Below are 144,179 nucleotides of genomic sequence, written 5' to 3'. Positions count from 1 at the left end.
AATCATTAATGAAGTGATTTTATTATCTTTCTTTTAGGAGCAGACATTTACTTTCATTTAATTCTGGAAATTTCGTAAATTTGAGTTATTCGTCTGTTTGAGAAATTTTTAAGTTTCTGATTAGATGTCATTAAACATATTTTTTAGTCCGTGTTTTTTTGTATTTTTTCATAATACAAGTTTTGGAAAGCCTGAAAAAATAATCACTTCGAATAATAAAATAAAGATTTTGTTAGAAAATTACACAGGAAATATCAAAACTTTCTGAAAAAACGCTGAGGAAAATAAACGCTATTTTTGTGACTTTTTTTATTTTCAGGTTTCAATGTAAATTTGAAGGTGATCCAACGTTTTTTTGCTTATATTAAATGCAGAATGAAGCGAAAATCTGCCTTACACTATTTTATTTTTAATAAAATCATCTTTCATTATTAGCTTAACAAACTATTTTAGGGCATGTTGCTTCGATGATCCTACCATCTATGTACATAAATTGGACCCACCTTCTTATTGGCTGAAATTTCGAAGCACGTGGTGGAAACTTTTTGACAGTTCATAAAGTATGTTCCCCATATATATATATTAAAAATATTTTAAATCATTGTGATGTTTTCTGCCACTAATCAACATTAAAATTCTTTCACGGCGTGTTTTCTGGGAAACCTTTTTAAGAAAAAATAGTCATCGCTACTTTCAAAAGTTTCTGACAGGAAATTTTCGTGTTTTTTTTTCTTGCTTTAAAGAAATGTTACATCAAGAAATTTCTGAGATATCTATTTTTTAAGTTTTTTTTGTTTTTGATTGCTTTTTCAGTTTACTAATTTATTTTTTATTTCATCAATTTCATAATATTTCGGATAAGGGGAAATTATCCAGAAGTTAAAATCATAAACATAATTTTAAAAAAAACATAAACCCGATTTAAAATATAATTTAGAAAAATAAACAAATGTTTTCTGTACAAGATCACCTGTGGGCTCTGATTCGAAATTGAACTACAAACTATTGTTACAAGCATCAGGTGAAAAGTATTTCATGAGTATTCTTTATTTTATATTCATGGAAAATATGACTTCGGAATATTGCAACAAGAATTTGCAGTCTATTTTCTATATTGTATCGTTGGTTAACGCTTGCTTTAGGAAGCATGATATTTGTTCATAAATCCCCAATAAAACCGTAAACAATTTAAAAACTGCAAAAAAATTGGTTGTATTAGCTAAATCATAGCAGAAAGGTGATATTTGTACTCAAACATTTTGTAATAATCTATTTATTATTGTTAAAACAAACTCCACCAAACCCAGAAATGGATTTTACTTATAGTTTTTGATTCTGCTCAAACTTTGTGAGGGCCTTCCCTATGACCAATAAAATCATTTTGTGTTATTGGGTCACCCATAAAAGTCTTTATACAATTTTGGCAGCTGTTCAAACAAAAATGGCAAGTAAATGTTCGAAAATCTTTAACTATTAAAGGATTTTTTTAATTGATTTGGTATCTTCGGTAAAGTTGTAGGTATTGATGAGGACTATTCAGAAAAAAATAGACACACGGAAAAAATTGTGATTTTTTAATTAATTTTTTTTTACAAAAATTCAATTTGCCAAAATTTGTGTTTATTAATTTTTGAATTTTTTAAATGTTTTAAGGGACAAAACCTTGCATCTTTTAAGCCATTCAGAAGTATGGACCAACGTTTTGCCGACGAGTTATGACTTTTTTTTAAATTGTGATTTTTGTAAAGAAATAAAATCCTGTACTTAATATTATTGATATGAAAGGAAGAAATTTAACATAAAGAACTATAAAAATAGATGTCTCAGAAATTTCTCGATTAAACAGTTCGCTCTTTAAAGTATTTGAGAGCTGAGAAATTATACTATGAGACACATTTCAAAGTAGCGATGATTATTTTTTCCTGAAAAGTTTGTTCTAGGAAACATGCCGTGTTTTTTCATCTAATATCAGTAACGATGACGATGACGATGTTATTATGTGCGATAACAATAATTAGTTTTTGAATAAGATTTTGTTGTTAATCCATTAAGAGCGAGTCCACGAACAGGGCATACCCCTTTGTATGGGACGTCGTTTGGACCTCACCAATCTGCCTGAAATTTTCAGGGGTTGTTTGTACATATGAAACTAGCATCTGGCCAAAATATGAGCACTCTAGGTCAACGGGAAGTGGGGCAAATCAGGACACAAAGTTTGAAGGTTCAAAAACGTCAAAAATCTTAAAAAGGCTATAACTTTGGCAAAATTCAATTTAATTTCAAAATTCAAAATGCATCTGAAAGGGCTTAAAAAATGCAACAAAATGCAGGGTAGAGCATCTCAATTGGTTTATTTTAAAGGGAGTTATTGGAATTTTTGTTAAAAAATAGCATAATTTTCAAACTCAAATAAAAAAGTGTTCCATCCAGATATCAACTCGATTCAACCTGCAGCTTGTAGGGGACATCTGGGACTACCATCTGAGACTGAAAAAACTTTGGGTAAGGCAGTTTAACCCATTAAATAAACACTTTTACTTTTAGTGATTTTTTTGGTTGTAAATTTTTGCTCGGGGGACCCATTAGATCCCATTTTCTGGTGATAATTTTATCATATTCGTGTTCCTGAGACAATTTCACAATAGAAACATGCATAAAAATGTTTATTTTCATCCATTTTAACCCTTTAAAAAATGAAAGTTAAAAAAAAATTAAGAAACTACTTTTTTTCTGGTGTCATCTAGTATCCTTGGAAACGAACTTGATTTTCAATAAATGTGAATCGAAGATTTTTTTTAACTTTCATTTTTAAAGGGTTAAAATGGATGAAAATAAACATTTTCATGCATGTTTCTATTGTTAAATTGTCTAAGGAACACGAATATGATGAAATTATCACCGGAAAATTTGATCTAAGGGGTCCCCCGAGCAAAAATTTACAACCAAAAAATTCACTAAAAGTAAAAGTGTCTATTTTATATGTTAAACTGCCTTACCCAAAGCGTTCTCAGTCTCAGATGCTAGTCTCAGATGTCCCCTACAAGCTGCAGGTCGAACCGAGTTGATATCTTGATGGAACACTTTTTTATTTGAGTTTGAAAATTATGCTATTTTTTCACTAAAATTCCAATAACTCCCTTTAGATTTAACCAATTGGGATGCTCTACCCTGCATTTTGTTGCATTTTTTAAGCCCTTTCAGATGCATTTTGAATTTTGAAATTAAATTGAATTTTGCCAAAGTTATAGCCTTTTTAAGATTTTTGACGTTTTTGAACCTTCAAACTTTGTGTCCTGATTTGCCCCACTTCCCGTTGACCTAGAGTGCTCATATTTTGGCCAGATGCTAGTTTCATATGTACAAACAACCCCTGAAAATTTCAGGCAGATTGGTGAGGTCGATGCGAGATGGGTATGCTTTGCTCGTGGACTCGCTCTTAATTATGAATCGCGAAAAATCTCATTTCCTCTCGTAAGGATTTCTCTATATGCCTCCTTAGTTCTCAAGTGCCACACCGGATACAAACTGCAGTAATTAAGCTAGCCGACAGAGAAATTAAAACAAACTAGAGCCCATTAATCATTCGTGATCAGTTTTGACAAAAAACTTCACATCCTCACAAACAGTTTCAAATTAATTAACTAATAAGAGAATGCCGGTGCTCGGTAAGTGAAAAATCGACTTACGACGTGGCAAAACATAGTCGTAGGCAAAGGAACAAAAAAAATCAAAACATCAATTTATCAGTACACGAAGATCTCATCCCAGCAAATGAGCCATACTTCCACAAAGTGAAGGCACCAGCGCAGATGTGTCATTCCTACGCACTAGGACGGACTTTTCTACGCTGCTTTTCTGCGTCCTTCTCGTTTCTTCCAATGGAAACCCCTGAGGAATCTCCGCCACTCTGTTTCTTTCCCTCGCGCAATCCGGACCGGACGAACGGACACGCAACGCACGACTTCAAAGCAAACTCAGCGCTGGATTTTGCCACTTTTTCCACTCCTTTCGGGGCCCGATTGATGGTCTGCCGCGGCGATTCCTGGAACCTCCGGTGGAACGATTATTATTTAGCGCTTATCATGCCGATATTGATTTAAACGCGTAGTCAGGTCTTAAGCCCATTGACGCACGACTACCGGTGGAGGCATCAATAAAGCAATTAGCTGTCGTTATGCGACATGTGGCAATTTCTCTGTGCCCAAAGATGATTGAAATTACAACAGATTAAACGTAACTGTACAGCGTCGGTGGAATTTTACCGTAACGATCCGCGATGGTACGTGCAACAAAGTCACAGGAAGGGACAACCTTGAAGCGACGAACTCACTTAGCTGGTAGAGCAACGGAATTCCGGTGACTAATAAGTCGGTCAGAGTTTCCCATCGCCGAACTACGACGTCCTTTCCCTGCTCCGAGACCTCATCGGACCAGCTGTGGGAACGGAAAAGACAATCGCACTCCTTAATTCGTTCTTCCTCGCGAAGAAGCCTCATATATCTCTCTTCGCCTTCTTCCTAAATGTTCGGCAAAGTGGTTTTGGATGCTCGGAGTCTTAGCAAGAAGAAACCGATTCGATATCGCCAATTGATTTTGCGGTTTTGGGAAAAATTCAAATCCCAAGCCATGGCCGCAGAGAGCGGGACATGTTTAAAATTGTGGGAAAGTGATTCGAGAATTTTTGGCATTTTTTGAGGCAAAACGGCAGCTTGTTTCGCATTCTTTGTGAGTGCTACTTTTTTATCGATGCCTTTGTTTGCTGGGTTGAGGGGTTATTTATTAGTATATTGAAAAAATGATCGGTAGAAGACTGAACATTAATTGGTTTATTTCTTAAACATAGTGCAATGCAATATTTTAATCCCGTCCCTTGGACAGTAGTTTTAGAAGACGTTTAAAGTCCTTAACACAATATAGTTCGAAATAACTAACCGAAACTGACCAAAAATATGAACAATTTTAAATTTTTGTTTTAATTTCCAGTGTAGATTCTGGATACCATCAGTCATTCGACCTTGTCTGGCTTTCCCTTTTCTTCCGCAAAATTGTTTCAAACTACCAACAAAAACTACTAAAACACTTTATTGACTGCAACATTTTGCAACTGTCATAACATTGCGGAAATTATGTCCCACAGGAACAGAACTGTGGCAGCGGGCTCCCGTAATTTATTTGCATTTTTATTTGCACGAATGCGTTCATAAATAATTGATTGTCTATATTTCAACAGCCGCGGCTTTGACAGTTTATCGGGGGCCAACGGGCGACCACACTTTTTGTTACACACTGCTGTCACATTCTATACAAAACGGTTGAAAATTGAAGCAAAAAAAACCTTAAAATAAACAGTCAACAAACGTAAAGATGTTCGTCGATTGCGCATCAACGCAGGTCAGGATGACGGTGACATCCCGCGTGGCCGCGTGTTGCGCAGGTCGTCGATGCGCGTGGCCAAATGGTTCCACATTTGTAATTCCAATTGTTTAAGAGTTTTTGCCGCCGCCGCCACAAGCGTACGCCAGAATTTTCACTCCCCCCCCCATCCCTCTTGTCTGAAGTGTCACCTGAACAGGTGGAAAGTTTGCAATTGACTGGGGAAAGGTGCTTCCGATGGTAGACGTTTGTCGTGACGTCTGACCAGAGGGGGAAAACCCCGACAGTTTGTATGCATCGTTATGATCGGCGTGGAAATGACCTGACAATAGGTCGTGAAAATTTTATGAGCCTATGAAATGCGGAAAATTTGCAAATTGACTCTATTTGTAGAAGAATTTTAAATGTCGCAATAAAACTCTGTGAGCTTCAATAAACTAAACATTTTGTTTCTTTCTTTAAAATATTAACAAAAAAATGTGTCGATCACTCTTCACAAGAGTCATCTAACTGTGATGTATGGATATAAACAACTCAGCAATTCGAATATGTTAAAACTATCTCCGGAAAATGGGATCTAAGGAGTGTCCCAAGCAAAAATTTTCACCTGAAAAAGTTCACTTAAAGAAAAAGCGTATATTATGTCGAATTGAGTTGATATATGGATGAAAAACATTTTTATGTGCTATTTTCCACTAAAATTCTAATAACTCCCTTCAGATTTGACCAATAGGGATGCTAAAATCAAAATAAATTTTGCAGCACAGCAATTTTCCCCCTTAGGGACCATCAACAAACCAGGTGGACGCTTTTTGGGAAATTTCCACCCCTCCCTCCCCCTTCTTCGAGGACAATTTTAATTTTTTTTGTATGGAGCGTGGACAACTGACAGTTGCTGACCCCACGCCATAGGTTTCCACGTGGCTTATGGATGGTTCCTTAGCCTTCTTTTTAGTTTTTGAAGTTTCGAGCCCTTTTAGTATGCACTTTGAATTTTGAAATTTAAATGAATTTTACCTTCATTACTGACATTTTAAGATTTTTCAGAATTTAAATCTTCAAACTTGTGTTTTGTAAAAAAAATATTTTTTTCTGCAACGAGGTTTACCAAATTGGATTAATAAGTTTATATAATAATTGGAGTGCTAAAAAAAACAAGTTTTGCAGCAAATTGAATGCAAACGATGTATTTCTGTATTATTTTCCGAGATTTTTATTTTAATATTTTTTGAATTGGATAAAGTTTCAAGAGAAGCCATTTTTCATAATAAGATTTTTCCATTCAAGGATCTAACAATTTCGGGGGTTGGTCGAACAAAATTTGCATGTTACTATTCGGAAATCTGTATTTTGAGAAGGGATTATCTGATCGAATTGATGCCTTAGGCAAAATATTAAGTTTTTTTTTGTAAAAATTTAAATCCCATTTTTTAAAATTGTTTTTTTTATTTGTATAAGTAAATTCAAAAATGCATCTATTGCATTAAAGTTAAGGTTGGTGCAAAATATGTTACCGTGGACCGGGGGAACATTGATAGGAGTTCAAATAATCTTTGGAATACTATCCAACTGGTATGGTTTGTCTCAACATTATTATCTTTAAAACATGTACTGGGGTATGCCACACAATTTCCACGCAGCATTTTTGGAAAAAAAAAATAAAAAATCATTATTTAGTGTTTAAAAAAAATTGTTGCTTTCAAAATGTTTATTCTGAATTCCGGGGTGACTTTGATAGTCATAGTTTTTCTTGTTAAAATCTTATTAAATGTGTTCACGTTTAATTTCTACGTCTAATGCACCATCGCTTAGTTTGTTTCTATAGTTTTTTAAGATAAAATTTCATGTTTTCTATATAGTCAACTAAGTTTATATGTTTTTTTTTCACAAAATGCTTTCAAATTATAGATAATATTTTGCAAAAGTCAAAATTAAGCCTATTTTTCAAAACTAGATTTGTTTATAAAATTCATGATTTATATTGCATTTCAAACTGAATTTAAAGCCAAATGAAAAGTGTTCACATTTACTGAACTGTGCTGAAGATATGATTTTTGAAAGAATAATGCGATTATTGGAAAAATGGGGTAATTTTTTGGCATCTCTGACGCAAAAGTTACCGTTTTTAGCACTGCACTTTTTTTTCGAAAATTAAAATAAAATCACCTGCATTCATTTTTTGTAATTGAAAGTAAAATAAAGAAATTGTTTTTTTTCCGCGTGTACCTAATATTTTTTCAAAGTCCTAAGCATAACCTACAATTACTGAAGACATTAAATCAATCAGGAAATCTTTTCTCAAAATACAGATTGTCGACATGGACAATTTTTAGGATCAGCCGACACAAATTATTTGGATTCTTGTTTGAAAAAAAAATATAGTAAAAAAATTAAAAATTTTGATGGTTGAAAATTTTATTTGCTGAATATTACCAAATTTTTTGAAAAAAAAAACCTAAGAAAGAATTAAAAAAAAAAAAATAAATTCAACGGAAACTGATGAAAATTACATCAATTGTTGGTTGGAAATTACGCATTTTTTTGACACGAAATTTTTCACCACTGTGTATTGATGCAAAATGGCTTCTTTTGAAATAGGAAGGACAAAGTTTTATTCAAATTAAGAAAAAAAATACTAAGAAAAATCAAGTTTCAAGTACCTGGAAAAACACGGAAAATGCATGTAGCAAAAAGAGGATTTTTTCAACACGAGTCGTGCATTTATCCAACGAGGTTCAGTTGGATAAATACGAAGAGTGCTGAAAAAATCAAGTTTCGCAACGAGTTTCATACAACATTTTTTGTAATTCCGATAAACACCCATTGAGTGAAATTTTAAGTCAAATTTTCATGTATTTTGTCAATAATTCGTTTAAATTAAAAAAATGTTGAAAAGTGTTACTTTTCGAAACAAGTGCTGAAAAGTTCAACTTTTCAGCACTCATTTCAGTGCTGAAAGGTAGAACTATTCAGCATTTATTTTGAAAAGTGTTGCTATTCTATTCTGTTATTTTTGGTACAGAAAAGAAGGCTGTTTCGTCGTTCTAGAATGACAGGAAAAGTAAGTAGTTTTACGACGGAATTGCAAAAAGAGATTATTCAACACAGTTGAGGATTACAAACAACTTCCAATAAGTTTGCCAGAATCGACGTCTTCTCAATTAGCACCATCTAATTAACTTAAAGTTGGCTTCAAATTACCCCACACGCTAGATCCATTCCAAAGAAATCACTGCCTCTCGACCACGGCACGCAAGCGACACAATTTTATAGTGTCAAATTCAAGGCGTCTATTTCGGGCCGCAAGTTACAAACAAATTCCTTAAGCATTGGAGATTTGCCCTTTTTTAAAAATAACTTGCCTCTCCTCGTTTCGATCTGTTTGCTCTGGCTCTGGATTGGTGCCGTTTTCGTGACACGGGACAACTAAAAGTACCCAAATACAGATTCAAAAGAAAAAACAATAGAAAGCACACACACGCACACGGCGAGTGAAAGTGTCGTGAGAGGGAAAATAACATTCACATTGCATTTTTTCCGCCGTGAAGTGCGACTTATGCTGCGCCAGCATTACTGCAGTAGAACATTATAGGGTAAAGGATCATTTTTTTTAACTAATTTTATTTATTTTTTTTAGATAATTTAATGTACTTTAATTTGATCTTTTTGAAGTGAGGTTTCTGAAGAAACGAATCACTTCATTTTTTTGTCTATTTTATCAGATTTATTTCTAAAACAGAGGACTAATTTACCCTATAATTTTGAACCAAAGTGAGTCGCGTAGGTTGACACTCGGAAGGAAGAAAATCTTTTTTCCCAAGGTAACGAGCATCCCCGAGCGCGTGCCCTTCGCGCAACATAATATGTTTACTCTGGACTCTATGCTGCATCACCCGAGTGGCTTAGATGGCACGTTCCAAAGAAGAAGTCGGTTTCAATTGAGAGGAACCTCGCCGAGAAGGAAAACGCAGAAATCACTTTGTGGTGAGGCATAAATTACGGTGAGACGGTACTTCCTGCGGGACGAGCCACATTAGCCGGAAACGTATGACCCCGGGGGACCATAAAATTAACACAATTACCTATTAGAATCACATTCAAATTAGGTGTGTGTCGTAATTTTTGTTTTCTTCCCGGAGACTTCGGCGAAGCTATTGCGAGGGATTCTCCGAGGAGCAGTGCAGGCGTTATGTTTGTCTATGCGATTTGCGTTGGATTATCTCTCGAGGACTTATTGGAAACGCAACTGCAGATAATAAAATTGGATAGTTATGATCATCTTTGAGAATGCATAGAAGTTTGGATTTATTTATAGGCTTGAAATGAAACAAAGTTCAATAATATTGAAATTTTATCCTACTCTCAAATGGGTAAAGCAGGGAATCAGCACAAATCGCATGATTTTGTGAAATTTTCTCCTTTGATATCGTAAGACTTTAGGCTTGTCATTTGAAAGAGTAAAACTGCGTGATTGTCAATACAAAATTACATGTTTTCAATATTTCTTAAAGTAAAACTTTTATAAACGAGCCGCAAAATATGTTCAAACCGCGTGGAATCCCCGAAAACTTTTATCATGATCCAGCTCGCGTATCAAGTTTCAATTTCATCGCGTTTGTCTTTCTCATACATTGAGCAGCAAATCCAGCACGGCCCCCGAAAACATCTCACGCGCTGTCACATTTGGCTTTCATTAGGGCAGCCGACCCTGCGCGCTGGTAGTTTTAATTAAACTGAGAAATGCGCACCCAAACAGATAAATCAATTTCATCGAGCAGAATGACGAATTACTGTAGGTGGTTGGCTCTAGTTCAAAGACCTTTGCGGTGAAAGGAAGCTGAGAAAAAAAATCTTGGAGACACTCACTAAAGTAAGTGACTCTCTCTCTGCCAGACCAGCATTAGACGCGCCAAGATGCACGTTTTTCGGGACTTCTATTTTTAGGGTCGGACCTATTAATACGGGTTCGTACGCGATGGGAACTCTCAAACAGGAAGAAAACTGCGCGCCCAAGATAAATCTCCTCACATGTGTTTTGCCTTGTTGGATCCGGGCATTAGATATGTTTTTGTTTATACTTTTTAATTATCAAGCCAATATATCAAACGAATCCAGCTCGGAAAGGTTCGTGACAATGGTGTCCCCCAAAAACAGAGTGAGAGAGAACCGCAGAGAGCCGGAATAAATCAAACGAAATGAAATGTGAAGCAATTGTCCCGGCGGCGGCAGCAGAGTCTGGAACCGAAGACCAGATCCGCTTGTCTCTGCGGACGTCACATGGGAACTGATCCTCTCAGTACTAACTGTTAATACACCCCAAACAGCCCCGCACACCAAGCGCCCCTGATCGATTTCCTAATAAATACTAACCAAATTGTCAATAAATTTATGAACATCATTAATTACATAATTTGAATACCAGACCGTTGTCCGACTGTGTCTAATTTTCCGCCGAAAACTCCACGGGTCCGTCGACCGTGGTTATCTGGCCGATCCGATCGTTCACGGCGGCGTCAATACGGCTATATTCGGAGATTAATCTGTGATCTGGGCAAATCGCGACGAGCCGAGCCGCGTCCGATCGCCTAGATCTGTGGCCTAGGGAATAAGGTGAATCGGTAATAAATGATGTCGCCACCTTTACCAGGAAAATGTATCGATTCGCTGTGGGAACTGGTGGCTTAAGTGGCGAACGAGTTTCATATGAAGTATTGTAATTTGATGAACTCAACTCAACTCAACTCAATTTTCACTAGAATACACGCTTACAGTGAGTTAAAATTTGAAAATTGATGCATCAAATCAGATCGTGAATGAGTTTTCACACTCTTTACAAACTATCAAGTTTTAAATCCATAGTGTGTAACATTATGCAAATAATTTCAATTTAATGATATTTTTTATGATTTTATGATTTGGGTAATTTTATGCCAACTCACAAGAAATCGGATAAAGTTGCCCCGACCCCTCTTCGATTTGCGTGAAACTTTGTCCTAAAAGGTTACTTTTGTCCTTGATCACGAATCCGAGGTCCGTTTTTTAATATCTCGTGACGGAGGGACGGAACGACCCCTTTAATTTTTGAAAATGCGAAAAAGAGGTGTTTTTTTCCCGAAAAAAACGTATTTTTCATCTAAAAAACACTAAAAATTTTATAAACTCAGCCATTTTCCGTTACTCAACTGTAATGTTTTGTGGAATATGTCATTTTAAGGGAAATTTAATGTACTTTTCGAATCAACATTAATCCAGAAGGGTCATATTTTCATTTAGAATAATTTTTTTTTTAATTTCGTGTTTTTTCTAACTTTGCAGGGTTATTTTTCAGAGAGTAACAATGTTGTACAAAGTTGTAGAGGAGACAATTACAAAAAAAAGATATATATTAATATAAGGGGTTTGCTTATAAACATCACGAGTTAGGGGAAATCTACCCTTTCCAATCAAACACCTATCTTCGTCATATGGAGAGTTTGATGCTCGATTAAAGCTCCAAAAATACTATTTGGGCTATAAACTTACCAGCAACAGCACCGCCTCGAGTAAGCACGCAAATGTTTGCCACTTACTGGCCAAAAAGATCACATTTAATGCACTTTTGATCATAATTTGTATTTTGCGAGACCACTTCTCATCATTTTGTTGGCACACACAGTGACACACACGAGAATCCCTCAAACGCTTAATGAATATCGCCAAAATTACCTTTTCACTTTCGCTTACTTTTTCACGGCGCTTAAGATATGAAATTGCTTCCAACTACCGGCAACATGTTCTTTTGATCATTAGTAAGGCACTCACTTGAAGAATAATCCCGAAAAATGTAATAAATTAGCAAGCGCCATCAAAAAAACAAAAGCGTCAAGTCGTTTGACGTTTCAATTTTCACTTTGCATTCCAACCGAAGGCTGAAGAAAACCGAGCGAGAGACGAAGGCAAAAAAGAACAAAGGCTGGCCGTCAACACCACCAGCAGCACAGCCAGCGATGCCAGGAAACTTTCCCTATAAATGCCACTTTTCGTGAGTGTTCGTTTGAACTGTCAGCGCAAATGGCAACACTCGACAGAGTGTTGGAAGAAAAAGAACTAAGCCGATATTAGAAAAATGGGCGTGGCCCAATGCATTCGCCTCGATTAGAATACCCTTGGGATTTTTTTTTGTTAAATGCTTGGTAAAGAAATAGAATAACTTTTAGTGAAAGTGAAAATAAACAGAAATGTTCACGAAAACTTGCTCTACTCGTTGGTGTACTTGGTTTTAATAAAATTCAAGGGAGACTCTAGATTATCCAGCATCATTCAAACACGACCGCTTATTAGGATTAAAATGGGTAGATTTCCCCTATCGTGATTTTACGAAATAAAGTTTTGAAAAAGTTACTTTTTGCGTTTCTCTTTGTTTCGTCGTCCGTGTCTGTCGTGGATGACCATGAACGGCCATGATAAACGACGACCAACTTTTTGAAAACTTTTTTTTCGTAAAATCTCGATAACTCGTGATGTTTAAAAGCAAACCCCTTATGTTTATCTATCAAATTTTTTGTAATTGTCTCTTCTACAACTTTGTACAACATAGTTACACTCTAAAAAAATAACCCTGCATCGTTAGAAAAAAACACGAAATTTTAAATTAAATTTTTTTTGGGTTAATGTAGATTCGAAAAGTACATTAAATGTCCCTTAAAATGACATGTTCCAAATTTTTGTACAGTTGAGTAACGGAAAATGGTGGAGTTTATAAAACTTTTTTAGTGTTTTTCTCGTTAAAAATTTGTTTTTTCGGAATTTTATGTACGCCGTCAAATCGGGCGTCAAATTTTACACCCAATTTCTATCTCACCAGGCTGCAAATTATTGAAAAACGCCTCTTTTTTCGCATGCTCAAAAATGAAAGGGGTCGTACCGCCCCTCCGTCACGAGATTTCAAAAACGGACCTCGGATTCGTGATCAGGGACAAAAGTTACCCCTTAGGACAAAGTTTCACGCAAATTGAAGAGGGGTCGGGGCAACTGCTGTGTGAATTGGCGGAGAATTACCCTTTTATGATTTTATGATTTTATGATTTTATGATTTTATGATTTTATGATTTTATGATTTTATGATTTTATGATTTTATGATTTTATGATTTTATGATTTTATGATTTTATGATTTTATGATTTTATGATTTTATGATTTTATGATTTTATGATTTTATGATTTTATGATTTTATGATTTTATGATTTTATGATTTTATGATTTTATGATTTTATGATTTTATGATTTTATGATTTTATGTGTTTAAGTTCCAATCAACTTTAAAATTAGAAAGAAGTCACGCTCAATCTGGAACCAAATTCGAGGTGCACATTAGTTTCGAATGACCGTTTAATTTACAGGCGCATGTCCCCAATAAGTTTCGTTTTCGTTCTTGTCGTCTGGGTCTCTCAGTCCAGCCAACAGACCACAAGTCTCAGGAAGCACACCCAACCACCAAAGACAACACGACGGCCGGAGAACCGAACCGACCTGAACTCATAAATCATCCTATCGCTGGGCAGCCCAGGTTGGTTCAGTGAGCCTTAAACGACGACAAGAATCGCCGGCGAGAAGGTCATAAATTTTCTATTATCTATCCACTTGTGGTGGCTCTTGGTGGCTACTTCTGCTGGTGGTGAGCCTCGTGCTGTTTGTTTTCGTGGCCGGATCCCGGAGAGCTACGGCAGCCCGCTACGGACCAACCGATGAGATCGATCGTATTGAATAGGAAAAACAAATAATATATGCCTTGAGAGGTTACCGGGCTTCCCAATAGGTTATTAATTGATATTTATGCGTTTGGTGGCGAGCAGCAGCATGTTTATATATGAAATTTGGAATTCATAAATCTCGGATCGTTCCCTGGAGATAGAGATATAGGCTAGGGCAGCAGCTATTGACCCTTGGGATCGTTTATAATCGCTGATAACAGATCTAGTGCGGAAACCCCCGGCGACGCTACAGCAACCTGGAGAAACTGTGGAAAAATGTACGCGGTCCTATTAAGGCTTTCCTGGCTAATACAAATGGAACTAATTAGTCACGGCACTAATCGGTACCTGCGGATTCAATGCGCACGGGTTTAGCTTACATGCCACCGCGTTACGTTGTTCAACAGGCTGATCTTGTAAGGGACTTGGATTTACAATTTCTGGGTTTGCATTGAGTGAAGTTAATCGCGGCAAAGTTCAAAGCTATCTTATCGTGTGCATGATTGCCACATTGATTCAGGATAATGTTTGAATCCATAGAATACATGAACAATCCGTTGAATTAAAGTCCTGGTCAAGATTTCAATCTGTAATGAATTTGCACTCCTTCATTACACATTGTGGATCATAATTTGAAGCCGCTTAATCCACTTGTAATCGCCAAACACGATCAACCGAAATCCCCCGTCCACAAAAAAAAAAGACAAAACGCGACCATCAGCCGGTCGTCGCGTTACAAATGGCACTCATTCCAAGCCGATCGTGCCGTGTTTATCTTGTTAATTTTAATCGAAATTGATGTACGCCACTTAGTCAAACGACGACTCGCTGGCGGCGGCCCTGCTGTGCCACGATGTCTTCGAGAACGTTTAGCAGCTCATTTCCCGACGACGACGACGACATGGTTCTACCTTGCCATTGCTACTGCTCTGTCTGCCACTGCTGTTCCGGGACTAACCGCTGCCACTTCTGCGTATAATACACGTGGGGAGACCTAAACGAGTGGGTCGTGTGGCGCTTTGACGACCCTGTCGCTAACCGTTTAATCTCTCACACTTCGTTAGCTTTTCTCACCTCGGTTTGTAATGCGATGCTTTAGGTTAACGATACTTTAAATTATAGTTTTAGCGTCGATGGCATCCGATACACTGAAACAGAACCTCACTTTTGCTTCAAGATCACCCTCGCGATGCATCATCACCGCGAGTTTATTGTTTTGGGCAACGACTAAGCCACGCGCTAAGACGTGTTGATGTTTGTTTAATCTTTGGCTTACAAATACATCATGTCCCGGCGGTTTATTTTCAGCACCGACCTTAAGTGGAAAGGCGATATTGTGACACAATCCCTCCCCTCCTGAGGTTACAAAGTGTGATTTTTATTGTTTTGGGAAGAAATTGAACAAAGTTGGGGGACTCTGTTTGTACGCAATAAAATCGATACTAATTTTAAAACAATTTGTTCTATGAGGGCGCTAGACAGTTTTTACTAATTTATAGATGCCATATAGGATAATATGGAGATAAGTTTTTTTACCACATGACTGTCTCGTTAATTTTTATCATGACTTCATTACCAAGGTTGGTGTTTCTATAATTAAATAAAAAATGATTAAAATATTCTCATGAGGTTGTTCAAAATCACTTTTACAAAATATTGTGACAATTTTAAACATCTTAATTGAAATCTTCACCTTGCTTTCGGAAAAAAAACCTTCCAAAACACAATGGCATCAGATAAGCAGTGATCGTGTTAGATCTGAAATATTACAGCACACCTCCGAGAACGAGCAGCAGCAACTAACCCAACAAATACAAATCGGCCCCTATCAGTGTCTCAAAATCTGCACCGCTGCTGACCATGAAGTTCTTCCCCGTGTCCACGGCCGGCCGCGTTCATGACCCCCACACGAGGGCCCTCATTGTCTGCGCGATGTCTTTGGCTCCTTATCCCTTCGGTGAACCTTCGAGATATCGCCGGATTTTGCACCGCCAGAGCGCGACACCGAAAACAAGATAATTACACCGGTTCACCTCGATATGTGCTGCAGCACCTTTCCGCCCATCCCCACCAGGAGGACTTCAGAGAGGGAGAAAGCGCGACTAGAGGCGACCGACTTGGAAAATATTTTAATAAGGCACACAGTTATTTCCCTACCCCAAGCCCGCCCCGCGGTGAGCTGCGGACGCTGCAGCGGATATTGCACTGTAATTATCTCCAACTATTTGCCCAAGTGCTTGCACACCGCACCGGATCGGATGCTGCGGACCTTTTATCCGGCAGGCTCCTCTCGCCGGCAGATGTGGTTTCGGGCCTCTTTGTGCGTATACGCTACGGGGTTCAGCCTGTACAAAATCTTGACTTCGATGCAAGGGTTGCCGGCTTCTGTGCTGTTTCTTCAGGTTAAGCATGACTTCTCGAGGTGGATCTACGTGTACACCTAAAAGAAGGACCTCTGACATACAATGTGCCCACGACGTTCAATACTCTGTATTATGATTGCTTTTCCGTCTCTCTTTTGCATCATCAAGCTATCGCATGTCTGTTCTATCAAAAACCAATCAAAAATATCAAATTTTGTGCAGAAACAAGGTTTAAACAGGTTTCGAGATTCGTGTAATGTAAGTACACATTTCTATAAATTCGTCTTTATCGTGCTATCTTGTCGCTCGTGCATTTTGAGCCAAAACTTTAACATCCGACCTTCACAGATTTCCAAAATTCGATTGAAATCCTGTGATATTCAATAAAAACCGAAAAAAACTCCGTGCATTGTCGTCATTTTTTTATATGGAATAAGTTTCCCTGAAAATTGATATTAGTGGGACAACTGGCCAAAGGGATTTCAGGTCAGAACGCGTTTGTCACTCGTACATGCCCGACTACCGTAAACATTTTTAATTATAACTCTGGACTCCGGCCACCAAATTCAACCAAACTTCTGGAATATGTACAGAATGCCCAACCAAACTAAACGGGTTTGTTGTTGTTTACATTTACGTGCTCCATTTTTTGTTTATTCAAGGTCAAACATTGCACAGTGGGAAAAACCGAGGCAAACGGACTTAGGGGAAATATACCCATTTTAAGCCTAATAAGCGGTCGTGTTTGAATGATGCTGGATAATCTGGAGTGTTCCTTAAAATATACTAAAACCAAGAACACCAACGAGTAGAGCAACTTTTTGTGAACATTTCTGTTTATTTTCACTTTTATTAATAGTTATGCTATTCCTTTTACAAGCATTCAAAAAAAAATATTTCCCAAATGCATTCTAATCAGTCGAGTGCATTGGGCCACGCCCATTTTCCTATTTTCAGCTTAGTTCTTTTTTCTTCCAGCGCTCTTTTGGGTCTGCTTAGTGCTGCCAAAATTGATGAAATTTTAAGCGAACACTCACGAAAAGTAGCATTTATAGAGAAAATTTCCTGGCATCACTGGCTCACTCCAACAGGCGCTGTGGTGGTGTTGGTGGCAACCCTTTGTTCTTTATTTGCCTTCGCTTCTCGCTCGGTTTTCTTTAGCCTTCGATTGGAATGGGTAGTCAAAACCTAAACGTCAAAAGACTTGTCGCGTTTGTTTTTTTGATGGCGCTTGCTAATCATTTACATGTTTCGGGATTATTTTTCAAGTGAGTGACTAACTAATGTGCAAAAGAACATCTTGCTGGTAGTTGGAAGCAATTTTTTATCTTAAGCGCTTTGAAATCGTTAGCGCAAGTGAAAAGATATTGATGGCGACTTTCGTTAAGCAGTTAACCTCTCATCTTGCGTGTGGATGTGTAAGCCATCAAAATGACGAAAAATGGTCTCGCAAAATAGAAATTATGATCAAAAGTGCATTAAATTTGATTTTTTTTGGCCAGTAAATGGCATAAATTTGCGTGCTTACTTGAGGCGGTGCTGTTGCTGGTGAGTTTATAGCCTAAATAGTATTTTTGGAGCTTTAATCGAGCATCAAAGTCTTCATATCGACGTCGTCATGCTATCTTGTCGCACCACGCAAATTTCCGCGGATCACCATCACTAGGGTTAGTGAATTTTCACAATTTCACGGACAGCGGGAAATTCGGGAATTTTAAAATTTCCGCGACTTTCTGAAATCAATCCATAAAAATAACAAATTTGACAAATATGTTATCTACAAAGGCTTTAAGTGTATATATGATTAGTTTTCGATTTAAAAACGTGATAAATATTTCTTTAAAAAAATATGTAAATTTTGATAGAAAAACATTAGCACAATTGATCGTTAACTTTGTATTTTCTATATTTTATAGTCTTCAATTAAATTTGGCAGTTTTAAGATTTTTCCACATTTTTTAGTTTTTGAAGGTTTTATTTGATTTTATTTTGTTTTATTTATTTCGTTGTTAATTTGCATTAATTTTATAAAGTTACTATCCTAAGCTAAGATGTGGACTATCTTTAAACGGTTGATTAATTTGAAGTACAAAATAACCTCCAAAGAAGTCTTTGTTGATATTTCAAAATACATTTTTTAAAGTAGCATTTTTTGTAAAAATGTATAAAGAAAACTTTTTGCTTCAAATAAAAATGCGTTTAATTTGATATTTTTGTTTTTTTATTTAATTTTCAGGGACAACAATAATACGTTTCAAAGTACTTTGTAAAGTGTGAAATAGAAATGCAATCATCTGAAAACAAATGCATTTCTCGCATATATTTACACTTTTAGCTCGTTTAAAATCATTTTAAATATAGGTGAATTTCCATTTTCACTTGGGCAAAGAGTTTGTTCGCCATTTTTTATAGAGAAAACTCCTTTTTTGAAAACGTTTGAAAAAATGTTTAATGTGCTACGTTCAAAATCGACTGCCAAAATTGCTTTAATCTTAAAAATCAACCCTTTCCAGAAACCCAGAAAACAAAAAAAAAAAAATCATTCCCTTGTGGAACACCGATCAGTGAGGTACTCCTGGATATTAGCTCCTGAAAAGTGCTTTAAAAGTGCAAAAATGCCTCACGGCAAGAAAAAGAGGCGGTCCTCACCAGCAGGATCGGCAGATTTGAAGAAGCTAAAGAATGCCGAAGCGCTACCTGCAAAGCCAGGCAGTTTGAGCAAGGACGCTCAAAATTCGTCTGGAAACCAGTTCGCTACCCTCCCTGTGGACGTGAGCGAGAAGGAAGAATTTGAACGACGGGAAAAGTTGCCACCCATTTTTGTGAAAACATCGTCATCGGATTCGGTGCGAAAGTGGCTGACCGGGTTTATCAAATCTGGTGCTTTACGAGCTTCCATTCGCTTGTGTGCTGATGGACTCAAAATTCTGCTACCTACCAGAAAGGATTACAACTACGTTCGGGATTTCTTGAACAACACAAAGATTGAATACTACAGCCATGACGATCCAGGTAAACGCCCCATGAAACAGGTCCTCCGAGGCCTGTACGACATGAAGCTCAAAACTCTTAAGTTGAACGTGATCGAAGTCTTCAAGATGACGAGACACAACAAGGACATCAAGTATCGTGATCAACTGTACCTGGTTCATCTCGAGAAAGGATCGACAACGCCGTCTGAGCTGAAAGCAGTTCGGGCAATTTTCAACATCATCGTGACTTGGGAACGTTATCGTCCAGTGCACCGTGACGTGACACAATGTTCGAACTGCTTGCAGTTTGGACATGGTGGAAGGAACTGTTTCATCAAGAGTCGTTGTGCAACCTGCGGAGGTGAGCACAAAACTCAAGCATGCGAAACAATCAATGAGAACATCGAAGCGAAATGCTTCAATTGCGGCGGCGACCATTCTACCAAGAATCGTAGCTGCCCAAAACGTGCTGAGTTTGTAAAAATTCGGCAGCAAGCGACGACGAGGCACCAACCAAATCGTCGCAAAACACCACCAGCATACACGGACGTGGATTTTCCTGCTTTGGCGTCGCCAGTAGCAGGATCTGTTCGAGTGGTTCCAAATCTGCAGCCATTGCCGTTGAATCAGCGGCAAAGAGTTGCAGAGAATACAACACCTCCAGGCTTCAGTCAACAACCGAGGGAAAACCAACCAGCATCAACGGGTGAAGGCAGTAGTGACCTGTTTTCACCACAAGAACTTTTGAACATTTTCATCGAGATGACAACAACACTGCGTGGTTGCAAAACTCGCCAAGAACAAGTAAGAACGCTTGGAGCATTCATCTTAAAATACAGTTCGTAGTTTACTCGTTCTAGTAATTTTGAATATTTCAATGAATTTATTTTTTTAGTTTTAAGTTAGGATTAGTTGTTAAAGTGATTTTTTTTTCTTTTTTACCCAAATGTATTCGATTTTTTTTTTTTTTTTTTTTTTAATTAAATATACTTTATTGAATCTTTCTTATAATAATTACATTTGGTTTACATAATAAGTGGTCAGCTGTGGCTCTTCAGCTTTAATTTGCTTTTCGTGATTTAAACACTGTTCATTTTCATAACTTTAAAAGTATATGATTTATCATTTTTGTAACACTAGGTACAATGAGAAAAAAAATGTTAAGAAAACATAACCTAACCTAAAACTAACTTAAACTTACAATAAACTAAACCAATCCTTGAATCAAGGGGTATTCAGAAATAGCACATTTTTCCCTGAATTTCAAACATTTTTCTTGAATCTTCTGATCCAACATTTTTACTTCTGCTAATTCATGAACCTCACTTGATCTTGTCCAGCCAGGAACATTCAAAACCATTTTGAGTACCTTGTTTTGGACACGCTGGAGCTTCAATTTATGAGTTCTAGCGCAACACTCCCAAACAGGTACTGCATACTCAATAACGGGGTAAATTATTTGTTTGTAAACTGCTAGCTTATTTTTCAAAGAAAGCTTTGATTTTCTGTTAATTAAAGGATACAAACACCTGATGAGAATGCTGCACTTGTTCAATATTTTGTCTACATGCTGCCGAAACAATAGTTTCGAGTCAAGTATGAGACCTAAATAGACAACTTCCTTTGACCAGGGTATCGAAACATCATTCATTTTAATCAAAACATCATCCTTTGGGACAAATCTGGCCGATTTGGAAAGTGGAAAAATGATGGTTTGAGTTTTGGCTGCATTTATGCGAATTTTCCAGTCGCCAAAGTATTCGGAAAGAACGTCAAGACCCTTCTGAAGACGGCCAACTAAATATCTGGTTATTTTACCCTTATAAATAACGGCAGTGTCATCAGCAAAAGTGACAACACACCATTACCAGGAAGAGTAGGCAAATCAGATGTAAAAATATTGTACAGAAGTGGGCCAAGAATACTTCCTTGGGGAACCCCAGCATCAATGTTGAATAATCCAGAAGCAATCCCATTCAGAAAACCCTGAACGATCTCTCCGAAAGATAGTGCTGGATAATTTTGATAAGATACATTGGAAAACCGTATAAATACAGTTTATGTATCAAACCATCATGCCAAACATTGTCAAAAGCCTTCTCAACATCCAACAAAGCCATAGCAGTTGATTTAGACTCAAGCTTGTTCTGCTTGATGATTTTAGTTACTCTCGTAAGCTGATGAGCAGTATTATGTCCCTTTCGGAAGCCAAACTGCTCATTCAAAATTATATTATTATCGTTGGTAAAATCCAAAAGCCTTGAATAGATGACCTTCTCAAAGAGTTTGGACAGACTACTCAAAAGACTAATGGGACGATAACTTGTTGGCGATGTTGGATCTTTTGAGGCTTCAAAATTGGTATGACTTTGCCCAGTTTCCAATTGGTGGGGAAGTAACCAAGTTGCAAACATTTATTGAAAATATTGGCTAGATGTTGAAAGAACTGATCACTCTGTTTTTTCAACACTAGATTAAAAATGTTATCAAAGCCAGGAGCTTTCATATTTTTCATTTGTTTAACTGCAACTTTGACTTCCTCACCAGAAACATGGGAATCTGCAGGAAATTCAAAGGTAGAGTCATTGATTGTTGAAATACTATTGGCAACTGATGTTTCTTTACGGCTGGTCATGGAAGCGCCAAGATTATGTGAACTAACAAAATGAAGCCCAAGTGCATTTGCCTTTTCCTCGGATGTAATCAAAGGAGAATCCTCAACAATAAGAGGAGGAATAGGCTTTGGTTTGTTTTTAAGAACTTTTGAAAGTTTCCAAAATGGTTTTGAATAATTCCCAAGCTGGCTTACATGTTTTGAAAATTCTTGATTTCTGATATTGTCAAGTCGGTCTTGTATGATTTTGTTCAAATTGTTCACTGAAATCTTTTGTCATAGTCCCCAGTCCGTTGATATTGTCTCCTATAAACATTCCTAAGTCTAATCAAGTGTTTAGTATCTACGTCAATATCAGTTACCTTAAAATTAACAGGAACCTCCCGAACGTTGGCAGCCTCTGCTTGGTTGATAGCCTGCTGGATCACCTCCAGCGAACGATCAATATCGGCAGAAGTTTCCGGGTGTTGATCATAGTCGATGTTGCTGTCGACCACTTGCTGAAACTGCTGCCAGTCAACGTTGTGGTAATCTTTCCGGGTTGGTTGCCGCTGCGGAGTAACGGAAGCTCCAACCTCCACAACCACCGGATAGTGATCAGAACTCAACTCTTCAAACACCTCAGGATGAGCCACGTTCTCAGCCATATTGGTAATGAAGAAGTCGATGATTGAGTGATTCCCAGACCGAGCCACCCTCGTTGGACGATCCGGACTCACAACGTTGTAGTATCCGTTTTGCAGATCGTTGTGCAGAATCACTCCGTTCCGATTCCTCCTGCTGTTGCCCCAAACTTCATGCTTCGCGTTGAGGTCACCAGCGATGATGTACTTTGCGCTCCGCCGTGTCAGCTTCTGGATATCGCTCTTCAGTTTTGCTGCTGAACCATCTCTGGAATTCACCTGACGTGGGCAGTATGCAGCAATGAAGAGTACTGGGCCAACAAGTGGGAATTTCCACCCCAACGGCCTCGATGATGTCCAGCTTGAAGTGTGGCAGCCGGCGTGGCTTGAGATCACGATGAACAGCGACAAGCACACCTCCTCCTCCAGAGGTGGTCCTATCGAGCTGCGTCGCGATCTTGTAGTTTTGCAGATAAACTTTTTCACCGGGCTTCAGATGAGTTTCCGTGATGGCAGCTACGTCGATCTCCTTCTCGCGAAGAAAATCCACCAGCTCTAAGTTCTTCCTCCTAATGGAGCAAGCGTTCCAATTCAGCAGCTTGAGGGACCTACGATCCATACTGGATGACGAACGAGGTCAGCACTTCAATCTGCTGGGTCTTGGTTTTGCATCCACGCAGTGCAGCGGACATCTGTTTGAAAATATTGAGGAGTTCGGTTGAGGTGTAAAGATCATTACCATTTTCCTCAACTGCTGGTTCTTGGGTTGGTCTTGGCTCCTGGCTGAAGCCCGGTGGTGGCGGTCTCGGCTCCTGGCTGGAACCCGGCCGTGGATGATTCATCTCAGCTCTCTTCCTGGGATCCAACGGCAACGGTGCCAAGTTCGGGACCTGGCGTCGCGGTTGAAGAGGTGGAAAATTTTGCTCCACCAGGGCTGGAGGAGTTCTACGACGCTGAGGCTGATTCTTCGTCGATGCTTGCTGCCGAATTTTCACGAACTCAGCTCTCTTGGGGCACTTTCGGTCGGTTGACGAGTGCTCACCGTTGCAGTTGAGGCACTTCACCAGCGAATCTTGGATGCACTGGGATGTGATGTGCGCATCGGTACCACATTTGGCGCAACGACGCTTCAGGTGGCAGTTCTTACCTCCGTGCCCGAAACCCAGGCAGTTGAAGCATTGTGTGACGTCACGATGCACTGGTCGGTATCGCTCCCACGACACGATAATGTTGAAAACCGCTCGAATTGCCTTCAGCTCAGGAAGCGTCGTCGATCCCTTAGCCAAATGCAGCAGGTAGAGCTGGTCACGGTACTTGATGTCTTTGTTGCGTCGGCTCATTTTGTGCACGGCCAACACATCCAGTTTCAAAACTTTTAGCTCGGCAGCTAATTCCTCCACTGGCATGTCGTACAGACCTCTGACGACGATTTTGTACGGCTTATCCATGACGACATCATGGGTAAAGTACTCCGCCTCGTTTTCGGTCAAGTAATCCTTGACCAGTTGATAGTGCTGCCTGGATTGCACCAGCACCTTAAATCCGTCCTGACACAGACGAATGTTGCCTTGGACTTTCCCAGACTTGATGAGTTCAACCAGCCCCGCTCGAAAGTCGATCGTTGCTGCTGATTGCCGCACATAAAAAGGAGGCAGTTTCTCCTTTCGCTGTTTCACTTCATTCTCCTTTGCTTCCGCTACCTGGTCCTCGTCAGGCAGTCCAGCGAACTTGTTGTTCTTCAATAGCTGCTCCTCGTGCGACGAAGAGTTCTCCTCCTCCTCATCCATCGGTACAGTACCGTCGCTCTTTTTCGTCTTTTGCTGTTCGATGTCACTTCCAAAAGCACCTTCCTCTTGGAAATCCCGGTTTTTGGCCATCAGTTGAGGCCTCAACCTTCCTTTTGGAAATTCCCACTTTTTTGCCTGCTTGAGCCGCAGGTAGGGCGATATTGCCGGCGTTTTGCGCCGGGACGCGACGAGTCATGTTGAATCAGACAACCTTCTCCAACGAATGCTCGGATAACAATGAATGTATTCGATTCAATGCAATAATGTAAAACAATTTGAAATAAATAAAATAAATGTGATCAGTCAATAATAAAACGAAAAATACAACAAAGATGAAGAGCATTAGGCCATACCACTTAGCATGTAAAAGAAATGTAATTATTATAAGAATATTCAATAAAGACGTATTTAATTTCAAAAAAAAAAGAAAACAAAAAAAAACACTTAGCTTGGATTGGATGTTTAATATATAATATAGAGATTAAGAATCTTTCCGTCTGTTAAACATAAGTTTTTATAAGTTATTTTAGCATTTTCACGCCTTTGAGTCATTAAATTAAATTCATGGGCCATGACATTTTCGTAAAATTTTGTGTTTTTGTATTGTGGTCTCCGTGAAAATTGCATTTTTTTAGCGTGAAAAATCAGTAAGCCTAAACAATCGATTCCTCCGAATTTTTTACATAAGAAAAGTCATGGTTGAAAGTTCTAATTGATCGGCATCAATTAAGTTCGTTTTTTGCCTCGATTTTTCCCACTTTGCATTGCAACGCGTTTTTGTCGGAACGTCAAAAAGTCGTCAATGTCGGAACCTAAACTTCAACAAATCCTTTGATAACCTTAGATATCCCAGCAGGACATTAATACGAATAATACGATGAACTATACAAACATATCCTAAGGCCGACGATCTCTTGCTTATAACTGAGGTAGACACGCAGAACTTAAATCCCGGTTGTCCTAAGATGAAATAGATGACCTCTAAATCGTCGCTTGTGTGCTATCTTGAAACACGTATGCTGTAAAAAGTTAGGACGTGTCACAAGATAGCACACAAGCGACGAAATTTCAAAAAATGCCGAAATTAAAAAAAAAAACTCTACTTTGAGATTCAAACTTTCCCTGTTTGGGTGCACCAGAAACACAATGCAAAAGATTATAAAGTTATTATCGGATTGTGAGTACGAGAACACGATGCCCTTGCATTGTGTATGGTTGCGAAGTACCACATACAACCTGGTACCCGTTGCAGAATCTGGCCCGGTTGGGGGAGGAGTTCTCCTTATTCGTGGAACTGCTACGCTGCTATTTCTTACAAAGCTGCATTCCATGCGGATAAATACACTTCCAAGCGATTGCTGCCACAGAAGGATGCTGCTACAAATAGGCAGGGTTGCCAGTGTCGTCCTTTGAAATATTATTCGACGTTCTGATTCGGATCAACAGTCTGGCTGCACTGCCAACCTACAAGATATGCAATATTGAGAATGCCTTAATTTAATATGGTTTACTCGGTAGCGGTTTCGCACAGTGTCGAAGAAATCTTTATTGAAATTGTGTGTAAATTATTTCCTTCTTTCTCTTTAGTCTTTGCGTACAAAAAGAGCCACCTTCCTAGGCTTTTGGGGCTTCTTCAGGTTGGCCTTCTGGGTACCGATTCCCATCTGGACAAACCCAGAAGAAAGGATGTATGAAGTGAATATTTTAATTTATAGACTCCGTCGAAGGCTTCCGACGCTTCATCGAGGCAGCCGCACACCCAATAATCCTGAATGGTGGAGAAACATCAAACGGTTGGTTCGGATCAAAGAGAAAATAAATTTCCTACCGACCCAGCATCGGCACTGTTTGGCATCCAACGGTGCCTTCTGCAGATCGTAGCAAAGCAAGACCGGCGAGATAGGCTTCGAGTGCGGTCAATTTAGCACGTCGAGATCTGGAACTCACAGGTGGATTGGGAACGGAAGCCCCACGCGGTCGGTATCTGTTACAGAACAATTAATGTATCAATCAGAAGGCAATAACATAAATTTGTCGGGACTTCCTGAGCGAGCGAGCGACCGAGCTCACACGCGTGGAGAAGTCTTTAATGTGAAGGCACAATAAAGCAAATCGATTTATTGCTGGCCTGGGGAGCTCACCAAGCGCGCCTGACATCATAACTAGCTCGTATTGTGGCTTGACGATAATTTCTGCGATCTTGAGACCGAAGTGGATTGAAGATGTGGCAATCAAAGTGTCACGAGTATCCATCATTACACCGCGGTGTTCATGAGATCTACAACTGAACTTGTTGAAATACGATTTACCCTGGTAATCTTTCTAAAAAGTTGTTCTTGTCTTTATAAATACCGTAACCATTTGAGATAGTTTTTACTAAATTAAATTTCACTACCAATGAATAAACTAGCTCAGAATATCTAGATGACCAAAGATTTTGTTTATTTTCCTGAAGATTCATCAGCATTCCTTTGCTCATAACTACACGCATTTCATCCAGATACCATGAACTATTCCAATAAATCGTACACCGATCATCCCATCCCCGAGGACGTCTACATATTTGCCCCAACAATTCTTAGCCATATCTCGGCACGATTTGAATAGATATTCGCACAAATCACTCACGAGACCGACCGGCAGCGCCACCGGCTGATCCCGTGAGAAAAATTCCGCTTAAAATTTTTATAATACATAAACATTCGGCATGACACGAGTTTTCGAAATCGCCGCGATATTTCAGCCATTAATTGGACCTAATTAAATAAGCGCGTCTTCAAACGCCCCGTGTTGCCAAAGAGCGATATTATTAAAAATATATATATTTACTAAACTATCCGTCTTCGGTTTGGGGTTGGCGCGGCGGAATCGTTAGGAAGAGGGGGAAGGGGGGGGGGGGGCGCAAAAGATGCCGACCATTCCTGGTCGGGGTCTTGAAACGCGCCGAAGAACGTGACATTGCTGATCTGGGCTGCTCGCGAGGTCTCCTTAAGATCGTCGGAAAGTCTGTCGGGGTTTTAAGGTGCGATTATGAGGGCAGATCGGGTGCGGGTCAGTTGAGGGAGTTGGTGGAAAATAATGAATCATGGTTAATCATTTTGGAGGGGCACACAGACTAATTTGAATGCTCATTTTGCGGGCTGAGAAAATCCAACTCTGATAGGGTGATATGCGTCTCAATATTTATATGGTTATTTCAAAATTTATTGCAGATATTGGTCACTCAAAAACATAAACAAAATCAATCGTGATATCCCTCTAGACTACTACCTTACTGAATAATTTAACTGCCTCGGCCACCACTGCTTGATTTCTCTAGAGTTGTTAGAATTATATGTATAACGGTTGATGCAGATGCACTGTTACATTTAATTATCATTTGATTATTATTCTTTCGATCCTGGCACTGAGCCCTCGATTAATTTTGAGGGAACGATTCTCTCTTGCGTCAGATTTCCATGTAACAATAGTTTTGAAGAAGAGACTAAATGTAATTGATCAAGAAGAATAAAAACATTATTAGGTATTTATGCAAGGGTCTGATAATCGGTTCAATAATCAAAAATAACTCACTCACGCGCGCAACAACTCGCGAGCGAACACGACTCGCTAGCTGCCAGCGGCTTGGTAGCTCGTTTTACACAGCGAAACAAATATTTCGTGATCTCTTTGTCTGCTCCGTCCGAATCTAGCAAAATAGGCCTGCAGTAGTACAGTACCACATTTTGTTGTCAATTAGAATCAGGCATGGTGAAAATTTCAGCACCAAAAAGGACCTAATAAAAATAATTGTATGAAAAAAAAAAATGGAAAAAATTACCATCAAATGTGTCAGTCTAACATAATTTCAAAATATTTTTGATTTTTTTTATTTAAGCAATTTTTAAATGATCAGAACATAGACGATCGCAGACTATTTTGAGTTAGCTTTGAGCGACATAGCGCAATCGATATCTTTGAGCCATCGCTGTACTACTGGATTCAAGGAAAGGGAGAGCAAAAGAGAGAGTAACCTGTAGCGATTGGTGTGCTTCACGATCGATTTGTGCTCACGAGTGAAAGGGTCTGTTTTGAGCAATCAGAACCCTTGATTTTATGGGTGACTTTGAGGGCTTTACTGAAATATTCAGAAATATTCGCCGTTAGCGTTTGACACTCCGAGAATACGTGTTTCAACGAATAAACAGAAACAAGAGTACGCAATGTAAACAATAACAAACGCGTTTTTTGGCTGACCATTCTGTGCATTGCCCCAAAATTTGGTTGAGGGATTCACGGATAACTTTGGGTATTTTTATCAAGTTTAGGCAAAACTTCACTAATAGCAGATGCCTATTTTTGAAAATTCTAGAAAATTATAATACATTGCAAAATGCTTAGTAAATTTGATTTCAACATGTGTTGTATTTTAAATCAATTGAATAAAAAAAATTTTAATATCAAAATATTCATCTTATTTTCTCACATTGAATGTTACTTGTTCAACGATATTTTTATAAATTTCACAAAGAAGAAAAAAAGTTCAAACTTTTTTGCATTAATTGTTATTGTAGTGTTGAACAATGTTCTTTAACAATCTTTTTGGAATTTTGAGGAAAAATGAAATTTGGCGGCAAATCTCGGGTTAGTTTTCAAATCGTCGCCGTCGTGCTAACTTGTCGTACGTGCATTTTGGGCCAAATTGAGTTAAGAACGCCATTTTGTGCAGCTCACAATGCCTCATTTTTTGACCTTCACAGATCCCCAAAATTCGATTTCAATCTTGAGATATTCAATGAAAACCAAAAAAGCTCCAAAAATTTTTGACACTCTACATATAAAAGAAGTTTCAATCCTGTCGTGCCATCTTGTCACTCCCTGAAAATTGATGTAAGTGCGACAAAGGGCAAAGGGATTTCAGGTCAGAATGCGTTTGACGCACGTACAAGTTAGACTACCGTAAACATTTTTAATTATAACTCGGGACTCCAGCAACCAACTTCCACCAAACTTCGGGACAATGCACAGAATGGTCAGCCAAACAAAACGTGTTTGTTATTGTTTGCATTGCGTGCTTTCGTTTTTGTTTATTCAAAGTCATACATTAAAACGCGTTTTTCTCGGAACGTCAAAATGGCGGGTGCGACATGAGTTATAAAGGTCCCATTATGCAAGGGTGGTTTTATCTAAATTAATTACTCCAAAGTGTTGAGTTTGACGGTCCAAAACGTTCTGATTTTATTGTGATCGAAAAGTCCCCCAGAGCCTCACACACGAGGTACTGAGGTTTTGCTTGCAAAGCATTAATCGAGCTACTTGCTTTAATCGCGGCGAGGTAAACGAAGTTTAGCTTTGTTCGCAGTTTGGGTTACTGTTGCCGGCTGTGCTGACGATGTTGGTGGCGTCGATCAATTTTGCGGAAAGCAATTTCCGTAACTGCTCCCTCACCAAGAAAGGATCGTCCCGATCCGTATCGACTGCACATAAATTTTCCATCGGAAAGAACTACCAAACAGGTCACTCAGCGAGTTTGAAATATCTCAAGCTTCTTTGGTGATGTTTGAAACATTATAGTTGTTGCTGTTGTGTAATTAAGTGTTACAAATATTTGTAATCAAAGATTACGTAATCCTTAATTACATCTTCATTTATTACACTTGTGTAACTCTGAATTACAAATTGAGATTTGTAATTAGCTATTACAAACAAACTATTATTTCATTGTAATGTTTCCTCACAACAATTTCAAACACACTCGATTAACTGAATTTTTTTTGCTGCATAATTTTGAAATGGTTTTCTTTGTTTTTTTATCACTCACACACCTTCTTAAAAAAATAATTTTGAATCGTGTTTTTTCCTTTTGTCAATTTAGTTAATCTGATCATGCTGAATTATTTAAATGATTTCCGAATTGCTGATTTTGTTTTTACTCACACACACACTCACTTAACTTATCAAATTTGGAAAAATATTTTTGAATTTTGAATTTAGATTTTTTTCACTTTAAATTTTTTTGCTTGTTGAAAATCCGGGTAACGCTGTTCCTTTGTCTCCCTCGTCGAAGGTGTTGAAATCCATGTCGTGCTGCGCTCCTGAACTCGGTTCTGAGTTTTCGCGATGTGCACACGATGGTATCACGCCTCTTGCCGAAGTATCCAGCGGATAACGTTGGTTCATCTTCTTCGGTCGGTGGCTGCTTCACCAGGTAATTTCCTTGGCTGCTTCACTCCTGATCTCCAGAGCCGTTGGTGACGAATTTCTGCTGAATGAACAACTGCCGTGTTTTTCGCATTAACTTGCACTTTCGGTCTCACTACCGAGATTTTCGCGAACGACCACTTCAATCACTGGGCACAGCCACCTTCCGGCGAAGACTCGACTGCGCCAGTTATAAAGGTCCCATTATGCAAGGGTGGTTTTCTCTAAACTAATTACTCCAAAGTGTTGAGTTTGACGGTCCAAAACGTTCTGATTTTATTGTGATCGAAAAGTCCCCCAGAGCCTCACACACGAGGTACTGAGGTTTTGCTTGCAAAGCATTAATCGAGCTACTTGCTTTAATCGCGGCGAGGTAAACGAAGTTTAGCTTTGTTCGCAGTTTGGGTTACTGTTGCCGGCTGTGCTGACGATGTTGGTGGCGTCGATCAATTTTGCGGAAAGCAATTTCCGTAACTCATGATAGCACGACGACGTCGAAATGGTCGTATGCGCCACTTGTAAAAAAAACCGTTTTTCGATCGATTCTCGATCAATTTACTAATTAACAAATTCAGTTTTGCATCATTTCCAGCATTGTTCTGTCAAATGGTTTTTGTTCTATTGACTAAAACTCCAAATAGGAGGGCCGAGATACCCCATCGGAATCCGGAATATCTCCGGTAAAAGTGGACCATATTTGTCCCCCATCTGACAGTTTAAAATATAGACAAATCTGGATCTTTTGCAACCGGAAGCATCCAAATTGGTCAATTCTACCAAAAGTTATGAGATTTCTAATAAAAAAATAGGAGTCAAATGACTACCCGAGCGTATAATGATTATCCATTAACTGCATTTTGTAGAATATTCTTATGAACAATACCTTCAAAAAAAATTTCTAAATTTGACATGCATTTTTTAAATTGGGAAACTGCATCCAAAATTTCAATTGAATATTTCGAATCTCGCGGCATTTCACGGTATTTATAACATTTCACGGTTAGTGGCGAATTTCACGGATTACGCGGTTTCCGCGAAAAATCACTTGCCCTATTGATGACTGAGCGCTCCAGAGAGCTAACAAGATTAGATGATATAATACAATTATACCCGAAATTTACAATTTTATGTATTGCCACAGAATCCACTAAAATTCAATTCTGTTGAGTGGAGCGTGTTCAGGGAGCCCAAATTTACCATACCTTGACGAAATTGAAACGGTGACTGAAAAGTTAACATCAACTTCAAAAATGTCGATTTGTGATATCTCAAGATTGAAATCGATTGTTGAAAATCACTAAAGGTAAGGTGAGACATTGAAAGCAGCAACAATGAATAACGTAACTCAATGTGGTCCAAATTCATCATGTGACAAGATAGCACGAATACTACGCTTTATCATAATTTGACACTTAAAATATAGTTAAGATATAATTTTCATAATAAAATTGTATATATGGTCTCTACTCTTTTTTTAGAAACGCTCTAAGGGTTATTTCTAAGAATAAACATAAACTTAAAATTGTTGTAAAGAATCTTTTGGCAGGTGATCAAAAATTTAAGGAAAATGTTTTGATGAACAACAAAGTACCAACATTACTCAATTGAATTCCAGTGAGTTTTCTTATGGAATGTCCTATTGGATATATACAACCAGTTAAAAAATCTTGCACCTGACAAACGAAAAGTTGTTCAGTTCTTTCTTGAACTAAATTTCAGATAAGAGGCAGTTTTTCTGTATTTTGTTCGGTTTGAGCTAGAAGTCGTTTCGAGTTGCCTCGATTTAGATTAAATTTTCATCAACTGTTTTTAAATATATGACATAAACCCTCTAAGACAATGCGTAGTAGGGTAATACGAGTATTGAAATCAAAGGTTAGAATAACATAAAAAATCTCAAAAATTCTTTCGCAAAAAATCTATAGACAACTCCAGAAAATTCTGCTGTAAAACAACGATTCTTAAACCACCCTAGCGTCCGCGGCCCCACCACCTCAACAGCCAGCGAGAACTCGATTAGTAAGGTGCGACGGAACAAACAGGTTCGCCGCGCCGCTAATCGTGCGCCATTAGTTTTATGGGGTTGGATTTTTCGAGAACCAATTATCAATTGTAGCATATATTGATTGTGTCAATTTGGGGCGTCCGACCTGTCCGCTTTGTGCCCGTATGTTCGGCGGCGGCGACGGCTCCGGCCTGTAGCTCGTGTCAACATAATTGAAACAACAGCATCGATTAGAAGCTGTCTGCTGCAGAGAGCAGAGGTTAGGACAGCGTTGGAACATGGTTTGGACGTGCCCTCAGATTGAACTGAAGAAACGATTTTTTTTCTTTGTTTTTTTTTTTCGTGGAGATAGAGATTAATCGTAGCTGCTACAGAGCGAGATATTGATTGATTATGCTCACGTCCTCCACTGGGTTAAGATGATGTTGCTGCCGAAGCTCTCCACGGTTCAAGCCTTCAAGTTCTTAAAGGATGGAACAAACGAAAGTGGAAACTCCGCTTGTAAATATCAATAATTGAGACACGACAATGAGTGCGGAGAAACTCAGCAGGATGGCATTCTTCGAATAACTTACTCACGGTTCCCTTCGAGTCGTCCTGCTGATTCTGCTGCTGGTTGACGACGATTCTGGATTAAATGGTCGGATGGTTGGCCGTGGAACATGACAATATAAGAGAGAGGGAAAGGATTGCTTCTCACAGGATTTTAGAATTTAGTCTTTAGTTCAGACTTCAGTTTTTGACGAAATTTATAGAAACTGTTTAATAGTTTGTTGTCTTTAAAAGGCAGCTAGTCGGAGCCGAAAATACAACATTATATAATGTAAAGTAGGTAAAGTTAGAGATCACTCGATCCTCACAGGATCTTCATGATTTTACCGATCAGTTCATCGCACTGTATTTTATACAATTTTTTTTAACTACATACAAATTCTTCCATTCTCCCGCTTCACACATTCAACTAATGATGCACATATTTTTTTGGAAAAACATATCCTCAAATTCCATTCGCACATGTCCTCAAACATGCTCACGCAACTTCCTTCCACTTTTTAGAAACAAACAACTTTTACACACATATGCCACATGATCGCTTCCTGATCCCAAAAGATTTTTTTCCCATATAAATTAAATATCTCTCCCGAAATTGATAAAACCGTAAATGCCCTGTCGGATGTCACCAAAAACTGATTTATTACCCACAACATTTTAATTATTAGTTCGGTCTCCTTTTCCTTTCCCTCGTTGATGCTGTTTGTCCTCCTCGTCCTTCCTAATGCTTCCTTGAGGCACACTTGACTCACGATCCCAAGGAAAGTCGAAGGAAGTCAGTGATGGGAAAATGCAAATTATCACAAATGAAATTCAGCATTAAAATTGTTGTTGAGAGTGTTCATTTTCCATCTCTGAACCCACTTTGCACTCCACAACCGAAGTTCCGTTCAGGTTGCATAATGAGCTGATGCAACCTCGGTGATACTGCAGCAGAGAGTTGCGCCCAATGCTCGGTGAACCGTTTGCCTGTCACCGAAGATGATCATTACGTATGCATACACGCTGTCTTCTCGTTGTCAGGACTAAATACCTCCAGATCGTATCGTATTTTTGTGCTGTGCTGTAGTGTCGGTGTTCAACGGCAATTCGGCACTAATAAACTCATAAGCATAATCGTGATACTTGTGACACTTTAGCAGATTCAGCGGTGCGTGTATCCCAAAGGAGAAAAGAAGGGATGGTCACATGCTGTAGCATGCCCTTTTGGGAACGAAGGGACAACCCGAACAAAAAAAGGAAGAGATCTTCAGAGTAAGAATGCACCGTTTAGTTGATGTCCTGTCGGAGGCATTTTGCATACATCATCGGGATTCTTCTCGTTCTCCCACTCTATCTCTCTTGCGGGTTATGAGTGAGAGGCGACGGAACATGTGTTCGTCGGGCGTGACTGCTATTAATCACACGCTAATGAAGTTTTAATAAATTAACGATGACACCGGGAAGTGGCTTTTTGGCATTCGGAGTGGTATTTCGCTGCAAGAGGTGTTGGCGGTTTTTTGCTGCTTCTTGTATAGGTTTATCCATTTGCATTCCCATTACTCGGGGTAATTGCATGCCGATCGAGTGCGGATGGATCTGCATAATTTCCCACGATCGTGAAGGGGGAACTGTGGTGCAGGTTGTGAAACTGATGAAAGTCTATTCAAATTGTAGTTACTTCAAGTAAATTTGGATAAGAATTTAAATTTCTTTGTATTAGGTGTGATCAATGAATAAAATGTATTAAAACAAATTAAAAATCTATTCACTTATAATTAGGATAAGTGATTTTTCACGCATAAAAATTTTCATAGAGACCATAATTCCAAAACACCAAATTTCACGAAAATTTCTCGAATCGTGGAAAATGTAAAAATAAACATGAAAATGTTATGTTAAAACTACATAAATAACACGTTGTTTCCTATTATTTTTATATGAATTGTATATTTTCCTGTCCATTTTTCAACAAATATTAAATCATTTCTAAATTTCTATGTTCTTTTATGTCACGTCAGGATGCACTTAACATGACGTTGTCTACAGAATAGAACTAAAGCAAAGATTAGAATGAAATGTATAAAACTGACTATAAGCTTTAGTAATAATTCTCTACCAAAACCGGAAACGGATTTTAATTGATTTTTTTTTATTTGGCTCAAACTTTGTAGGGGCCTTCCTTGTGACCAAAGAAGTAATTTTGTGTCATTAGTTCACCCATACAAATCTCCATACAATTTTGGGCAGCTGTCCATACGAAAATGGTACCGTAAAACGGGGTGACTTTGATACCGGGGTGACTTTGATAGGTTTGCGATTTTTCCGCAAAGTGAAGAGTACAATTAAAATATGTAAGGAATGGTTTAGAAACATACTGACCGTGGTAGAGAAGTGTTCAAAGTACCTCAAGAAGAATTTTTCATAAAATTTTGACATGTTTAAAAAGTTAGTTATTTATAGTTAAGAAAATGTTGATGAAAGTCATTACTTTAAACTTCTCAAAGTGTCATGATTTTCTCAATGATCATGATTTTTAATTGGTAAACGGAATGCATTTTCGGATTCTTTGCACAATTTTCCACTAGGAGAAGGTTAAAAAAGTTTGTAAATAATAAATAATATGTGTTTTTGAAACACAATCAAAAAAATCTCCAAATTTATAGGCAATTTCAGTTGAACAAATTTCATGTAAAGTGTGAAAACTTGTGATTCGTGCTTCGAATTCAGTATAAAATGCAATATAAATCGATAGTTTTAACAAATTTCAGACAAAATTCCGACTTTTTACAATTTTACCTAAAATTTATATGTATTTTGCTAAAAAGCTTATACACTTAGTTAACTAAATATAATCATTGATTTTTTTTCTTAAAAACTATATCAGCTACTTTATTGATGGTACATTTAGCATACAAATAAAGTTTGAACATCTTAAATATGATTTTAACAAGAAAAACTATGACTAAGTCACCCCGGAATTATAACTAAGAATTTTTAACGTAATTATTTTTCTAAACATTATTGAAAAAACTTTTTTTTCGAAATAGTGCATGGACTTTGTGTGGCCTACCCCAGTACATGTTTTAAAAATAATAATCTTGAGAAAAACCTTACCTGTTGGAAAATATTCTAAAAACAAATTCAAATCCAATCAAAGTCACCCCGGTTTACGGTACTTAAACAGGACTTTTCTGTTTCGCTGAATAAAACTTTTGGTGACTTTATCTTGAAAACGAGGCACTTTATCAAAAATCTGTAAAGTACTTTTCGATTGTAAATTCAAATTTAAATAAAAAAAAATAAGGTTAAGCAAATTTTTCGATGAAATATCGATTTTTTTTCAGAAATTACTATTTTTTTTAAATTCATAACTCGGTGGCTTTGGCCACACTTCTCTATGGCTCAAAAGTTGCTTTTTGTCCCCTCAAAAATCAAAAATTCTCGAAAATAAAAAAAGGGATTTTGAAAAATTTAGTTTTTGTGAAAAAAAAGTTGATTAAAAGATCCGACATTTTTTCCGTGTACCTATTTTTTAATATTCTTCATCGATACCTTCAACATTGCCGAAGACACAAAATTGATCAGAAAATTACTTTAAAAGATACACTGCCCCTGATCGCATAAATGTCCCATATGCATTTTCATCGATTTCGAGTTATTGATGCAGTTTGGTTCAAAATTGTGTGCTCTTTCGAAAGAGCATATAACATCCAGTACTTTGTTCTAGAAATCAGGAGGAAATCCAGTTTTTTCACGAAAACTTAACACGTAGCCTTATGTATGGGACAAACTTCACAAGCATTTTTCTCAGCTTGCTGTTTTTGCATATGGGACATTTATGCGAACATGGGCAGTACAGATTTTTGAATATTTATGTGGGTAATTCTCCGCCAACTCACACAGCAGTTGCCCCGACCCCTCTTCGATTTGCGTGAAACTTTGTCCAAAGGGGTAACTTTTGTCCCTGATTACGAATCCGAGGTCCGTTTTTTGATATCTCGTGACGGAGGGGCGGTACGACCCCTTCCATTTTTGAACATGCGAAAAAAGAGGTGTTTTTCAATAATTTGCAGCCTGAAACGGTGATGAGATAGAAATTTGGTGTCAAAGGGACTTTTATGTAAAATTAGACGCCCGATTTGATGGCGTACTCAGAATTCCGAAAAAACGTATTTTTCATCGAAAAAAACACTAAAAAAGTTTTGAAAATTCTCCCATTTTCCGTTACTTGACTGTAAAAATTATTGGAACATGTCATTTTATGGGAAATTTAATGTACTTTTCAAATCTACATTGACCCAGAAGGGTCATTTTTTCATTTAGAACAAAATTTTTCATTTTAAAATTTCGTGTTTTTTCTAACTTTGCAGGGTTATTTTTTAGAGTGTTACAATGTTCTACAAAGTTGTAGAGCAGACAATTACAAAAATTTTGATATATAGACATAAGGGATTTGCTCATAAACATCACGAGTTATCGCGATTTTACGAAAAAAAAGTTTTGAAAAAGTTGGTCGTCATCGATCATAGCCGTTCATGGTCACCCGCGACAGACACGGACGACGAAACAAAGAGAAACGCAAAAAGTTACTTTTTCAAAACTTTTTTTCGTAAAATCGCGATAACTCGTGATGTTTACAAGCAAACCCCTTATGTCTATATATCTAAATTTTTGTAATTGTCTGCTCTACAACTTTGTAGAACATTGTTACACTCTAAAAAATAACCCTGCAAAGTTAGAAAAAACACGAAATTTTAAAATGAAAAATTTTGTTCGAAATGAAAAAATGACCCTTCTGGGTCAATGTAGATTCGAAAAGTACATTAAATTTCCCATAAAATGACATGTTCCAAAAAATTTTACAGTCGAGTAACGGAAAATGGGAGAATTTTCAAAACTTTTTCAGTGTTTTTTTCGATGAAAAATACGTTTTTTCGGAATTTTGAGTACGCCATCAAATCAGGCGTCTAATTTTACATAAAAGTCCCTTTGACACCAAATTTCTATCTCATCACCGTTTCAGGCTGCTAACTATTGAAAAACACCTATTTTTTCGCGTGTTCAAAAATGGAAGGGGTCGTACCGCCCCTCCGTCACGAGACATCAAAAAACGGACCTCGGATTCGTGATCAGGGACAAAAGTTACCCCAAAGGACAAAGTTTCACGCAAATCGAAGAGGGGTCGGGGCAACTTTTCCCGATTTCGTGTGAGTTGGTAGAGAATTACCCATGTACCATTTTTGGTTGGACAGTAGGGTGCCCAGAAAAAATGACCCCCTGCTCCACAAAAGGAAAATAGTTTTTTGGGGTATTTTGAGCATCTGTGCAAATTTTGAGCGAAATTGGTTGCGATTAACCCATTGATATCCGAGCCTTAAGTTGGTGAAAAAAATTTTTTCATACAAAAATAACTTTTCTAAATCGCTAATAACTTTTCAGGATTGAGTTTTACAGATTTGGTTTGTTGTACAAAGTTGTAGAGCATTCAATGTTCAATAAGAATCTCACTTTTGGGAATGTTTGGATGGAAGTAGCGCGAGTATCAATGGGTATCAATGGGGACAAATGGTTGACCGATTTTGCTCATATTTGGCCCAGAGTCCTAAAATAGGTCAAGAAACAACATTCAGCTTGTGGAGCGAAGTTTTGAGGAAAAAATCCCATATTCTGGGCACCCTAATGGAGACTTGTATGGGTGAACCAATGACACAAAATGGCTTCTTTGGTCATAAGAAAGACTCCCACAAAGTTTGAACCAAATAAAAAAATATATTTTTTTTAAATAAAGTTTTGACATCATTATCATGTTCAAAATGAAAAAAATCATCAAAATAATTATTTGAATATCAAAAACATTGCGGTTTTTGGTAAAGAGGGTGTGCAATTTTATCAGAAAATCTCCCCAATTTCCAATAAATCCTTTATAACTTTTTTCCCTTATTTCCAATCACTTTGAATGCTTCAGGAAAAATGTTCCCTGCATCATTTATCATAAGAAATGATATGATCTGAACCGTAAATCATGCTGTGGACTTATTACAATACTAAATTGAAATAGGCGATATTTCGTCCCATAGGAAAAAGTTCAAAAACTTCAAACGAGGATAACTTTAATTTTTCCCGACCAAAGGTTTTCGATTTTTCGAAGACCCCGTGATAAGGATAGTTTTTAATAGGAAACAGTAAAAAAATACAATGAAAAAAGAAAACACAGATAAAATTGCATTCAAAATCAACAAAATAAATAAAAACATCAACTTAAGGGTGCACAGCAACGAAAGAAGTTGTTGTCTTCTTATACCAAAATTGTCAAACTTACGGACCCAATCCTGCAACTACGGGATTGTAAAATTAATGAAACTTTGCTGTAAATTACTTGGTGGAGAGTACTTTAGGGGATGAATATAAAAATATTTCGATAGTACCCGTAATTTTGAAGATACTAAAATGTCTGTTACAAAAATCTGGGTGCAAAAGCTCTGGTTGATGTGCACCGTTAAAAAGAAATAAAAGTGACAAGATGAAGTTTGTTGTGTTAGACTTGTTGCTGTATAAAGAAACAATAAAATTTACAGTTTTGAAGTTTCACAAACGCCTGTATCTCAGAAACTAAAGAACCGATTTTCAATCTTAAGTGTTATTAATAAAGCAAACGTATTTTTTTAATGTTTTGAAAATTTTAAATTCACGGATATTATATGAAAAGCGTTTTTTATTTCATATGAAAAACGCCAGCATTTCACTGTTTCTCTCAAGATTAAAATGGAGTTCAATCAATAAAATTGGAATTTGAGTGAGAACTCATAAAACGGACCGGCTTCCATAGTTATTTCCAACCCATTCCATGGATCGCAGTTAAAAGAACTTAGATTCAGACGAAGATTTGGCACCTTGGCAATCAGATGGAATTTCGGATAAATCACACCAGAACATCTTTTTTTTTATTTTCAGAATGATTTCATTGTTTTCTTTTATTTCCATATTTTGTTCACTGCCGATATATACTGTGTATACACAAGGACAACTTTTCTTCGCTCCCATTCGTAAGTATTGCAATAAAATAACTACAAGAACAAGGTTTTGTCAGTGCGCTGCGACGGTAGCTGCACTGCGCGCCGCGCTCACTCGAATTACTTTAAATTAGCTTAAGTAATGTTGGGTTTCTGTGTGTCTCGTTGTCTATACTAAGTATGTGTATTAAATTTAATATATGCACGTTTTTTTTTCTTCTTGATCCTTCGTTCGAAACGTTTTGTTTATTAGGTTTTGAGAAGGTCCTTCCTGTAAACGTAATTATGTCAGATTTTCTATGTTTTGCTTCCTGTAGGTAATATGCCTTAATCCGATATATGATACACAATTGTCGTAACGGAGAAAAAGTTGTGTGTGTGTGTGTGTTGACCAATAAACAATCACTGGCTGTGGTTACAAGGTGCTAGGATTTGCTCTCTTTCTAGTTTTAATGTACATTAGACTATCGTTCTAGCGTTGAAAAAATCGATACAGTCTGTTTTTTTTTTCTGAAAGTTAGGTCACACATTTTGACTTACTGTTTTGTTTGCTTTACGATACAGTGCGAAAACATTATCTAAAACATAGAAGACGAAACGAAAAGACTGAAACTAATTTACGGTGCTTTTTAAAAGAGATTTGTAAACTCCTTACTGTTAGGAGAGATAGTTTCAAGTGCACGATTATAAATTAGATTAGATATCACTAAAATCACTTTCAAGTGGTTTGCTTGTTTTGTCTTTTGATTTTCAGCACGGTTCAAGCTCTTCGCCCGTTGTCGTCCGACCTTCCGGAGTAGTGCTTCGGTTGGTTTGTAACTGTGGTTCACAAGCTGGACAGCAGCGTTGCTTCGGTTTTGTTTTGGGACACAAATTGCACTAACTATCTAAAACCAGTACAAATCCTTCGACGATTCCTGGACCTGGGCCTCGAGACCTGAAAAAGGAAGAAAAGAGTTGTCAGTATAATGATTTATGGTTTGTGAGTTGTTAGTTAAATTTTAGGATTATATTTCTAATCTTATCTAACACAAACGCAGACAAAAAAGTTTTGTGATTAGATTACGTCCCAAGCATTTTTCTTGTCATTTTTAATAATTGCAGTTCATCCGAAAACACCCGAAAATTTAATACAAAAATTAAAGCGGCCAACCCTACTGCGTTGTGTTTACCGCAGAGAGGATTCTGAAAACGGATCACATTTCACAGAATCTATAGGGGAGGAGGGACGCGTGGACATACCGTACCAAATGCTCCGGTTGATTGAATTTTCGCATTATATTTTAAAGTTTATTTCATCTTGTAACCACATTCTTTCTATGAAAAAGGAATTAATTTCGTAAATAAAAACTCTGGTCATAGACAAACAGAAATAATTCTTGTTCAAATTTTTTGACTTTGTTGATTTGTTTCAGTTGTTTTTCGAAATACTCCATGATTTCATAGCCTCCTTATCGACATTCCTATGCTTCGCAACTGAGAGCATAATTCTCTCAAAACAAACTTCCAACGTTTAATGCTGCGGTTTCTGCAGCCCGATGTTGGTAAGAAAAGCGAGCCCGTCTTCATCATCTTCGCACAAAAGAAGCCCCCTTTTCATGCAGCTTCTCATAGTGTGGTGGTGATGTTGAGAAAACCAGGCAAAAGAGCAGTTTGCTCAATCGCGCGTGAGTGTGAGTTTGTATGTGTGCTGCACGCGCGATAAAAAGGCGTGTCTCCCTCACTCCTTGTTGTTGGTGGTGGTGGACGCCGTGGTCTCGTCCCTTCCGCCGATTGGTCGCGAGCGATGGCCACCGATGCCATAAATTATTTTTAATTATAATATTATATTCCCTTCTGGCTGCGCCAACTTATGCTCAAGTCGGTGCTCGTGTGTTTGCGTAAATGCAAGGCGAAATGCTCATTTACTAAATTAATTGCATGTTGGTGTGGTTCGGTAATCTCGTTACGTCCCCAAGAGGAGAGCGGAGGGACACACGCACATGGCGGCTTCTGGACACGTAATTGCGGTATTTTAGGCCGCGAACGGAAGCTTTCCATGGAAGAAAAAAAAATCAGCCGAATAAAAAGCTGCGACTTTCAGCGACCGGCGAAAATTATTTTCAATGTTGATCTCCCCTCCCCCTTTGATGTGGACCCAGGAGGAGGGTAGGGGGAACTTTAATTAGATTCAGTCTAAGCATTCATGTTTGGAATCAATTATGTTTCGAGCCCCCCGTCAGAGGCGGCAATAGATCAAAGCCCGGACATGGCAGCGCGAGGAACGTTAGAGCAGGGCAAAAGCTCTTGGATCGGGGCTGCTCTTTTTAGTTTTGGTCTGAGAAATGGTTCAATGTTGGATGGAATTAATTTCTTTTAATTGCTGGTAATTACTTTCACGGATTGGTGGCGCTTTTTTGTGAAAAATGAAAAGAAAAAAAAGCGGATAAATTTGAAGTCATTTGAAGGCAGGGCATGGGAATCAATTGTGAAAAGCCGTCGGGAAAATGGCGATGTGTATTTTATTCAACATAAACTTCTTTGAATTTTGATTCACAAAACAAATCTTCTCGATTGTGTCGATTCCTGGAGATTTAAAATTTTTGATTCACAAAAGTACGCTACACAGCAAAAAAAATTACCAAAAAATTTCTATTGTGATTTATGTGTCAAACACATATTTTTATCAGTATTTTCAAGAAAAACAAATCGATTTAAAATAAAATAAATAGTTATTATTTAAATTATTAAAAAATGCTTAGAGGCACAATCTAGGACAATACAAAAATTATTGCATACTTATTTTTACATACAATTAAAAAAAATTAGTAAAAAATACAGCCAAACTTGACCCCAGAAAAAATGACTTTTTTTAAAAACATTGTCAAAGCCACATAAAACAAGTCAATCTTGTAAACAGTAAATATTCTTTAATTTAAGAGTTATTCTTTACAATGCTTTTTAAATCAAAAATTGGTTGAAAAATGGATTTTTGGCGAATTTTTAGATCGAAGCAGACCTAGACTGCCGCTCGAAGCTAGTCCGTCCCATATGTCAATTTTGAGGTAATGATGCAGTTCGGTTCAAAATCATGTAAACTATCAGAAAAACAATTAAAATTTATTATTTTGTTCTAAGAAACCGGAGAAAATCCACTTTTTCGTAAAATTCTAACACGTAGCCTTATTGAAGTGCAGTGCTTCTGCGGACGCGCAGTCCTGTTTTTTCGCGATAATTTTCGTCTCTTTTGTGTCGCTGTTTGTGTGCATGGGGTGATTGGTCATAATAATTGAATAATGCCTTCATAAGTGCAGTGCTTCTGGGGACGCGCAGTCCTGTTTTTTTTTTTCGCAATAATTTTCGTCTTTTTTGTGTCATTGTTTGTGTGCATGGGGTGATTGGTCATAATAATTGAATAATGCCTTCATAAGTGCAGTGCTTCTGGGGACGCGCAGTCCTGTTTTTTCGCGATAATTTTCGTCTCTTTTGTGTCGCTGTTTGTGTGCATGGGGTGATTGGTCATAATAATTGAATAATGCCTTCATAAGTGCAGAGCTTCTTGGGACGCACAGTCCGGTTTTTTCGCGATAATTTTCGTCGTAAATGATCGTAAAAATTTATTCCAACTTTCAGTTTTAGTACTAACTCATCTAACTATCGATTTTATGAAGAGTAAAAGACATTTATTTACTATTTTTGAAATTTGCTCGCGTTATCTAAATTGTAAAAACAGTAAAATTATACTGATAAGTCCAGCCCATAGCACTACTGCTCGGCTGGCACGCGTTCGATAAAAATAAACCATTTTAAATAATCAATTATCTATCTTTCCGCAGCCGGCTGCCTAAGATTTAAAAATTTCAACCGATAAACAAAATGCTCATGGTCACATCACTGCCACTCGTGAATCCTGACCTCATACCCATCTACTAACCCCCTCAAAACTCATGTGATACTTTGTCGGAGAAGCAGTCGATTGGGCGGTCTCTATCACTCAAGTATCGGACTAACATTCCCATCCACTTCCCCGTGACCCTACCACTGGTCGTGGCCGGCGCCGGTATTGATCAGCATGATAGGGGCCTTTGAGAAGTTGCGAAGCGAGGAAAGATAGCACCCACTCATCTTCCACGGCTCGTGGATGTAACTTCTGGAGGTCCTGGTCAATAACGGAGTAGCAACTGCGGGTGGGCACCTATGCTTATGCTTAAATTCTAACACGTAGCCTTATTGGCGGGACAAATTTGACACGCGTTTTTCTCGGCTTGCTGTTTTTACATATGGGACGGACTCGATTAGAGCGGCAGTAGAGGCGGGGTTGTATTGAGCATGAGCATGAGCATGAGAGACCACCCATGGTTGTCCTTCTCCGTTGCTGAACAGGACCATAATATCCCATCAGCACAACCGGTCACACGCTTCAACGATCAAATGATGTTTCCCTTATCAACAGCATGCATGAATGCGCTGAAAAGATAAAACATCACGATCATCAAAACAAGAGCCGGTGCAAATAGGAAACAGTCGTTGGCCACCAACGGCGCCCGCCATGTCAGTTTGTAAATCTCGAGGGAATGGGACGGGAATGTTAGTTAGCACAGGCTGCTACCAAGGGTGGGTTCTATACGATATCCACACCCCCGCGTGTGCCGGAAAACTACTTCTACTTGGGATTTTGTTAGTGGGTAAGGGTAATGGCCAGGATTCAACATAAAGGATGATGATGCGACCCAATAATCAATAAATTTTGTTTAATGGTGTGATGTATTATGCATTCTCAAGGCAATCAGTCGGAGTATGCGGATGAGACTATTCCCGGTTATTTGGTGTTGAGTTTAGCATAAATGATTTAATCTTAGACAGCCGGCTGTGGAAAGATAAAACGAAATAAAATGCGAAAACGCGAAACCGCCCGAATCGAATTACACGCACAATCGGGGGGACAACAAAGACGGAAACGGCAACGAAAATCCTGCGTGATGACCGCGACGCACACCGTTCAAATTCTCCACGCAACTGTCAAACATCCCGAAACCGCCCGGATCGAAATACACACACAATCGGGGGGACAACAAAGACGGAAACGGCAACGAAAATCCTGCGTGATGACCGCGACGCACACCGTTCAAATTCTCCACACAACTGTCAAACATCCCGAAACCGCCCGAATCGAATTACACGCACAATCGGGGGGACAACAAAGACGGAAACGGCAACGAAAATCCTGCGTGATGACCGCGACGCACACCGTTCAAATTCTCCACGCAACTGTCAAACATCCCGAAACCGCCCGGATCGAAATACACACACAATCGGGGGGACAACAAAGACGGAAACGGCAACGAAAATCCTGCGTGATGACCGCGACGCACACCGTTCAAATTCTCCACGCAACTGTCAAACATCCCGAAACCGCCCGGATCGAAATACACACACAATCGGGGGGACAACAAAGACGGAAACGGCAACGAAAATCCTACGTGATGACCGCGACGCACACCGTTCAAATTCTCCACGCAACAGTAGAGGCGGGGTTGTATTGTAAATAATTATGGGAGTTACGATTTTTTTTGTCTAAGCAAAGAGGAGGGTCTCAAATTTCCAAAGCCGTGTCCGCGTTATATTTGGCGTTCGAGAAAATTACCATTCGAGGACATAATCACTGATTTTCGGCGATGTAGCAAATTCTACAAAATGCTTTTAAAGGAAAGTCGCCATTTGGGGGTGTGGAAATGTGTTTTCGTAGATGTGGGTTTTAGGGACATGTTATAAATTCCTTTTTTTTGCTGTTATTTAAATTAATTCTGTCCAGAAATGGTACTTGGGTTGAGGATAAAATCTATTCATTAATCATTTTATTCAGAAAACGTCAACAAAATAAAGATAATTTTCGTTGAACATAATTCCAAATTATCCTTCAAAGGATGATGTCAAATGAAAAAGTAAAAGTCATGAAAACATAGTATTTTGTTCATATGAGTTAGGGACCATCCATAAACCACGTGGACACTTTAGGGGGGGGGGGGGTATAGCGATTGTCCACAATCCATACAAAAAAGTTTTTTTTGTATGAACAAATGTCCACGAAGGGGAAGGGGGGTAACAGTTTCTCAAAAAAGTGTCAACGTGGTTTATGGATGGTCCCTTACCAAAATATCATATAAATAAAAAAAACTGTCATAATACAAAATGTAAGGCCAAAAATCAAGTAATCTTCATATATTCAAAAGAATATTTTTCCTGCTAAAGTAGAAGGTAATGCAAAAAGTTGCAAAATGATGACCTTTAAGCATGGGTCGTCCATTTACCCACCGAAGATTTGCCGAGTTGTACAACGAGTTGAATACACATTTTTTGGTCGGAAAACAGGATTTTTGGATTATTCATTGAAACTTTTCTTTTCCTGCTTAAGTAAGGCGCCCGTGAGTAGGTCATTCCAAAAATCAAAACAGCGTTGAAAAGCAGTACTTTCCGATACAAATTCTAGAAAGTTAAACTTTAAGCAAATGAACATTTAAATCCAACCAAATCCAAATCCAAATAAATCCAACACTGTTATTTTTGGTGATGATAAGTCAAAGTTAGGTTAAAGAAAAAAATATTAAAAAAAAAGAAAAAAAATATTCGTGGTAAACGACCCAGTGTAAGGTTTAATTTTCTAAGGCACTTAAAAAAAGGGTTTTTTTGATAAAAAAGCTTCTAGGGAACATATAAGGTACTATCAGAATATTCCTCCGGAGTCATAAGAATGTATAAATTTAGAAATCTCAATCTTTGAATCCCCAAAATTTGTTTGCTAAAAAAAGATGAAGAGATAAAACATTTTAATTAAAAACAAGCATTCCACTCGTACGCAAAAATATGAAAGCTTTTTCTTTACGAAAAATGAAAAGTATCAGCCAAACACGTTCCGTATCATTGCTGTAACTTAATTTTAAAGTTTTATTCTGCTTCGTTCTTTTTCCGGCAAAACATTTCAAGCCGTAGGAAGTTTTTAAAGATTCCCCCTGCAAAATTAGCGTTTAATTTAATTTTCCAGCAGCTTCTGCAGTGCGCGTTCGAGAGCTGCGTTCCATTTTCCGCAAAGAATTTACACTCGACAAAAGAGGGTCAAATCGGATGGAAAGTTTTCCTCCCGCACAAATACACACACACACACACTTCTTCACATGTGAGAAGGGATAAATCCAACATGGCAGCGTCTGGATCACACTTCAAAGTTTCAGAGCAGGAAGAAAGGACTTGGGGATACAATTTATTTGCCTCTGTTGGATGTCCTTTTCTGAGCAGCTATGGCAGGAGCGACATAATGCTTGGCCGACAAAGGACTCGGAGGCGGAAGGGGACGGAATATATGCTTCTGTTTAGAAAAGGGGCCCGGGGTTCTTTGTGGGGGTTGCATGCGAGATTAAAAGCAACCTACAACGACGGCCAGACGAACCAAACGTGCTGGAAAGTTGTCTTTTGTAGACGACACTGACTGCTGCTCGGCAAAAGGACGCGGCAAAGGCGCACCAACTTTTATTTCATATGTCACATAAATTTTGCAAACGCTTCTGGCAGAAAGGACGACGACAGCGTCCTTCTTCTCCGTGTGTGCATACACAGAGAGTGCTGTTTGATATTAGTTTTCCGACCTCGGCTCGTATGGGCCCAAAACTCCCGAAGCAATAAGGAGCGCAAGTAATGGCAAAAGTTGATCAAAGTGAAAATGCAATAATTTATTACCATCCTGCAGCGTGCAACGGGGCTCGAGCGAGCGTTAATCTTGTGGCGCTGGCAGCACTGCCAGCTCAAAGTGTCCCCACCCGGCTGAGTGGTCGAATGATTCATGGGCTGAAGGTCAACGTTAAACGTTGAGGGCGAACCCATAAATTGTAAATTAATTTTCGTTTAATATCATTTGTTAGAATGTTTGCTGAACTGGTATTTTTGGGTTTCTTACAGAAAGAAAACCTATCAAAAATATAACTCAATTGACAATTCTACAAACATTATTTCTTACCAAAATTTGCCTAAAAATTGTACACATAAAAGTTGTAACCTTCACTTTATGGAATTCAAAATTCCCACCACGCGCGTTCATTCCCGTCGTTCGACTCCTAGGAATTCGATGCTCCAAATGAGACATGATGATGACCTGCGCGGGACAGGGCCAGATTCCTATCAGGCATCTACTCTCCCCTCACCAAGCAACATCATCATCGTCATCGCCGTCACATCGTCGTCAACAACGTATTGTTTCAAGCCAGGAATCAACATTTTTGATATGTTTGATGATTTGTCGGCGCTTTGCCGTCGGACTCTTACAAGACGATTCTCCTGGTATGCCAGCGTGGTTTTCGAAACGTTCGCCCGTCGCGGTCTACGGACAAAGATCGACGATTGTGACGCCGCGACTGCTGGCTTGGAATGTAGATTTGACAATACATATTTTGAAGATCCAACTTGTTCTCGGCCGATTCATCGGCCGGTTTGTTCTTTCATCAAAATTCGTCAAATGAGCTTTTTTTTTATTCTCGCGACCATCAGGAAGATCTGTTATTTACGGCTGAGAAAACCACGCTCGAAAAGTCATCAAAAATCCGAGCTTCCAAGCCAGATTTTCACCATCAATTTGCTTCGCACAGGGCCCCCGAAAAGTCGGTGCTTCTAAACACCATATTAGCGCGACCGGCGACGACTCCAAACGCGTGAATTCGTTCGTTCGTCCGTCAAAAGGAAGAAATCAGCGCTCGCTCGAGGAATGTCAGGAATTCGGTTCAGAGCGCGCGCGACTCTAGAGCCTCTCTCTCTCTCTCGAGAAGGAACCACCGAGTCTGTGTGTCAACAGGCTGATAAAAACGGAACATTGTCGTCGCATGGAAGATCACATGGCCAGCGCTGGACGCTGGCGAATTCCTGAGTTGTCTGCGGCGAGGTTCTGGATCGATGCGATCGACAAACACTGGAAGCAGTTGGCGGAGTTTAGAGTTTCGGCGAAAAAATGAGTGATGATTTTCGTAAATTATAGCTTCTGTCGTTATGATAATGATTTGATTTGACGCGAAAGGTATGTCGATTGATGTTGTGGAAAAGTTTAAATGAAATACAAACTAAAATAAGTAACTGAAACTATCTTTGAAAAATCCATTTTAATCTTACTATATATTGCACACGCTTTTTAAGCAAATTTTAGTAAACAACTTGAAAATTGAAGACAAAAACAGGAAATCAACTAGCTAGAAAAGCTACAAGCAGGGATTCAATCAAGATAAATGCTCTGATTTGATTTGTCCAAAAAGTAAGATCCTTATTTCCTGTTTTTTTGAAAGTTTATATTTTCATAATAAAAGCATTATTTACATTTCTAGGACATTTTTAGTGTTTAAAGTTTGATAAAAGTTAAGAAAATCCAAAAAGTCATTTGAGAGCTGAAAGTTCAATTTTTCAGTACTTGTATCGAAAAGGAATACCCTTGATACTATTTTGAAGTGGCGAGATTAAACATGCGAAAAATTTATATTTTGACAAAAACGTATGTGGCACAATAAAAACCTCATAAAAAGAGGATTTCTATGAAAGTTCCATAACAAATATTAAAACCATATCATAACAACGCAAAAAAAATCGTGCAAAAAAGTTTGTACAACTTTCAAAATTGCAATGAAAATAATGTTTTTTTGTTATCAACAAATCAGTATAATATATGTAAAACTTATCTTAACATATTTTGTTAGTAAATTTGTAATTCAATTAAATGCCAATATTTTAGCATAAAATAGAAAAAAAAAACATTTTAGAGTGGATTTAATATCGTATTGGGAGCCTTTGTATCAATAGGAGTGATTTTCCATTGAAATTTTAACGCAATGATTCTTTTTTGACAACATTTACCTTAATTTTGAATGAAGAATCTTCCATTATTATGTTTATTTTTGTACAAATGCTAGTGAAAAATGCAAAAAAACATCGTGGAGTTGGTCAGGATTTTTGATTGTCGATTCAAGATCTACCAAAAACTAGTAAAATTGATCCAAATTTGGGAAAAAAAATCGACAATTCTGATGAATTTCACTCGAGTCTTGGGTAAAATTATTTCAATAGATGCATTCAAAAATCATTTCTTAAAAAGATTTGTTTTCTCGAAACTCCAACGAAATATGTGTTTTTTAAAATACTTTCAAGAATTTTACTCAAACTACGACTAAAACTTAGTCAAACTTGATTAGCATTCTCAAAAAAGAGGAAAAATTACATCTAATAATCTGATTAGTTTTATTCGAGTGATAGGTAAAATTGATAGCAAAATTCATTCAAAGATTTTTCCTGTTTGTTTTTCTCTCAGAACAAGTCTCTAAAGCTGTTTCATAGCAACTTATGTATATTTTATTAATATTTTAAAGCAAATCAAAGAAAATTTTCAGGTGAATGTAACTTGATAACGGAACACTCTACAAGAAAATATATTAAATTACATTTTTGATTTAAAATTTGATTTTACCAGTGTTGGGATTCGAGTGAGAAGAACGCTTTTCTCACTCGCGAGCGAGGGAGAGAACTTGTAATCCTTTCCTCTCCTCGCTCGTGCTTGCCTTTTTTCTCGCGTTCTCGCTCTTGCCGCAAGCAAGATAGCAATTTGTTCATCAGGTTTATGAATTCGAACTACACGATGGTAAAGAGGTGTAACTTCAATAGTTTTGTAGTTTTTTTTCGCGCAAACTCTCGCGAGCGCGCAATTCTTTTTCGCAAGCTAGTCCGTTCGCGAGCGGGGGTGAGAACGGGCAATCGGCGAGTTGCTCTCAGCAGCTCGGGACTCGAGAGCTCGAGAGAGAGATGATTTTTTTCTCGCGAGGGTGCGAGAATACCAACACTGGATTTTACATCATAAAATGACAATTTAAAAAATAAATAAATAAAAAATCACTCATATAGCAACACCTCCAAATTAATTTTGACCATCATGTTATAGAAGACAATCAAAAATACGTTCTCAAGACACAGATTTTTGATAATGTTGGATAGCTGACAAATGTGTATAAAAATTTATATAGACGAACTCATGATTACAAATGTCCTCTTTGGTTTCAGCCAAAAAATAATTAACAAATATTTAGTATTTACATATTTTGCGATCTTTTTGAAATCTTCAAAAAAGTTGCTCTAGACTTCGCGACCAAATATTTCGACAGACCTCGCAAAATGACGGGAAAGAGCTCTTGTTTCATGGAGCCAAATGTCAGGCAAGCCGAAATTTTTCTTCATGGTTTTTTTCATTGGAGCAATTCTCTGAGATTTTGGTCATTCGATTTTTTTTGTATTTTTTCATCCGGCTGAAACTTTTTTGGTGCCTTGGGTATGCCCAAAGAAGCCATTTTGCATCATTAGTTTGTCCATATAATTTTCCATACAAATTTGGCAGCTGTCCATACAAAAATGATATGTGAAAATTCAAAAATCTGTATCTTTTGAAGGAATGTTTTGATCGATTTGGTGTTTTCGGCAAAGTTGTAGGTATGGATATGGACTACACTGAAAAAAATGATACACGGTAAAAAATTTTTTAGTTATTTTTAATTTAATTTTTTGTCGCTAAAACTTGATTTGCAAAAAAAACACTACTTTTATTTTTTTTATTTTTTGATATGTTTTAGAGGACATAAAATGCCAACTTTTCAGAAATTTCCAGAATGGGCAAATGGGAATCAATACAGATTTAAAAAAAATCGAAATATTGGTCGCAAAAATTTTTTAACTTCATTTTTCGATGTAAAATCGAATTTGCAATCAAAAAGTACTTTAGTGAGTTTTTGATAAAGTACACCGTTTTCGAGTTATAACCATTATTAGGTAACTTTTTTAAAAATAGTCGCAGCTTTTCATTTTTTAAAATTAGTGCCCATGTTTGCCCACTATTGTAAAAAATATTTTTGAAAAGCTGAGAAAATTCTCTAAAAAAACCGACCGACCGATTCCGTAGAGAACTGTTCATTGGAAAGGTTTTTTTATATGAACACTTTTGAGCGAATTTGAGCGTGAAATAACTTTTGCATTCCTGCACTGGTTCCTGTCGAAAGGCCGTCGGCAAATTTATTCAATGTGAACAACAGTGTGATATAAATTGGTGTTGTCTTTCTATGTTATTTAAAAACTTATTGTTCCATTTGTCAATCTTACCTGCCATCGTTGGATAACTAGAGTACGCGGCGGCACTTTCCAGCGCATGCGCCGTCTGTTGGTCGTGGTGGAGTCTGCAATGATAATATTTAGAGGAAAATAAGAATAAACTTGCATTCGCGAAAAGAGCGCGAGTTGGGGACCGTTTCCCCCTCACATACCGTGACGTGTGGCCGTACTGCTGGGGTAACCGCAGCAGGCTGCCGTACTGCGCCATGTTGTGGTGGTAGGCGTGCGCGTGGGCGGCATGTGCGTGGGCCGCGTGGGCGTACGAGCCGTAGTGGGCCGCGTGCCACGGGTCCGCCGAGTAGCCGCCGTCCGTTGAGTAGAGGTCGGAAACCTGGATGATCGGGGGAAAATGACGTTATTAGAGCGTTTGGTTTTCTTTCTAGAGAGAGTTGCTCCTTACCTGGTGGTGCGTAGGCGGAGTAGGAGGAACGTAATTGCTATTCCAGAAGGAGGGAGGGAAGTTTCTACTCGACATGGAACTGTAACCTTCTGGAAAGAGAGAGAAAAGAGGAAAGAAGTCGTACTGTCAGACAACGGTTCAAGGTCTTAAGCTTCGCGGGATGTTTACAGCGGCAGTGAGTGACATTTTCCAAAAATCTTGTCCAGAAGGTACACGGTGTGGTGCTGCCTCAAGATCTGCGGCATAAGTCACGGAATGAAGACAGCAAAGCGCAAAAAACTGGCCGTGATCGAAACATAAACATGTACTTTGTAGAAGCTACGACGATTTGCTACCGCCGCCGGCAGTTCCGCCCCGGGGACAAGCCTCGCACACACCAAGTACAATAACAATAACATTTAATCGATTTCGGAGCGAGTTGAAAGCGGTGCCCGGCGGTGGAATCGTGTTGGAGGAGGACGGGTAGGGGGCCGGTTACAAGCCGAACGACGAAAGTAAAACAAAATTCCTGCTAAAAGAGACACAAAACCGGCGGGAAAATGGTCCCCGCCAAGTCCTGCGTCACCAGTGAGGGAGGAAAGTGGAGGGAATGGACATACCTGGAACAGGGGGTTTTGGAGCGGGAGTTGGCAAGAAAAGGTAAAGTTCCGAGCAGGACTGGGCAAGGGCGGCAAACATCAAAGGGGCCGCTGCAATTTGGAACCGTTTGGCATGATGGCGGCCGGGTTGCTACCGAGGTGACCATTTGCTTTGGGTTGTTCGAGAAAGGGTTTGCGAAGGGATTCGCGGAAAACGTTGGAGGACGAAGATTGGTATAGGCAGTACGGTGCCCAGAATAACGTCATGATTCGAAATCCGGACACTTAGTAGCATATCATTTTCGTTATAGCTGACAAAAAATCATATAATAAGTTGGAAATGAAGAAATATCATCAGGATGTAGTATCTACAGTCAGTTTTAAGAGAATGCATGCAAAATATGACTTTTCTAACAATTTTTCATCAGAATTCAGCTGATTCGAAATCCGGACACTCGATTTTGCTTATGAATCGCACAAATTTGGACTGAAATGTTAGTGAATGGCATTCTTTAGGTCTCAAATAAGCTGTTAACATCAAAACAATCGATATTTTATGTAAAAATTTGCTAGAATTTAAGGAAATCAAAAACATAAATTTCTGCTTTGCCTTCCCGGTGCTTCGGACGCCTATGAAATATTTCAGTTGAAATGTTTCGCATTTTTTGTAAACTTATAATTTTATTTTATTTTATTGTTTTGGCATTAACTACAGCGTTCAAATAAACTTTAAATGAAAGTTGATGTTAGAATTCATCAAATAACACAGTTTTGACATTCATAATGCGAACTTATATCGAAATAATTGATAAAACAAGTTGAAGTGTCCGGGTTTCGAAGCGTCCGGGAATTCGAATCATGACGTTATAGGAAAATGGTTCAAAACTTAACTTCACGAGCCGAATACGGCGGTATTGATGGCCTCTGGGTAACAGATATCAATATTAATCTAATGATATTCAATGGTGAAGTTGCAATAAGGCAAATAATTATGATTTTAAAGTAAATGTAAAAATCATTTGTTTTGCATAAAAAAAACTTATACAAACATATTCTTCACTCATAAATTCCCTCAACCCGTTACCAAACTCCCTGAAGTTCTCGTATATAAACGCAACCAACTCCCAATCAACTACTCCTTTCCAATGTTTCGGTTCGGCATGGCTAACGGCAGTAATTAAAAGTAAAAAACGAGTTGATTTCCAAATTGGAAAACCGGGCCAAACCGCAAGACGAAGGAAAAGTTCTTCCTCCTGGTACTTCTTGCCTCGTGCACTCCCACTAAGGAATTTCCTTTTCCCCTTTCCCGGACAGCAGCAGCAGCTCGGAAGTTCTACGCCCGAAGACGTTCGATTCTTTCGGGCGGAAAATTGCAGGTTGATTAAATTTATGATGTTGCTGGTCTTGATCAAACGGTTCATGGCGGAGAGTATTTTCCGTTTTAAGGCTTAGAGAAGAGTGAAATTTCGAGATCATTAGTTGGGATGGAAGAAGCACACGAGTTACTTTAAAAACACAAATTGCTTCTACCGACAAACTCTTAGCAGTTCGTCACGAATGTGAAATTCTTGGAAGTGATCATCGCGCAAGAAGCGGCAAACTCGCCGGGCATGCTGCGTATGAAATTATCCGCATTTTTGAGCCAGATTGAAATCGTCGAAACAGATGAGTTCTTTCCGGTTGAACTTTCGGCGGGCGAAACGGGTCGCGAGAAATTCGGGCGTCCCGCGTGAATTCTTAGCATAGAAATAGAACATTTTCGGCGCGCCATGTTCAGCGAACAATTTAATTTTAATTTATTGCGGAATAGCGTCTGTGTGTAAAGTATTTTTATGTTTTGTCAAACAAATATCCGCACGTCTTCGGCTCAGCCAGCCAGCTGCCCTCAGCTGATTGTGATTCAAAACTAGACAAATAGCTGAGCGAGTAATAAAAGTGTTTATTTTTCACGCAACTTCAAGGTTGCCAAGTGTAACCCAAATTGCGCGTCGAGACATACTTTGAGCGCGCGCACCCACAATTATCGGTGGCACATTTCAAAGCACACAAAAAGCAATAAAATAGCCAACTGAAACAGAAATTTGTTTGCCTGCTGACGTTAAAAGTTCGACCAGTTGGTTTTTGGGGACGGGCAGATCTACACCCGAAATTTATGTACTTTGGCTCGATTTATGATTTTCAAGGAGCGAAAAGAACGTTGCGCGACCCCAAAGTGTACTTGAAGCGGGCACCCGGTCAATGTCTTTCTTTTCGGGACATTATTCAGCCGGAATGGGACCATTACTGTGGGTAAGTTATATGGTGGGGAAATGTTTGAACGGCGAGCGCAAATATGCAAACTACCCGGACAGGTGGCAATAACAGAGATAATACCATTTCAATAACAAATCGGCAACTATCCAAAAACGTTTATTGAATTTTCTTATGGAATTGATCCTTGAACAATAGTTTGATAACGAGTTATGTTATCATAACAAAGTTTGTTTAAAAATCTTTTTGTCCCGTCAATTTAGTAATAACAAATTGTTTTATCATAACAAAGTTTGCTGCTGATTGATTTTTTTGAATACAATTTAAAACCATTTTATGTTATTTCGATCATGTTTGTTATTGTTGAGATCTTGGTTTAACAGGTTTCGATCTTAACGTGTTATTATGAGTTATTAAATTGTATCAAAATCTGTTTTTCTTAAGTTATTTCCACCTGCTCAGGTAACGAAAGTTTCAATCTAAATGATTTTTTTTGTGGATTTTAGACATTTAGATAGCCTTAACTATTTATAATTATTTTTACTGTTTTGCAATCAATTCAAATAATTTTCTAAACGTTATTTTTGCTAGTCTTAAATTTAAGCTAATTAAAAAAAATGATAATAAATACTTGTCTAAGTTAATATCAACTTACATTTAAAACGGCCTTCATGTTAATGAAAAAAATACAAAAATCATTTAAAGTTGAAAACCCTAAGTGTCTCATTGACTACCTCTGAAAATGTGTAATTTCACCACTATTCTGATGTAATGCCACTTTTTCTGTCTAAATTTAGGTAAAATAACAAAAAAGAGGTAATATTCAACCTTTTAAAATTACCCTTTAAAATTTACACAATTTAGTACTTCTTTTTCTAAAATGCCTGTTTGTTTTTTTGTGGATTGTTTGAATTAAAAAATCGCCAAGTTTCATAGCCAAAGAAAAATTTTATAAATTAGGCGGCTTCCGTGAAATTGTAAAAAATATCTAGCCCTACACAGTTAAAAAAATGTAAATTTGGAAGCTGTAATTTTGGAAGGTTGAATATTATCACTTTTATGATGTAATTTTACATCAATTTAGACTAAAAAAGAGGCATTACACCAGAAAAGTGTTAAAATTGCTCATTTTCAGAGGTAAAATTACACATTTTTCCTGACTTAAAAGATGTACCCCTTCCCAGATGTTATATTACCATGATTTTTTTTTACTGTGTAGCGATAACAAACGATAACTCGTGTAATTTAACTTCTTTTTTTTACACAAATTTTCATTGAATTAGTATTTCAGAAAAATACGGAATTCTGAGTTAATTTTATACAAGAAATTTAGATTTTATGAACATTTTTGTATTTAAAAAAACAAAAATGGGAAAAATTGATAGTGAAAATCGAATATCGCATTGTTCAATATTTATCCACTTTGCAAATAAAAAAATGAATTTGGGAAAATCGGTATGGTTTGAAAATTGTAGTCTTTTTCTTAATGCCATATTACAGTTAAATCAATGCAAAATTATCCGTCATTCTATAAAAATATTGGCGATAATTGATATAAGATTTTAACTTTGTTATAATTTTTAAGGTGTAATATGCTTCCAAAATATTTATTCTCAAATTTTATTGAGACTACAAGAAATTGCAAAAAGGGGATTGATAGAAAAAATGAATATTTACACTCTGAATTGTAACACAGCGAAAATCTCATATCAGTTTTCGCGTATATTTTTATAAAATGACTGATAATAATGAATGGATTTTACTGTCATTCAATGTTTAGTGAAAAAATATAAAGTTTTCAAAAAATACCCATTTTTATGAATTATATTTGTATGTACTTAAGTTATCTCAGAATTCCGTACTTATCTGAAATACCGTAATTATGATAGTTTTGACTATTTCAAATGTTAGGCTAGATTTTTAAACCTTCTTTTTATTTTTCTTTGAAAGGCCTCACTTTTAATTTTTCAACTTTTTGTTCGTAGATTAAAATGTTTGTACCCTGCGATGCACTCTTAAATGAGGTAAGGTGGAGTTGAAATATAAATCTGAATGGTTGTATCGTTCATTTTGGGATTACATATTTATGTATAATTTTTTATGAAAAGATCTAGCAAGAGTTAACATGTTTTCACTCCAGACAAGCGCCAGCCCCGTCGTACCTGTCAAAATTATAACAAATTCATTGCCCTGACGAGACAAAACCGCACGTCTAGAGGAGCAAACTTCAAAGCATTCTTTCGAAAATACCTCCAAGAAACGCAAAAATGCAGACAATCAGCACCCTTTGCAGAGCTAAACAAAATAATTTACCGCCGCTAACAAGCTCATTTCCAGGTTTTTCTCAAAGACTCGGAAAAATTTCTCAAGTCCTAAAAATTCAAATAAACAAAAAAGTAAACCAAAATCAGCATCGCGAGAGTCTGATGCTGCCGCCAAAATGCCGCTGAATCACGCTGACGAATCCTCATCTGCATTCAACCCAAACGCCAGCAGCCAGCAGATGGGGCGTAACGAGTCCCTAGCACTTTTCTTTTTTCCTCCCGAGTTGTAGGTAATTAATTTGTTGTACTCTGCCTGGTTGCTTTCTGCGAGCGAGTTTGCCTCAACTTTTGAAGTGTTGAACTACAACGGGATTTGTGCGAGTTGTGGGAAGTTTTGTCCCTTTTCTCAACTAAGCTAAGAAAAAACATATGTTCGCCATGATTTTGGCCGTAAATCATGCCACCAGTTAAAACTGTCCCCCCAGATTCGCGCGCATTAATCATCTTAATTTAAATTTAAATGACGGCATTTAATCCAGTTTTGCGCCGTTACGCGTCGTGCACTTTCTGCGCGCCACAAACAAGCTCATCTTTATTTGTTTGAGCGCGAAACTTTACACAAACCCTGCCCGAGCCAAGAAATTGCAAATTTATGGCGACCACTTAGCCACAAAATTGCAAATTAAAATTTTTCCAATTAGATGAATAGTGTGCATCGTGGCCTTACTACTCGCCTCGTCCCTTCCCGGTCGGCCATAGTGCGAAGAATGTTAATTTTATTATTTATATAGAAATGAAACGCGATTATCGTCTCTTTCTCTATCTCTCGAAGTTGGATCAGCTCTCGGGCTCAACTTCAGTCAACCGTTTTAACCGCGAGAGAGAGAGAGAGAGAGAGAGAGAGAGAGAGAGTGGGAGCAAGAGAGCTTGAGTGGAAAACATTAAAATATTTTTATGCATCGCTCGGAAAGGAAAATTTGCCACTCGTCGTTTTTTTTAACTGGGTATTTTTCGGGCGTACGAAGGGGATGACGATGATATGGTAATAATTCATTTGCATGGTGTATTAATTTTGCAAAGGGAAAGAATATAGGAGCCTGAACAGGATCAGGGATGCCACTTGTTTTTTTTAAATGTCTGTGAAAAAGTCTGTGTTTGTCTGTGCATTTGTCTAAAATTCAAAAAATTCAATTTACGGTCAAAGAAATCCATCAGAAATTGCGTTTTTAAGCATTTGAGGTCTAACGAAACAAGTTTGGGTGGATATTTTTACAAAATATGAATTTATTGAAGTTTTTAAAAGTCTGTGCGCCTCAAAAAATATCAGGCACAAGCTCAAATGTCTGTGAAACACAGACAAATCTGTGCATCTGGCATCCTTGAACAGGATCTCTCTTAACTTTGAGGATGCAATTTTTGATGAATATAAATAAAATATAGAAAGTTTCCTGACCAGAATTTAAACAACTCAGTGCAATGTATTAGATTTTTTAAAGTTAGTTTAAAATCAATTGAGCTGGTAGTTATTGTAATGAAAGTTTTATTTTTGCAATAATATTATTTAGAGGAAATATTAAAGGGCAGGGGAAGGAAAAAAAAAACTTGAAAGGAAAGTTGCAATTTTTTTTATTGAAAAGATCAGAAAATTTCACAAAAGTGTATTTTTTTAAAATAACAAATCGGACTGTATTTGCGCAATAGCGTCAGTTGAAAATTACAGATTAATGAGACTGGTTCAAATTTTATTTAAATTTTTTGTAAAAAAAATGCGAAATCGTAGAGAACTATTCATATTTGAAAACATACACAACATGGTTATCAAAGCATGAAAGTGAGTTTTGAAGTGATTTCAGTTGACAGCAATAGCAGCAGGGCTGCGGAGTCGGGTCATATTTCAACCGACTCCGACTCCGACTCCGACTCCGGCTTTCTCAGATTAGCCGACTCCGACTCCGACTCCGGCTCCGGCTTTCAACAAATGGTTGGCTCCGACTCCGACTCCGACTCCGGCCTACCAACTCTAGCCGACTCCGACTCCGACTCCGACTCCAGTTTTCAACAAATGGTTGGCTCCGACTCCACATAATTTTACATGTTTCAAAAGTTAGTTAAGAGGCAGTATTTGTAAAGATTGCTCGGTTTGTTCTAGAGGTCGTATCAAGGTGCTCCGATGCTCCGACAAAATTGAGACCAAAAAGTGTCGCTATGGCGGCCTACAGGGGAAAAACTAACGTTGTAAAATGTTTGTTATAGAAAAACCTAAAAACTATGAAAAAACTGCGATTGGCCAAAAAGTTAATACCGTAGGCTTATAGTAATGTAATTAACTATCTTTTGACGTATGGGAGTATGGGTGTTGGAGACTGTTGCAAAAAGATATTAAGGTTTTAAAAAAATCAATTTTTGACAGTAATTTGCAAAAGCTAAGAGAAAAAGTCAAACCAATCCTAAATGTCTATAGCACATTTTAAAGGGCTTCAAAAGACCATTTGAATGCATCTAAGAGAGTTGGAATTGATGAAGTTTTACGGAAATGCGAGCAATTTTAAGATTTTTTATGTTTTTTCGACCTCAAACGCTGAAAGTTTCATCCAAATCGGAGCACCTCGATACGACCTGTTACACATTGGTGAAAAACTCTTAACGTAACTTTTATTAGTTAATTATTTTTAAAACATTGATAAATAGGATTATTTAAATACACTCTAAGCGTCATGTTTTTCTCAAGAAAAATAAGTTAAGTAAAAGTAAAGTAAATAAACGGAACAAAAGTTTCTAAATTACAAGTTTTATACGTTATGGAAACAGAAATCAAAAAATATCTTCAGTTTTAGAGGCATTTTGAGAAGAACAGTTTTGTAAATAAATTTGTATTTATTTGCTTAACCTCAAATTTGAAAATATTTTTTTCAAAGCTAATAAATTTAAATATTAAATTGTTATTTTTGAATAAATAACTAAAAGAAACCTGGCCTTAATGATCTATTGAACATTTAAATTAAATTTGCTCACTTTCAGGCTGACATTTGTAAGAAGCACATTGACAGGCACCTTGTTTTTTAAATGACAATTTTAAACGAAACATTTTTTTTAAGGCGTACATGGACATCACGCCATGGCCATGGCTGAAGGAGATTATTATTGCAAATCAATGTATCTAAACAATTTCTTCGTGGAAAGGACTCTTAAGATGTCCTTTTCAAATATCTGTGATATGGAAAATATTTTACCCTGGAAATTTTTAATCTATTTGAATTTTAAAATTTTATATACTTTAAAAAAGAAGGCGCACGATACTTTGTGAATCTTCACCTAAAACGAAGCTTTATGAATGATCTTGCGCCTCCATAAAAATATATGAAAAAACTTAAAATATAATAAAAAACAAATATCCACAAGTAACATATTTTCTAGGTCACAAATATTTAATTTTTTTAAGGTACATTGATATGCAATGATTATCACCTTTCGTCATATTGGCGTGGGACATACAGTATGAGAAAATTCGTATCAGTTGATAATATTTTGATTTAGTTTTTTTTTAATAATATTTGAACAATAAATTAAAATCCTATATTTTGTTCTATAAATTTTTTTAATAGTTCATTTTTGTACTGAATTCTTGAGATTTGCAACGATATCAAAATAGTTTACCTAAAATCAACATCAACAATCAATGATTATTTCAAAATCTGTTGCAACTTCTTTTGATATTTTTTTGTTAGTTTCAATTATTTTAAATGCAACACTGTGATTTTCTTGTACTCAGTTATAAACAAAATGCGCATGTTGAGTTCCAAGTAAGAGATTGTTATTATCGTTGATTATTTGTTACAAAAGTTAAACTGTCAGTGACTCTTTTTCGATTTGCAAAAACAGTGATTACTATTTTTAATCTTTTCATGTACCTCGTAATTTTTTCCTAAAAAATGATTTAACTTAAAACTTCCAAGACATATGCTATCGGGGTAAAAAATGACTGTGTGTGTACTTTTTTCAGAAATAACTGGATGAAATTTGGTCAAATTTGAATTGAAAGGGCACATAAATATAGGCAAAAGGAAGCATTCAAGGATCAATTAGATATGTCTGACTACATAACCATTATGTTTTTATTATTTTTTAAATTATGATACTACATACTTGGGTAAGAGGTTATCATTTAGTGATTATAGTGTAATAACACAATTAGAGATTTTCAATCACAATAAAAAGCTTCAAAAACATAATGGCATCTGATAAATCAATCAAAAATATAAGATGTTTTGTATATTTAGCTGTTCTATAGGAAAAACTGAACAATAAAAAAACACATAGTTTTTGTTGAATTTAAGATAACTCCGGCTCCGACTCCGACTCCGGGTTATCAGAAATCTTCGGCTCCGACTCCGACTCCGACTCCAGCTCTTAAAATTTAGCCGACTCCGGCTCCGACTCCGACTCCAGCTGTTCGAGTTTTGACGACTCCGACTCCGACTCCGACTCCAGGTCCCCAAAAAGACCCGACTCCACCGACTCCGGCTCCGACTCCGACTCCGACTCCACAGCCCTGAATAGCAGTAATATCTTCATGAAAGGATGAATAATCTTTGAAACATTTTTGTTGTCCCCTAATTTTATAAAATAAAATTGATTTAGCTTTTTTTTTTCAAGTTTTTATAAATTTATTTAAGAATAATAAAGAAACTATAATTTAAAGATTATGAAACATAATAAATCAAATTTTGAATGATGAAATAACATTATAATTAAGAATTACGAAAAAGGTAAAAGCTAGGGTAAAAGAAATCATTAAAGTAAATAAAAAAGATTAAAACAGCACCGCTTCTCAGATTTCCTTAAAATTCAGGGTACAAAAACATATTTTTTTAAATATCAAAATTTCTATGGAAACAGAAGAACAAACAACTTGAATTATTTAAAAAATTATTTTCCGTCGTGTATAATACATTTTACAATTTTTTTTTCTAAAAATGTAGAAATTAAAGCAAGTGATAATTTTTTTTTATTCCCCTGAAAATTTGTGAAAAAATAGTACAACTAAAAAAAAACATAGGTTTTTTATTACTTTAAATCAAATGGGATTTCAAAGTTTTTAAAAATAAAATTTAGATTTTTTTTTGTATTTTGACAGTTACATCACTTCAATCACGCCTCAGTTATTTTGTTGTTTTGTTATCTTAAAAAAATTGATAGCATGAAATTTGATTTTTTGGCAACACTGCTAAAAAAAATAACAAAACAGGTATGCCACAAAATGCTTGAAACATTACTTAAGACAAAATTTGTGAAAGTTTAATTTGAGCTAAAATTTCCAAATAAACGTTAAACAGAAACAAAAAAACATACTTTGAAACCGGTTGTACAAGTTTTTTTACGATGATTTTGATTTTGTATTTTCAGCAAAGCTTATTTTTTGATATTTTGAGATAATTAAAGGGTGGGTTAAAATTATGTTGTCTTTATTTGTCATAGAAATAAAGTTACAAAAATGGATATATCAATATTCTGTTACAGATCCACTTTTTCTGTATTTTCAAATCAATAACTACAAATTCAAATTAAATAAATACAATTGTTTTTAGTACAGTTTTTGGCATCGCTCGATTTTGACCAAAAAAACATATTCCCGATTTTAAGAACATCCAAAACTAATTTGATATTTTTGGTCTCGCAATTCTTTCAAAACAGAAATTAATTAGGTATTACTAAAAATATAATTATTTTAATGCAAATAACATGTTTTATTTTAAATCAATCTATTTTTTGAAAGTCAAAAAATTATCTATTCCGTTCATTACATGCTTTTAAACTTGTATGGTGATTATTATCGACGAAGTTGATGATGAGATTGGTTATTCTACCACTACATCTTTACTATTGACGCGTCGTTAATTACAGGTGTGATGTCGATTTTTTTTTGCGTGTTGACGTAGACTTAATTTTTTTCTCGCCACCACAACCGACAGCGACGTACAACAGTTTGTGTTTGTGCGTGCGGGTGTTTGTGTTGTAAAATGCCTGAAATAGTTTACACGGATAATTTAAACAACGGCAGCTCATTCATGAAATTAGCTGGCATCAAAAATCCACTTTCTCGCCCGCTTCGACGCCATGCCGAGATTGTTTTGGCCCACCGAAAAAAAGACAAAAAAAATATCAGCACTCTCAACCCCAGAGTCCCAGATATTTTGACTATTTCATGCATCCGAGCAGTGCAAATATTTGAAATAACGATAACGTTCGCCGAAGCGCGCTGACAGTTGAACTCACTCACGTCTCACTCACTTCCACTTCCTACCCGTGATCGCGAAAATTCCTTCCCTCACCCAACCGGCGGCGAGGACTATTTTTTCCGCGAGCGAGCAAATTTTTCACTTTCGTAATTGATCTTTTAAGAGCGACATTAAATTTAGCGGAAAAATTCGCTGAATAAATAAACAATTTCGAATGGGCCTTTCGCGCCGAACATTCCGCTGAACTCACCACTACTGCCTCGAAATCCACTGTTGTGATGCGCGGAAAGTGCCTCGAGTGTTTTGGGCGGTTGACAGATTTGCAGGCTTGTCGACAAAATGGTTGGTTAAATGGACTCACTAGTCTCAGGGTAAGATTAATTTGTTTTCGAGTGACGCAAATGCGTCGCTAGGACGGACTTTGCTTTGTTAAGATGCATTTCTTGTGACCACAAATATGAAATGTTTTGTCTTCTCACCATTTTGTTGTGTGTGGGAATGAACAAACTGAGAACTGCTTAAAAAAAACACGAAGTTCGACTTCATAATTCATGGTTTTAAAAATATTTACCATCAAACATTAAAAATCGATTTTCTTGAAAAGTACTAAATGGTCGTTGTCACAACACAACAGACAAAATTAGACCGAGAAACCTTAATCAATACCTCTCATATTTGGCACAAATCTTAATTTGGCCCAATGATTCGTATAAAGATGTGTTTCCATTGTAGCCCTTCTGTAATCTTCTAATTTTATTTTTAAATTAGATTTTTTCGTTGTTCTAGGCTACAATAGTCTTGATTTCTCAACAATAACAGGAGGTAGCTACGGAAATCACACGTGGTCTACGCTCAGTACAACCTCTTCAATGTTCTACCATCTCGCATTTCTCCTCCCTTCAACTCCCTACCAGTCTCGAAAAACCCGATTGTTAATGTCACTTTTGGTTAAAACGTGCTATAATTTATTATTTCTGTACGCATTTTCATTAACTCGTTTATGTGACGCGGTCCTTTTGAGACCGCGTAGAAGCTGTACCACAAGCAGCAGCTTTCCGTTGTCATGCCTACATGATGCGGATCTGTTGTGGCGTCGTACACGTAGACGAACACGACTTCAGGACGGCCATTACGGGGCCGCGTGGAATTGGTGGCAGCGGCGACGGCCCGCGTGATTTATGACGACTTCCCACATTGTCACACCCCGAAGTGTGTTCCAGAACTGCGCAAGCTGGAGCGCGTTTTCGTTCACGGCTAGACGCGATTTCATTCAGGATGTTGCCGAATCTTGTGAGGAGTTTGTTCTGGGGCGGTTCCTCAAAGCGACACCTTCCACCGACTCTTCAATTAAACGCCCCACTATTTTGCAGAAAGCCCCCGTTCGGCAAACCGCAAAGCGGTTTGCACTTACGAATATATACATCATTAGCGTCATTATAATTGCATTTAATTAGAGCAAAAGTGCAATTTATATAAGGGCCGCCGCCGTCGCCGTGTCGCACGCAAATTGCTGAATGGGAATGATAATTAAAATATTAATTAGCATAAGCATAATTCAATGTGACACCCCACGATTCGTCACTCGTGGCGTCGGCAGTAACTGCACCCAGAGTAGGAGTTGGTACCCACACGGTGGTGACACCACCTTGACAAGCTGTGATCGTCTTCATTTGGTGTGGTGACACTTTCCGGGTCGGGGGACAGCTGTGTGCTGTCAGTATCATCAGCCAAGTCGGCGGCAGTGCAGAGGTTATGACGAGTTCTTGAAAGGTGACACGGTGGCGGTGGCAGAAGCAGCTCATTGGTTTGACATTTACAGGTTGATGTTTTGTGGGGTGTCAAAAACTTACAAATTGAGCAAGATCTCACGCTGATTTGTCGCTGACAGTAGCGTGGTGTTATGGGTTTGGAAACAAATTTGGGACAAATTAAGGTTTCGAAAAACTGAATATTGAACTATTCTCAAATTCATTGCTATCAGGATGGATTTATATGCAATGTTCATTGGTTTGAATCCCTTTGAAATCTGATGTGTAAAAATTCAAAATCTGTATCTTGCAATTGGACATTTTGTTCGATTTGTCTTGGGCAAAGTTGTAGGTATTATGTTGGGTATTTTGATAAAATGAGGACTTCAAAAATTTCTCTATCTTTATTACCTTTACATGCTAAAATAGAATTCTTGGGGCCAAAAAGAGAACTTTTGAGTCATAGAAAAGTATTTATGGGTAAACATTTTGCCATCCAATTTTGATTTTTGAAGAAATAACTAATATCAAGCAAACATTTTATTTTCATAATTTTATATGCAAATTGAATTTGTCATCAAAATTATCACCGTTTTGGAGATGTATAAAAAAAATTAATCTTTCCCGAAATTGTCTGAACTCTGTCTAAGACATATTTAGAAGTTTAATATAAAAATTAAAAATTGAAGTCGTCGTGAAACTACTTACTTTTCCTGTCATTCTTTAACAACGAAATAGCCTACTTTTCTGTACAAAAATTAACAGAATCGAAGTAGAACTTTTCAGCACTTGTTTCGAAAAGTAACACTTTTCAACATTTTTTTGATTTAAACGATCTATTGACAAAGTATATAAAAAAAATACTTCAAATTTTACTCAATGCGTGTTTTTTGGAATTGCTAAAAATGTTGTATGGAACTCGTTGCAAAACTTGTTTTGTCAGCACTCTTCGTATTTATCCGAATCGGTGAACCTCGTTGTATAAATGTAGGACTCGTGCTGCGAAAATCCTCTTTTTTCAACTTGTTTCATAAACTACTATTTCCATCTGCCCAGTTGTATTGCAATAATTAGTTTTAAAAATATCAAAGTACTGACGACCTTTTTTTCAATAAAATGCATTTTTATTTGTTTTCAATTGATATGACTTCTATTTCCATTAAAATTTGGTAGTTTGTTTTTGCCCCCTGATTTTTCAGACCTGAAGGTGCATTCAAAAATATTTGCAACTGCCCAAAATCAAGTCTAACATTTCAAAAATGCCAAAAAATAATTAGTATCCCCGTTTTGAATGATAGCCCTGTTTTTAAAACTTCCAATTTTATTATTCCTTTGTGGTTGTATCTCAGGAACGAAAATACCAATCTCACATTAACAAGAATTTTTCTCACCCTGTTTTAGAAAAATTCGCTATTTTTTCAGAAATCAAAATTCGAGATTTTTACTTCTCAAAATTAAACCTAACTAAATGCCTGAGCTTCTTCAAATATTTGTTGTATTTTCTACATTTCTCCATAAAACTCTGTAGGGAATTTTCTGATTTCTTCAAAAAATAACAACATTACATTTTTTCCAAATTTTTACACATTTTACGAAAATTCTGATTTTATTGAAAAATTGTTAATTGTCATGATGAAGTTATTAATTTGTGTGTCTGAAAAATTCAAGTAAACAAATTGGTAAATTTTTAGAGTGTTTTTTTTTTCTTAAAATTCCTACACTGAAATAAAAAAAAGTTCCAAATTCCTAAATTCTAGGAATTTTGCCTCTTTTTCTTATTTAGTAATCGGGTTTTTTCGATTACTTAATAAGAAAAGGAGGCAAAATTCCTAGAATTTAGGAATTTGATACTTTTTTTATTTCAGTGTAAGCAATACGAACCAATTTGGCGAAGACTCCAAACCGATCAGAAAATTCCTTTTTATTAAATTTTCACGATTTCGCAGACAGCGTGAAATTCCACAATTTCCGCGAAATCCCGTGAAATTCAAGGATTTTCTGAAATCATTGCCGAACATTTAAAAAAATCACAAATATTTTATCAAAGGTATTCAATGTAAATTTGGCAAAAAATATTTTTGCTAATTTTTATTGAAAAAAATAGTATTGTAATTCGATTATTTTAGCAATTTAAATGAAATTCGGCATTTTTATGCATTTTTTTTTCAATTATGGCCTTTGTGACCACAGATTGGATTTATATCCGTAGAATTCAGGGATTTTTTAGAAGACTTCATTGATATTTTGTATTTTTTCAGTGTAGTAGGGGAAATATACCCTTTCTAATCAAACACCTTTCTTCGTCATATGGAGAGTTTGATGCTCGATTAAAGCTCCAAAAATACTATTTAGGCTGTAAACTTACCAGCAACAGCACCGCCTCGAGTAAGCACGCAAATGTATGCCACGTACTGGCCAAAAAGATCAAATTTAATGCACTTTTGATCATAATTTCTATTTTGCGAGACCATTTCACATCATGGTTTGATGGCACACACATCCACACGCAAGATCAGAGGTTAACTGCTTAACGAAAGTCGCCATCAATATCCTTTCACTTGCGCTAACGATTTCAAAGCGCTTAAGATATAAAATTGCTTCCAACTACCGGCAACATGTTCTTTTGACCGTTACTTAGTCACTCACTTGAAAAATAATCCCGAAACATATAAATAATTAGCAAGCGCCATCAAAAAAACAAACGCGCCAAGTCTTTTGACGTTTCAATCTTGATGACCCATTCCAAGCGAAGCCTGAAGAAAACCGAGCGAGAGGCAAAGGCAAATAAAGAACAAAGGGTGGCCACCAACACCACCAGCAGCGCTTGTGGTGTTGCCAGGAAACTTTCTCTATAAATGCTACTTTTTGTGAGTATTTGCTCAAAATTTCATGAATTTTGGCAGCACGAAACAGACCCAAACGAACGAACGGAAGAAAAAAAGAACTAAGCTGAAAATAGAAAAATGGGCGTGGCCCAATGCACACGACTGATTAGAATGCGTTTTTAAAATATTTTTTTAAAATGCTTGTAGAAGAAATAGCATAACTTTAAATAAAAGTGAAAATAAACAGAAATGTTCACAAAAAGTTGCTCTACTCGTTGGTGTACTTGGTTTTACTGAATTTCAAGGAACACTCCAGATTATCCAACATCATTGAAACAAGACCGCTTATTAGGCTTAAAATGGGTTTATTTCCCCTATGTTACTTGAAAAGTATAGAAAGCATCTAGGTATAAATAATTTTTGCTTCATTTAAAATAAAAGTTATTAAGTAAATCCTGATATATAGTTTTTAGTATCTTCGAAATGTTTTGTAAAAATAAAAGTACAACCAATTGAAAAAAATATCGTTTAGATGCACAGAAGTTCTTGATTGAAATGTAATTGAATCTGAATCTTCTGCAAATATTGTATAAAAATAATCATCTATTTTCAGGTTGAAGTGGTATTTTAATTTATTTAATTTTATTTCAGCTATATAGTTTTATAAATAATCTCAATAAAATGTCCACAAAGATAAATAGGAATTGTGAATTCATCCTTCAATATCAAAAACAGTGCTGTGGAGTCATACCTGGAGTCGGTAGAGTCAGGTTTTCAGAGTGCTGAAGTCGTAGTCGGAGTCACACAAATCTCAGAAGCCGGAAATTGTCAGCAACCGGATAAGGAGTTCAAGCCAATTTTTCAGCAATTTTGTATGAGAGCTGTGGTTGTTGTCGGAATCGAAGTCGGGTCTTTTCGTTGTCGGATTTGCTAAATCTCCAGAAGCCCGAGTCGGAGTCCCTAAACTTTCAAAAGCCGGAGTCAGTCGTTTTGAAAGCTCCCCAACTCCACAGCCCCAGCCAAAACTACAACTCACTTCTTCGATATGCATAGTTCTACCCAGAAATTACTCCGCTGCCCATTTGACCAAACCCTTCAGTACCATTTAAAATTACCGCGATCCTTTTTTTTTGTTGGTCCCAGAACTGTTTGCCCTTTTGCCGAACTCATTTCCCTGTGCAACCGGGCACCTACTCTTGCAGGCACTGTCCTTTTTCCACCTCCTTTTCATTGGCAGCATAAATCTTCAGTATTCTTCCAAGTTTTCGCCCGCGCTCTCTCTCTCCGCTGTGTGAAGCAGAAGCCCGCGGAATCCGTTCCGTTCGATTGGGATTCCTCGTTCGATTACTACCATAAAATGTCGCGATTTTTTTTTGTTTGTTTGTTCTGTTTCGTTCCTTTCCCAGTTGTTCCGCGAATCTTGCGCAGGTAAATCTCCGATCGGTTCCACTTATTTGCCGCGGAAAGGTCTTACTTTTTTTTGTGAGAGTGTGTGTGCGGAGGACTTTGTTGCCGTCTCCCACAAGACTTGGCTTCAACTTCGGCGGTACCCTTTGACGTTTCGGTCGTACTCACCAGTTTCGCGCTTGAAGAAAAGGTGGGTCGCCGCGAGGGGAAACTCGATGGAGAACGATTTGGACGTAGTAAATCACAAATCGAGATTATTGCGCCGAACAAGCAAAGTCGTTGTCAGGTATTCTCCCATGAGCTGTGCGGATTAAGCGGCGGAGGTGGACTATCGCAGACGGGGTCCGGTCCCCGGGTCCGTTTAGTGTTGTGAAATAATTTGTTCACAGGGACGAGCGATCGATCGGCGTGATGGTGTGAGAAAGAAGTTGAGTCGTTGCAGGCTTGCAAGCTGAAGCTCGTGGGGGATACCTGGATGGGGGGGTAGAGAGACGACGGCGGAAGATTTCTGCAAGGTCGTTAGCGGATTTGTGACTTGAGCGTTTTTGGATCTTCTTGGTGGCGGTTGTTGGCGAAAATTGTGCGCCCTTTGTTTTTACTCGTGGGAAAATTTTACTTCGTGTGATGGGACCAAAATGGCCGCAGCTGGGAGGGGTTGTTTGTTTCAGTAAGTGGTAAGAATTGGGATCTGGAACTAAATCCAACCATAAAGAGAGTGGCCAAATCCTCCGCGAATGGATAATGAGATTCTACATCGAGCTCTTGGGATGAGAGTCCTACGCAAGGATGACGAGATGATCTTGTCAACGGCTGACAGCAGAGCTGCCAACGGATGCCAGTGGCTTGCTTACCACTGAATGTCAGCGGAGTTTGATTTGGGTGTAGCGGTTTCATCACGTCTTGCTTCAACATCACGAATTTGCAAACTTCAAGGAAAATTTCCTCAACACGGATAAAACAAACATCTTCTCGGAAGCAGTCAACCGCCGCGAGGATCGTTAATATAATGGACAATTTCCCACCACGGGGGCACCTTTACGACCACGGAACGACGACTCCCGGTCACCGTCGCCGTCTTCGATCGTGGCGCACTAATTTGTAGCTCAATAAATCATTTCCCGCGGCGGCTGCGTCGACATCATAAATAATAATACGATTCGGTTTGGGGACCCCTTTATCTCCTCGGATCATCACCGTCATCATCGTCGTTGTCTTTCGGGAACCCCTTTTTCCAAACCCCTCCAAATTGGTGTCATCCACAACAAAACGGTCCTCCTAACCAGGAAAATCAATAAATAATTGACTGCGGCCAGGTTTAGAACGCGCCAGGGATCAACTCCACAGTTAGACAAAAGGGCAATCGCTGACTCACTCTTTGGGCGACCTTCTTCCCCCGAAAAAGTGCGTTTCCTCAAGAAATACATATTTATGCTGCGCCGTTGCATTCCGGGGGTATAAATAGAGACAACTTTTAAAAATAAAACCACCACACTATAAAGATGTCAAATAAAACAAAAAAAAAAAAAAATGCGTGAGCACACCCCGTGTCGTTCGGGTTTGCCCGCGGAAGACGGGTTAAGAAGCAGCGATGTTCTGGAATAATGCAACATAACATTGTGACGGGACACGACCACTGAAGTTGTTGTCTGACGATCTCTGGTGGTTGTTGCAGCTGTGAGGTAGCTCTCCTGTTGTTGACATTCGATGAGTTTGGTGATTTTTGTGTTTTTAAGAATCCTTCATTTGGCTTGATTTTTTTTTATAAATTCTACATTAGTAATGATATCCTTAGAACAGTGGTGCCAGATCTTCAAACGTTATGTCATATCGAAAAAGTTCTTCAAACACATATCCAATAATGTACCAAAATGGCGATCCGGAAGTAGTTTTCAACTAAAATATTTACAACAATTCATAAATTTCACTTAAGTCGTGAGATCTCACAGCAGTGTTGCCAGATCTTCAATATCTACAACTAGTTTCAAGAAATTTTCTTACATGATACGTTTTATAAACGAAAACCAAAGTATCTCGTGGTCAAACATTTTTGATTTCTAAAAAACTTTTTTTAACAAATATTCATAAATTACTGCGACAGAAAAGAAAAATTTGAGGAGAAACAAACGTAAGATTACAACTCTGCCATCCCTAGTTTCATCACTGGTCTTTCAAAGAAGATAGCTTCACTTCCGACTAAACCAAACATGGGGGGGAATCGTTTTATGTATTTTGTGATTTATTTTTACAGCCTTCGGGTTAAGAAGCCATAAACAGCTAATTACCCAGTAGGGTTACACACTCGTGCCAAAAACATCATCTTCATCGCGTTTTAACTGAAATTGCCCCTTTTATTGACGTTTAACACCACACATGAATCCCCCCTCACTTACCTTTGTTATTTTTATCGCTAAAATTTAACGCCCTAGAAAAGTGCTCGTCCACCACGCTGGCCGAATCGCCCGAATAGTGGGTAAACACTACACACGTGGCCGACACGTACTGGGCCCGCCCACTGCCGGAAGCTTCGCCGCCGCCGCTGGGACCGCCACCACTTCCCGTTCCGGGTAGGCCACCGCCTCCGCCGCCGCCGCCTCCTCCGCTTGGGCCGGCCCCACTCGCGTCCTGATGCAGGTTGTTGGGGGAGTCCGGGCCCGACGAGCAGGAGCTGTCGTTGTGGTGATGGTGCGCTCCCGGGATCGTGCCTGCGAAAGTGGAAAGTTAATTAATTGAGGGTGGGGTTTTTTTTGTATTGATATTGAATGCATTCCATGAGGAGTGGAAATTATGGGGCTATGCTTGTGGAGCACATATTCAATCACATTAATTAATAATTATGCATGATAGTATTATATTCATTGATAAGTGAATGAAGGCATACTTAAAGAGTACTGATTTGGGATGAAATTAAACATTTATTTATGTTAAATAGCATTAAAAATTGTCAGTATTCCAATTTCCCGCTTTTGTTAAAAAATGAAAAAAATACAAAAAAAAAATCACAGGCCAATGTTTCAGCATTAGAATGAAAAAGTGTGTAAAAACGCATTTTACAATAGTTCACTTAATTTGAAATCATATTTCTTCAAAGTATCTAATCCCGATGCAAATATTTTTCAAAGTTCGCCCGTAAAATCAGGGAGCGAAAATTATATTTTAAAAAATACTTAAAAATTTTAATGAAAATTTAAACATATATTGATTTTTTGTGAAATTTCAGTTGCAATTGTAATTCTAATTTTTATTTTTTTTTAATTTTTTTGCCTTGAAGGGGGAATCGGCTCGACTTTTTGAAATAAACCAAAAAAAATCCCCCTGATTTTTTCGGCTTATGTTTAAGGAAGGGCAACATTGAAAAATATTTTCAAGAGACTTATTCAATTTGAAAAATTTGCCGTTGCAAATATTTTTGTTAATTGTTAATCACCCTTCGATTCTAGCCGAGACCCGTGGTGTAGGGGTAAGCGTTTCGAGACGAGATTTGTCTGATCACGCCTTCCGTCGGATGGGGAAGTAAATGTTGGCCTCGGTCTAACCTAGAGAGGTTAACTATTTTTTTTTCTTGAATAAATAATCAGCAGTTGTTAATTTTTAAAAATACACTCAATCATTCAGCATTGATTGATGCAGTTGGGGAAAACACACCAATTTAATTACCAAACAATGTTATATAAATACGAAATAAAAATATATTGATTGATTCGAAGTTGATTTATATCAGTGTTTGTCTAGTGTTTGTCTAGTGTTTTATTATTATTCATCATATTTTTACATGCAACACAAAATCCATTACATTCCCGGGAGACAAAATTTTCAGGGAGCCGAGAGAAGCAAAAATCATGAAATTTCCGGAAAATTTGCAAATGAGAACTTTTTTCTATGAAAAAAACCAATGCAAATATTATTTGCCGGTTTTGTCTTTTCCTTTAAAAATTGTGCAAAAAAATAAATACTGCTTTTTTATATGGTTAAAAACAACTTGTAAAATCGATTGTAATTTATGTAGATTACATTGTATAACGTATATTTTTGCGTTTTTAATAGATTAAATTCATTTAAACCTCTTAATAAATCTTATGACAACAGATCAGAAACAGACCTTAGGAAAAAAACGTTTTTCATAATTTCATTGATATTTTATCAATTTGCAACAGTAGCATAATTATTTTAATGTTTAAAGCGTTTTGTGATAATTTTTAATTGAAGTTTATGAAAATTTTGTTAAGCTAAAATTTATTTTTTTCTCATCTTTCCAAAATTTAATTATCAGTCATAAAAAAGGCAAAATCTTAACACTTCACCCTTCAAAATAGATCAACTTTTGAAAGAAAGAGTACATTACGTAATGATTTTTTATTTGGGGAATGGAATTTTTTTAGCCCAACCTAAAGCTGTAACCTAAAACCGGAGCGTTTGGTACGGTATGTCCACGCATCCTTCCTCCCTTGTCAATTCTGTGAAATGTGATCCGTTCTCGGAATCCTTTCTACGGTAAACACAACGGCTGGCCGCTTTAATTTTTGTTTTACATTTTCGGGTGTTCTCGGATGTACTGCAATTATTAATATTGACAAGAAAAGTGCTTGGGGCGTAATCTAATCATAAGACTTTTCAGCATGCTTTCATCGCTGCGTTTGTGTTAGATTAGATTAGATAGATAGAACCTAAAGCTGCAACCTAAAGTACATTTAAAACGATGTAATTTTTCGTTAAGTTCTCATATGAATCTAATTAGTTGGCATAACAATTTGATTAATTGTATACCTTAACATAAAGTCACAGTTTTTTCAAATTCCAATATTTTTTAAACATTGAAAAAGTTAAATTAAAAGAAAATACATGTAAATTACGGCAGCTTGCATATTTTTCACATCCGGACTGGATGGATCGCGGTGGTGCTGGAGCTCGGAGGACTGTAAAGTCGAAGACGTGCCTCATTCAGGAGTGGTCGGGGATCTGGCATACAACGCGGTGGCCGTCGGAGACCAGGATGCTGATAGGTTGGAACAGGGACCTGGACCTGGCCCGAATTGGGAAGATCGCGAGCCCAGAGAACGAGGCAGTCTACGGTCACCGCGTAAACGGTTCCCATCAAAGTCAAAATCCCGTGAACGCAAGGACATCGGAGCCGAAGAGCACGGATTAGTTCGCCGGCACTGATTCACTTGGGCGCAGTCGCAGCGGGGAGGTTCTGTTGCCGCCGTGTCAACTGAGTGGCAAGTTCCTACGAATGGAGGAAAATAAGGATGATGGCGCGGATTACGTGTGGAACGGTGGCAAGCTGATCCAGCTTAAGCGGGAACCGGCTTATCTCGGGCATGCGAGCGGGAATCACCAGCTAGTTGCAGGGAACTGAAACATGAAAAATTATTGAAGATTTGAGCTGTTTGTGGAAGATTCATTGTTTGGTGAGAGCTTTCCATAATTGTTTGCTATATTTTTTTATCCCCTATATTCATACTGAGCTCGCGCAGCTCTCCATCTGATTGACTTTTTTTTTCTTGATTTTCTATTCTTCATTTGCTTTCTCTACCATCTCACTCTTTAACGTCTCTGTGAGGGGATCATCGATCCATCCGCATTGACACACTATCTTTTCCTTTTTTCTTCTTGTCTTTCTTTCTATTTTCTCCGCTTTTTCACACTTACTACCAGTCTTTGTGAGGGGATACTGAGCTCGATTTGCTCTCCATCCGCATTGACCTTTTCTTATCTTTGATTTTCCTTTTAATCAGTAGTTAGAACCAAAGCCGGGGATTGGGTAGGGAGCATCAGGGCAGTGGACAGTATGCTGTAATGGCGGAGACTGGATGTGGATAGTGGAAGACCAGAACTACGTCACAAGGGGGAAATAGTTTATTAATTATACAATTCTAAAGGATTGTCTAATTACTAGATCTTTTGACCTCTGTCAGTCTCCAGCTGTCTGCCGCGCCCTTTTAGGCCCCCAACAGGGTGCGAGCCCTGTTTTTCAGCTTTGTCAGACTTTTTTCGGAGTTATTGGAGGTTACTGTCGGAAGGAGATTCTCTTCCCCTGAGGACACCGTGAGTGATTTTGCTTGTTCGCGTCCAACCATCCCCTTTTGGCCTTTCATACGGCAGTAATTTGAAGATGCTCCCTTTAAGTCTGAGCCACTGTAATTCTAGGCAACCGCTACATAGGTCATCCTTGTGGCCCTGTTGGTTATCACATCAAATCAAATCAAAATCAAAACCTTAACATAAAGTTTTTTTTTTGACGGAATTAATTTAGTTATGATTTTATATTTGGCAAAGAACACAAACACTATTTTTGTCCTCCAAATTGGTTGAATTTAAGGACCTAATTCTGAAACAAATTGATTGTAAAAAAATAGTTTAGCTTTGTTGTAAATCAATTTCGTACCGTCATCAGGGGTGACATTGGGTCTGGGGGGTGAAATTGGGTCATACAAAAATGCAGATATTTGTATGACCCAATTTCAACCCCCTTACCCTCTCGCCCAATGTCACCCCTGATGACGGAACTCAAATCTTTGGAAGATGTTCAAAAACAAAACATATTGATAATTTCCGTAGTTTCAATAATACTAAATTTGCAGTTTGAGTCCATGGTAAAACGAAAATAATACGAAATCAAATTTAAATATAATATTTCCATTTAGCTGGATCCGGGCCCAGCTATAGCTTTCTCCAAATAATGTTAAAAATCTTTTTGCAAATAAACAGAATATTCCAAAATATTTCTCATTCTTGAAACAAATTTAAAAATTCTGAAAAAAGCTCATGTCTCATGAATGTGGCTCTTTGTTTTGTATAAAAAAAATGATCCCTAAATTAAAAATAAAAGGTCTCCAGACAGCACAGCCTTATCTCTTCACAGCACATTAAAATAATTTAATAACGATTAAACAATGTTCATTTGACTGCTAACAACATCGTTTATTATTTCCACTTCAAGCTTAAAGGCTGAGCAAACATATTGAAAAAAAAAAAAAAAACACGCAGAACTTAGCCACCGGGAATTATCATCGTCATCCCCCAACGGTAGCGCCATAAATTATGTCCCCGTGTCATCATTATCTTTGAGCTGCAGCTCACATTTGAATTGCAGAGTTGCATCGGCGAGGAGGTCCAAGAGCCCGCAGTACAGATGTTTTATCGACCCCACCGTCTCGTCGGAAGCCGTTCAAGATAAACGAGGGGTTAATAATTTAAACATTTATGAGCTTCCGAGCGCGCGCCCGCGATGACCATGCGATGAAAGGGTTTTTTTTCGTCTTGTTTCGTTTAGCAAAGGTGGCTACAAGAATCGAGAACATGCTGACATCTTTGTGCACCTGCGGCGATGACTTTTGTTCGTTGTGTGTTTTGACAGTTGAAATTGAATTATTATTGCTTTATTGATTTGGAATAAAATTTGGATCACTCAAAATTTTGTTGCTCACAGACAAGAAGACTTCATTTGAACTATTAAAATTACTTTAAAAAAAATGTTCTCACCTTCGTTGTCACTCCGGACGGTGCTGATGTCTTCCTCTTTGGTAATGTGCCTCTGGAGCGCGCCCAGCGGTATCGTTGGTATCGTGGTGTTGGAGGTGGACGAGGCCGCCGTGAGGGCCTGGGACTGGGACTGGGCTACGGCGGAGGCCACCGCTGCCGCCGAGGCTACGTTCGACGATATCGAGGGTGGCAGAAGGGGACTGCAGGGTGAGTGGGAACCGGCGGATGTGCTGGAGGACGCCGCCAGCGGGACGCCCGAAGAAGAGTACAGGTCCTGGTTGAACTGTGTGAGAAGAATGGGGGTGAAAGTTGTTTAATTAGATCAAGAGTTTCAAAATTATGTGGTTTTTTTTATAAATATAGAGAAAAAGTTTAACTTGAAATCTGTTTTAAGATACTTGTTCTTGTGTATAGTAATCTTTCCTTATAATACAGTTGTTTTATTAACATTCAAGATCGCATAGTAGCATTCCGTTATAGAAATGCCACACTTGTCATGAAGACCCGGACTATGTATAAAAATTAACTAACAACTATTCCGGAACCCTTTCAAGCATCCAATCAAGCACACACACATGACAATAATTGAGAGCACTGTGAACATTTCAATCTCGCTCGCTCGCAATTGTTCGAATTGCCCTCAATACAAGAGACAGAGCAAGGCTTCATAAAATTCATCAAAATTCTTGCATCAATTAGTGGCACGTCAGACGCGCTTCTGGCCGGTAATAAGCGAATTCAAATTCCACTACATACAACATAAATTCTCATCTTAGTGCATCTATTCCTGGCACAACCACACGCACACATAGATCCTGAAAACGATCCATCTTGGTTGTGCTCACGAGACTGATTAGAATTCCTCGAATCGTGGTCCCCCCCTAACTGACCGGTGATTAATACATTGTTAGCTACGAGAGAGCGAGCGCACGTTCGGAAGATGCTGCGTCGATTGGTATCGATCGTCGAGTGTGTGTGTGCGAGATGAGTTCGAGAGCGCGCGAGGTTGGAATGTTGGTGCTCGAGCTGAAGCAGCGTTGCTCCACATAAACGGCCGAATCGAGCCAACTTTGTGTCCGAGCGATTTTAGCTCGCGTGCTCGCGCTTTGCCCCCTTCCGTGGTGTGTGCACCCCTTTATCGGCGTAATTCATCAAAACAACACACGCGGACTCGATGAACTCCCGTGGTGAGTAAACTGGGGTATTGAAAGGCAGTGGTTCTAAATCTGTATTTTCGATATTATTGAATTTCAACAAAACATATACCAACAAATGCTTGTTTTTAATTTTTGTCTGCTATTCTATCTATTTATAAAAAAATGAGGAAGACATATTTTAAAAAAATTACTAAATAAAAAACAATAAAGAACCAATAATATTTGCAACAACTATTGGAAACTTTCCGTGATAATAATAGTCTTGAGTTGAGAGAATAGTGGTACCATTTACGGATATAGATGGCCGAGAGAATCATACTCTCGAGGTCATTTCCAAAAAAGTGCATTTCTAGAGTTTTTTTTTATTAGGTCCTGTAAACATATGAAAGACAATAGTTTATTGGTCCTTTTTTTTAAAAAAAAATCTCTGGATTTGTAATAAAACCGAAAAGTGTTGTCTATGGGAATCGAGCCAGGGATCTTGACAGACAAACTCAATTACTTAACTGCCTCAACTGCTTGACTTCTCCAACGAGTTTTTGTTTTTGTTTTTTTTTTTATATTTGTAGGCAAGTTTTTTTTGCTTATTTTTTACATTTCTATGAAAAGGAAAATTTTGTTTGATGATTTGTGTTTTAATCAAATCAGACCGTTACAAATATTTTGCAAAGTTTATGTTGTCGTCCCCCTTTCAAAATAGGTCCGAAAAATCAGATCAGGGGGCAACATATTTTTTCCAGAAACTTAAACACTACAATGGAAATTGATGTTTAATCTAGACATTTTGAAAACTAATATTTTTTTTTCATTTGTTGAGGTTCATGTATTTTTTTTTTTGAGTTGAGGTACATAAACTTTAAAAAATATTTGCAACAGTCTAACTGATTCTGTAAAATATAAGTTCTGAGTAGCAAAGAATGCAATTCAGTATTGTTTCAAAACCTTTTTTGCTTTGAATTTCATTCTTTCGTCGCTTGTGTGCTATCTTGTGACACGTCTGCTGTAAAAAGATAGGACGTGTCACAAGATAGCACACAAGCGACGCTTTGCTACTCAAAGCTTAGTTTATTAAATTCGAAAATTTATATTTCAAAAATACGACTCAAATGCCACTGCAGTGGTAAAGTATCATCAATAAAACTAATTACAAAATTATTTAAAAAAAATGTTTAAGCAAAATCTTAATAATGTGTTACAATCAGCAACCTCTGTGGAGCAACACAAGAAAAGGGCGGATAAGCATTTTTAAGTTTGAACTGTTATGATAATTCTCAGTCTAATTTTAACTTTTTCATAAAACTTAAAGTATTGAAAATTAATATACAAGCCATGGTATAAACATTTAAATGAAAAAAGTGTTTCAAAACGCATTTTTCAGTTGCTTTGCAATCATTAGTTTTCAAAACATCAAATTTTAGATCTTTAAAATGCATTGGAAAGAAGAACTCTTAAAATTTTAGAAAAATTTAGGGTTTGAAAATTGATTTGTTTCATGTGACTTTGCCAATGTTATAAAAATGTCATTTTTTTACGGGTCAACTTTGGCTGTGTTTTTAGCTAATATTTCCTATATTTTAAGTAAAAAGAATTATGCAGTAGTTTTTATAGTGTCCCAGACTATGCCTATATGCATTTATTACAATTAAAATGATAATGGTGCCATTCTGCAGTAGAAGATGTGAAAACAAGCAAAAAACAAGAAAAACATAAAACAAGAGAAGTAAAGTTTTTCGTAGAACAAAAGTTGCTCAAAATGACCTCCTAAACATGAGCAATATAAAAAAAATCGAAAAAAAATTAACAGTAGAGGGTAAAACTTTGAAAAATACGGCCTAAGCTCACATTAAAATATTTTTAATTTTTGTGAAATTTCAATGTACAGCACTGCTAAAAGGTTTTTTTCGCGTTTGAAAATGTTTCGTCTATACTTACATTTAAAAAAAATCAATGAAGGCAAAACATCTGTAGAATGTAAAATGCATTTTGAAACAATTTATTCACCAAAATGTTGAAAGAATTGCTCATAATTTAATTCTTTATATTTATATTTTTTTTTCTCTCCACCTCTTTGGTCAGAGTCGTCACACATAAACATCAACAAATATTTGCAACGGTCTTAACCCTCTACTGCCCAAATTTTTTTTTCGAAAATATTTATTTTTCCCGTGTTCAGGAGGTCATTTTGAGCAACTTTTGTTCTACGAAAAACTTTACTTCTCTTGTTTTATGTTTTTCTTGTTTCATTTTTAGTATTTTAATTTGCATTTATCTTGTTTAGTTTATGTTTGTTTTTGGTAGTATTTGGCCTACTCTACCACCTTCTATCATTACATTTTGCCTATCTATTTTTTTCATGTTTTTACAGTCACTTTTTCAATTTTTTGCATGTTTTTCACATTTTCTGCCATAGAATCGCACCATCATCATTTAAATTGCAAAAAAATGCGTAGAGGCATAGTCTGGGACACTACAAAAATTACTGCATACTTCCTTTTACTGAAAATATAGGAAATGTTAGTAAAAACACAGCCAAAGTTGACCCTAAAAATGACATTTTGAAAACATTGGCAAAGTCACATAAAACAAGTTAAACTTCCAACCCTGAAATTTTCTAAAATTTTAAGAGTTCTTCTTTCCAATGCTTTTTAAATATCAAAAATCGGTTGGAAAATTGATTTTTGGCGATTTTTTAAATCGAAGCCCGTCTAAAGGCGGGGTTAGGTTGTAGAGGGTTAACCGTTGTAAGAGATTCAATTTGTGCACCAATTAAAGAAATATACAAAAAAAAAATATCAAATACTTAGAGGAAAGGTGTGGTTATTCAAATGGGATTATCAAACTGGCCAATATTATCAACACTTCTGAAACATATCATGTTGTGGAATACGTATTGAGTTTTGTATTTTGCAACATCTCATATATTTCATTCTGATACATGGATAGAAATCCTGTAAGCAAATCCGGTAACTCTGTGATGATGAATTCGACATCATGGAAATGTTTCCAAAATCGTCAACATTTTTGTCGATTTCGCTGCAAATGTTTTCAAAATTGATAAAAAAAATGTTGACGATTTTGGAAACATTTCCATGTTGTCGAATTCAACAACAAAGTGTTATCGGATTTGCTTACAGGATTTCTATCCGTGTATGCAATTTAAACCCAGGATTTCTCGTATTCTGTAGCTCCAATCCCAAACTCAAAATATAGAGCAATACTACACTAAAGCTGATCGATCGACGGGCAGAAAATTGAACCCTTTCCCTGCTCTTCCTGGCTTCCATTTTTGCCAGTGTCTATCCTCTTATGGCCGACGACCTGTGGTGCAATGTTGCGCATTCTCCCGAAACGGGGGTGTACAAACTACTCCTCTTAAAAAGCAGGTTGGGTGGTATCATCCCCCAACCTCCCCCTCCAAACATCTTCCTCTTTTGACTCAACTATGCGAGCAACTATTTACGTCGTCGTCGTCGGTTGCAGGCAAGTGATTTAACCCGAAAAGGGATCCACCGCGCGCACAGTCCTTTGCAAGACTAGGGATACACACACTGAAACCACATTATCAACAGCAACAACAACGACAACATTGAGAGCAAAAGCAACATCAGTCAATGTCCCGTCGCGCGACGGATTCCGCGGCAGCAGCCAAGCCGCGCGACTCAGAGCCAGACTCAAGTATGTGTTGCGGAATGCGATTCATAAGATGCTTGAGGTGTACTCTGCGTGTGTGTGTCTCTTTTGAAATAAGTTGAATTATTTTAATAAGTATTACCCCCGGCCATTTATCTCGCACGTAAGTGTTTGACTATTTTGTGCGAGGTGTGAAGAATTCAGCACTTTTTTTTTTCATTCTTCCTCTAAACTGTAATCGGAAATAATATTGTGTAATTGAACAAGCAGCACAACAGGGGTTGGAAAATAATGAGCTTTTCCGAGGACAGCGTCAACTGGCGACGGGTGCTCTATCTGAGATGCGGCCATTATGTTGTCTGTCCACACTGGAAACGGAGAATGCGCAGTGCCCATGGACTTCCTCTGGCCGTAAATTGATGACAGGGGTAAATTTTACGAAAATGGTGTAATGTCGAAGATCTAGAACTTTTTTTTTTAAATTTAAAAGCAGCGTATCAAAAGTGGTTTTGTTGATAAAACTGATCTGACGTACAAAAACCAAAGAATAAACTTTATCTGGGTAATTCTCCGCCAACTCAAAGGGTGTCAAAGGGACTTTTACGTAAAATTGGACGCCCGATTTGATTATATTTTTCATATTTTTCATCGAAAAAAAAAACGCAACAAAAGTTAAAAAAAACTCTGCCATTTTTCGTTACCCAACTGTAATTTTTTTTCAAGGCTTTTTTTGTAAAATAGCGATAGCTAGTAATGGTTGAGCCGGGAACGTGGTGTAGGGGTAAGCGTGATTGCTTCTCACCCAGTCGGCCTGGGTTCGATCCCAGACGGTCCCGGTGGCATTTTTCGAGACGAGATTGGTCTGATCACGCCTTCCGTCGGACGGGAAGTAAATGTTGGCCCCGGACTAACCTAAAAAGGGTTAGGTCGTTAGCTCACTCCAGGTGTAGGAGTCGTCTCCCTGGGTCCTGCCTCGGTGGAGTCGCTGGTAGGCAGTTGGACTAACAATCCAAAGGTCGTCGGTTTGAATCCCGGGGTGGATGGAAACTAAGGTGTAAAAAGAGGTTTGCAATTGCCTCAACAATCAAGCCTTCGGACACCTAGTTTCGAGTAGAAATCTCGCAATCGAGAATGCCAAGGTAATGCTGTAGAGCGAATAATTTGATTTTTTTTGATTTAGTAATGGTTATAAGCCAACCACTTATGTTTATATATCATTTTTTTGTAATTGCTCTACAACTTTGTACAATATGTTACACTCAAAAAAACAACCCTGCAAATTTAGAAAAAACACAAAATTTTAAAATTAAAAATTTGTTCTAAATAAAAAAACTACTCTTGTGGGTTCATGTAGATTCGAAAAGTACATTAAATTTCCTTTAAAACGGCATGTTCTTAAAAAAATTACAGTTTGGGAACGGAAAATGGCAGAGTATTTAAATCTTGTTTTGTTTTTTTTTTGATGAAAAATAAGTTTTTTCGGAATTTTGAGTACGCCATCAAAACTAAATTTCCGTTCTATCATCTTTTCAGACTGCCATTTTTTGAAATCATGTATTTTTTCGCATGTTCAAAAATGAAAAGTGTCGTGCCGCCCATACGTCACGAGATATCAAAAAACGTACCTCGGATCCGTGATCAGGGACAAAAGTCGAGGCAACTATTCCCGATTTCATATGAAATTGAAAGGTGATTGATAAGTTTCTCCTCACTTTAATGAATGATATTTCGTGGAACATCGTCATTACTGTTAGCAACAATCAAGTACCATGCACTCACAAAACAGTTAACTTTGGTAATCGCATTCAAACATGGCATACGCCATCGTACCGAGAAAATCCGTTTTCCATCCGCTTTTCCGCTACAACAACAAGCGAACTCGCTCAGCTTTACACGATTCCTGGAAAAACTAAACGCCCGGTCGTCATGCCACTGAGTTTGCTGTAAATTTTCCATTCGCCCGGCTCGTAATCGACAAATTAGCAAACAATATACCATTGTAAGCGAGAAGAGCCTGCAGTCCGCAGCTCAGCCCCAGCATTATTAGCAGGCAATTATGCTGTTCGAACCGCAGCAGCACATAACCTTCACATTGCACCCGAGGGGCTGCCCTCGACGGCTTCGACGTAATGAGAGCATAATTAATTTCAATTGTGCGTTCGAGCGCGCAGGGAAAATGGCCTCCTCGTCCAGTCAAAATGGCGTCATCTCCGCGGCCGTCGTCATCTGTCGAAGCGCATAGAACTCTCGAGTTGGGGGAGCCCGCGCGAGTTGTATTAATATTTAATTTGCTCATTAATTATTAATTACTGCGCGGCCTTCGGCGGAGGGGTTCGAGAAAAAAGAAGAAGGTGAGAAATGCAGGTTTTCCCTCCGTCATAGGATAATATTTTGTGTGTTTGAATAACGCTGCTGCGGCTGCACCCAGTTCTGTTTTAATCACATTACTTCAACTCCGCTGAATAATATTATCAACTCCAGAATTAATTGAACTCGTTCAATTTCCCATCGAGAGCGCCTAACCGCGTGTTACCGTGGTAAAGTGAAATTAATTAACTTTAATGAACAGCCCTTTTGAGCGCGATGAATTACGCGCTTCCCACCTCTCTCTATGGAGAACAACTCTCATCAGTCAGCTTAACTCGAGCTCTCATGAGAAGAGATTTGTCCTGCCAAGAGTTGGGTGAAAACACCGATCTGATTTACGTGAAATTATAGCCCCTTCGAAAACACCCGATCGACGTTTACAGATAAAATAATTACTGCACACCTCTGTGAGGTTATGCGTGCGATGTTGCAGCAGCATAAGTTCCTCGACCAGCATGGGTGAGTTTGTGTGCGGTGGTGGTGGTTTCGAAGCAAAACAACATTTATGAAATATTTCATTTCGTTATAGTATTTCAATAAAAATACCTCCTCCTGCGGCAAATAGAGTGCATCGTGCGTCGAAGAAGAAGCTTACACGAGTGTGCACACAAGCTCACGTGAACATGGGGTGGGGGTACGCACACAACACACACGCATACAAGTGCATCGTGGTTGGTGCAGTGCGGATTGAGTGCATCGGAGTCCATTGGGCGGACCATAAAGTTTAAAATTCGAGGGGGTGAGATGGGCAAACTCACTATTTACAATAAACACGTTGTGAAAATTTAAGAACGGATCTCAAAAGGCTCTGAAATAATTGAAATGGCTATTTGAACCCGATACAAGAAACTGTAGTTAGAAAACGGTTTGGATTTTTTTCCTATTCTTAGGATTCTTACAGGGTTTGAAAAACAGCTTTGTAGAACATCGCAAAGCGCTAAGAATTGATCCCGAAAAGATACAGCATGTTTTTTGGAGTTTCCCTTTTTCGGCAAAATTTCAAATCATGCCTAACAAATTAACCTGAATCTTTTTGGGATCGTGGTTGATCATGGCCGTTCATGGTCACCCGCGACAGACACGGACGACGAAACAAAGAGAAACGCAAAAAGTAACTTTTTCAAAACTTTTTTTTCGTAAGATCGCGATAACTCGTGATGTTTGTAAGCAAACCCCTTATGTTTATATATAAAAATTTTTGTAATTGTCTGCTCTACAACTTTGTACAACATTGTTACACTCTAAAAAATAACCCTGCAAAGTTAGACACAAACACGAAATTTTAAAATGAAAATTTTTGTTTTAAATGAAAAATGACCCTTCTGGGTCAATATAGATTCGAGAAGTATATTAAATTTAAATTTTTAAATTTAAATATTTTTTACAGTCGAGTAACGGAAAATGGCAGGGTTTTTAAAACTTTTTAGTGTTTTTTTCGATGAAAAATACGTTTTTTTTTCGGAATTCGGGCGTCTAATTTTACATAAACGTCCCTTTGACACCAAATTTCTATCTCATCACCGTGTCAGGCTGCAAATGACTGAAAAACACCTCTTTTTTCGCATGTTCAAAAATTTAAGGGGTCGTACCGCCCCTCCGTCACGAGGTATCAAAAAACGGACCTAGGATTCGTGATCAGGGACAAAAGTTACCCCTTAAGACAAAGTTTCACGCAAATCGAAAAGGGGTCAGGGCAACTTTTGCAACAACCCGATTTCGTGTGAGTTGGTAGAGAATTACGCAAAAATATTCTTGGAAAGATATTCAAAATCACCCTAATCACGAACTACCCTAATTTTCATCCAATCCAAATGTTTCCCCTTTTCGTTCGCAACAGCTCTACTGAAGTCAACAATGCTCCAAATCTGGATTTTTTAGAAGGTCCTATAAACATATGAAACACAATTAGTTATAGGAACTTTAAAAAAATCTCTAGAAATCTTCACGATTCTGGAAAATCCATTTGCACTTAGATTTGTTTATTTTTTAACTTTAGACAATAAGTAAGAGAAAAATAATAAAAATATGAAAAATCGATAAGCTTATAAATATGAAAATTTGCACCAAAAAGAAAATAATAAATTAAACTTAATGTAATCGAATCGTAATTCCAGAACCAAATTAATTGAAATATGTTATTAAAAAGTGGTAATTTGACCATTTTTGAACAATTTTTGGGAATTTTCACCCCTTAAACTCAATCGTGTGCTTTAGAAGTATTATTTTCGAAAAGTTCAGCATAAGAATGATCGCTGATAGCGTCTTGATCAAATACTTCGAGATTTTCTTTTCCTACTCCGCCCGTCGACTCCAGTCACAAACGAATATGTTCAGAGAGGAGAGAATCTAACAAAATACCAGCTCTTGACCAGCTCGGCGCTCTTTTGATCTGCGCTACCACAGTTTGCCGTAAATTTGTATTTGGCAAGGTAGAAATTGCTATCAAATGTGTCTTTAATGTTGTGTTGTCAACAAAATTGCAAAACATTTTGATAACAGTGAATTTAAGCAGTTTAATGATTGATCAAAACAAAGCAGATCGCAGACTGTTTTCAGTCAGTTTTGAGCGACAAAACGCAATCAGCTTCTCTGAGCCATTCGCTGAACTACCCAATTGGAGAGAGAAAGAGAGCAAAGAGAGTAGCGATTTGCGTGGAAGTGACAAACGGTATACCCAAAGTTAAAGAACGAGGGGATAGTCCTCACGAAAAGTAACGTGAGGAAAGTACTATTTCGCGTGAGTAAAGACCTCTCGCGTGTTCATTCGTTCATTGACGAGTTCATCCTATTGAGTGGCTTATATGGACAAATGACCGCCACTTAGTCACCGAACCATGGTGGCCCATACGGCAAAGGCACGGTCCAATAAGCCGAAGGTCTTGGGTTCGAGTCTCGGTACCGGTTCTTTTTTTTTTTTTTTTTTGATATGTGAACTTTTTTTGAAAATGAACCATGAGTAAAGTACTCACGGTAATTTCGGGATTTATCCTCTCCGTCCGCACACAGTACCATTTTACTACCGAATCATGCTCTTTATCCTCTCGTATGCCGATGCCTAGTTCTGGGTGTAGGAAACGATCAGAGCAGTTTATCGTCGCGTTCGATTTGTGATCACGAGTCTTTTTGGAGCAATCAGGACCCTTGCATTACATTTCCCATAAAATGACATGTCTCACAATTATTGACAGTTGAGTTACGGGAAATGGCAGCGATTTAAAAACTTTGTTTACTTTTTTTGTTGGAACATACGTATACGCCATCAAATCGTTTGCCTAGTTTTACTCGAAAATCCCTTTGACACCAAATTTCTACTAGACACGGTGTCCAGTTACAAATCACAAAAAAAAACGTGTCTTAGTAAAACTCCAAAAAAATTAAAGGGGTCATATCACCCCACCGTGGACCTCGGATTCGTGATCAGGGACCCAAAATTACTCCATAAAAAATTTCTTTTGAAATGTGGCACTCCAAAATTGTTTTAGCCGTTCCGGAGATATGATTTTTTGAAAAATGTGTTTTTTGGCGAAATTCGACGAAAAACGCAATTTTTTGGACCACCCTATTTCGTATAGGGGCACACTAATTGCTAAACAAAAAAATACTGGTCTAATTTTTAGAGCCTTAAAGCTACAAATTTTAGCGGAGCACTTTTGATTTGGAGACTTCCTGTTTGAAATGGCTAATTGATAAAATTCCATGATTTTTAAGAATATAAACTTGATAAAATATATTTTTGTAAGAATAAATTCAAGTTCGAAAAAAAAACTAAAAATACAAAAAATTGGTCACAACTAGGGAATCAAATTTTCCTGGGTTTTGAATTTCCCGGGAAACGGGAAAAATATTTTTGAAATCTCGGGAATTCCGGGGATCCCGAGAAATTTTGAAACAGTAATAAAATCTAGGTTTTCATTATATTTGTTATGCTTTTCTAGCGTAAAATCATAGAAATAGCTCAGTACTACTAATTGGTGATAGTCAACACTTTTTAGATAGCTGAAAAGATTTTTTTTTATTTGAATTTTTGTTGTGCTTTGAATTTATATGCACCTCAATTTCTTATCCAAATAAGTCTATTATAAGTTCCTGTTTAAACAGCAATCAATAAAAAAGACTATGCAAATAAATCTGGCTTAAACAGCTGTCCTAATTCGATTAATTTGTTCTAATTTGCCACAGATGCCGATGTTTTAAAATTTCTAAATATGATATTATTTAAATATTTAAAATCATGAATATAACTAAGTAATACCCAGTCTTCTCAAAAATATATCGGTAAACTAAAATTTTAACAATTTTCCCCTTATAAGCCAAATGAATGCAGATATATGCTGATTAAAAATTTAAATGGTTTAAAAATCTTATGGATTTCTCAGTACACAACTGTTCAACTATTTCCTCAACCAAATCTGAATTTCCATACCAAACATTTTTTTTCAATTTCGGGAATTCCCGAGACAAAATATATAAAAATCCCGGGATTCGTGAATTCCCGGTTTTGGAAAAAATCCTCCCGGGAATTCCCGGGATGGACGCACTAGTCACAACTTTGATAAATATATAAAAAAAAGTAATGCAACACTTGAAATTGATTACTCATTTTGTACAATGTAACAGATTTTGAAAATAATGTCCAGTATTTTGGAGAATCAAAATTGTAATGTTATTTTATAAGTCAAAATATACAAACGGGGCAACATTTTGTAGTTCGTTTGACCCTCCTCCGGTTAGTTTCAGCGCCAGTAAATTTGCAGTGGCAGTAGATCCATGAATCCACAGCATAGGTGTACGATGCACTACTGCCCAAGGGTTTCCAGCAAGGCCTCAGACTGGCAAGTAATTAATAATTACTTTGATTTTTAGCTGGTAATTAGGTAATTCTTTAATTACTTAGTAATTAATGGTAATTAGAGTAATTTAAAGTAATTAATTGGAAATTAAAGTAATTTTTGAGTAATTAAAGTAATAGATTTTTTTTTAAATCGTACTTCTTCATCAAAACTATTTACTTTTTATAAATAATCTATTATAACAGTATTTTATTAATTTCAAATAAGAGTTAAACACAAATATTAAAAAAGATTGGTTCTGTATTTAGAAGGCCTTATTCACCATAGTTCTCTCCTAAAACTCTCCTAATTTTTTTTTTATCATGTTGTTTATCGAAGCTGATTAACAACAAATGCCAACGCCATGATATTATACCCAGTGAAAAATGTTTTGTGCCTCCAAAATTTATTCATTTTTATTAAGTAATTATAAAAATACGTTTTTTTATGTTTTTGCAAGAGCTACATTAGAATTGATAAATTTTTTATGCTTTTCCTTCTAATAGGCAGTCAAAATTATTTGATGTTTATGTGGATCAAATATTTAAAACCAAAATGTACTTAATTATCATTGATAGAAACAAAGTTTTCAAGTGATAACCATTTAAAATTCAATAAAAATAAAAATATGTTTTTTTTTAAATATTTTTTCATAATCTGCAGAAATTGACAGTCCTGTAATATCTCTCTATTAAGAGTTAAGCTATTTTCCCGACAAATTTCCTAATATTTTTGAGACAAATGTTTCAATGTAAAAAATTAAACTCAGTGAAACTAAAATCGACTAATATTCCGATGCAGAAATTAAATCCAATGTAAACATTTCACATTATCCGTATTTTCAGTAACGGATTTTTTTAATTTGCTTGAGAAAAAAAACATACAAAGTAATGTCAAACCAATGTGTGTGTGCAGTGTGTGTGCAACCATCCAATCGGGACCACGCGGTCACTTCTTACAAATTGAGTTGTTTCCATGTATTTTTAGATCTACATTCTATACATGCAAATAACTCGCATAGGCATTTGGAAGGTGTTAGCTCTGCCGAGCTTCGGTGACCCATTTCTACGCTGGCTAGCCGAACGCGAGGTACTTCAGCTTTATCGACAAGCCCCGCCCTGAAGAACGTTTGCACCAATCGGGTTCAAACGTTATTTAGAACTTCCGAACCCTTGTCAAATGGACAAGGACCCAGCGCGTATATAGTTGGTAGTAACAGTATTCCTAATTCCATTCATAGCTCACCAAGCCGTGATGGGCTAGTGGTTAGCATTTTTGCTTACCAATCCAAAGGACGGGGGATCGAACCCCGACTCGAGCGACTTTGATTTTTCGTTCATGTTCAGAGTTTCAAGATTTATAATTCCTATACTTTCTCGTTGGGAGCAGATGGGAATCGAACCCAGGACCATTCGCTTACAAAGCGAACACCGTGACCAGTCAGCCACGGCCGCTCCCTACAAAGTAATGTCAAACCAATGTTTGAAAAACAATTTAAAACTCAACGTTATGATGAATTTCACAATTTTCATGAAAAGCTGCTGCAAATATTTGTCAAAGTTTATATTTGGCTCGAAAAATCAAGGGGCCTTTTTTCAAACAACTTTCATATTTTAATGGCATTCGGCTTGCAATAAACTGAAAATTATTTTAAATTATTAATTAATTAAAAACGTAAAACAGTACAGTATTTTTTTTGCTTTTATGACAAACACGACTTCAAAAACGTAAGTCAACTTAAATAATCTTCTTTTGCAATTGATTGATAAGGGTTCGGTTGATTGAAACGTGAAACATCATAGAATTTCGAATCAGATAATGAACAGGCAATAATACAATAATTAATGTTCATATCAATTGAGCTACTTATTTTTTACCTGAAAATGGCATAATTAAATACTTATGTCAATTTTATAATAAAATTAAACAATTCCAATTAACTCGCTGTTGGATACAAACATCACCCAAAGTTTCAGCGCCCTCTAGTGGGGGGCATTTTTGACGTTCGATCGCTTATAGCTATTTTCAATAAAAATTATACGCGAAACTCAGAATATTCATATTGGTACAAAAAAAATAAATAGCATAATTTTTGAAATAATTTATTTTAGAATCGTAGAAATGAATACTTGAATTTAAATTAAATGTATTTTATCGTAGTGAAAAGTAATTAAGTAATTTATGTAATTAATCATTTTGGATCAGTAATTTGAGTAATTTATTGGCAGACTGGCAAGTAATTAACGCTTCTGGAAACCCTTGCTACTGCCACTGTGGATTGTTGACTACACAAATGTGTAATGAAACCACAATCCAGTGCAGTGCAGTAGCCCTCTGCGCTCGACGTGGTTTTTCTGCGCCCCCCTTCCAAGGGGTGGAACAAGGTGTGGAACTGGGTGGCATATACCACCACCCAACGTGGTTGCGTGTGTGCTCTCGTCGAACACGGCTTACTTATTCGTGTAATTCAGAAGCTCACCAGGCCATAACCAGGCTCGAAATCGGACTCCGTCAGCAGCTCCGGACCGGAGGAGTTCTCTGCGCGCCGTGTCTCGGAGCGAATAATTTATGAGACTATTTTACGAATGCCATTAGATAACACCCAAAGGCACCCGCTCTCGGAAAAAGGCAAAGGAAATTAATTTCATTCGTAATTTTTTATTCTTTATGGCTGTTTTCGTCACTCTGCGTCAAGAGTGTGGCCAACTTTGAGCTTCGTCAAATGGCGAACGACGTGAGTGCGTGCACTAAAAAGCCATTTTAGGGGTCATTCATCAACACCGCACGAGCGAATGAAACTGATGGATTGCTCCATTCTAGGGTGTTTGATGGCAGGGGGATTAGACATGGAGTCACGTGGTACTTTGAAACTTGATTTATTCGGAGTTTAGTTGTGATTCACAGCTGTAGCTGCATTGTCACCCATCACGTCTAGACGACGTCCCTAATGTCAAACCACACGACGAACGTGCAGATCCATATCTCTCCAAGGGATTAAGTGATTACCGACATTGAACACCGTCGTCACCTTTCAATCAGTCAATCAGTCAGCTGGTGCAACTCGGCACAGCACCAACCTGCAGCAAAATCAAAATTTCTAATGAGAAATAGTTACAACTACGCGATAACATCTCATGCATTATCGATCCGGTCTCGACGTTTGTTCCACATTCGCACAGCAGCAGCAGTTCCGTCATGTTCTGTAGTACAAAAACTCCGCTTCGAGTGTGTAAACTTTCTGCGCGTTCATTGAGGATTAATTCCTCGTAATTTATTTACATCGCAAACAGGTCTTACGCGCTGCTCTAACCACGGCAGTCACGACGATGGGACACCTGCGGATCAACGTTGACGGTTGAAGGCTGCGATCTGCGTAGACGACGACGACGACACAATGAGGCAGCAAACGGGTTCGTCGCTTTTCCAGCGAAATCGCGCGGGTCTCCGCGCTCACGTAGGTCGCGCGCGAGCTCCCATTGAGAAAACGCTTCTCGGAATCAAGTTACGCGCGTCTGCTGTTGGTGGTCAACCAGATCGAATGTGTCCATTTCGGAAAATCAGTCACCAGTTCAGAGTGAGCAAAAAATAAACAGCAGCGGACTCGGCATGGGGGATTTTGCTGAACACCTTCTGCTGAAGGTGGACTGAAGCATGGGTACGAAGCAAATTGTCACACAAGAAGCTTATTAAATTAATAAAAATTATAAAACTGCCACTTGGAACCGTCATCCACAATTCAGGTCTTTCGCTGTTGGGGACTTCCTTTTGCAGGAGACTTACGAGTGGGAATAAGAAAAAAAGAGCATTACGGCAGCACCAATAGTGCACTACTACATCGCGTAACGCCAATAAAGGTAAATAAGGTACGGATTGGTTTCCTTTTGGGAGCAAAATCATAATTGAAGTCGTGTCTAGTTAACACAATTAATTGTGTTATTTTAAATCAACACTGGTACACTTTTGTATAACAGTCCATTTTATTATGGAAAAATTCGGCTGAAAAGTCTTACAATGTATAATGTTTAATCGTGTCTTGAACTCAAAATCATCCAAGTTACCTTATAAATTGAAACATATGTGAACATTCGTGAACCTTGTCGTGAACATTAAGTTTTCAAACAAAACCAAATTTGGCAAAAAAAAAGTTCAGTTCTACCATTACTTTACTTCCTTAGTGCCACCCTAACCGAACCTTCGCTCCAATCAGCTCGAATTTCTCATCGATTTTCCCATCAACCCCAAGTGGCACACAATGATACCTCCGTAGACAACCTGGCCGCGCTGCAGTCTTCAATAAAGAAATAGATCCATAAATCTTCTATTACACTTCATTACCACGTCGTTTCACGGAGTAACTTCTGGTATAAGTCTCAGCCCGCGGTACAGGGCTTTACTGCGCGCCAATCGACATCTTGACAGCTTCCACCGCGGTCCTGGACCAAATGGCCGCACTGTACCAACCGGCGGCGGCAGCCGATCTGGTGGTGCTAATTCCTCGCACCAGCATGGCCGTCGCCGCCGCCGCCGCGTTGAAAGGCGCAAAATTAATGACCGGGAATAAAATAAACTAATAATCGGCTGATGATTTATCTTAAACGCGCGCGGTTATTTATAAAGGAATTCCAATTGTCTTAACGCCCAATTATCCAGCCCTCGGTGGACGTTACAGAGCCCGCTTAAATCCTCGTGATCGGCGGTAATCCGCGAGGAACCGTGGAAAAGCGTCGAGAAGCGGAGAGAGAGAAACAACACAAAAAATGAGAGTCATTGCCGCGGAGACCTCATCGCGGACTGCATCTGGACAGCGTCGTTGGATTCGGACCCGCGCGGCGGACCTACAAAGACTGCGAAAAAATCTCGATAAAGACGAAATCTACCAAAGGTCTCGCGAGGCTGCTGCGCAGGCTCGGTCGCGACTTAATCTCGCGTTGAGGTTGCACGGCTTGTCTGTGGAGGTCGGACAGAGAAGGAGAATTACACTGTCTTGCTTCGTTACGCGGTTCTCGATGTACGAAGGGATAGCTGTAGTACTCGATATCTTTTGGTTCTCATGTTGGGATGGAAAGTTCAAACCTGATCATGAAGGCAGGTGAATCCAAGTACACCTAGTTGGAGCAAACGTCACCTTGCAATCATGTCCTCTTCCGAGAGCTCCTCGGAAAAAGCCCCCAGTGTCGAGTCCATATCGCACTCCTTCGAGCAACTCAAGTCCAAGTTTCTCGCAATCCTAGAGGACCACTTTTTCGGCAACTTCCAGCATGACTGGCGTAATGCAGGCCCGGAACGGAAAGCGTTGGTCGAAGAATCACTGCCATCGTTCGAAAGCCTCAGCGACGAAAGCGGAAGCTTCTTGGTGCTGGACGGGAAGAAGGTCTCCCTGGACTGGTTCCGCATGGCGGCTGCAAAAGCATCGGAGGAGTCCCTTGCAGCGGCACCTGATCCAGCAGCAGTTCCATCCACCAGCGAAGCCAACCCGTACGCCGTCGGAGTTGCTTCGTTCTTCCCGGAATCAGCCGATCGGTTCAACACCCACCGAAGCCGATCCCGGCACGGAATGCGCGATCGACTGCTCGTTGAAGAAGTCCAATTCGACGAAGAAACCCTAGGAGTAACCCACAAGCACCGCTCACAACTAGCAACCCAGCTGGATCCGCACTACCGCAGTGAGATCTCCTACCGCCCAAGAATCCGCAACTTTATGCGCGTTGACGCCATCCACCAGTTCCGGGAGGCTTCCCGCAAGCAGTTCGAAACGTACTACCGCCAGGAGTACATCCACGAGCTGACCCAGGTGGAGAAGACCGAGAAACAGCACCACCGGGACCTTCGTGCACGCTGTACGGAGCTTCGCGAAGCGCTGCGTGAACTTCGCAAGCTACGCTTCCGGTCGTCGATGCGCGTCATGGACATGGTCAAGCCGTACTACGAGGAGACGGCCCGTTGGGAGGCCGAGTTGCGCGAGCGTCGCAAGCAGATGGAGCTGCTGTGGAATCGGGTGATTCAGCTGGAGAGCCTGTGGGTTCCCCGGATCAAGTATCAAAACTTCCAATATCTGATCATGCCGAAGCAGTGGCGGCTCGAGCACGACTGGATTCACATGGATGAGGAGGGCAAGCTGGAGGACTACCCGGAATCGATTGAGAAGCGTGATACGGCGAATTTGCGCAAGTTGGAAGGTCAGAACGATATCTGGGCTGTTAAGAAGTTCTACGAGGAGGAGTATCAGGCGAAAAGCCGACCGGTGCATGCCGTATTCAAGGACAGCGCGAGCTTGCTGAAAGGTGTCGCAGAACTGGACGTGAACTCGATGACCCTGCTGAATCGACTCAATTTGCTGAGCTGGGTCAAGCTGGATGCGGAAAAGGAATCCAAAGAAGTCCAGCTGCACTACAAAAACATGATTGCAAATCTCAAGTACTCAATCGAAGACCTGGAGCAGAAAAAGAACAATTTGGAGAAGCGCTCGGCCTTACTCAAAGACATGTTTGATGAAATTGTGCGCAACCCTCTCAGAAAGTGTGTGGAGAACGAACGAACCAGAACCATCGAATCGCTGCTCTACGTCCTGTACAAGCACTTCCTACCACCGGATCAGCGCGAAAACGCGCTCAGATTCTCCGGAACCGAGAGTTTCATGTACATCTTCGACGTAGTCACCCAACTCCTCTCCGATTTCGACAAGATCCCACCACACCTGATCCACTCGGTTGAGAAGCGAGTTCGCTTCCTCCGCTGGCGCAAGATGAAAAAAGCCAAGAAAGCCGCCGAAGAGGACCAACGGCACAAGCTGATGGCCATCCAGCTGGAACGAAGTCTTGCCCCACGCTACGTAAAGCCTCCAAAAACCGGAAAGCTGCCACGATCTCGGCTCAAGAAGAAACCCGTCCCGGAAGTTGTGATCCCGCCCGTCGTCACCAAGCTGGACAAAATCTTCTTCCTGGCGTTCGGAGCGGACGCCGTGATGAGCGACGAGGAGAGGGCCAACTTTGAGGTGGATCTGGTGTACCACAACTACTTTTCCGTGCAGTTTGATCAGTTTCTGAGGTCGATCGGGTACGAGCCGGACTATGGGGGTGTGACGCGGGTGGAGCTGCGTGATGGGCCGGAAACGAACTTCTTCAAGCGGAAGGAGCTCATTCCGGAGGTGACGCGGCGGATTGAGCGGTGGGAGCGGATGCAGGAGAGCATCAAGCAGAGACTGTTGAAGCAAATGGTGGCGCAGTAGGATGTTTATTTTTGAAGAGTTATTTGCTAAATAAATATTTCGTAATTGTTGAATTGTAACGAGTTCAAATCAAGAGTATTTTTACAGAGATCTGGGCGTCATGGGTTTCCTATGCTGATAGGACCTTTTGAAAAGGTTGGCAAGAAATGTTCTTTAAAATCATCAAAAAGAATATGATTATCTTTATGAATTGGTGGTATTTTTTAAATATGGTTGTGTAAAAATTTTGTCATTGAAAACGTGTAAAAAAACTTATAGGTAAATCGATCTTAATTTTTTTTTTGTTATAACAGATTTGTAGAGAAAATTTTTAAGGTAAGAATTTCCTCTACAAATCTGTTAGAACAAAAAAAAAATAAAGATCGATTCACCTATAAGACCAGGCCAATTGAAAATACGTACATAAAACAATGTATTTTTTGAAAAACGCTATTTTTATCGATAGAATATTTTTATTCATACAGAATCTGATTCAGGTCGGGAAAACACTACTTTCTCCGTAAAAATCTCCGATCGGGTATCTTGGTTTAAATCATCTTTCTCCAGCTACGCCGTGCCATGTGCCCAGTTAATTCACCATTCAAATCAAAACAACATTGAAAAATATTACTTTTCGATATACAAGTGCTGAAATAGTAGTTTATGCAACAAGTGGCAAAAAGAGGATTTTTTCAGCACGAGTCGTACATTAATCCAACGAAAAATCAAGTTTTGCAACGAGTTCCATACAACATTTTTTGCAATTCCGAAAAACAGCCATTGAGTAAAATTTTAAGACAAATTTTCATGTATTTTGTCAATACATCGTTAAAATAAAAAAAAATGTTAAAACTTTTCGAAACAAGTGCAGAAAAGTTCAACTTTTCAGCACCCATTTCTGTGCTGAAAAGTAGAACTTTTCAACATTTATTTTGAAAAGTGTTGCTATTCGATTCTGTTTTTTTGGTTCAGAAAAGTAGGCTATTTCGTCGTTCAGGAATGACAGGAAAAGTAAGTAGTTTCACGACGGAATTGCAAAAAATAAAATTTTTAGCATAATTCTCAAAAATTTGTTAAGGCGAAGTTTAATTTATTTTAATTTTTATTAATTGAATTAAATTGTATTAGTTTTAATAAAAATTAACAAACATTGTTCTTTTGTTTTTTTTAGTTGGCGAAAAACTGTTATAATATGTAGCAAAGCTGCACAACCTCCGGCCCGCGGTCCAGATCCGGTCGCAAGGCAATTCCGCGACGGCCTTTTCAAAAAAAAAAATGGTCAAATGATTGGTTCTTTTATATGCCTTCATAAAATATTATATAAATATGTGTTTCTAAATTCAGGAATTAAGCTTGAAATCAAATTTTTACACTTTAAAAACAAACAGTTTAATGGTGAACATTTATTTGTTGTTTATGTTTAGTAATCAAATATTGTTTTTTTATCGTACTATTCTGATTTTGCTTTTGTCTTCATTCATTTATTATTTATCATTTGAACTACTTTTGTGTTGTTATAAATAAATATTTTTAAGAATCAAATATAAAATTGAAAAATGGTACAAGAAAAAAAATATTGGCTAAAAATGTACAGAAGAAACTGCCTTTTTTATTTATCAAAATGAGGTTTTTTTTTGGGGCTCATGGATAAATTTTATATTTTCAAAGATTGAATAAACATGATTGCCATAGATTTTTTAAAAATGAATTTTAGGAAATTAAATTTTGCTTGAAAAAAGGTACCGTCATCAGGGGTGCCATTGGGTCTGGAGGGTGAGATTGGGTCATACAAATTTTAGCATTTTTGTATGACCCAATTTCACCCCCAGACTCAGTGTCACCCCTGATGACGGTATTAAAAATACATGCGAATTTATCATTCTGAAAATGGAGAACGTTACAAATATTTAGAGTATGGCTCAAAAAATCAGGGAACAAAACATATTTTTTAATAAACTTCATTATTTTTAAGGAATATGAAGAACAATGAATTGATGTATGTATTTTCCAACACTGTTTTAATTTTTAGTATATTTCGGTTGTGTTGAAAGAAAATAGACCTCAAAAATATATGCAACGACCAAAGAAGTTTAAATGATTTTTTAAAGGTTATAATGGTACATATAATGATATATCATTGCAATAAGCAAAAAAAAAAAACACACATCTTTTGAAGGACCGTAAAAAAAACTCGTAAAACATGTATTGGGGTAAGCCATACAAGGTCCATGCACTATTCTTGAAAAAAAGATTTTTCAATGGTGCTTAAAAAATAGTTGTGTTCAAAATTCTAAATTTGAATTCCGGGGTCACTCTGATAGTCATAGTTTTTCTTGTTAATATCAGATTGAGGGTGTTCAAATTTTATGTTTACGTCAAATTGACCATCGCTAAGGTTGCTTATATATGTAGTTTTAAAGAAATTAAAAATCTAATTTATATTTATTTCACTATGTTTATAAGCTTTTTTAACAAAATACATATAAATTTTAGGAAAAAATGTTACAATTTTGCCTGAAATTCATTATAATTAGTTTTTTTTTATAAAATTATCGATTCATATTGTATTTTAAACTGAATTCGAAGCACGAATCAAAAGTTTTCACATGTATATTAAACTTGTTCTACTGAAAATACATTTGAAAATTTGTTTTGAATTATGGTTCAAAAACACATAATATATGTTATTTACAAACTTATTTTATCATCTCCTAGTGAAAAATTGTCCAAAGAATCCTAAAATGCCGATTCGAAGTCATGTGCATTGAGAAAATCATGACACTATGCTGCCCCTGATCGTATAAATGTCCTATATGCATTTTCATCGATTTCGAGTTATTGATGCAGTTTGGTTCAAAATTGTGTGCTCTTTCAAAAGAGGCTATAACATCCAGTACTTTGTTCTAGAAATCAGGAGGAAATCCAGTTTTTTCGCGAAAACTTAACACGTAGCCTTATGTATGGGACAAACTTCAAATGCGTTTTTCTCAGCTTGCTGTTTTTGCATATGGGACATTTATGCGAACATGGGCAGTATGAGAATATTAAAAAAATGCTATTAATCAACATTTTCTTAGTTTTAGGTTATAGTTAACTAACTATTTAAACTAATCAAAATTTTATGAAAACTTCTTCTTGAAGTACTTTGGACACTTCTCTAACACGGTCAGTATGATTCCATTCTCTTCATTTTGCTGAAAAATTTCAAACCTGTCAAATTCACCCGGCTATCAAAGTCAGCCCGTTTTACAGTATTTTTATATGAATTATCAATTACATTTTTATCAAGTATTATTTCCGGCCAGCCATCGCTTAAGAAAAATCTGATTCGGCCGGCAGGGCCATAAGATTGGGCACCCCTGGACCTATAGCTTTATGTCCCGAAAATCGGGTACGTTTCACCTATTTGCTACGCCTAAAAAAAACTCACCCGCTCATACTGGTAGAAGGGTCGGCTGGGTCCGGCGCGGCCGTACAGGTATGGGTAGTATGCTCCGTACATCACTTCCGGGCAGGACACTGCCATTGTCGCGGGCCGGACACCGTGCAGAAAACCACCGCCGCCACCAACAAGTCCGGTGGTGGTTTCTCGGCGCGTCTAGTTTTGCACTCCCTGCGAGAGCGTGTCTTCTTCCCGCAACTCCACCTGGGCGGCACTAATTGGCAACGTCGGTTTTTTTTCGCGCCCCCTTTTCAGCGCCTGTCACTGGCAGGGGTCTTCAAATCACTCAAAATCGCCTCAAAAACCGTTGGCAGTTTTATTTTCGGTTCACACTTTTCACTTGGCCTCACTCACACTGGTGCACACTTTTGAGTTTGTTGAGTGCCCCTCGTTTTGAATGCCGTCAAATGACAGTACAAATACATGTAACGCGCGTTCTCTAACTTACCTTAAATAAACGAGCTTGCGCTCCATTCGGCCTCTTTTACCGCTGAACTCCAAACGGACGACATCGTACTTTCTGCTCTGCAAACCTTATCACAACACAACTCTCATCTCTAAATCCCGGTTGTTTTAGAGTTATCCTCGTTTGGGCCGCTATAAAATACGAATTAGTTTGAAAAACGAGTTCTGATTTAAAATTTTAAATCATCTTCCCCGGCGTTGCAGGTTCGTTCTTGAAGGGAGGAATAACGAGGACGGGGTGGTACGACGCGTTTCGTTAATTTCTGCTCGTTTTTCTTGTCGGACCCCTCGACTGACACTCACAGGGGGAGCTTCTGGTTGCACCACGACAACGAATCACGCGTGTTCTCTATATTAAATTTTCCGTTGATTAATGAAGCACTGTTTAAACACTTTTTGCTGTTCCTAATGGGAGATGATTAATTTTAACACTTTTCGGGTCGAGCTCCTTGAAGTCTTCAGACGTTGACCTGCAAAGAAAATGAAGCGATTTAGAGACCTCAGAAGTCGTAAAACGGAGTTCTCGAATCGCCCCGTACCGGAATCACCGTAATTAGCAGTCGAGCCGGTGTGATGTTCCACGCGAGTAAATAGAACAATTAAACTCGCATAAAACTGTAAATAAATATGCTAATTAGCTGCAATCATGTTTTCCTGACTTGGTCTCTTTTTTGTTGCCCTCGGGAACCAACTTTGATTTGCTTTTGTTTGGTTTCAAATCCCGGGTGAAAGAAATTGTTTCGTTTTTCCATTAAGTAGGAAATTAGCAAAAAAGAAAACGTGCCAAGTGGAAAATCCAGACAACAACGGCCAAGATGTGGTCACAGAGGGAAAATTCAAGCATAAAGAGAGGATGTTACAGCAGCAGCAGCAGCGACGACGACGATTACATGTTGAGTGTTGCGTTGTTTAACGGAAATCGGACGGCGACTGGTGGTGAATACTAATTAGTGCAAGAGGTGGCACTGCCGACGGGGATGGATGGACGGTTGGCGTTGGGTTTTATCTTAGATTGAGAGTTTTAACTTTTTTGAAAATGTTTAAAATTTGGAATATCTGTTATTATTATTATATAATTAACAAGTTTTTTGTTCAGCTATGCAATAGAAGGCGAAAAGTCAAATTTGTAAGTTTTATTCAACCCATCTGAACCTGACTCACACCACTGCCATCGCTCACGATCACTCTCAAAATAGTTGAACCTAGGAGCAGAGTACATATCCAACTGCAGTTACACCAACACTGCCAAAATGTTTGTAATTTTAACCCGCGCTCCGGTGAAAGGTGCATTGCGGTCACCTTTTTGACATTTTTGTTTTCGTATGGCGGAAATATCTCTGCAACTAGACTAAGAGATCCAATTATCTTAATTGAGTTATGACCCAAGATTCTCGCCAGATTCTGAACAGCATTTTTTTGAAATCCTCCGCCTCAGGCGGTAAAATAGATCACCAATAATTGAAATACCCGCGGCATTACAGCGGTGCATTGCACGCGATCGTCGAATTGCGTCGAAATACTGCGTGAGATCAACGGTAGGATCGCAATTTTGCGATGTGGTGTATGTGACTGTGAAGTATTACGCAATCGATGTCTCGTCGATCACGTCTCGATCGTTGACAGGCCAGCAGCTAGTACGTGCAAGCTCAGTATCCCAGTTTCACTTGCAGTTCTAAATATAATTGTTGAGTTTTGCACACGATGCGCCGGCATGGTTGCCAAATCAGATGCAATTGTTTGGAGTTTGTAATAACAAAAAAAAAAAAACAACCTTATGAACAGTGTTCTGTTATTTATGGTACTGTATTTATGTGACTTAGGCCAACATACAATGAACCCTAGAATGAACCTCTCGTAATTTCTTGATTAAAAATTTTAATTTTAATTATTTATTCGTTGTTATATTGGTCCAATCATCAATCGCTGCTGGATTAACGATTAGAAATGTGTATAATAATTAGAACTTGACTTATTCATTTGTATGAAACCAAAAAAGGTCGAAATTTAGCTATTTCTCACTTCGTTGCAACTTCACATAGTGATCGATGTGGCAAATGAAAAGTTCGACTTAAAATTAGTTTTCCATGATCACTTCTTTTAATAAATTCAATTTCCAATCCGGATGTGTAATAATATTTAATTTTGGGACAGGTTTTCATATCATACGAGACATATTTCGAAAAAATTTCGTGACGTTGCAATGCCGGAATGTGTCCAATGCATATTTTTAAATTATTAGACAACCTTTTGATTTTTTGAACTGTTCAAATTTCACAAGAATTTCAATAATATTTATTTTTTACTAGTTCTTAGACATTTTTGAATTATTTTGACAACGTGATTACTCTCATGTAACAGTTATCCCTCATATTTGGAACAGTTAATAGAACGTACAATAGTTAATGATAAGATCTTTCGATTGTTGTATCGACATTAATCCCTAAAATATACAAATTTAAAACACTCATTTCTTAGAGACATGAAAAACTTCCAGAATGCATATTTTTCAACGAAATATTGATTTCGAACGCTTAAACCAACCTTAGATCTTTTTCGTGGAACTGAAAAAAAAATCAGATGGTTCATAATTTTAGGAATTACAATAACATCCAACAACTATGAAAAAAAAAACACTTTTAGGAGTGGAATAGTAAGGCTTAAACAAGTCTCTGAAAAATTAAGGTCAAATAAAAAATTTCAACTTTTGACAAATTTTACAATTTTTTTTATGGGGGTCTCTTCTAATAAAATAATTGGCTGACTTTTAACACAAAAAAATATAAAATTAATAAAAGTTGTTAAATGTATAAAATCGCATAGATAGTGTATTTTTTTAATAAACAATATCAATTAAAAGGCTATTTAAACCTAACATTCAAAACAATTAAATTTGCTGTACTTAAAAATGGGGAAAATTAGGTTTTTAATATCATGTTCAATGAAATCATTCAATTGGAAACAAACTGAACCTGATTTTAAGAATAAATTGTTCTAAGAATCTCAAAGAGAAGTACGTTTTCTAAATAGAATAAATAATGATTTTGAAAAATTTGGCATTTTGGGTTCGTTGAATTTGTTCTATTTAGTAACAAAACAATTTTTTTACATTTTTTAGAAAAAAAAATCTCCTGGAGTACCATGTTTAGTATATTTGCAAGCCATTTCGTCTATGTTTTTTTTTTTCATATTTTTCACCATGCAAAATAATCTTCAAGGTTTACGGCTTATCTTCTGGGTCAAACTCTATCAACTCATACACAATTGGAAACATTAGTCTGTTTTCGATTTTCTGGTAACATTGGAAATATTTTCAACTTACTAAATAAACTTGTTTTGACTTTTTTTTAATAACTTCATGTTGCAGATAGTGTTCTTCGTTTTAAAGTTTAACTGCCAAAAAATGATTGCGGTGAATACTTTACTACCACAGTCTTTATGTGAACAATGTGGTAATCATCTGGTAGAATTTTGGCAGTTCGATGATAACGAATTATTTCAAGACAATCTTCCACGAATCTACTAAATTAGTTTTAAAATACGACACTCTTGCTTGGAATATACCATGGAGTACAGTAGTTATGCTTATCATTATTTCAATAAAGTCCCTGAGCGGTTTTGTTGAAAACCACGTCTGATATAGGAGTAACTGTAAGTACACTCCAAGTGTCAGAACAAAATCTTCATGTGACCTTAACTTTTCTTCTTATAAACGGTGCACAGTACATTAGCGCGACTGAAATTTTGCAGAAAAATATAGCTTAAAAATCGTTTTTTTATAAACCAATGTTTTAATCACATTTTTCATGTTACAAGACATTTTAGAATTCACATGGACCTGCCATCTGGAACAACCTGAGAGCAGTAAACAAAAGCTCTTACACCCAAAACTGGCAGCGCTAGTCCGAGAGAATGATGGTCTCGAGTCGAGAGAATAGTGGTACCATTCACGGACACAGAGAACACAGCTCGAGATGGGCGATAGAACTATTCTCTCGAGGTTCATTTGCAAAAAAAGTTCATCCGTCAAACAAAAAACTAAAAGTGTCGACAACGGGAATCGAACCAGAGACCTTTGACAAACCAATCCAATGACTTAGCTGCCTCGGCCACCACAGATTGGTGACCATGGAGAAGTCAGAAGTCGATGTATGACACTTGTTGGAGATTTATTGATTCAACTAACGAATGAACTCATTTGTTATGATGGTGTGAGTTGGTACCATTATTCTATCGATTTTGGCACTGAGCCCTCAATAAATTTTGAGAGAACGATTATCTCGACTCTGAATTTTGGGTGTAGTGCCGATGCATGTCTGGTTAGGGGCCATAAGCCACGTGAATACAGTTTTGAGACCACCCATAAACCACGAGGACACTTTTGTGGAAACCTCTATTTATGACAACACGTGAACAAAAAGTGCATCCAATAACTCTTTTAGCATTGGTTGTATTCGAACCATTTTACATTGAATTTATGTTGTATTACTTGAATACATAGTTAATCCCCTTTTTTAAAAGGACCTACACCCAAAATTCAGAGTCGAGATAATCGTTCTCTCAAAATTTATTGAGAGCTCAGTGCCAAAATCGATAGAATAATGGTACCAACTCACACCATCATAACAAATGAGTTCATTCGTTAGTTGAATCAATAAATCTCCAACAAGTGTCATACATCGACTTCTGACTTCTCCTTGGTCACCAAGCTGTGGTGGCCGAGGCAGCTAAGTCATTGGATTGGTTTGTCAAAGGTCTCTGGTTCGATTCCCGTTGTCGACACTTTTAGTTTTTTGTTTGACGGATGAACTTTTTTTGCAAATGAACCTCGAGAGAATAGTTCTATCGCCCATCTCGAGCTGTGTTCTCTGTGTCCGTGAATGGTACCACTATTCTCTCGACTCGAGACCATCATTCTCTCAGACTAGCGCTGCCAGTTTTGGGTGTATAAGCTATTGCGTTTCATATGTTTATAGTATATTTTTTTAACTCTAGATTTGATCATACAAAAAGTTGGACATACACCCAAAACTGGCAGCGCTAGTCCGAGAGAATGATGGTCTCGAGTCGAGAGAATAGTGGTACCATTCACGGACGCAGAGAACACAGCTCGAGATGGGCGATAGAACTATTCTCTCGAGGTTCATTTGCAAAAAAAGTTCATCCGTCAAACAAAAAACCAAAAGTGTCGACAACGGGAATCGAACCAGAGACCTGTGACAAACCAATCCAATGACTTAGCTGCCTCGGCCACCACAGCTTGGTGACCAAGGAGAAGTCAGAAGTCGATGTATGACACTTGTTGGAGATTTATTGATTCAACTGACGAATGAACTCATTTGTTATGATGGTGTGAGTTGGTACCATTATTCTATCGATTTTGGCACTGAGCCCTCAATAAATTTTGAGAGAACGATTATCTCGACTCTGAATTTTGGGTGTAAGTTTTTCATACTTTGATAATCTGGCAACTCTGCCTCGCGTTCGATGTTGTCATCCGATCGATCGATCGCTGACTTGCAGAATTCTAAACAACCGTGTTGTGATGGCGGAAAGTTTTGGACTATTTTGTAGTCTGACACGGGGTGCCTTTATTTATAGGCACCGTTGAGGCCCTTTTTTTACGACCACGACTCGACTGCCGCCGATGGGGTGATTCCGTTTACGTCCAGCGATTGGAGCCGCTGCGGAAACAACTCTTCAAACTACTGACCATAAATCACTGATTGCAGTTGAAGTCTCTCTGGTGCGCACGAGCTGCGAAATTTCTAGTGCATGTTCACTTTACACCTGACTCAATGTCAAACACTCGATCAATCATCCACGCCGGCACACACGCGGTGACAGCTTTTATGGTCAAAGTTTTCCCAACCGCACACACGCTGGCTTCTTCAGCTTCTTCTTCTTGTTGGTAGCACTTGTCTAGATGCACACCCAGCGACAACACAGCATGGATGCATGCATGCACTTGAGCTCATCCGAAGAATTTAAGACGTCACACTCGGAGGGCGCGTCGACGGTTTTGGGGCTACGACACTAGCAGCAGCAACTACGAGCAGGAATTTCCGGTCCGCAAAACTGCATCGACCACAATGTGTCACACACCCAGGACGCAGCACGCCACGCGCGACTACGACAACGAAGGCGTCAACACGACAGAAGCAACAGCGCGGGAGAGAACGCGGGAGTTCAGCGAACGATACTGGCGCGATCCGGCTCAACGGCAGCAGCTGAAGGACGCGCGCGCGTGTAGCAAATCCGAAAAATCAACTGAAACAGAAGAATTTCGAGTTGGTGGAGGAACCCGTTTTTCGTGCAGCTATTCAACGCGCGCGGGCACACACACTCACACAGCGCGGAGAGTGATGAAGACAACAAGCAAGTGAACCAATCAAACAGTCGAAACGGGTGAGGGGTTTGAAATCGAAAAACAAGAGAAGAGAGAGGAGGCGTGGTTAAAATTTTATATAAAAACTTCATTCAATTTTACGAAAGGCGTGGTAAATATTATATAAGATTCTCTCTCACTTACACATGGATAATAAAACCAGGCGAGAGTGCATTAATCCGCTGTGAAGTGGAGAATGATTGAGATAAGGTAGCTGGCACTAATACACCAGCAGAGGGCGTTCAGTGAGACAGAAATGCATTGAGTGATGGGAGAGATTAAAGGAAAAGTGCATTTGCGGTGGTTTATCAGTGGAGCAAGGAGGTAGGGTGGCCTGACTGAGATTTATTTCAATGAGATTTTCATTTTTGATTTATTTTAATACCTAAATTTTGTCAAAAATATGTTTTGTTAATAGAGGATATCTGGAGTAGCTTCTGAAAAATAACAAGATTTAAAAATATATTTTATCAAAACGAAACTGGATTCAAATTCACTCAGAGAAATTTAAACAATTTTAAAAAATTTCTTAGTGGGTATACCATAATATGAATAATTTCAAAAATCAGCTTTAAAATTTTTAGTTAGCATGTCATTTTAGCGACCTTTTTTTTTAATGACCTTGTCAAAAATGGTTAAAATTTGCCCAAAGTTTCAGAAGAATTTGATTTAAATAAATTATTAAGCCAAAATGATACCAAAAGGTGGTATCTTGACTCAGAAATTTTCTACAATTTCATTTTCTTAGGCTTCATCCATAAAGTACGTCACGCTGAAATCAGCCAAAATTTACCCCCCCCCCCCTCCCTCCCTTTGTCACGCTTTTCCTATACTTATAACATGCAATGTCACACTTGCTCAGACCCCCCCCCTCCCCCCCTAGAGCTTGACATACTTTATGGATGACGCCTTAGGGGGTATATCAATAATTTGAAAAACCAAGTTTGATATTTTCGGATTTTAATGAAAGCTTTTTTTTAAGGCAACATTAATGACCTTGTCAAAATTAGTTAAAATTTGCCCATAGTTTCAAAGGAATATGATAAAACTATGTGATACCAAAATAATACCAAAAACTGGTCTACTGACATAGAAAATTTTCCGAAATTTCAAGTCATTTCAAGTATATCCATAAATTTAAAAATCTATTATGAATTTCCGGGTTTCACTGAAAGCATTCGCTTTGAGATATTATTTTAAGGCAAAATTAATGACCTTGTCAAAATTGTTCTAAATCTGCCCATAGTTTCAGAAGAATTTGTTAAAAAATATAAAAAAATACCAAATTGTCCAGACCAGTCCAGACTAGATTATCCGAAGGCCTCGGAAAAATTTCACTTTGGATAATCGAATCACCAAAACAAAATATTTTTATGACATATTTTTAATTGTTGAGACTCCTAAACTACGCAAAGTATTTTTAACAGTAAAATCCAAGATGGTAGCTGAATGGTGGTGATGAAATATTTAATAAATGCTCAATTTTATGTTAAAAGTAAGATCTGAAGTCTCATACAAACCTTCGGATAATCGAACTTTGGATAAACGAAACTTATGATACTAAAATTTTGCTCTTGCATAATACTTAAAACAAACTTTAAAGGATTCAGAAATATCAAAATTTGGTATTGATACCGGAGAGTAGTATTAATATGCATTTCCCTTGTTATTTACACATGCTCGGGATTAGAAATCATTCAAGCTAAATTGATGTAGCAAAAATAGTGTCCAATTCACAAATATCAATCAAATATCAACGAACTATCAATGTCATCATTGTTTTCGATTGCAAATTTGGTTTACCTTTTAAACTTTTTTTAGTTTTTTTTGGTACATCTACAATAGTTTCACTTTTTTGTCAACAACTCCTTGAAATTTTGTAAATTATTTTTTATTAAAACTCATAAAATGCAAGTACACAGCTTTTATTGAGAATTTTCTCAACTATTCGATTTACTTTTATCACAGAGACATAGGCAGGCAATGTATAAAACATTTAAATAAGCTAATTTAATTCCCGAAATCTCATTTGGTTCAATTTTGGTTTCTTTTTTATAAATACTTAATATGATTTTTAGAGTACACCTTCATTGCATTTTTGTTTTTTTTGATAAAGTATAAATCTTTGAACATTTTTTTGTTCATAATTTATTATAGCTGATAAAATTATTTTCGATAAAACCTAAACTAAAAAAAGTTTTTGAGGAATCCACTTTTCGTGAAAAAATCAATAAGAAAACGGGTATTTTTTACATTTTTTCGATCATAAAATCACATTCCATTTTCACTAACGTTTAGGTACAGCAAACCGGGATGACATTGATAGGAATTCAATTCATTTTTCAAATATCATTGAACCGACTTCAGATTTTCACAGGATTTATATTTTTAAAACATTTATTGGGGTAGGCAACATAATATCCATGATCTTTTTTTTAACAAAAAAGTATTTGACGCTATTAGTTCTAAAATATAGTTTCGTTCAAAATTGCTATTTTAAGATCCGGGGTTACTTTGACAGTCAGAGTGTTTCTTACAAATTAAAAACTCACCTAAAAGTGAGCCAACTGAAATAATTACGTAAAATCACTATAGTAAGGCTTCTTTCGATGTGTCATTAAAAAAAATGTCTGATGAGCCTTGTTTATCAACTTTTAATAAAATTCATGTAATTTTAGGTGAAGTAAATAAAAAGTTCCAAGTTTGTTATATAATTTTTTTCACTGCCACCAAAATCAGTTTGTAGCATGATTAAAAATTTTCCAAATTTACTTAGAAAATTGATCTACTGGAAATACCATTAAACCTGAAGATATGTTAAAACGCATAAAACTAATTTTAGTTGTTCTTAGTGTCAAATTGTCCAAAGAATCCGATAATCCTATCCGTTTTCCGATTCCAACTCATCTACATTGAGAAAAAACAAGACACTCTGAGAGTATCTAAATGACCCTATTTATCAATGATTTGATAATAATTGTTAAACAACTATTGAAAGTTTTCAAAATTTGTTGAAAAGGATTTCTTTAACTTTCATCCGTACCAGGGATGGAATAATCGCAAAAAAATCAATTTCGCTTGCGAACTTTTTTCACCCGCGAAAGAGAGAGGAGGCAAATCACGCAAAAGAAAATCGCTCCCGAAATTCTCCAAGAAAATCAATCTGCTGATGATTTTTGTGAATTTCCTTGTCAGCACCACTTAATAACATTTATTTTACTTTGTTTACACACATTGCCCATCCACAAAATGTGACAGGCAGCGATGGAATAATCATCATCAAAAGAAAATCTCTGGACGTTCATCAAGAGAATAAATCCGAAAGGAGCATGGCTCTCCTCTCTCGCGCACGAAAGATCGGTAAAAAGAATCTAAAAAAATCATCATCTCGATTATTCGGTGGAATATCCTTTTCACTACTACACTTGCAAGTGTACCGTCAAACGTCGAAAAATGGCCTGTCACATTTTGTAGATGGGCAACGTGTGTAAACAAAGTGAAATAAATATTATTAAGCGGTGCTGACAAGGTAATTCACAAAAAATCATCAGCAGATTGATTTTCTTGGAGATTTTCGGGAGCGATTTTCTTTTGCGTGATTTGCCTCCTCTCTCTTTCGCGGGTGAAGAAAGTTCGCAAGCGAAATTGATTTTTTTGCGATTATTCCATCCCTGGTGACAGGTCATTTTTCGACGTGTGACGTTACACTTGCAAGTGTAGAGGTGAAAAAGATGTTCCAGCGAATAATCAAGATGATGATTTTTTTAGATTCTTTCTACCGATCTTTCGTGCGCGAGAGAGGAGAGCCATGCTCCTTTCGGATTTTTTCTCGTGATGAACGCCCAGAGATTTTCTTTTGATGATGATTATTCCATCGCTGATCCGTACTTTTCATTCTACAAAAAAATCTTCAACTTATCAATGCAACCCCGGTCAGCTGCTAAAATTATTTGGTGACTTGTATGATGGAATGTTTTTTTTTGGTTTTATGCAAGACATGTTCATGGAACTGGCAGGTTTGTAGAAAAATACTATATGACATTTGTGTATATTTCATTCTGAAGACAAAACATTAAATAAAATTCAGAGAAATATATATGAAAACATAATGTTATAGAGTTCTAAACATGGCTGGGGACTTTATCGGATATTTGTTTATTTATTTTATTTTTGGTTTGAAATTTTGAATTGATTTTAAATTTTATACCATTTGCCCTTAAATTTAAAAAAGTTGTGTGTTATTAAATCAGAAATAAAAACCTTATTTTTGCGCTATTGCTTATTGATATTGTCTTCATTATATTTCTCCATTTTGAGATTAAATCCTCATTAGCAATTTAAAATCAAAATCATCGAATCGACTTTCCAGTATTACAAAGAAATCGTGCTACCACCCTAGAAAACCTAACAACACACCATAAAGATACTCTCTCAGCACCAAAACCTACCGTGCGCCAGCTCATGCGCTTTTCCTGCGAAGCATTTTCCACGTGTCAACTGATGCCTAGTATTGGTGAAATCTCGGGCTCATCGCTTCTTCTCTCTTTCTCGTTCGCTCAGTCGTCGCGAGACTGCATTATTGTTTTGCCCGCTAGTTAATCCAAACACCCAGTTGTTTCTCTCTCGCGGGATGATTGAGTCGTCGTGAGGTAAGCAAGTTTATCTCCCTACTGCTAGTCAATGCTCGGCTCAACTCGGGAGCACTTGTATGGGTGTAATCCGCGATAAACATGTTTGCAGTTGCGAATCCCCCCATCCTGGCAGCCCTTTTGTTTTATTTTCTTTTTCGCGCGCCCTCTTACTCACACCAATTGACTCGCAAGTGCAGCACATCATTGAAGCGCGATGTGTTGCTCCATGATTCAATGTTTGCAAGCTGTGCTGAGTAAGAGAGGGGGTGGGAGGGGTTGTTTCCCGGGTGGGAGGTACGTGGAAAATCGTAATGGAAGATTATTTTCGGGTTTTACGAACTTTCGCTGATAGCGTTCTCGTCGCTATTTTGAAACTCTATTAAAACGGTTCGGTGCAGAATTTGAAGTTTTTTTTTGGCTTTATTTTGGTTCCCCGTGATGACGCTTTTTTTCCTCGGAAAAAACACACACACCTAGAAAGGTTAGGGCGCTCAGCGGTGATGTGTTTTGCAGCATCAAACCTTTTGATTGAGTCTGGTATGTGAAACTCGTTGGAAAAGGGGGTGACCGGAAGGGGACCGACGGAAAAGAACGGATGTTTGCTGCTAGATGCTGGAAAGGACCACTGGAATGAGCTGGGGAGTTTGTGTGTGTGTGTGCTCCGTGGAATTTTAGAAAGTCAATAAAAAGCCCGTAACACGCGGGCCGGAAATCGATAAAAATTGTTGGCAATTTTTCGCCGGATTCTGGCATGCCGCAAGCGATCGATTTTCGGGAGCTTGACCCGGTTCAGTTCCGGTTAAAGTTGGGAAACTGCTGGGAGTTTAAATTTAGTGTTGTTGGGCTTGATATACTGAATTTGCCATATTTTTATCTATTTTGCTTTTTTCCTAATTTGTTTAATTTTTTATTGCTTGTTATACTTTGTAGATGCTTTATCGAACTAATGATTACACAAATACAACACAATAACACAAAAATATCAAGGCGCAGATTATCTTTATATTTGATATACTTTATTTTTTAATGAAAATTGTAACCAATTCAAAATGTTAATCAAAATACATTTGCCTACATCGTTTAAATTTTAAGTCTTTGGTTTAATTTCAACATTTCTCGGTAATAGTGCAACGTTTTTTTGATCTAAGTTTATAACATCATTGAAATCACAATTTCCTACACTTATCTCTATTTTTCTCCACTCTCGCGACATTGACCAAATTTTAGAAACATACATTTAGTTTATTTTTTAAATTTTCGGATATTTTTATGTCATTTTCGTCAATCAAATATTAAAAAATAGAAAATGTGAATTATCCAACAGTTTTGCCGATAAAACCTTGTATTCAATTAGTTGAAATTTATTAACACCAACAAAACCAAAAACAAAAAAAATATAATGCTTTTTGTAGCTGTAGACAATCGGTAGGGGAAGGTGGGGCAAGACGACCATATGGGGCAAGAGGAACAATCGCTCCTACGGCCATAATTTTTACAATTTTGATTATTTCCAGTATGAGGAATTGTTGCTAGCAATGCAATTAGCTGATTCTACTACCACATAACCGCCAAAATGACGTAAACGCCACGGGGCATAAGATTGAATGAAGTTTTTTTCAAAACATTTGTTTTCTTATAATATTTGGAAAGTACAAAATAAGGCTTAGGGCTCGTTTTAAGGCTCATTTTATCAAAATGCTATTTTCACTAGATCGATAGTGTCCCTACCAATGACTTGCACGTATTATAAAGTGTGATTCAACTTTTGGTTATTTTTGTTGAGAGCTTTTAAAAAATCTTGTTCAGGTGGGGCAAGAGTACCATATGGATTTTTAAGTATGGAAAAAAAATACGAATTGCTGCAACAACATATTTTATTGGGAAATAAATACATGAAAGTACTTAAAAACTGATAAACAATCGTTAAAAAAAATTGTCCATACAAAGTATAGTGATATTATGAAAATTTACTATTTATCATCGAAGTAGTATTTTTTTTCGTAAAAACGATAAATTTTTTAGTAAAATATTATTATTTAATCTAAAATGGAAGAAACCATTCAAATACATTCTAATCTGATGTATCTAAGTGATAACAGTTTAATTGTTAGCAAATTACAATGTTTTTTCATGCATTGTTCCTCTTGCCCCAACGGGTTGTTCGTCTTGCCCCACTAGTTGAGTAGAACGTACGGGAAATCAAAAAAATTAAAATCAAATTTTCACATTAAAAAACAGGATTTTTTAAAAACTTGTTTTAACTAAGTCTTATTCAAGACCTAGAATAAGATGATTATAATAAAATCCGACAAATTTTTTAACTTTTTAATGGGTTATAACGAGCATTTCCTTAGCTTGTTACACTTGCCCCACTTTCCCCTACTCCACAAATGTAATGACAATGTAAAATAACAATATTTAGTTGAATGCACTTGTGTTTCACACGGCTTGTCTAAAGGTTATTTTTATAAAACTTGAATGAATCTCGGTAACTCTTTCTGGAGCTTTTTGGGCGGACTCTCCCGAGTCAGAGAAACTGCTTTTCAAAAAAATCTATCGGTAATAATGTTTTTTTTTTCTCATTTTGATGTTTTAAACAATATATTTAAGCTAAAATCATGGAAAAGGATTAAATAACTTGCTGAAATTATAATGTTTTTTGTTTTTATTTAATCAGAACATCAGTTTCGAGTACCCTAAACATTTCTTCAATATCCTACATCATGGAAAAATGTGTACAGTTAAACCTCTTTTTACGCGGTGGCGTTACGCTTTTTATTTCGTCGATTTCTCTGGAACGACGCAACATTTTTGCAATCTTTTAAAAGCAATGTGTAGGTTTTGTTGAGCTCTACAAATTGCTTTTTGAAGCTTGCAAAAATATTGTGTATTTTAAGAGCAATCGACGAAACAAAAAGCGTAACGCCACCGCGTAAAAAGAGGTTTCTCTGTATCTTGTTTTTCCTATTTTTTTTTAATTAATTCTTCTGGAATCTGATTTGTAGCAATTAACATCCAAAATAAATTTGCAGAATAAACATGCTATTACATCAAATCTCTGAAAAATTACAGCAATTTTAGTATTGAATAAGCTGCAAATTTTAAAATTCTGTGATATTTATTACCTACTACTTAAACTTATTTCAAGATGTCAAATCAGTCTTCCTGAGTTGGATTTTAATCTTATTTTATTTACAGAGAAAACACAATGACAAATTATAGAACGTATTACAAAATTTTCCTAAGCGACATTTTGAATAAAAATGTTGTAAATGTGTTGGAGATCCAATACAACAATTTCCTACGCAAACGTCATGGAAAAACTCTAAAATGCAATTATAGTTATCCGGTTTGTAAAAGATAAGTGTCTAATTAGGCTTTCAAAGAATAAATACGCATGAGTTCTGTTAAAATGATTGAAAAAAAAGCTATTATGGATTATACAGTTTGTGATTAAGAATTCATATGTTTACAGTTTTTTATTAAGTCAAGTTTGAACGTTTTATAACACATTTACAAAAATGCTTGACTAATTTTTTAACGATATTTGCTATTTTCAATCACATTTAGACGGGTTAAATAGTTTTAATGGGATAGATTTTTAAAAACAAAATATATGTGTCATATTTTCGGAATCAGAACATTTATTTTTTATTTATTTAAAACTTGACCAAAAAGTAACCTCGAAGGCCACATTTCTCAGGTTAGTATTCAAAAGATTCTGAGCGCCAGTTGTAAACAAAGCCGTTTTTTGATCGGTTCTCGACCAAGAAGCATAATCAAATTCAAAAATGCTTTCACTTCTTTACTGCACAGAAAAAAAAAGTTGAATTTAGGAATGTTGAAAATTTGGTAGGTTGAATATTACCTCTTTTTTTGAGTGATATAACATAAAAAATTGTAAAAATGTGAACCTGATGAATATTCATCAAAAACTGATGAAAATTCATCATTTTCTGGAGTAAAATTAATCACTTTTTTTGACACAAAATCTGTCACCATTTCCTGATGAATATTACCATCATTTTTTTTTTCTGTGTGGTCATTACTGAAAATACAATACAAAATGGTTTGTCGAAGGTCACGATGACTGTTATGACGTATTGCAAACCAATAAGAGATTTGATCACCCCTGACATAAACTGTACAAGAATTGTAAAAAAAAACATAAAGATCCAATTTCAAAACAAAAAAAAATATCTCTGTTTGTCCTCGAGCCGTCATCTGCTCAAAATTTTATCCAACAGTCGATTGATTCGATTGATTGATTTCAAACTTTTTCACAGCTTTCATTGTAGGGAGAAGGGACAGGGATTACTGTTTCAAGGTTTCAAAGAACCAGCATGAAATAATAGCATTTTATTATTTAATAATGTTTTTTTTTAGTTACTTACCCATTGAGTAAATTGAATGTTTCTCTAAGTTATGAAACAATGTAAATTTTGCATAACTATGTTTACCATATAATATTTTAAATAATACAATTACATTGAAAAGTTCAAGTAATTCATATTCCTAACACCCATTTTCTTAAAACTTTCAAAAATATGCTCTATATTGTTGTTGATACTTTTTCAATTGCATTATCGCAAAACAAAAAAAGGCCTCAGCGCATAATATTCTACAAGCATTTATTTTATTCACGAGTTATGACCAAAATGTTGATTATCACAAATTTGCTACAGCGAGCCAATAACGCACTGAGCCCTCACCACATCGCATCACAATTTTCAGTCACGCAGTCACTGCTGCTGCTGCTCTGAGCTTTACTGCAGTGACATTTCAACCGCTCAATTATTTTAATTATCGCATTGACTACCAACAGTGTACCTATACTGATACACGTTGCGTTGCTCTCCATTTGCTTCATTTGCTGCTCCTGACGGCAAGTGCATTCAATGGCGCATATTAATTGAGAACGGAAAGTCCTCTCATGCATATGAATACTAAATTGTTAGGGTAAAGGTGCCTTACTTTGGACTGTTGAGATTTCTTTATGAATGATTATTTTAAACTGTGATTAAAATTCTTGTTTCACAAATGAAAAGTATTTCCAAGAAAAGAGACATTTCAGCAACTTTGTAACGCCACAGCATAAACTTTCAATTACTGCTGCGACCAATATCAACCGTGAACCAGATTGTCCGTTCATCCGGGTCTTTATTCCCCCTTTGTGCTGAATGCCTCCGCTGGGACCGGAGACCGCTTTCGAATAAAACAATTAAATGCAAATTGAGCGGTTAGTATTGTTCTGTGAAAAAAGTTATCGATTTTTAAACACACTCATCTATCATCTGAACACGGCGAAAATTCCATTCCCAGGAGCAGCACACTGTGGAGTTCCGAAGGACGACGATGACGAGGAGAACTGGCCAAAAGGCAAAACGGACCGCACAGTTCCAAGGGGAGAGATCTTGTTGGAAGCAGACAAAACATCGATCCCGTCCAATTGCAGCATCAGTCTCCTCTTTCTTAGTTTAAGCTCTTTCTTTCACACTGTTCCAAGGGTTGGAAGCCAAAAGAGCCGTCCCGTTTGGGGGGAATTCTGGAGAAGCTATCAAGGCAGGAAAAGGGCACAATCAAACGAAAATGCCGAGAACTGATCATCGGCAAATGGGTGGAAAAAGTGAAAGAAAACTTGTGCAAAAAAGTGGATATAAAAATGCTTCAAACAACTTCTCATAAATATTTTTCGCTCGCTTCCAATATTGCGCAGGGCCTTGCGGCGGCTACCTGAAAGATACCGCTTCTTGTTGGTTTAAGGATCTTTTTTGTGAAGTTAGTAATGTTTTATCATTTTATTTGAAGAATCATGAATTTAGTGATTTTTTTTTGTTTAGGATTTTTAAAATATATTTTTTGCTGTCTATTTACATCCATCCACACCTCTAGACAGGTTTCAATCTTAAAACTTTAAAAGAATATATTTTTTATTCAATTTTGATCATTAGAAATGGCATTGCATTCAGAATCAACTACAAACAGTAATTTTATTATGCCCTAAAATATTATGTTCTGACACAATTTGTCACAACTGAGTTTTCAGTTGTTGGTGAAGAAATTTATCAATTTTCTCAAATCAATTATTTGAAATAACAACATAATAAATATTTCCTCCACAAAGACTTTTAACTAAATTTAATTAGTTTTCAATTGAATATTGTGATATGAACCATTTGAAGAATTGTTAGCAAAACATACATTAACATTGAATTGTTACAATATTTACTGAGAAGTGAATGCTCCGAATACTTAAATGATGTTTACAAATATCAGTCAAAGTTAAAAAAAATATTCTCAGAATCATCAAGTTATTACAATGATGGCATCATCAATCATTTGATTGCTGTTATTATCATACCAAAAAGTTTTAATTTTAACATATTTTAACTTTTTCATCCAAAACATGTCAGCTTTTACTGAAAAAGTTTATTGTGATATGTTTTTGAAAGATTGCACAGATAACACAGTTCAACAAAAAATCAAATGTTTCTTGTCTCTGAGACGAGAATATGTGTTCCTAGTAGAATTTTGCCTGCTGAATCCGAATCCGGGACCAGAATTGCTCCAAATGGTCCCAATTTTGAGGTACACCCGTTTGAAATGTTAGTTTAGGTCAAAATTAGCTACTTTGTCGACTATTTTACAAAAGAACTATTGAATAAACAACTAAACCAATACATGTATCTTAAAGTTCACATTTTTCCCTTTCTGAAACACTCCTGGTTTTTAAAATTTGATTGTTTCTACGCATATTTATAGCCATTTTAAAATTATATTTTCAGTTGGTTCTCATTCAAGTTTTTCCAACTTGCATGCAAGTCAAATTCTAATTTTAAAATGGCTATAAATATGCGTAGAAACAATCAAATTTTAAAAACCAGGGGTGTTTCAGAAAGGGGAAAACGTGAACTTTAAGATACATGTATTGGTTTAGTTGTTTATTCAATAGTTCTTTTGTAAAATAGTCAACAAAGTAGCTAATTTTGGCCTAAACTAACATTTCAAACGGGTGTATCTCAAAATTGGGACCATTTGGAGCAATTCTGGACCCGGATTCGGATTCAGCAGGCAAAATTCTACTAGGAACACATATACTCGTCTCAGAGACAAAATCTTGTTGAACTGTGTAATTATTTTAATTAAATTGATTTATGTTTAGAAACCAATTAAAAGCAAACCAATAGCATTCAGTAGAATCAGTCGTCTTTCCCTGAGCCAATATATCATTGCAATGCATTAACCGGAGGAGCAAACAATAAATATATAGCATGAAAAAATGAATTCCATTAGAGTAGAGAAAAATATTGAAAAACAAATGCTGTTTGACTAACAATTTGATTTCTATTTTATAGAAAGGTATGATTTGAAAAGAAATTTAAAGATTTTAGCTTGAATTATTCAAGATTTAATGAATAGTTTTTTTTTATCTTTATAGTCACGTTTTAAAAACATTTAAGATTTTTATCTGTTAAATTTTCATGAAATTTTACTATTTGGGTGGGTTGTTCCTATGGAATTTGAAAAAAAAAAACACTGCTCTGATTTTAAATGATGTTTTAAAGATTTTGTTACAGATTAAATTATTTTTGCCTAATGGTTTTCAATTTAGGGTCAAAACCATAAAACTATTTATAACTAAGCAAAATGTCGCAGAAAGTTCAAGTTTCATTATCATTTTTCTTTGATATGAATTTCAATATAATGTAACGCAAAGTAACCGCCGACCTTATAAGTCGCATTCTCAACGCCAGTCCGCAGTTTGTGTGCGCGTCGCCGCTTTTTTCAAAATGTGCACCGTAGACAAAAACAGTGTGGTTCTGGATTTTTGTCAACTCCAAAACCAACCAAGGCCAAAGCTTGTAAAAAAATTTCTCGCAGACCTTCAAGTAAACCAAGAAAACTTGCGAGCATTGCAATTATGCAATAGAAGAAGAATAGCCGTGCTGCAGTTCGCCGACTCAGCAATGGCTTCGTCCATCATCGACAAACCTCTGGTATATCAGGTTGCAAAATCCCGATTTACCTGGACAACAACGCTACGGAAGTTCGTGTGCTTGACCTACCTCTAGGCATAAGCAATGATGACGTAGTCAAAGTGATGAGTAAATACGGCGACATTTTGACCATCACCAACGACCGCTGGATTAACTTCTTCCCAGGGATCCCAAATGGAGTTCGGACCCTGCGGATGTTGCTGAAACAGCCAACGCCGAAATCAATCACTGTAAACAATGCTGCTGCAACAGTGACGATTATAGGCAAAAATCGCTTTGCAAACTCAAAGCAAAGAACAAAAATGTGCGGATTCGAGTAAAAGGTGAACCAAAAAGCAGTACACCAACGATTGAACCTGAGCCAAGCAGCAGCAGCAGCAAAAGTAACAACAGTGATCCTGACCTATATGCAATGCAAACAAATGAAATTGATGAAGAAGACAACGATGGATTCGAGACCGTGCTTTCTAAGCACACTCGCAAAACTCGGAAGCGCTTACAGGCATATTTGGACGCGGATGACGAATTGACAACAAAACGAAGAGAGATGGCTGCAGAAGAAACTGATGAAGAAGATCAAGATGTCATAAAAGCTAAATATTATAAGAAAAAGTGTTGTGAGATAACTTCTAAATCGCTGGAAGAAGAGGACGAAGATAAACTTGAAGAACTTGATAATTCACTCTTTAAATATTCTGCTAAATATTTGAAACATAGACAGAAATCGTTAGAAAAAAGGCATGGTAACAATTATTGAAATATTGCTAGACAAGTGATTTTAAACTATGTAATCTTTCCTCTTTCACTATCCACCTTGAAGAGATGAATGCACAATGGTGTAAAGTCTCTATAATAAAACCAAAAAAAAAAATATAATGTAAAAAAATAAAAACAATTAGTCGAACATTTAAAAACAGTTCAATAAATGACAAAACCCATGCCCTACATTTCGTTTTAAAATTTATATAGAGCCAATCCATAAACCTCGTGGAAACTATTTTGGAAATTAGGAGAGTTTTGACACGTTCAATTTAGTGAAGATGCTTTTTAGTTTATTGAAAAATAATATATAATAATGCATAAAAAGTAGCTTCTATTATTTTAACATAAGATTTTCAGAGCTATTTTAACAGTTTTTTCAGCACGAGTTGTACATTTATCTAACAAGGTTTACCGAGTTGAATAAATACTTCTATTTGGTGTTGATAAGTAGCCCATTTCATTTCTATAGAGGACTATAAAAAAGATGTTGAAAACAGAATTGCACCATTATTTGTATAACTAGATAATTTTGTGATATTCCGTAAAAGATTCAAAATCATATGAAAGAATATCATATTTCCTATTACAAATTAAGTATTGAAAAAAGGCAATCACAAATATTAAAAAAAATTATATCTTCGATATTTTTGTCTATCAGGATTTAAAAACAACACACCTGATTTTTTTTTTGAATATAAGAGCAACTTTTTTTTTTGTTGAAAGATAAATATTGGAATAGATCACAATATTTTTTCTCTATTTCTGATATTTTTTGTTGTGCTTTTTCTAATTTCCTGACACAATATTATAAATAATTTAACGGTACTTGGCTAAAGAAAAAGTAAAACTTTACGTGGATTGAAAGAAAACATTTTTGGGGAAAAAGTAGCCTCAGAAATACGAAATTTATGTACTTGATCCCAGTTGAGTAGATTCCTTTTGTAATTTAAATGAGTTTATTTTTCATTTATGTTGTTTTGTAATTTGGTTTATTCGATCAACACTTTTAACTAAAATACATTTTTCCTAAAATTACTGTATTGAAAATATATTTTTACAATTCATATTTTGGAAATAAAATTATTGAAGTACAGAAAAAGTCATTTCATAAAATTGTAAAAAAACACGGAATCATAGGTTTTTAAATGATCTTAATGCTCAAACCAGTTGTAAACAAGGCGGTACATTTACCCCACAGGTTAAAGCTGCCAGAGACAAAAAAAAATCTGACAATAACAACAGATGTAAACAAACATTTGACACTCACATTTAAACTAACATGGCAGAATCTAGCTGAATAAAATTTGTAACTGCATTGTCATTCTTTTCGCAGTTCATTCTTTGATGCTAAAAAAAATGAAAAGAAGGTTTTTTTTCTTGAGCACTTTTTCTGACGGTCCCTCATAATTAAATTTATTTTTCGCCATAGAAGTTAAATTTATCGGATTTTCAAAATTTTGAAAAGACTTAAATATAATTTCTTCGTTCATTCTTTTATAAATAAGCAAAAGACATTGAAAATTGAAATTTCATGTGACTTTCAAAAATAATTCTTTTCATAACACCTAAGATGAAAAAAACATCAAGATGACCTTATAGATTGGTAAGTTCTCAAAAGTCAAACCGAATGCAAAAAGCCAACAAGCCTGGGAGTAGTGGCTATCGTTGGACAAAACCCCATCGATTTTGGCGGCGGTTCAACTTCTGAGGAGAGACTCTGAAAACATTGAAACGAAGAATCTGACGCAAGGCAGAAAAAAAATCACCAACAGAAGGATGCTGCAAGCATTGAAAGAACAACGAAGATCTTTTAGCCTGCGACCGAACGGCCAAACGGCGATGATGGTCAAAAGCGCGAAAGACAGAAGAAAGCAAAAAAGTGGGACCCTTTTCTACTAACAATCAGTTCGAGGGGGAAGGGACTCTTCTCTGATGTTGATGCTGCTGCTGCTGCTGGGTGTGTGTTGTGGGAAATAAATTTCTTTGATTGTGCCGCAAAATGGCGTCCATAAATAAGTATTACATCTGCAATTAAGTTCTGTCCGATTCAATTTCGGCTTGGCGAGATTTTTTTTGCGTTTCTCTCTTTTTTCCGGTGGCGGACGAGAACTGGTTTCGGGACTTTTTGGAAAATCTTGTATGATGCCATGTTGTTGCATTTGAATCATGGAGGTTGGGCCGATAATGGTTGAATGCAGTTCACTTGCGATTATCGGCATTTTGGATCGGACGTGGAATTTACGGTAAGATTTTAATAAACTTATCATTTTGAATAAATGTACTGTTCAAGTTAAGTTCAAAATGGTTTGTGTGTGTGAGGATCGTAACTTCTTTCAAATTGGTTGTCGATATATGTTTTTTTTTCTAATATTCTGATAAAGTTAAAAAATGATCATCAGAAACTCTGCACAATTCTTCTAGATTTCAAATTGTACTTAACATCTGAAAATGTTGTTTGGATTTTTTCTTGAGTGTATCTCATATTGACAGAACATTAAAAAGAATGATTACAACTTTCTTGATTCTTGTTGCACAAAGAACGTAATCAAATTATCTTGAAAAATTTACCGCTTGTTAGCCAATAAACTCAATCAAATGCATTGCTCGGTTTCTCAAGCACTTTCGCATTGTCATAAAAGAGTAGAAAATTTCCTCCTTCAGCAGCAAACCGAAAACAATTCCCTCAAACTGCCATCATCTCTTTATTATATTCCACTTACAATTGAACTGAACCAAAACGCGGAAAATTCGCTCGTTCTTACCTATCTGTTCACAAATCTTCGCTTCAACAAAAGAAAAACCACTCGACGCGCGCCGAGGGGGAAAATATCTCCGCTAAATTTTCCTCCCCCGCACACTTTTCAGCCAAGCAAATCCTTTTAATTTCGTTCATCTTTTTCCTCCACGGAACACATAAAAGCAGCGAATTGAAGTTTTTCCACCTCTTCCCCCACCGTAACGTGAAAATTTTATCTCAATGGAACCTCAATGCTTGAAGATTGGCGAAGGAAAATGGCGCTTTTCAGCGAGCTCGAAAAGTTTGCTGTGTGAATGACTCGTTTTGGGGATGAATTAAACTTAACCTTTGAATTGGATCTACCCGGTTTATTCCCTTTGTTGTTTCCGCGCGGTGGATTGGGAAAAGAGTTTTCACTCGCGGAATGCGGGGAATTTCCTTTCGGCATAATTTGAATAAAAGATGGAGGTTTATAAATTTGCTTACCCTTTCCGAGGGGTTGGGAGTGATTGCAAGGTAAATTTTTTCGTCAAGATATAAAATTTTGAAGTTTTTTATTCAAAGTTCAAATTTTAGTAGAATTAAAGACGAAAGGAGGCTTGAATGATTGCTTTCTTCTAATTTTATTCTAATCAAATTTGAACTTTGTTTAAAAAAAGCCTTGCTAGACAAGAAAAGCTAAGGATTTTTTATGCAGTGAACTCGCTCTGTGTCGATATTGAAGGGACTGTCGAGAGCGGGAGGTATCACATCATAGAACGAAAAATCAAAGCATTTGAAGGGACCAGTGATGGGAGAATCATCATTAAAAGAAGTTCTTTTGACGCTCATCAAGAGAAAAAATCGGATCGGAACCTGGCTTTCCTCTCTCGCACACGAAAGATCGGTAAAAGGAAACTCAAAAAATCATCATCTTGATTAACTTCACTACTACACTTGCAGGTGGTACGTCACAAGTCTAAAAATGACCTGTCACTTTTTGTAGATGGGCAATGTGTGTAAACAAAAATAAATAAATAATTTTAAATAAGTGGGGCTAACAAGGAAATTCACAAAAATCTTCAACAGATTGATTTTCTTCTGTTTCGCGGGTGAAGAAAGTTCGCAAGCGAAAATGTTTTTTTTTTGAAATTTAAACATTATTCAATAAGCCAAATTGAGCTATTTAACACCTGAACATTGTGAGTATTGTGCCAACCTTGTTGTATAGGACCCCATTGTACCGCTGTAAATAGAGCCCAAATGACAGTCCGGCCGTTGGACCGACGCTCAGTCAGCGAGCGCATTCTCTCCGCAACAGCGGCCGCGGTTACTCCGGTGCTGGGGATTCTTCCCGGACGATGTCGAGTGTCCACATTTGGCGATCCTGCCAGGAGAAATAACTTCCGGAACACTGCCGGTAAGTTTTAAAACCTGCTTCAAGTCCTGGAGAATCCCCAGCACGCGGATGGATTGAGTGTTTTGCTTGACAAGGAGGAAGAAGATCGGAAAAACAAGTGTTCAAGCTGGTGGAGATTTTGGTTAACCCTTGCCTGACCAGGGTAAGCATCGTTAACCTTTGGTAAGCCGGAAGGGTTTTATTTTTGTTAAAAGAAAGGGAAGAGTGAAATTTTTGTGACATTTTGGAACATTTGGGAAAATTGTAAAGCTCACAAAGTTTCTGGTCTGAAAGTGAGCTGGAAATTTGATTGAGGCGTGGTGAAAACTTCTGCAAGGCAGTCCTTGAAGTTATGGAATTTAAAAACAAACGCTTTGGTGTAATGTGTTGTTCTCCGAGCATGTACTTTCAATATCATCCGTTGAGTGCTCCAGTGTCGTCGCCTACTTCGGTAGCGTCGGCGCGTACTCTTAACTCGGGTGTGCACAAGTGTAAACAGAGGAATGAGATTTCTCATCCTAAATCATGATGTAGAGCGAGCGTGCGGCAGGTTCGCCTATGTCCAAATACACGCTTCGCTACCACTGGTTCACGTGGTCCGTGCATTCACGCACGGTATAGCAGGTCGTCCCGCTCAACTGAACGCAAGGACTCTTCTTCGGGCATGTACTGTCAGTGTCATCCGTTGAGTGCACCAGCGTCATCGCCTACTAAAGTGACTTCGGCGCGTACTCGTCACTCGGGTGTGCACACATGCTAACAGAAGATTGGGGTCTCACGGCCTAAATCGCGGTATCGAGCGAGCGTGCGGCAGGTTCGCCTATGTCCGAATACAAACACGCTTCGCTACCACTGGTACGCGTGGCCCATGCACTTCTTTGATTCTTGTTGGGACGACCGAAGGAAGTGTTCGTTTACGAGTCGAACTGGAAAGGCCTCTTGGAAATGTCTGTTTACGAATCAGACTGGATGTGGACTTGGATGAATTACCTCAAGGAAATGTTCGTTTACCAGTCGAACTGGAAAGGCCTCTTGGAAATGTCTGTTTACGAATCAGACTGGATACGGACCGGAATGAATTGCCTCAAGGAAATGTTCATTTACGAATCGAACTGGAAAGGCCTCTTGGAAATGTCTGTTTACGAATCAGGCTGGATGTGGACCTGGATGAATTACCTCAAGGAAATGTTCGTTTACGAATCGAACTGGAAAGGCCTCTTGGAAATGTCTGTTTACGAATAAGACTGGATGTGGACCGAGAGGAATTGCATCAAGGAAATGTTCGTTTACGAATCGAACAGGAAAAGCCTCTTGGAAATGTCTGTTTACGAATCAGGCTGGATGTGGATCGGGAGGAATTGCATCAAGGAAATGTTCGTTTACGAATCGAACTGGAAAGGCCTCTTGGAAATGTCTGTTTACGAAACAGACTGGATGTGGATCGGGAGGAATTGCATCAAGGAAATGTTCGTTTACAAATCGAGCAGGAAAAGCCTCTTGGAAATGTCTGTTTACGAATCAGACTGGATGTGGATCGGGAGGAATTGCATCAAGGAAATGTTCGTTTACGAATCGAACAGGAAAAGCCTCTTGAAAATGTCTGTTTACGAATCAGGCTGGATGTGGACCTGGATAAATTGCCTCAAGGAAATGTTCGTTTACGAGTCGAACTGGAAAGGCCTCTTGGAAATGTCTGTTTACGAATCAGACTGGATGTGGACTTGGATGAATTACCTCAAGGAAATGTTCGTTTACGAATCGAACTGTAAAGGCCTCTTGGAAATGTCTGTTTACGAATCAGACTGGATGTGGACCGAGAGGAATTGCATCAAGGAAATGTTCGTTTACGAATCGAACTGGAAAGGCCTCTTGGAAATGTCTGTTTACGAATCAGACTGGATGTGGACCTGGATAAATTGCCTCAAGGAAATGTTCGTTTACGAGTCGAACTGTAAAGGCTTCTTGGAAATGTCTGTTTACGAATCAGACTGGACGTGGACCTGGATGAATTACCTCAAGGAAATGTTCGTTTACGAGTCGAACTGGAAAGGCCTCTTTGAAATGTCTGTTTACGAATCAGACTGGTTATGGTCAGGGACGGTCGCTTGGAATTGTTCGTTTACGGGACTAACTATGATGACCACTGAAGATATACCGCATTTACGAATTTCTAGGAAAAATCCACCGGAACAAAGTGCGATGGGACGCTACATGGCTCGGTTTTAACGCGGGGAGGGACACCCACAATCATGGATCAGATTTGTTTGTTTTGGAGCGGACACAGAATTGATTATCATTGGAAATCAAACGAATTAATCGCGTTGTGGGATGTACGTGAAGAACAGAACTGCTTGGATGAAAAGCGGAGGTGGTGTGGCGAATACAGTTAACTTCATCCATGGCAAATTCGGTTAATTTATATCTATTTAAACCACGAATGGGTTCAATCGCTTGTGCGTGTACTAACAAGAGCAGAATACGAAGAGAAGGCAGACGAGCCCAGCAGGCCTCGCAGGCTCGTTGAAGTCTAAGAAATGTCTCGTTGACAAAGGTAAAGTAGGCAAAAACAGATTCAATTTCGATAGATGTCTTCAAGAAGTCTCGATGAAATGCCGGGAAAAAGTCGATTAATTTGTAAGAAGTTTTCTTTGATACGATTATTAAAAAAAATTAAAAAAATAGTCTTTTGCCCATACATGTTTTCTTTTTAAAACAAATAACAGTTTCAAATATAGGAGCAATACGTAAGGAAACGTACGCACTTTGTAAGGAAACTTGTAAGAGACGAAAAAAAACACGTGACTGCCGAAGAGATAATTAAACTCTTTATCGATACAGTGGGTGGTAAGCCAGTCTCTGTAATGCCTGGTGGAGGTAGCATCATAAGAACGGTTGGTTCCGAGGTTGGTTCAGGTGCGCTTCTATTAAAAAAAAAAAAGTTTCCATCGTACATTTTTGTGTTACACAGCCTAATGATTAACAGGATTGTTCTGGAGGAGTCATGACTATGTTCTAATATTTAAACAAATTGGAGAAAATAACTTAAGAGATTTTTTATTTTTTAATCATTACCCCGGAGAAGAGGGAAGATGTGAGTATTGTGCCAACCTTGTTGTATAGGACCCCATTGTACCGCTGTAAATAGAGCCCAAATGACAGTCCGGCCGTTGGACCGACGCTCAGTCAGCGAGCGCATTCTCTCCGCAACAGCGGCCGCGGTTACTCCGGTGCTGGGGATTCTTCCCGGACGATGTCGAGTGTCCACAAACATCAATATCAATCAATCAATCAATTGTCAAAAAAAAGAATACTGTTTGGAATTTTCTAAACTTTTTGGAAGTATATTTTCCAGTTGTGTTTTTCTACATTTTTTTTTTGGCTTTATGTTAAGTATTATCTAAATGTACTTTTGTTAATGTTCTAATTTGAAGATTAATTTTTCTCAAAAGTATACATTTGGGTGACAAGAATTAAATTAACAGCCTCCTTTTCAAGTCTTTTCTAAGATGAATTAAGAATTATTACTAAATGTTAGCCAAATTATAGAATACAAGATTTTCATGCAAAACTGCCCTAAAAAATTGCAAATGCTTGTTTGGCATAAAATATCATGTAAGTGTCTCGCCCTTGACAATTTAACAACCATACCTCATAACTTTTTGTTCAAAATAGAAAAAAAACTGAAAATAATCTTTTACTAATTACATCATTAATCAAATAGACACTTTTTTGATAGTTAGAAAATTAACTTTCACAAAAAAAAGTGATTATCTCATTTGCCTTATGTATGGTAATCATGTATGGTCCCCTTGGAAATCATGTATGGTCCCCTTGGAACGAGCTGTCAAGTAGGACCTTTTCTGTCAAGAAGGGTTGCAAAGCTAATTTTTGAAAATTGATGTTAAAATAGTTTTTAAATCTTTTGCGGTCGTACAAAGGGTCATGTACTCAGAAAAATAAGCTTTATCGTTGTGAACAATAATATCACAAATTTAATCCTAATTTTAAAACCCAATTGGGTTCTACTTTTTAATTTATTTTTATTGCACTAAAATAAAAAAAAGTGATCAGAAATGGTGGATCAATCGGACCGCGCACTGGACTCACAATCCAGAGGTCGCCGGTTCGAATCCCGCGGCGGGCGCTCTAAAAAATCTTTGTGTAAATATGGGTATTCGGTGCCGTCGCTCCGTGCCATACTTTCATACACTTAGGAGCCCAGGGCGGCGAAGTCCTTGTAGATAAAAGGAAGACACTAGTGGTTGGTACTAGCAATGGTGGCCGACAGCTATAAAGTCAACTTCGTCGATCAGAAATGGTTTTAAATGGTGCTTACTACCGTTGTACATGAAAATTGACCTAGGGCTTTAGAAGTCTATTTAAAGGGGAGCACCACCAGAAAAATGAGCAACTTTTTTCGAAAACGCCAAAACTCGTTTTCCCATCACAGCGCCATAATGAACTTCTGCGGCAGTAGCTTGAACTACCTGGTTGAATGCCCTTCTAAAAAATATTGCAAATGAAATAACGCATTAGTAACGAGTTTATATCAGTGACGCCTCGTAACGTACATAATGCTTCGTATAACATGACATCTGTCAATAGCGTTGTTTTTCACTGACGTTTGTTTGTTTTGCTTTTATTGATTTCTTGAGTTTTTTTTGAAAAGGACCAATAAGCTATTGTCTTTCATATGTTTATAGGTCGTTTTCAAAAAAAACTCAAGATTTGTTGTTCGGCGTATCGCTTGCTGTCTCGCTTTTTGCAAGCTCATATTCAAGGTTAAAATTAAAGAATTTTCTAATTTTATAGACTTAACAGCAAATTATTTTATTAATTTTAGCACAACAATGGCCACTCCCCTGCCGTCCAACTTCAGCTCGCACCTGTGCAGCGTTGAGGTTTGCGACGTCCAGTACAACATGCGGATCCTGAAGATGAAGGACTCGGTGTTCATATACATTGGCGAGAATAAAGCGGAGAACTTTGACGAAATGGCAATGGCTCTACCAACGGAGACGAGTGAAATTTGCTCCACCACCATTATGGGAGAAGTGGTGGGTTGTGGCTCGGAAGACCTGGCCCAGAAGTTGGCCAGAAAGCTGAAGAAACAGGTCTACCTCAGTGCCAACGTGCCGAACGACCGGATAGTTCGGCCCTCGATTGAGCGGAAGCTGTTCGAGGAGATCAACAACAATCGGGAATGCTTTTGAGGTGGAATAATAAGGATATGGATGTGGAAGGATCCCTCAATACTGCCTGGAATTTTGTAGGGGATTAGCTCAACAAAACCGCTTATGCTAACAAATCGAATAAACATGCTTTGCTGCAGTATATTTTTGTAATCTATTGCTAAATATATGGAATTAGTCTTAAATAAACTGTGTTTTCTTTCATTACTTTTCCTTTTATTTAACCAATTGACCTTGACGTATCAACTTTTTAGTAAATCAATGGCCGTGTGCTCTCTCGTTCTATCTAGGTTGGAATCCCAGCAAGCTTAGCACAAGAGAGACCACCGGCATCGAAATATTAAAAATGCTACACGTCCACAGAAATAATATCATTGAAATATTTTATCGCGGAATGAGGACATATTTTGAGACTGAAAAAATGTGTAATACAGTGGACTCTCTCGTTGTCAATATTGAAGGGACCGTCGAGAGCGGGAGTTATCAAATTATAGAACGAAAAATCAAAGCAATCTATTTGAAGGGACTGAAAAATTTATTGACAGCTGGAGAAATATTGGTATCGAGAAGATCGATAGCCAGAGAGTCCACTGTATTACCTCCTTCCACGTGTAAATTTACATTAATTTACATTGTTGTATGTGTAATTGCATTTATATAATTCCAACCAACCAATTCCAAAACCATATAAGTCCAACGATCAAATTATCAACAAAGCTGTCAACCCTCTTCTTCTCTGTATGTGTTACGTAATATTTGAAATGTTGACGTATTTTTAAAGTAACGATGAACCAACATTAGACCCCGTTATAAGTACCTTGTTTTACCTTGTTACATAAAAACATATTTGACACAATTTGAGTTAGGGGAACAGCATCTAATTCCAGCGTGCTTCTAATGTTGGCAGGTCAGAACTTTGACATTCAATTAAAGCTAATTAAAAGCGTTTTCAACTGAAATCGAGTGATAAATAGCTCAATAAGAAGTGAGCAAGCAAGTTTCTATCAAAAGTTTTGCAAAATTAGTTGTTTAAATAGTGAAAATCAGCAAATTGGATGGAGTTAGGAGCGAGTGCTTAACCTGCCAAACATACGAGAATTTCCCCTATGTAGAATCGGTACATAAGTTCATATCAAATTATGTTTCTGGTATCAAATCGCTCAACAACATTGCACGAACTCCATTTTCTGAGTCAATCCAACCAAATAACTGAACAATTTCTCGAAACACAAGACAAATTGCTCAAGGTTGTACCACAGACAAACAGACGTGACTCTCCATACAAATTATTTTTGAAATCCATCGTCCTTCATCAAACCACCAAATCACGACGACGCCAGCGCTGCCTGGTGAGCTTATGCCGAAGCGCAGCCCAAACACACCAATACAAACCCATTACTGTCATGTGTCACGTCAGTGTATGCGTGAGACAATCAAGCCTTAACGATTGTAAACATCAACAGCTGTTTCGAAATAATTTTGTTGTTGCTGATCATCAGTAACAAAATCAAAATAAATAAATCAAGACCGACGGCCGAAAATTACGGTGGGTCGGTTCCACGGTCGGTTTCGTTTCCAATGGCAGAACCTCATGAGGCAAATCATGCGATAGCACCTGCAGCGATGCAAGACAAACACAATGACAGAGACCACACCACTGGTCCTCCCCGTTGCTTGCATGTTCCGTCTAAGATTCCTCCTCCACCGAAAACATGAACCATTACACCTGACACCAGATATCCCGGTCACGAAAACACCAGTAGTGGCCGCCGGAATAGGAAAATCCAATTCAAAACTAACGGAATTGATCCCCACGATGGGCGTTTGGAAACATCTGCGGGGAACGTGTCCACGGCGCAATTAAGTTGCCAGCTAACAAAACTAAAGGGGCCGAATGAGACGAAAAAAGTCGCGAAGAGTGGCGCTCACGATCGACGCAACATCGTCAAAATGCCAAAAGGACGACCAGCAGCAGCAATCTGAGCAGCAGTCCACGAAGGATAAGCAGGTTGCTCCGAAGGAGATGACTATACCACAGGGTCCGGCTTCCTCCGCAGCAGCAGGACGTCTCAGCAGCAGCCTTGATATCGATAGGCAGTTGAGTAGGCCTACCAGGTTAATTGTGGGGCAAATGGTATGTCTTCGCTAGTCTGCCGCTCATCTGACCCTGGCCGAGACTGCCCCAATCTTGTCCCACAAAGCATGGATTGTGGATCACCGTTAGAATTCCCGAATTCCATCATATTTTTATGTGTTTTCATTTGCTGTATCACACGTGCTCACGCTCAACTTAGAAAAACAAAAACACACACACTAAGAAAAGGCGGGCGAACTGTAACGACAGCAGCGCCATCAGCGCCGGGTGAGTGGATGCCGAAACAAAATTGAATTTTAAATGGCCGTTTTTGGAGGACGATGGTTCGGCACTCGAGTGTCCCGTCTGTTTGTCTGTGGTTGTACATTCACCGCCGCTGCCATCTAACGTTTGCGTGAGTAACTATCCGTGTTGAACTCATTTAACGGGTGTGCACCACCTAATCGTTGTACTAAGCATGTTGTCTCGCAGTAGTTCAGCTGTACACAGCACGAACAGCACAGTGAAAAAACAATTTTGATCATATTTTTTTTAGTTTTGCTCTTTCCGAAAGACGACTAAAACAGATTCTTTAAAAGCCTTTAGAATTAAAAATTTGCAAGAAAGGTACTGCGAATGAAATTATTCCTTTTTAAAGAGAAATGTATCTTTATGATGATTACTTCAACGTAAGATTTGTTTTCACCGTGTAATTTGGAGCAGACAAGGCTGCGTGTGTGTTTTGGGTGGATCCCTCTGCGCAATGTACAACATTGGTTAGCAAGTACGTTTTAAGCTAGTCTAATTTTGGGCATGAATTGATGTGTGCTGCTGATGACTACTCCGTGGAGCTATAATGCTAACGCTCGAAGGCATTATGGTGTGGTCCAATTGAGAAATGGTAGACAAGAATTTTAACAGCTTAATTGCCGGTCCCGTGCCAGATTTGGAATGCCCAAAGGTATTTATTTTTTTTTCTTGAAGCTTGAAATTCGTCCAAAATTAAACAGACGATAGAGACTAATTGAAAGAAAATCAAGTTTGAGTAGCTGAAATTGAAAAAAAAGTAAGGAAAAGAATTGTAAAAGCAAGTTTTAATTGCAATTAATCTATAGTAATAATCAGTTCTAATTCAAAATAAAAATAAATATAAATGATTTGTCTCTACCCTAATTATGCAACACTCCTCGGAACACACTTCCCTCAAGATTAAAAATCAGTGCACCATCTAAAACCGCACCACCATTTCACTTTGATTAAGATTTACTCCTTTCCGGACAGCTATTGCACACCAATCCACGGATCCAACCACCTAGCACTCTGGCTCAGTCTGGACCTCACGTAGCTAATGATGATGCCAAATTGGCAGCATCACGTTGCGCAATATTTTCTGCAAAGCTCAAACTCTAGTCACTTTTTTTTTATTTTTGCGCCAGCTTCCTACAATCACCGTCGTCCGTTAATTGAAACCTCCTCCTGGAGAGTGAAACCCAAAGCTTGTGAACAACTTCGCTCGCAAACCCAATACGCAATTTAATCAGCAGTTTTGCAAACTCACTTTCTTTATTCTTCCAAGTTGTGGTCATTTTTTGTTTTTTGGTTGTTTGAAACATAATACAAAATCATCATGACCACAAAACGAGATGTGATTGGTTTGAGGAGAGTGACTTCCTTGCCGTGATCGATGGTGACGAACCCTTAAACAGAGTAGTTACAAAATCTTTATTTAAACTTTTAACAATCTGAGTTGAAATCATCAAAAATAAATAGTACCGATTTGTCAGAGAATTTCTCTGCCGCAATATGAGTAGGGTTGCTCGAACCAATCATAACAATAATTATTGCTCTTATGTGATTGATTGGTGGTCAATAGCTTAGGTGCTAAGATCAAGTGTAAGGTCTTCTCGGTTCACGCCATCCGTTCCATTTCGCTGAGCTTTCGGTCTCTGTCTGCTTCATGGTTCAATGCGTTCGCCAGCTGGTGCTGTAGTTCACCGATAATTATATTACGTCTAACGCACCCTCAGTCCTCAACTCAACCCTCCACCGTGAACTTTTACTTTCCTCCAATATCTCGAGCTGCACCAGAGAGCTCAACCAAGAGATTTGCGGAAAACAATTGAAGTTGGATCTTGCTCGGTCTCAGTTCCACCAACAAGGGGGTTCGGTCTCAAGTCGGGCGATTTAGGAAATTTCGCCCAATTTTAACACTCGAGCGAGCGTAACGAAAAAAGCGTTTGTGCGCGTGCGAATCCAATTGATTTAACGTCTCCAGAGTTTTGAAATTTTATGCCTACTAAAAATGTCTGAAGCAACAACATGTTCGACGAGACAGGGTCTATTGTTGGACATCAAATGTAGCAGGGGTGTGTGTCTTGTTGTTGGTGGATGGCCAACGATCCGAATCGGAGCCGGCTTCTCCCTCGCCACCCCTTGGATAGATTTAATTTTTGAAATAGGCCCCTTATTTTGGTTTGTTTTGATTGCGTAATTCTTAAGCTTCGTGAAAACAAGAGTTGAGCCGGTCTACGCAGGTGAAAATCTACTGACAGGCTAGTTAAATGGTTATATCAAACAAATGTTCTGGTTAATTCCAAATTATTTTTTAACAATTATTCAAAATTGAGGAAAACCAAAAAAATATTGTCATGGCCTAAGAGATTCTACCTAGGATTCTACCCTTACTCCCTTGCTTACTCCACACTTTTAAATGAACAAGAATTAAATTAATTATCAACTCTAAAACAAACAAAAAATCATTGGTCCAAGTAAATAAAACTTTTATTCCTGGTAGTTTATGCAAACTTTTATGGTAAAAGTAGGTTACTTTTAGTGCTGGAGTATTTTTTTCTTTTTGTGTACTTACTTTTTCTGTCTTTTAGGGGTATTCAAATGACCACTGTGTACCTCACTTGAGCATTGATTTTTTTTTGAAGGTCGTCGAGTTATTCTTTCAAAATCCAAGAAACCATTGCCTCAGAAGAAACAATTGACACAAAGAAAATTTAACTGAAAAAAAGATTTTTTCCGAAATGTCCGCTAACGACCGCCTCCCGGTGTTCCCCTCCGAAGGTGCCCAACTGGTGCTGAAGAACCAACTGCTGGCAGCTCAGCGGGGCCACGGATTGCTGAAGAAGAAAGCAGAAGCGCTGGAGATGCGCTTCCGGGTAATTTTGGGCAAAATTATCGAAACCAAAAATGCACTAGTGCAGGTGCTGAAAGAGGCGACGTTTGCCCTGGCCGAAACCAAGTTCGTCGCCGGAGACTTCAACCAGATTGTGCTGGGGAGTGTGGGCAGTGCTGCCATCAAGGTTTACACGACGAGGGACAATGTTGCTGGGGTTACGTTGCCGGTTTTTGAGTGCTACGACGATGGTCGGGACAGTTATGGACTGTTGGGATTGGCTAAAGGTGGCCAGCAGATGCAGAAGTTGAAGCAGAACTATCGGAGTGCCATCAGTTTGCTGGTGGACCTGGCTTCGGAGCAGACTTCGTTTGTGATTCTGGACGAGGTGATCAAAACAACAAACAGACGGGTCAATGCGATTGAGCACGTGGTCATTCCGAGGATCAACCGGACGCTGATCTACGTGGTATCGGTGATGGACGAGCTGGAGAGGGAGGAGTTTTTCCGCTTGAAGAAGATTCAGGACAAGAAGAGGATCGCCAAGAAGAAGCAGGAGGCCCGGCAGGCTGCGTTGCTGGAGAAGGGGATAGACGCTCGGTATCAGCCAAGTCTGCTGGACGTAATTGATGTCGATGTATTGTTTTAAAATTTGGAATAAAAAGCATCTTCGCATGTGTTACGAATATTTCTTCGATTACGTGGCCTAGCAATTCCAACCAACCTCAATACATTTGTGGGACCGATTTCAAAGCCACAAGTAGCCTTCCTGAATCTCACCATCTTGCGTGTTTGATAACATTTAATCGCAAACCAGATGCTAACCAGCCAAGGGTTTCCGACCCCTTCCTACAAGAAATCCATCACCCACCAGGCAAGTACTCATTACAAAACGTAACGCAGGTACAGCTAATGTTTTCACGCGCCTCGAAGATCTGCACAGCAGCGGATGCAACGGCGATGACAACGCCGCTCCGGTTACGGCGGCTAACAAGCTGGTGAAAAATAAAAATTATGAAGCAAAAGGAAAAACAGATTTGTACCTTCCTTCCCCTCACACCCCGCTCAAGGCAAAATATACTTAGTTGAGCTATTTTTTTACTCTCTTTTTGCTCCCCCCTCAGTTGCATAATCTGTGCAAAACAGCAACCGGCAGAGCAATTTCTGTGCAGCTCAGCTGTTTGTCGCGTCACCGCAGCGTGTAAAAGCAAGCATTAAATTACGTTAAATCGAGCATTTTGAGACCCCGAGCTCCGCGGCGCCCTTCCGGTTTGCATGGGTATATCTAGTGGTCTTACTGGTTTCTTGTAAAATATTGTTCGATAAACTATAGTTCTCGGATATATTTTTGATGAGACATAAATATTGAAGATGTGGACATCTGTATTCGTAAAATTTAATTTAATCTTTTTGTCTGTTGTTAAAAAAACGAGCAGCTGCAAAAATACACAGAAAAAAACTGTGAACTGTGAATATTACCTCTTTATGATGTAATTCTACCTCAATTCAGACTGAAAAAGTTACATTTCACCATAAAAGTGGTATAATTACACATTTTCAGAGTTAAAAATAAAATAAAAAATATAAAAAATGAAATAACAAGCCATGGTCTAAACATTTGACTGAAAATAGTGTTTTAAAATGCATTTTACACCTGCCCAGTTGTTTTGCAATCATTAATTTTTTCAAAATATTAAAGTATTGAAGAGATATTTTTTTTCACGAAAAAAAAATTTTGCGCTTTTTTTCAACTGGAATTCCACAAAATTTGAAAATATTTTTGATTGATCCCAGACATGCTAAATTCGATTTTAAACGCAGGAAAATGCATTCCTAATTGTTTTCAGTTGATTAGACTTCTATTTCCTTTAAAATTTTGAAGTTTTTTGAAAAAAAAAATTTATTTGCCCCCTGATTTTTCGACCGATTCTGAAGGGGGAGGCGACAGCCTAAATTATGGATAAAAATTACTTTTTTGCTCGTAGACTGCCATTAACACCAAAACTAATATTTCTTCAGATTACTTTCGACGTTCCATAATGAATGAGTTGGGCTACAATGTCCTTTCATAAGGTTTGACCAAAATTAAGAATATACCCAGAATCCAGGGCTGTCTCATTGTTCCCCACTCCTTTCAGCCCATGGGTAACATGGAGACACTTTGATTTTTCTTCAATAAACTTTTCAAAATCTATGGAAATCATTCAAAACATGAAATGGAAGTGATTTTTGGCATATTTATTGAGTTTTAACTTCATTTAACCAATAATACAAAGTTATTTGGTATAAATATATGGATTTTACAAAATTTAAATACTTTTGGGTACATTGATCCTTGCACTGTAACTTGGATTTTGCTCGCACTTTTCACTCGCACTTTTGACAACTAGAATTCGAAAAACTAGGCAACCAAGTCTTGTTTATTTACATTTCAAGTCGCAGTTTCAACCAAACTGGGCTTTCGCACTTTAAAATTGCGATTGACAATTAACAAACATGAAAGCAACCTCGGCTCGCTTTGATCATTTTTTACGAAATTTTAAATTTCCCTGGTCGATTTGACAAGTCGCAATAGTGCGATCGATAGCAATAATTTAGTGCGAAGTCCAAGTTAGTGAGAATTGCGCAATAACTTTTGTTAATAAAAGTTTCAAATTGGAAAAAATACTTTAAAATGTCCAAGGCAAGTAACCTGCAATGAAACAACACACGAACATGATGTTTAGCTAGAAAAATATTGTTTTTGCCTTTCTTACTAAAGAAAGGTATAGTGTTTGCTTTTGGCTCCGACTCCAATTCAAGCTTCGTTCTCAAATCATTTCTCGAGAAATATAAATTCGAAAAATTTGCAAAAAATCATGGACGATCGATTTTCGACGCCCGATCGATTGACAATGACAGAATTGGTCTACCTTCAATATTCGAATTTTGGCGCTTAATTTACTGTAGAGCACGCGTGACGTCCGTGTGTGGTAAAAAAGTGCTCAATTTTGTGGTAGGGGGTTTCTCAGAGCCCACATTATGGATTTAAGCTCTCTTGGGCGCATTTGAAAGGGGATGTGCTGAACCTGAACCAGTTCCATACCAAATTTGAATTTATCCATTTTTATGGGGACTCGGAGTGTGTTTTCACCAAATCAGGCGGTTTTCAAATGAAAATTCGGTCGAAAATTGAAATATTGAAATCGTTTATTTATCCAAAACATTGCATTTTTCCAGCCCTACATCCTCCCAAATTTTCATCCACGTCGGTAATGTGGTTCTTGATTTACAGCTTGTGGACTAATTCACTGTGAGGGGGAAAAACCCCTAAAAAAGGTAAAAGCCAACTTTCACCAAACGCCAAAACTATTCCTTTGGCATTTTATCTAATTTTTTTTCTCCACATCATAATCTAGACCATACTCGATGTTCTGAAACAAATTTGACCTCATTCGGATTTACCGTTCAGATTTTAGAAAATTTCCATTTTTGCCTTTCTTATTAAAGAAAGGTATAGTGTTTGCTTTTGGCTCCGACTCCAATTCAAGCTTCGTTCTCAAATCATTTCTCGAGAAATATAAATTCGAAAAATTTGCAAAAAATCATGGACGATCGATTTTCGACGCCCGATCGATTGACAATGACAGAATTGGTCTACCTTCAATATTCGAATTTTGGCGCTTAATTTACTGTAGAGCACGCGTGACGTCCGTGTGTGGTAAAAAGTGCTCAATTTTGTGGTAGGGGGTTTCTCAGAGCCCACATTATGGATTTAAGCTCTCTTGGGCGCATTTGAAAGGGGATGTGCTGAACCTGAACCAGTTCCATACCAAATTTGAATTTATCCATTTTTATGGGGACTCGGAGTGTGTTTTCACCAAATCAGGCGGTTTTCAAATGAAAATTCGGTCGAAAATTGAAATATTGAAATCGTTTATTTATCCAAAACATTGCATTTTTCCAGCCCTACATCCTCCCAAATTTTCATCCACGTCGGTAATGTGGTTCTTGATTTACAGCTTGTGGACTAATTCACTGTGAGGGGAAACCCCTAAAAAGGTAAAAGCCAACTTTCACCAAACGCCAAAACTATTCCTTTGGCATTTTATCTAATTTTTTTTCTCCACATCATAATCTAGACCATACTCGATGTTCTGAAACAAATTTGACCTCATTCGGATTTACCGTTCAGATTTTAGAAAATTTCCATTTTTGCCTTTCTTATTAAAGAAAGGTATAGTGTTTGCTTTTGGCTCCGACTCCAATTCAAGCTTCGTTCTCAAATCATTTCTCGAGAAATATAAATTCGAAAAATTTGCAAAAAATCATGGACGATCGATTTTCGACGCCCGATCGATTGACAATGACAGAATTGGTCTACCTTCAATATTCGAATTTTGGCGCTTAATTTACTGTAGAGCACGCGTGACGTCCGTGTGTGGTAAAAAGTGCTCAATTTTGTGGTAGGGGTTTCTCAGAGCCCACATTATGGATTTAAGCTCTCTTGGGCGCATTTGAAAGGGGATGTGCTGAACCTGAACCAGTTCCATACCAAATTTGAATTTATCCATTTTTATGGGGACTCGGAGTGTGTTTTCACCAAATCAGGCGGTTTTCAAATGAAAATTCGGTCGAAAATTGAAATATTGAAATCGTTTATTTATCCAAAACATTGCATTTTTCCAGCCCTACATCCTCCCAAATTTTCATCCACGTCGGTAATGTGGTTCTTGATTTACAGCTTGTGGACTAATTCACTGTGAGGGGAAAAACCCTAAAAAGGTAAAAGCCAACTTTCACCAAACGCCAAAACTATTCCTTTGGCATTTTATCTAATTTTTTTTCTCCACATCATAATCTAGACCATACTCGATGTTCTGAAACAAATTTGACCTCATTCGGATTTACCGTTCAGATTTTAGAAAATTTCCATTTTTGCCTTTCTTACTAAAGAAAGGTATAGTGTTTGCTTTTGGCTCCGACTCCAATTCAAGCTTCGTTCTCAAATCATTTCTCGAGAAATATAAATTCGAAAAATTTGCAAAAATCATGGACGATCGATTTTCGACGCCCGATCGATTGACAATGACAGAATTGGTCTACCTTCAATATTCGAATTTTGGCGCTTAATTTACTGTAGAGCACGCGTGACGTCCGTGTGTGGTAAAAAGTGCTCAATTTTGTGGTAGGGGTTTCTCAGAGCCCACATTATGGATTTAAGCTCTCTTGGGCGCATTTGAAAGGGGATGTGCTGAACCTGAACCAGTTCCATACCAAATTTGAATTTATCCATTTTTATGGGGACTCGGAGTGTGTTTTCACCAAATCAGGCGGTTTTCAAATGAAAATTCGGTCGAAAATTGAAATATTGAAATCGTTTATTTATCCAAAACATTGCATTTTTCCAGCCCTACATCCTCCCAAATTTTCATCCACGTCGGTAATGTGGTTCTTGATTTACAGCTTGTGGACTAATTCACTGTGAGGGGGAAAAACCCCTAAAAAAGGTAAAAGCCAACTTTCACCAAACGCCAAAACTATTCCTTTGGCATTTTATCTAATTTTTTTTCTCCACATCATAATCTAGACCATACTCGATGTTCTGAAACAAATTTGACCTCATTCGGATTTACCGTTCAGATTTTAGAAAATTTCCATTTTTGCCTTTCTTATTAAAGAAAGGTATAGTGTTTGCTTTTGGCTCCGACTCCAATTCAAGCTTCGTTCTCAAATCATTTCTCGAGAAATATAAATTCGAAAAATTTGCAAAAAATCATGGACGATCGATTTTCGACGCCCGATCGATTGACAATGACAGAATTGGTCTACCTTCAATATTCGAATTTTGGCGCTTAATTTACTGTAGAGCACGCGTGACGTCCGTGTGTGGTAAAAAGTGCTCAATTTTGTGGTAGGGGTTTCTCAGAGCCCACATTATGGATTTAAGCTCTCTTGGGCGCATTTGAAAGGGGATGTGCTGAACCTGAACCAGTTCCATACCAAATTTGAATTTATCCATTTTTATGGGGACTCGGAGTGTGTTTTCACCAAATCAGGCGGTTTTCAAATGAAAATTCGGTCGAAAATTGAAATATTGAAATCGTTTATTTATCCAAAACATTGCATTTTTCCAGCCCTACATCCTCCCAAATTTTCATCCACGTCGGTAATGTGGTTCTTGATTTACAGCTTGTGGACTAATTCACTGTGAGGGGAAAACCCCAAAAAGGTAAAAGCCAACTTTCACCAAACGCCAAAACTATTCCTTTGGCATTTTATCTAATTTTTTTTCTCCACATCATAATCTAGACCATACTCGATGTTCTGAAACAAATTTGACCTCATTCGGATTTACCGTTCAGATTTTAGAAAATTTCCATTTTTGCCTTTCTTACTAAAGAAAGGTATAGTGTTTGCTTTTGGCTCCGACTCCAATTCAAGCTTCGTTCTCAAATCATTTCTCGAGAAATATAAATTCGAAAAATTTGCAAAAATCATGGACGATCGATTTTCGACGCCCGATCGATTGACAATGACAGAATTGGTCTACCTTCAATATTCGAATTTTGGCGCTTAATTTACTGTAGAGCACGCGTGACGTCCGTGTGTGGTAAAAAGTGCTCAATTTTGTGGGGGGTTTCAGAGCCCACATTATGGATTTAAGCTCTCTTGGGCGCATTTGAAAGGGGATGTGCTGAACCTGAACCAGTTCCATACCAAATTTGAATTTATCCATTTTTATGGGGACTCGGAGTGTGTTTTCACCAAATCAGGCGGTTTTCAAATGAAAATTCGGTCGAAAATTGAAATATTGAAATCGTTTATTTATCCAAAACATTGCATTTTTCCAGCCCTACATCCTCCCAAATTTTCATCCACGTCGGTAATGTGGTTCTTGATTTACAGCTTGTGGACTAATTCACTGTGAGGGGGAAAAACCCCTAAAAAAGGTAAAAGCCAACTTTCACCAAACGCCAAAACTATTCCTTTGGCATTTTATCTAATTTTTTTTCTCCACATCATAATCTAGACCATACTGATGTTCTGAAACAAATTTGACCTCATTCGGATTTACCGTTCAGATTTTAGAAAATTTCCATTTTTGCCTTTCTTATTAAAGAAAGGTATAGTGTTTGCTTTTGGCTCCGACTCCAATTCAAGCTTCGTTCTCAAATCATTTCTCGAGAAATATAAATTCGAAAAATTTGCAAAAATCATGGACGATCGATTTTCGACGCCCGATCGATTGACAATGACAGAATTGGTCTACCTTCAATATTCGAATTTTGGCGCTTAATTTACTGTAGAGCACGCGTGACGTCCGTGTGTGGTAAAAAGTGCTCAATTTTGTGGTAGGGGTTTCTCAGAGCCCACATTATGGATTTAAGCTCTTTGGGCGCATTTGAAAGGGGATGTGCTGAACCTGAACCAGTTCCATACCAAATTTGAATTTATCCATTTTTATGGGGACTCGGAGTGTGTTTTCACCAAATCAGGCGGTTTTCAAATGAAAATTCGGTCGAAAATTGAAATATTGAAATCGTTTATTTATCCAAAACATTGCATTTTTCCAGCCCTACATCCTCCCAAATTTTCATCCACGTCGGTAATGTGGTTCTTGATTTACAGCTTGTGGACTAATTCACTGTGAGGGGAAAACCCTAAAAAGGTAAAAGCCAACTTTCACCAAACGCCAAAACTATTCCTTTGGCATTTTATCTAATTTTTTTCTCCACATCATAATCTAGACCATACTGATGTTCTGAAACAAATTTGACCTCATTCGGATTTACCGTTCAGATTTTAGAAAATTTCCATTTTTGCCTTTCTTATTAAAGAAAGGTATAGTGTTTGCTTTTGGCTCCGACTCCAATTCAAGCTTCGTTCTCAAATCATTTCTCGAGAAATATAAATTCGAAAAATTTGCAAAAATCATGGACGATCGATTTTCGACGCCCGATCGATTGACAATGACAGAATTGGTCTACCTTCAATATTCGAATTTTGGCGCTTAATTTACTGTAGAGCACGCGTGACGTCCGTGTGTGGTAAAAAGTGCTCAATTTTGTGGTAGGGGTTTCTCAGAGCCCACATTATGGATTTAAGCTCTCTTGGGCGCATTTGAAAGGGGATGTGCTGAACCTGAACCAGTTCCATACCAAATTTGAATTTATCCATTTTTATGGGGACTCGGAGTGTGTTTTCACCAAATCAGGCGGTTTTCAAATGAAAATTCGGTCGAAAATTGAAATATTGAAATCGTTTATTTATCCAAAACATTGCATTTTTCCAGCCCTACATCCTCCCAAATTTTCATCCACGTCGGTAATGTGGTTCTTGATTTACAGCTTGTGGACTAATTCACTGTGAGGGGGAAAAACCCCTAAAAAAGGTAAAAGCCAACTTTCACCAAACGCCAAAACTATTCCTTTGGCATTTTATCTAATTTTTTTTCTCCACATCATAATCTAGACCATACTCGATGTTCTGAAACAAATTTGACCTCATTCGGATTTACCGTTCAGATTTTAGAAAATTTCCATTTTTGCCTTTCTTATTAAAGAAAGGTATAGTGTTTGCTTTTGGCTCCGACTCCAATTCAAGCTTCGTTCTCAAATCATTTCTCGAGAAATATAAATTCGAAAAATTTGCAAAAAATCATGGACGATCGATTTTCGACGCCCGATCGATTGACAATGACAGAATTGGTCTACCTTCAATATTCGAATTTTGGCGCTTAATTTACTGTAGAGCACGCGTGACGTCCGTGTGTGGTAAAAAGTGCTCAATTTTGTGGTAGGGGTTTCTCAGAGCCCACATTATGGATTTAAGCTCTCTTGGGCGCATTTGAAAGGGGATGTGCTGAACCTGAACCAGTTCCATACCAAATTTGAATTTATCCATTTTTATGGGGACTCGGAGTGTGTTTTCACCAAATCAGGCGGTTTTCAAATGAAAATTCGGTCGAAAATTGAAATATTGAAATCGTTTATTTATCCAAAACATTGCATTTTTCCAGCCCTACATCCTCCCAAATTTTCATCCACGTCGGTAATGTGGTTCTTGATTTACAGCTTGTGGACTAATTCACTGTGAGGGGGAAAAACCCCTAAAAAAGGTAAAAGCCAACTTTCACCAAACGCCAAAACTATTCCTTTGGCATTTTATCTAATTTTTTTCTCCACATCATAATCTAGACCATACTCGATGTTCTGAAACAAATTTGACCTCATTCGGATTTACCGTTCAGATTTTAGAAAATTTCCATTTTTGCCTTTCTTATTAAAGAAAGGTATAGTGT

At 37.6% G+C, this 144,179-nt stretch overlaps 3 protein-coding genes across 3 annotated transcripts; 2 read left to right on the top strand and 1 right to left on the bottom strand.

The window, feature by feature from the left end:
- Positions 1-40,445: 40,445 nt before the first annotated feature.
- LOC6042118 (protein vestigial) lies at positions 40,446-106,955 on the bottom strand. The gene is made up of 8 exons (XM_038256136.1): positions 106,327-106,955; positions 100,140-101,086; positions 77,523-77,805; positions 72,434-72,745; positions 52,736-52,824; positions 52,488-52,666; positions 52,327-52,400; positions 40,446-41,128 (listed from the first exon to the last, which is right to left on the bottom strand). Exons 2-8 carry the CDS (start codon positions 100,233-100,235, stop codon positions 41,079-41,081), a joined length of 1,083 nt encoding a protein of 360 aa, XP_038112064.1. The 5' UTR covers positions 100,236-101,086; positions 106,327-106,955; the 3' UTR covers positions 40,446-41,078.
- A 22,194-nt stretch (positions 106,956-129,149) lies between these two features.
- LOC6042115 (proteasome assembly chaperone 4) lies at positions 129,150-129,887 on the top strand. Its single transcript, XM_038254960.1, has 2 exons — positions 129,150-129,287; positions 129,350-129,887. The coding sequence occupies exon 2, from the start codon at positions 129,357-129,359 to the stop codon at positions 129,717-129,719; it is 363 nt and encodes a 120-aa protein (XP_038110888.1). The 5' UTR covers positions 129,150-129,287; positions 129,350-129,356; the 3' UTR covers positions 129,720-129,887.
- A 4,917-nt stretch (positions 129,888-134,804) lies between these two features.
- Positions 134,805-135,545, top strand: LOC6042113 (V-type proton ATPase subunit D 1). Its single transcript, XM_001851211.2, has one exon. It carries the CDS (start codon positions 134,805-134,807, stop codon positions 135,543-135,545), a length of 741 nt encoding a protein of 246 aa, XP_001851263.2.
- The last annotated feature ends 8,634 nt before the right edge of the window (positions 135,546-144,179 follow it).

This window comes from Culex quinquefasciatus, chromosome 2 (genome assembly GCF_015732765.1).
Source record: "Culex quinquefasciatus strain JHB chromosome 2, VPISU_Cqui_1.0_pri_paternal, whole genome shotgun sequence".
Lineage (NCBI taxonomy): Eukaryota > Metazoa > Arthropoda > Insecta > Diptera > Culicidae > Culex > Culex quinquefasciatus.
This window is presented reverse-complemented; position numbering and strand designations above follow the sequence as displayed.

What these genes read in the sequence shown, in the direction of transcription:
- LOC6042118 (XM_038256136.1), bottom strand. Translation starts at nt 100,235, where the DNA reads ATGGCAGTGTCCTGCCCGGAAGTGATGTACGGAGCATACTACCCATAC. An exon ending in TAGCGATAAAAATAACAAAG is followed by an intron (nt 52,825 to 72,433) that starts GTAAGTGAGGGG and finishes CTCTCTTTCCAG; the next exon opens with AAGGTTACAGTTCCATGTCG. An exon ending in TAGTTATCCAACGATGGCAG is followed by an intron (nt 41,129 to 52,326) that starts GTAAGATTGACA and finishes TTCCTTTTTCAG; the next exon opens with GTCTCGAGGCCCAGGTCCAG.
- LOC6042115 (XM_038254960.1), top strand. Translation starts at nt 129,357, where the DNA reads ATGGCCACTCCCCTGCCGTCCAACTTCAGCTCGCACCTGTGCAGCGTT.
- LOC6042113 (XM_001851211.2), top strand. Translation starts at nt 134,805, where the DNA reads ATGTCCGCTAACGACCGCCTCCCGGTGTTCCCCTCCGAAGGTGCCCAA.